The sequence below is a fragment of the Mchenga conophoros genome, linkage group LG14 (assembly GCF_057382185.1).
Source record: "Mchenga conophoros isolate Kocher_MC1m ecotype Shallow Benthic linkage group LG14, M_conophoros_male_GT1.1, whole genome shotgun sequence".
Classification (NCBI taxonomy): Eukaryota; Metazoa; Chordata; class Actinopteri; order Cichliformes; family Cichlidae; genus Mchenga; species Mchenga conophoros.
The window spans coordinates 15,087,082-15,230,416 of record NC_140539.1 but is presented as its reverse complement, the minus strand read 5'-3'; the positions used below and the strand labels follow the sequence as shown (position 1 = coordinate 15,230,416).

The following is a 143,335-nucleotide window of genomic DNA, read 5'->3' as shown; positions in this document are numbered from 1 at the left end:
CACACATGGACAGAGCCCTGAGGGTCATCTGTTTGTTGTGCTTCATTTCATGTTCTTTCCCCTCTTTTGCTCCGTTTCTGCTCCTTCAAACATGTTCTCCTGCAAACACTTTCAACCTGCTTTTGTTGGGTAATTTTGTGGAACGCACCCTCGCAACGGCCTCTGGGAATTTAAACCGATCCAGATCGGCACCAAATTGTAGCGGTTTCCTCGCTTCTCTGCCAAGTTCAGTCAAATTTGGCTTCAAATTCTGCGTGTAATCCTGCCAAAAGACAGACAAACAATAAAAATGTAATGCCGCTTGCTGAGCTACCATTGTCTTTTCATTGTCATCATAGGTTATGCCCAACAAAATCTTTTTTTCATGAGTAACAACAAATTGACGTCCAATTTTGGGCCGTCACAGTTAAATGAAAAAGAAAACTTTGTAATGATCATATTAAATTCTCTAAACTGAACCACTATTACCACTGCAGCCGGGGGTAAAATATCTAGAATTTATTGTAATTTGTAGATTTTACCACAAATTACAGGCATCCTTTCTTACAAAATTTAAAATTATACTATTTCTGTGCAAACAGGAGGATTTATTATTGCTGGATGAGTGCTTGAGTACTATATATGGCATAACTTCAGCCCTGATCCTCTTATCTTCCTGTTGGCTAGGTTGTGAGATGGCCCTCCTCTTCCCAATGCGTTCCAGTCGAATCTACACCTCTATCATACCAGATGTCCCCGTCTCCCTGTCCTCCTTCACTGTCTGCATGTGGTTCAAACCAACCAGCATCGCCAACAAAACCGTGCTGTTCACCTATGGAAACCGCCGCAATCCATATGAGATCCAGCTGCTGCTCAAGCGGAATGCTGCCCTCTTCACCATCGGAGGAGAAGCTCACCTGGTGGAGGCACGGGGAGTGGTGAACCCAGGGCGGTGGACCCACTTGTGTGGGGCTTGGTCCTCAGAGCAGGGCCTGGCCTCCCTATGGGCGGATGGCGTGAAGGTAGCGTCCACTCCCGGAGTGGCCGAAGGACACGTCTTACCCGACGGCGGCTCCCTCCAGCTGGGTCAGGAAAGGAACGGCTGCTGTCCTCCGTCCTTAAGCAGCGGGAGCAGCGTGGCAGGGTTTGAGGCGGGATTCGATTCTAAGTTGGCATTTGCGGGGAAGATGACGGGGGTGAACATGTGGGACAAAGTACTGTCAGAGGACAAGATTTCCCAGCTGTCTTTGCGGGAAGGCCATGGCTGTGAGCAGAGCGGGAACATAGTGGCGTGGGGTGTAACGGAGATGGTGCCGCACGGAGGCGCTCAGTTCATCTAATAGTGCATACTCTTCACTATGATCATCATTTCCACAACATTGTAAGAGTTAAATGCTCAAAGTGAAAAGACTTACAGCTGCTTTTATCATCTTTCTTCCTATAATTAAACATTTTCATTGTTTCATTGTAGCAGAGACCACAATTTTCCTCCTCATCTCACTTTTTATTACTGTAACTGCTAATACTGCAGTTTTGAACTTTGGGCATGTTCAAATAAGACAAAATCAATGCTGTGAGAGACTTAAGTTTACTTTTTTTCACCAAGCCTTTTGAACTGAGACAGTAATACACACACACAAAAAACACACTGATGCACAGTCGTCTTAGAAAACGTGTAGTTTCGCCGAGAACGTGCTGCAAGCAGTTTTTACCAAAGACTCAATTAGAGTGCAAGAAAGACAAAGAGTCTATTGTGAAAGTAAACGGGTTCTGAGCCAGTAAACAGAGTAATCACCAGACAGCCACGCAGCACAAGTAAAAGAGGGGTCTCTGACTATTAAAAGTGATTATCTTGTATTGCACAACATGTGTTTTTTAGAGTACCAAAGCATTTTTCATCTTTCTGTTGAGATGGCGAGTGCAGTTCATCAAAACATGCAAAAAAAAAAAAAATAGAAACCCAAACAGAGGAAAATGTTCTCCTTTTTTTTTTTTTTTTTAGCATTTTAACTATTAATGTAACAGAAAAGACATTTGCTTTTATACCTTTTAAGTTTTGTGGGTACAATTAGCCATGTAATCCAACCCCATTACAACCAAAAGCACAGGCATCATACTGTTACCTGTGACTGAAAACTGCTGTACTTGTTATCATTTTAAGCATGACTGACTGTTAACTACAAATGTGCTTTTTTAACTAGCTTACCATTTTTTTTATTGCCATGAACTTTTCTTTGAAAGCTTTGAAAGAATTTCCAAACAATATATTTCTAAATTTGTACTCAGTGTTTACATTCATACGAGTTACGTAACTCCTGTTTTGCTTTCGGTTTCTTTGTCAGTGCATAGTTGTCATTTAAGTAGAAGGTAAAGTTTTCTTTTGATCCTGCATAAAGTAAGAAGAGTAAAACTGTTGAATTTGCCATGTGAGGTTTGATAAAAGAAAGTGAGGATAATGTTTACACAGTCTTTTATGAACTAACTTGTCTTGTATTATACTGTAAATTGTTTTTATTATTGTGAAAATGTAAAACTGAATGTATTTTGTACATAAATATAGTTTTTCATAACAGGACTAGATTAAATAAGTGAGGTATGAATAAAAAAGTATCCACTGTCCAAATTAGGAGTGTTTATGTATTTTTTCAAAATTTAAAATATTCAATTTTGACAAGATTTCCAACACCACTCCGTACCACGACAAACCCTCCACCGTGTTTTACAGATGGCTGTAGACACTAACTGTTGTATTTATCTCCTGAACTCCTCTTTACATACTGACAATGACTTGAATCAGAAATTTTAAATCTGGAACAGAACTGTTGAGTGATTTTCAGTCCAGTTCTTGAGTAATGTGGCATATTTCCGCATTTCCTTCCTGTTTCCCTTCCGTAAGAACTACTTCTTGACAGCCGTCCTTCCACTGAGATGATGTCTGATGAGGCTTCAGCGAACAGTAGACAATCAGCTGAAGGGCAGATCCACCTCTGAGGGTCTGTGTCAGGACTTTGCTGGATTTATTTCTATTTCTGTAAGTACATGGATTTCAGATACTGTTCACCTGCTATAGATAGTTTTTCTTAGATCTGCCACTTCCCCTTTAGTGTTCCACTTCTTCAGTTTCCTCAAACTTTTTATGTACACACTGCACAACGTGCTGAGATGTGCCAAAGTTAACAGCTGTTTGGGAATCTCTTTATATCTGGTCACTGTTGGCATTGCTCACATTTTCAGCTAAAGAAATGGGAACAAATTAAATGTTTTTGTAACAAAGTTATTGAGGATACTGTTTAAATTTGGTTCTTTGCTATGTTGTTTGAATGAAACTCAAAGCCGTTTTTTTTTTAACTTATCTGGTGCAAAATCACAACAAAAGTTGCATCAAGGCATTTTATAGTGTAAGGTACACACACTGGTTCATCCCTTGAGTTAGGTGTCTTTTTATGCTTTTTAGGTCAGTGTGAAGCGGCTTGAAAAATATTCCTCTGAAAAGTGTGAGGTACAAGGAAAAAACAACAATTAAAATTTTAAAAGGCTTCACAAAGCCCGGAGAAGTATCGCTCAAGATCACTTAAAAAATTACAAGACAACATAAAGAAATAAGGAGCGGCCCAAAACCTTTGCACAGCACTCGATGTCACAACCACACTTTTGCAAATTATACTGTATTTAATCTCTTGCTGATTAAAATTGATTCAGTGATGTCTGTGACTGTGGGGAAATTGCCTGCAGACTTTCTGCAGCTCACATATGCTTACAGTTTACTGCTGCACATCCTGCTTGGACCCAGTTTCTTCCCGCAGCTACAACCTCCGTGTAACTGTGACCTGTTACAGAATCACCTTCCACATTCACTCACATACATTTCACCGAGTCTTCACTCACTTTTCTCGCCCTGCCATGTATTAACCTTACAGTCCAAGGAAGAGCCAAAACGGACACGCAGCTTTGATAGATAGACGACAGATTCCAAGCCTCTCTGCTAACTTAAGGTTTTACTCAGAGATTGAAAGAACCCTTGGCTCTAAACCCCTGTGGGGCCAAACGGTGAGTGCGTGTGAGACTGCTGTAGCTATAAAACCTTCACCCAGTATCCTGCTGTTGGTTTCCTGTAACTAGGAATCACACACACATGCTTATTAAGCACGGAACTCACTATTCTCCTATAAGACCGAAACTCAACACGCACCACCAAGGACAAGACGAAGGAGAAGAAGAAAATATCGCATGTGGCAACAGACGCACACGCATGTTAGGTTTCAGAACAAAGGTTCGCAGGCTTCTGGCTTGTTAAAGACGTCACCATGAAGTTTAAATGGTTACAGTACAGCACATTTAGAAGGTGCTCAAACTTGGAAACCGTCATGGTTACATTAAAAAGTGCAGAATGAAAGATAAATGTGAACTTGCTACAAATTTTTTAAAAAGCCTTCGAGCAGGACTTGCTCACTTTCATCTGGTTTCTCATTCCAGATTCAATATCAGTCGGTCGATCCCTGTCGAGCTGGATTACAGCCACCGGACTACTTAAGTGTACAGAACTTTCAAACTATCGCGTTTTCTGTCTCTTTTATTTCCCTTTTCTCTGCTTCTTTCTGAGCCCACAAGAAGGCTAGGTATTCGTGTGCACTTTCATGTCCAGTAGTCTAGTAAAAGGTGATGACTTTGAGGGTGTCGTGTATCTAGTGGAAAGAAATGTTAGAGCTATATTTTTAAAACAGCCGTTACATACATGCATCTCTGGAGGAGCCGGCAATCAGGAACTCGATACGTGCGGAGACTACAGAGTGCAAATGTTGAAGTGAAAAAGCATTACAGTGACACTGAGGTATTATTATTACCTTCCCTAATTTATCAGATTCATAAGTCTGACTGTGATGTAAAACTCTGCGAGGGCCAACGACTCAAACAGCCAGAATCCTGGGATGATATGTAGAAAAATCCAAATGTGAGTAAACCACACTTTAGTGTAATAGCACATTGAGCATATTGTTTGTAGCATGAATCCTTGTATTTTTCACTATTTTCAATTGCGTAACAGTGCACGTCTGTATTTGCAAGTTGTTGCTTTTATTCCATTCCTTTGTGCTTTGGCTGATTGAATGTGGTGAAAGCATTTTGTAGGGAAAAGTTGTTTATTTAGTCATCATTTAGCAGCAGTTACTTCAACCTTAAGTCTTTTTGGCAGCTTCTCTTTTCTTCCCCCTCGTATTTCATGTATCCAAATGAAAATAAAAAGACATCCCTTTTTTTCTCTTTTTGTTAAGAAACCAGTAACACATTTATGGACTATGGGTGCTAATTGTCTTGCATCTATAATCAAAGCCCAAATCTGGCAAAAACTCACCTGGAAAACCAGACAGTGAGGAGATAATCTGTTTCATGTGCCGAGCTGCTGGCAGAACAGTGGGAGCATCGAGCACCACTTTGGTGGGCATCCCACTGTGGTACAGTGTGAGGTAATTAGTGTGTGTGTCTGCACATGAGGTTATAGGTTCAACATGTTCCCAGAGGCACTGACTGATTCACATAAAAAAACATAACAGCACATCCAAATACATATACTCAGGCCCTCCCTGTATTATCCTATGATCATGTGTGCGTGTGAGGGAGCATGTGTGCCTCAGGGTAAACAGATCTCCATTAAGCAGGGCTGACTATGGACCCTGGACCTTTAGGGACCTCACTAATGAGCAACATGTATGTTAAAAAGGGGTTAAAATGGCTTCAAAAAAACATAGTGGGCGTAGCCTTCTGTAACCACTGACTGGAGGTCAGCTCAGTTACCCTCTCTGACCTGAGCTGTTAAGTAGGGAAGTTGAAGAAAACAGTAATGAGATCAGTGCCTGAGGACAACGTCACCTTATACTCCTCCCCAGTCCTCCCTTCCCTCACATTAGTTCTGCCTCCAGAGCATGTAGGTATTATCGGGCCTTCAGGAGAGATATTTAAAAAGAATGACATGAAAGCGATTAATAGGCAAAAACAACCACCCTGCATTAGATGTCTTGATCAAAAAAGAGAGAAAGTAGAAGCATTTACAAAGACTTTCTGTAGCATCCACAGGGGCTACGGCAAGAAACACTGTGCAAACAAAAAAGGTAGCAGTTCTCCTTCCTCCAAACTAATTCTTATACATCAAAGCTCCACGAGGGACACAATGACGTATGTGACATGCATTGTATGACCACATTGGTTAGCTACAACTGCAGATTACAATAATAATTCCATTTTCCACTCCAGTAAAAACAGCTGATCCTATTGTTTCAGATCTACTAGGATCCCTCGTGGTACAAACGTGCTGTTCCTACAAGCCAAGACAACAACTACATTAAAAGACATTAAGTCCTGTAACACCCCTGTTACAATTTCAGTTCTTCTCCAAAGCTCTTACAGTCTCAAACCACCCACACACGTACTCGTTGTAGTTTCTCTACAAAATTAAGGTAACCAGTTTCCTTTCTTGTGTGCGAGCATTTGTACGTGTATCCTACCTCCCAGCACGCTGATTGTTATGGCCTCTGTGTGTTCAGCCAGCAGATCGGCCTTGGCTATAGCGGCCAGAGAGAGGTAACTGGACATGTTCCTGCTCAGCTCCCTGTTGCCCCTCTGCAGGAACCGCACGGCCACCGGGACAGCTAGCACCATGACCGAAGGACAACTGTAGTTCTGCAGAGACATGTTATAGGAGAGGAGACACTCTGTTCAAGACGACATTCTCACAGTAAATATTTGTTTTCTAACATTTTAAGAGACATGCCAGCGACTGGTCAAAGCAGCACACGTCCACAGATAAAATGCTTTTGTTTTTGTAAAGTGAGCATGATTGGCAATCACTGTAACTTTGAACAAGGGGACACAGAGCGAGCGCATTCACAGAGAAATCAGTCTGACTTGAATTAAGCTCACTTCTTAAAAGGAAAGGGCAGCAAAGCAGGCTTAATTTTACAGTCCTGACCTTTACTTCTCATTATCTATAAAGGAGAGTAACAAGATCAGATGCCTGTCCTTTGCTGTTTCTGATCTTTCTGAACAACATGTGCATGGTGTTAACGCTCATTAGAACAGACAGTACAGCCTAAAGATCCTCATTAACAGCAAGCCACGCATCAAATATATTTAGTAACTTGAAACAAAGAGCGCCAGCAGTACTTTCCTCAACCCATGTGATAAGTGCCACAGAGATTAAAACGGGCTATAAGAATGAAGAACAGGGGGAGAGACTGCATTGTATTGAAAGACATATGCACAAGTTTGTGCTCTGAACGCTCACGGACCGCGGGATCGGGATTCAAAATGCGCCAGCACCCTCCAGAGGACAGTTTGATACAAACGTCGTGTTCACTGCCGCTCACATATATTTATTTAACACTTGTGAACCCACATCTAAAACATCTGCTTCACATTTGTTTCTATTCACACACCTAAGGCCTCTAAGTCTTTACTATATATATCTATTTTCAAGATTTATCTTTTATGTCTATCATCAAAAACTGCTCAATCAATGATTTGGGGAGTGTAGTCTCTCGCTGTCATGCCTCTGGTTTTCCACATGATGGCAGTGCAGGCACTGCAAAAACTATTTTACCCACTAATATAAACTGTGTAAACACCTTCACTTCCTTTATTATCAGGCACCAAAATATAGAAGAATCACCATGAAATGCAGTGTTGGCACTGGAGCTGAGACGTTTTAGAGCACAAACTGTTTTTAGTCTGTCTAAAGAGGGACGATCTGAACACTCAGTGTGAAGCCTGTCATGTTTGACAGCTACAGGCAGCAGGCATGAGGTGCCAGTAGTGTTCTTCTTTTGGCACATGAATTAATGTATTGATTTATTAATCTTTCCTGTCATCTTGTACTACACTTCAATGACAACGCACGTCAAAGAGCTCATATGACATGAATCGTCTCTCCTTTTCTCTGAGGGAGTTTCTGTGGGAAAATAAGACAAGTGTCTATAATTCAAAATGACAGGGAGGGAAAGAGAGAACGGAAGGGGTCAGAGATAAAGGTGGATGGAGGGCAAGAGAGGAAGGAAAGAGATGTGGAAAAATGACATGAAGAGAAACAGATTTTTAGAGATAAAGAAAAAGAGAAAAGGAATGGCTGTCCTGATAAGTGCAGGAGCTCGGACATCGGAGCCAGAAGGCGCCGTCAGAGCTGTCAGAACTTTTAACCTCACTTTTGTGTGTGTGTGTGTGTGGGTGTGTGTGTGTGTGTGTCTTTCCTGAGGAGTCAGTCTCATTATGGTGGTATTAACCACATTCCCTTTCCCAAGAAAAAAGTGGGAGGGAGAGAAAGAAGGTGGAGGGGAGTCACTCTGCTTTTATACCTTTCAGCACTGGAGGTCTGAAAATGGGGAAGGTAAGTGAGTTTTAAATGTACATTTTCATGCCTCCCCCCCCAGCAGTGATTACATAAAGTATATTTGCTCTTAAAGGGAAACTTCCCTGCTGGAGATCATGTATTATTAATTTTTATTTTAACTCTTCTGCTTGTACCATTTTGTGAGGGTTTTCTTCCGCTTGTGCACCAACGTTGCCTTCCTTCACTTGTTTTCCCCGCGAAGCCTTTACACCCTCGTGTTTACCACCAATGCTTTAAAGAGCTTTAGCATAGCATTGCTCACGTGCATTAAAAAAAAACATGCAACCAGCCCCAAAACTATAACCTGTCAAAGGTCACATGACAAAGAGGAAGACGAAAGAAGTGCTTTTTTCTGTTTTCTTTACATTTTTCTACTCAAATTTGATTATGCCCGTTTTCTGATGAGCTTGACAGTTTTACTTCTTAGAGAAGAAAACTATTACCAAACCCTTAATACAACAGCTATTGATGAAGTTTAATGTAGTGCATATCAATGCATCAGTAAAATATGTTATAGCCAAGTGCTCCCAATGGCCTTTTTCCATTCTGTACAAGCTATAGGTGTGTGGCTGAGATGAAAGGGAATGTTTGAGTACTTTGCAAAAGTCTGAGCCCACTCCTCATTTTTTTACGTTTTGTTAGGAAAATGGAAAATATGTGCAATGAATTATTAAAACTTGTACAAATATATATGGAAATCCAGTATACAAGCCAAAAACAGAGTTTGAGCAATTTTAAAGATGAGTGAATATTTGCAGCGACCACCTTTATTATTCAACACAGCCTGAACTCTCTTTGGCAGCTCTCTTGTCATTTTTTTAAGTAGTCTTCAGGAAAAGTTCTCCAGATTTCTTCAAGGAGACTTAAAGCTCTTCTAAGGATGTTTTCCTGATGGTATTAAATGGTGAATCAAAATCTGACGGCACTTTTCTGCGTTCGTCAATTTTGACAAGATCTCTGACACCACTGACTGAAATGCAGCTGCAAACCATGACAGAGCCTCCACGGTGTTTTGCTGATGCTTGGAGACGCTCACTGTTGTATCTCTCTCCTGACCTCCTCTGCACATACTGACAATGATTTGAATCAGAAATTTGAGATTTGGATTAATCCCTCAATCAGACCTGTTGCCACTGATTTTCAGTCCAGTTGTTGTATAATCCAAAGAAAACTTTTGAAAGACTTTCAGAAACACTAAAAAACTATCGCTCAAGACCACTGACAACAAAGTCTGGCCCCTCAGAAAGAAAATTTTAAAAAAGAGGGATGGCTTGGGACTTTTGCACCGTACTGTAAATTTTAAGTTTCATCCCATGAGCACTAAAAGTATCTTGGAGCTAAATACCCTAAGCACACATAATATCCTGAGAGGTTTCTGAGTATGTGTGTCCTTTATGTGCTTCAGGTAAAACAAACAATGATGTGTGCATGCGAGCGTGTGTGTATACCTGCAGGATACAGCTGGTGATGTCAGACGCTATCTTAGCATGCGGAGTGTCCTCTGTGTTTTCACCTTGCGGGGTGAGGTTATGCTCCAGACAGGACTCCCACAGTCCCACCAGAGCCGTGCTGTGTCGCTCGATGGAGCCCGTCTCCCTTATGGCTGTGGTGATGCGTGTTATGCAAATCTCCACCACTGCCTGGTCATTGTCATTGGTCAAATAGTCCTGTCAGCCAGCAACAGGATGCAAAATTAGGAATACAATGATAAAGTAAGGACAAAAGCAATGAATTATGCATAAGGGCATAAATAATTAATGGCATCTGCTTTGTAATTTTTGAATAAATACCAACTGTGTGTGTTGGTTGCACTGATCTAAACACATCAACTTACCGGTGAGCAGGAGATTGCCTTAATCTGGTCCAGAGCTTGAGACAGACAGTCTTCAATGTCTGCGTCCTCCAGAGAGAACAGATCACCTGCTCTGGACAGATCCCTCTGGCCGAGCACTTGGCTAAACAGCTGGTGCATCCTTGTCCTGGTTTAGGACCTTGAGACGAGCCTGGGACGGCCTCCGCACAGTTTAAGATCACTTAACTGAGAAAGTCGCTGACATAATGTCTTGAATACCATAGCAACTTTTCCTTCACCTCCTGGTTTTAGAAAGATATTTAAATAGAAGACTCTTTTCTGCCAGGGATGGGAGAAAGCAAGTCTTTCTAAAATGCAATAAAGCTGAAATATATGAAGATTTTCAGGCACACACTTTTATACAGAAAGAAATATCGAATGCATCATATTCGGACTTGATAGTTTTATAATTTTTGTTAAAATCCTCTCCGGCGCAGTCCAGAATCAGGTAAGTTTGACGGGTTTGGCCCAACATTTTTCTGGGTCTGCCTGAGGCCTGTTACCATGGAGACAGGGCAGTCCTTCTGCAGCTGAGTCCTGAAGGAGAAAGGACAAAAAAAGAGAGAGTGAAGGATTAAATTAACTAAAGAGAAGAAATGCTGGGATCGTCATTTTGCACACAAAATCGTCTTCCAGGAAGAGATCATTTGAAAAGCTGGGAAAATTAATTCGGAGCAAGTCAGAGATACTGTTGAGCATCGGATATTTAATTTTGCATGTGATTTTTGCTCTCCAAAACATCTCAATTAAAGGAGTAGTCGTGCATAAGAAACAAAATTTCATTGCAAGACATAGACATGAAGATTGATACAACTCTTATCTGTTAAAAATACTGCTTATTTTAGCTTAGTCTAAATCCTGGAAACAAAAAGGTTCAGATGAATTTCACATTCTGTTTGTCGTACCGATTAAACAAATAAGATGTGCATTAGTTAGCTGCAGGTTAATTGTGTTTTCTTTTAAAAGGACCTAATAGTCCAACCAGTTGAATCCTGTTCCTAACCATTTTATTACAGTTAAAGCGCAGGATTCCCAGTGTAGAGGGTTCAGTTGGGGGCAGTGGGCGTAGTCCTTTAACTAGCTTGTGTATTTATGGCCCCAAGTCCCATAACAACACAACGGTGCAGTAAAAATGTCCATACAGCTGTGACAGAGCTTTGAACCTCAAAATGGCCACTGTGCTAGAGATGCAACTGTGTGTGAAAGCTCACCTGTGTGAGATGTAGAAAACTACAGACTGAAATTCACCATTCTGCCTGTCTCTGGTAAATGGACTGGTTCTTATATAGTGCACTTCTACTCTACAACATGCCTCTCATTTGGAGAAAAGTTGCTGGGGCAGCATGTGAATGTGGGACTGAAGGTAAAAGCATGTGCTCCACTCCAGAGACCTGTGTGTTGGCATCGCTAAGTTATAGTAAATAAATAATCTTACATCGAAATCTTAGTCAGACAGCATTTAATCATATCGCACATATTTAGAAAATGATAGCAGGGAGCATAGCACAAAAGTTAAAAGGGAGTCCCTGGCCCGCTGCCCAAATCAGAGTCTAACCACAAGTTCTCAGTTAAAGCCCGTTATTTATTAATGCATACCAATATCTGAGAGCAAATTACTCCAGGGTGAACCAAGGCCAGAACAACAAACACAAACACACACACTTCCACTTTTTTCCCATCACAGTCTGACTAAAACCGAAATAAGGAATAACTAAAATACACACAAAGTCAATGTATTCAGTTTAATACACATTTGGATGCACTATATATATATATATATATATATACATAATATATATATATACACATAATATATATATATATGCACACATTTCTCATTGGCAAATATTTTTCAATATATATCTTTTCCACAGTCATTTAAGTGCAATAAAGGAACTATTGTTCTACACTTGAAATTACTTGACATTTTTTTTCTTCATCTTTGTCTGTTTAAAAAAGAAACCTGACTTCACCTCTAAATGCACTTTGTTTATCTGTGTGTGTATTTATTTGACTCTGACTCTAAGCGCTATGCACTCAGACCTAGCTCATATGTACAAATGGCAAATAAAAGTTTTAATCTTTATCTATTGTATTTACATAAATGAAAACAAAACTGAATGAAAGGCACGTGGTAAGCCTAACACCCTAAAATAAGCAAAGCAGAAGAAAACTGTGCAAAAGATAAATGCAGTTCACGCCCTCTGCTTCACTGACATAAACAACATGTGGGTTAATCGTTTGCAAAGGTCTCTAAACAAGAAACACGCATTTTCACAGAGGTTTACCGGTCGAGGATGGAACCAGGGCTTTTAAAATGGCCAGATGTTGACCCGCAGGTACACTCAAAGATCCTCAAAGCTAGAGGCGTCACACCGGTACACAAAGAATTAAAAAAAAGAAATAACTTACTAAACTGCAAGAAATGCAATAACAGCCATAACACCGACGTCTTCCAAAAGACCAAGAGAGCGCGTCTGCCATCACATTCTCTCTGTCTTTCTTGAAAATCCTGCACAAGGAGCGACCACCTCACGAATCTGGATGGAGTATTTGGAGTAAAAAAAACAAGAGGTTTATGATCGGTGTACACAAAACATTTTTTTTGTGTAAAAACTGGGTGATCCACAGCACGCTTATCGTCCTGCAGCAACGCAGCACCAGCACCGCTGACCCCCAGCAAAATCCAGTTTAAAAGGACGAGTAAAGTCAGGATGTGTGCTGCAGAGGAGAGCTTTGGCAGACTGTATCTCTGCCCTCTTTTCAGCGGCATGAGTAAGTTAAAACATGATAATAATATGTTGCATATCTGGTGCAACTCTAACTGTTATACTCTACACTATAGCACAAATGATGTATTATAATGATTGGTAAAGTAAATAAAGGTAATGAGTCGAACAGAATACACAGTGTCCTGGTGTTATGAATGGAGTTCAAAGTTGTGGTAACTGAAAAGTAGCATGTTAACCATTTACTTGCATTACTGCTACTCTTGTCAGCTTCAATTAAACATTAAATCATTCACACCGGAGCGACGCCGGAAGGGCAAAGGATTACATATGCACACGCACACATATACACACTCACTGAGACTGCTTCTAAAAGTGTGACATGTCACTGGCTTAGCGCTCCTTATTTTCTATACAGAAATCTAAACACGTAAACGCGCTGCTGTTCTCGCCGTTGTCGCTGCTTTCTGGGCGGTTTGAAGTATTCGCGCACGCCTTCTTTCTGAAGCAGCCACCCGGCGTGTCTGCTGCCTGTGATCACGATGACTTTGCTCACAGCAGAACTCTGCCTCCTTTGAGAGGACGAGCAGCTAAACATATGTATCTGTGTCATTTTCTGCTTCCTGCACCAGCTTCCCTCTACAATCAGACATCGTCTCATCCTCGCACCGTTTCACTGAAAGCCACACTGGAGCGAGCCCAAGCCAGACCAAAAGGAACGCACAAAGCTGACCACTTGGGAGGCCGTTATCTGTCCTGCCAAGCCAGCGACGGCCATGGAAACCCAACCATTGCCAGGATACCACATCGGGAATTCTTACTGGTCCGAGCTGTGGCTTTGGGACCGAAACACCAAAACAGCCATAAACACAGAGCAAAGAGGTTTATCTGTCACACAAAGACAGGCCAACACACAGCTGTGAAGGTGAATAATCACAAGCTCTCTCTGTGCAAGGAGTTCCCAAAAATACAGTATGAGTGTGTTGTTATTTACACTGCGAACATATACTCCTGTACACTGTGTATTTCTTAACTTTTTGATAAGGATGTACTGTATGACATACACACTTTCCTGGGAGTGTGTACAGCCATTCAAAACTAATCCCACCAAGCACCAGACATCAATGGATGACATTTTCTGGGCTAAATCTGGTCAGCTAGTCAAAGCCTTTAAAAATATGCCACTTCACATATAAATTTGTTCAAAAAGTGAAAGCTGAAGAGTCCTCTTTGCAGCGTATTGGAAAGACTAATATTTAACAAATGTGCTTGTGCTATTTGTATACATGTGGCTACAAATTAGGGCATCTGAGAAAGAAGGTTTTGAGTATAAACCCCCCCGGTTGGTTGGTTGTAGGCTTTCTGTGTGGATTTGCATGTTTTCCTTGGGCTTGTGTGAGTACTCAGGTTTCCTCCTACAGTTCAAAGACATACCAAATGTCAACATTGCTTAGAGGTCTTTTCGGTAAGTTTTTGCTCAGTGGGTTATGGTCTAATACACCAGTCATAATAAATAAATTGTAGCTTCATTTGGACTAAAATGTTTTGTGTTTTAAAGACATGATGATCATTCAGAGCTGTAGAAACTGAATTATACTGCAATATCATGTGTATCTAGCACAAACTGTATATAATAGGTGAATGTAAGCTGAGCATCTGAACAGCATTCCTGCATTCCTTTTAATGGCCAGTAGGGGATGATTATTCAGTTTGCGAATAAAAAAAACAAAACACAGTTTTAGTGAGAAAATTAAATGACTCATCACTTAAATTATGAACTCAGTTAACAATTTCTTAACTGTTTTTGTGTTTGCATTGCTAACTTGATGTTGTATTTAATACAACATCGCAGTTATTTTGTAACTAATGTCCAACGTGGAGAAAGATGTTTCATCAAACAAACTTTAATGCGTAGCTAGCGCTCACTACGGTTTGGGCATGCAGGTTCCTCAGTCAAATCTTCAATCTTTACATCTGGTTTACGGATGTTACCAGAAATGATTTCTACAGTGCCATTTGGCATCATAATTGTGGAAACACAACAGCAGGCAAGGGGGCGGCATACGGCTGTAAGTGTTGTAGTCTAGCATTAGCTCTGCTCCAACTCATCGATATGAAAGGCAGAGTCAGCTATGGAAATACTGGTGGGGTGATTGGGGGATGATAACTGACTCACAAACTATATAAAAATTATGTTATTGTGTTTTATTTAGAGTAAGAGAGAGAAAATACTACAAATTTAATAAGTTGGCTATAAGACCAGCACCCAGAATTCAATTTTCTGTTCACAGTAACAACATTCACAATGTTATCCTTCTTATGGTATTCTGAAATGCACTCTAACGTTTTGTTTGAGACAGCTGGCACTACCGGTGTGAAATCAATTTTGTTCCATGGGCTAAAATAGCTAAAATAGTGCCAACATAATGACACTGTAACGTTAGCATCCTGCTCGGCAACCATCCTAACATTTCAGTCTGTGTGTGGTCAACAAAATGTAAAGTTAACATTTTAAATAAATAATCTGCCACCCCATTGATGTGTCAGTATATGGGATGATCATTTAGGCATCAAAGTGGGAGTCAAGAATCATGTAATACTACTAGTGTTGGTACCGACTGCTAAATTTCTGGTATCCCTATCTGGAAACCAAACACGGAGGTAGCCAAAATCTTGGATTCAAGTTTTTACAAATGAATGGTGGATAAGTCCAGCTTTAAAACAGAGTCAGCTTACTTTCCCCAATAATAACTAAGACTGAAAAAGAAAAGAGGCATGGGAAAGAGATGGAAACGACCAAAGAACACCAAGGGGAGGAAAGAATGAGGAATGGAGGAGCCACCAGACCGAGTCCCAGACTGAGAGAAAGCTGGAGATGGATTATGTTTCCAACACTTGCATTCACCTTTACATACAGCATACGTATGCTTCTGTCTCTCCTTACTAGTGAAATGCTGTGTTATGTAATGTATCCTTTCCTACTCTTACTATGTCACAGCCCGCCTGAGTAACTGAGTAGCAGTGTGCGTGTGTGTGTGTGTGTGTGTGTGTGTGTGTGTGTGTGCGTGTGTGTGTGTGTGTGTGTGTGTGTACAAGCAGAGAAAAAAAATGGGCCTCAGGAATTTCAGTTCTTTAATAATCAGCTAGTTACTATTAATCACCAAGCTACGGCTCAACAAGCTTAGGAATGCAGCCTTTGAGCACGCACACACACACACACACACACACACACACACACACACACACACACACGCAGTCATATTTCTTTCACAGGACATTACATTACCTTAAATTTATTAACCTCACACTTAACCGTCACCCTAAAAGTTTACAGTGCAGGAATAGATGCGTCTGCACATGTGAAGAACACAAATTGCAGTTCCACAGTTAACAACACACAGTGAGTTGTGTCTGTAAGCTTACAGACACAACTAGTGTCTTGTCGTTGGTGTGTTGTCAGTCTTCCCCAAACCCGTTCTGATAAGATAAATGATTCCAGGGAAATTCAAAGAAATAGCGCTCTAGCAGGTACCCACATGTTGAAGACAAGCTGGGTGCCGCTGGGTGAGGGGTACCAGAGGGTGCGTGCTTGGGGAGGGCAATACGAATGTTAGGGGGTTATGTGAGGACAATGGGCCTCTCCTTCTTCCTTGCCTCCACCACTGGCACTACTGTCTTGATTCAGCACACTGCGAGGGGGAGAGAAAACACTGCCTCTTTTGTATGGCCTATGAAGACAGACCAGCCCTCCCTCTTTTCCCTCCTCTCTCCCTCTGCTCAGTCAGCCCTGTCTTTCTGTGTAATGTGCACCTGCTCGGCCTGCAAGACATCGCACACACTCACAAAAAGACTTGAGAAAGGAGCTGTGGGGAGACAGAAGAGACTATAGAAGAAAGAGCCTGCGTTGTGCATTCCCTGCATTCATATCAGGCTGAGCGTGAATTCAGAAGCTTCATGAAGAGGAAGAAAGAAAGATTTGGTTCGTCAACCAAAGTTGAACTATCTCAATAACGACATTGAGTTGTACGTGTTCATGTTTACTTCATTTGCAAAGCACAAGTCAATGTTTGCTGCTTACGGTGGTTGTTGACGGTCTCCTCGTAACGCAGAGCGTATCCTGACGAATTTGGCCAACTCATTGAATGAACACATTTTTATTTATACAGCAAAACCCAGAGCCTACAGCCTCAGAGGTGTAGACAGACTATTTTTCTATGAAATGTATTCAAATGAAATGTATTTTATTGATTGGTATGCGTTGAATTTAAGCTTGATTTAGACTTCTAAGGAAAATCTACCTCCTAATTTACAACATAAAGAAGCAAGCAGGAAACTCTTTTGAACCCTACACCACAACCTTCCACGCCATTCAGGTCGTCGCGGTCCGGGTCAACCCGACACAGATGCATTTCTCGGGAGGTGCACAGTCATCATTTGTTTATGCAGATATGAGTTCCAGTGCAAAGGTACAGAATGAGGACTCGCATAACCAAAATGTACATAAATAGATACAAATTTATATTAAAAAAATTGGCCATGGTTGCTAAAATTATTATTGTTTTGGCTTACAATAAAACTACTATGTCAATGGGTAAATTGTGTTAGTGTGGAACAACTGCCATAGAAAAATGTTATCCCTCAAAAAGTTGTGGTGGAAAATGTAAATCCAGTTCTAAGAATGTGTGTGTGGCCCACACTCATACAACCTGGTGCATGGGGTGTTTGGAGGGGGGGGGGGCAGTCTTTAATCCGTGCTGGCTGTGGCCACTTTTGGTGATCTACTGCAATCTACTCCTGTCTGGCTGGACCAGTGACCGCTCAACCAACGAGTGACTACGGTGAATTTCATTTATACAATTAAAGCAAACAAATATCTATTCAGCAAATCTGAACATCTCAAGTCTCCAGCAGTTAAAAGGAGTCATTTTATATTCTCAGTTTTATTTACATTTTTACTTTTTATACTTTAAATGGTGAGAATACGGCTTTTTTTGTCCTCAAAAATCATTCTGCCGTATCCGTAAAAGACTGCACCTTCCATATTGATTACTTGATTAAAGTCTGGTTAGTTAAGTAGCTGTTCTATAACTGGGCCAATCAGTTATGTAACTGATGCCTTGGATTGAATGAATAAGTACGATGAAGGCTCCCCGAAGACATCTGTGGAAATAGGTCCACACTGCCGCGGAGAACTGAGTTAAGACTTGAAAGATAGACCCCCGAGGAGCCTACTGTAGAGGTATTGTATTATATGTGAATCTGTGTGTGTGTGTGTGTGTGCATTTGTGCTTGTGTGGGACAAAGGGGAAAGTTCTCCATAATTTATGTCCTGCAGTTACGCAGCTGTGGAGCAACGATTGGGAATTACAGTATGATATGAGCAGGAGAAAGCTGCTACAGTGAAACCCTGATGAAAGAAAAGATAAAGAAAAACAGAGAGTGAGCGAGCGAGGAAAACACGGGAGTGAATATCTTACCATCCCTACAGAGAGCGGTCACTATGGGTGTGATAAGACAAAGGAGACCACAGGAACACTTAATGTGACACTGATGGATGTCACACCAACTAAAGCAAGGAGAGCAGATAAAGATAAAATCATTTCTGCTTTATGTGCCCTTCACAATTTACCCACGTTGGCACCAATCTACTTTAAAGGCGGTGTTATACTTTACACATCTATGAGGATGCCATTGTCTGAATCCACACCCACATTAACTACATTTTGTCACCAGAGTATGAATGTGACACTCTCCGTGGCTGTCCACGTGCCCTTCGATGTCTGTGAACCACGCAGACATCACACTACAACTACTCATCTATGTGCCACGTATGAGTGAGTGAAATCCCAGCGGCTGCAGGATGATCTGTGAGCTCAACGGTTTCAGAGTCATTGTAGATTGTGTCCTGGGGCCGTGGCAATGAGGAGGGAATATATATCTAATCAGCACTTGATCATAATGTCAGCTGAAATAACCATCATACCATGCCACTGAGTATTTCAGAAACTGCTGATCTGATGGGAATTTCCCACACAACCATCTTTAGGGTTAAGATAGTCTCAAAAAGAGGAAACACCCAGAGAGCAGGAGTTCTCTGGATGAAAATGCCTGATAGGAAGGCGACAGTAATTCCATTAACCACTTGTTACAACAAAGGTGTGCAGAAGAGCATCTCTGAACACACAGCAGAAGACCACACCCGAGTGCCACTGCTGTCAACTAAGAACAGGAAACTGAGACTACAGACTGAAAAAGTGCTGCCTGGTCTAATGAGTCTTGGTTTCTGTCATCATCATGTCAATATGAACCAAAAGCTAAGACGAATGTTTCCAGCACCTTCTTTAGGCCAATTAAGATAGCTCTGAAGGTGAAAGTGGCACAACCAACTACAAACAACCTGTACCTAACAATCCTGTGTGTCACTGATGTCAATAATGCACTGGAAAAAAAAATATTTACACCCAAAATGATTACATGTAAATTCCCATTTAATTTTGTTACATAAGTGCAATGTAAATATTCAATATGATGGAATCTGCTCAAATGAAATGTACTTTTTTGGCGTACATTCAGTTTATGCCAAGCATATTTTCCTTACTGATTAATTATTTGAACAAATAAAACTTTGATTTTTATACATTTCATTTGCATTTTACTTCAAAAAAATATTGTGTCATGTCTAAAAAGTACAAGACATTTTTTTTTGAGTATAATCATTTCAGATATTGTTGTTTGTGTATCTTGTTTATGTTCGTGACCTCACAAACTCGTTTCTCTAGCCTCATAGTGAGCAGTTGAGATAACACAGTTCAAACAATAAACCTCAACTGATAGTAACAAATACCTTTTATTGATTCTAACATTTCGACGAAATGGGCCACTACACTACTTATTGATTGTGCTGACAATTATAAAAAATAATGGCTCCTCTGATAATTAAATAAATGGATATTAGTAATACTCATCATGCTGTTGCTACATTATGCCAAAAACACATAATCTGTGATTAAAAGTTAGTTTTCTGCTTTTGAGTAATCACTTAAACTCTCATTTTCAGCCTAGAAACTTATTTTAGGACTCACTGTGCTACATTCTGAAAGTGAAAATAATTTAACTTCTAGACAGGTTGAAAAAATGAACACATCAAAGAGAACAAAGAGCCTCTATAGACTAATCTGAGTTGAGCTCATTCCTCCTTCCATTTTGTGTGTTTGTAGTCGTGTGTGTGTGTGTGTGTGTGTGTGTGTGAGCCCGAAATGTTTTCTGCAGGCATAACTGTGTCAAATAGCACTGAATCCACCCTAAAGAGTGCACGTTTGGGTTGGGGGCTTCTCTTTTTTCTCTGATTTGGCTCTGCTGTGCTGCGAGACTCTTAACTGCTGAGAGGATTTCCACAGCAGAGGGGGAGCAGTGCTGGTTGAAAATGTGCATTACCGCCACACTCAGCCAACTAACACTCATGCACACTTTCAAGACCATTCATTATTCATTACTCCCCGCTGCCTTCCACAGCCCGAACTCGGTCTCGTGCTCCGAGCTGAGCGGAAGCGTGCTCCGGATTCAGCGTACGGGCCTGACTCAGGAGTACCGACTGAACGCTTTCACAGCATCATCAGGACGTGATTCTTATTAGAAAGCGATTGTTTAATGTGTTTCTAAACTTGGAAGTGTTCTCATAACCTGCATCCTGCATGTTATCCAGGCTTCCTGTTTCCTGAGTGAGCAGAATGAATCGCAGAAATGAGCAATGAAAGTTGGCTTTTACTGTCATATATAATCACCTACAGTATGATTTACAAATGAGGAGCAAGGAAATGTTTTTAAATCAGCTTTTCCAAACAACCTAGTCTTATTTTATTTACTTACATTATTTTACTTTGCACATAGAAACAAAATCAGCAATCCCGGTTTATTCTTGTTTGGCAAATTTCTCCAGCTCCTCCAGATTTGATGGTCTTCTGGCATGGATCTTGGTCTTCAGGTCAGGGCTTTGTGCAGGCCAGTGAGCTATGTTAACTTTGGTCAGCAGGAGCGACGTATGTTTTGGCTCGTTGTTGTGCTGAAGACAAAGGGATGACTCAGATCCAGTTTTGCTACTGACTGCTGGAGTTTGTCACACGTCCTTCTTTCTTCATGATTCCTTCCACCTTAATGAGATTCCCAGTTTCAGATACACTGGAGCATCTTCACAGCATTTTGCTCCCATCACCGTGCTTCACCGCGGGGATGGTGATCTCTGGATTGTACGGCTCTCCCTTCTTTCTCCAAACAGCTGTGGTTTCATCTCATCTGACCAAAGGATGTGTCTCCAGCAAGCATAATCTTTCTCCAGGTCGTCTTTGACATAAGTAAGAAGTGGAATTTTTCTTGGCCTGTACCCCCTCCTTTGCAGGGTTCTAGTGATTTTCTTCTTTGAGACTACAATTCCTGAAAAAGTCATTCACTAATGCCCTGGCAGTGGTTCTGTGGCCTTTAGACACATCTCTCACAAGTTTTCTTTCCAAAGTCTTGGAAATCTTCCTATTTCTGACAGGCTTGTTGTATACGACGTGGCTCTCGTTGAATTTTTTTGATGACACTTTTGGAAACTGTGATGTTGTATAGCCATCTCCTGCTTTGTGAGCATCAACAACTTTTTCTCACAAGTCTAAATTGATGTGTTGTGTTTTTGGCATGATGCTTTCTCAGTGACAGCTCAAACCCTCGCTAAAGTTTTTATACTTTGTGCAAATAGCATGCTAACCCTGAATTCTAATTAGATTATACAGGCATTGTGCATTACACAGTTAAAGCACATCATAGTACAGCAGTGGTTTGTGCTGTAGCTCAATGAAAAGGTTGGGTTTTCAGGTGGAGAAATATTTTTTTAATGACATATTTGTTATTTTGCACAAATTGAAATAATTGATTCTTTCTAAAGAACTGTATCATGTTCAGAAATGCTATGTTAAAATTACTCGCTCTAGTAAAAAAAAACAGTTGGGAAAATTTCTAATAAAAAGCTTTTTCATAGCAAGGACTAATAATTTTGTCCCGTAATTTGCACTCTGTAATTAGTTTCCTAAAAATATCCAAGGTAATGCAAAGCTGTTGAGCAATATAACTCCAAATAATCTAAGGTCTGCCATCATGAACTTAAAATAAAAGAGTGTACCTTAAATTCTTTCTTTTTTTTTGGCCTGTCCCGTTTGGCTCTTTTGCCATCAGAATTGTTGTCTAAAGGCAAAGAAAGATGCCCAACGGATTTAAGTGTACCTTAAATTCTAAATAATAAGCAATATAAGTGTCATGAATAACTGCTAAATCACACAAATACAAATATGTATTTCTTTGTTATTATATACACGTTATTTTATTTTAGAAATCTTATGCACAAAAATACTAAGAGGTTATTTCAAGTTCATACAGTGAACGATAATCTCCTTCCTTCCTGGGACATCAACATCTGTCTGAAGTCTGTGACCTTGAAGAGTCCCCACCACCACACACATACACACAAACACACACACACACACACACACACACACACACACACACCGTCTGTATTCTCACACAAATACAAGTGAAGCAACAGTATAGATCTGGATTTGAGCGCGGGATTAGGGGAAGAAATGCACAGACTAAATGTGAGTAATGCCACTGAACTTGCCTTTCAAGCTCCGGGAGCACATTCCTTTGCATGTTACCCTGAGAAACAGAGAGGCACAGATGACTACTCTGTGACATCAAAAAATTTTCAAAATGTTCAAAAGATGAGGTGCCACGCGTCCTTCCAGGATACACTACCTCCCCCCAAAATGACCACGCATTTAGCCCGGAATTACTGTGAGTGTTTACGCGCGACAGCCCAGGAAAACACCTCTCATATCCACTTGCGCGCTCCCCCGGGTTTAGTAGTAGGCTATCTTTATCTGTGGCGTCATGGATTCTGGGGTATCCTCAGTAAAGACAGGAAAAAAGTCGGCTTAGTGGGCGACCAGAAAGTGTGTGGTGCATCCACTGCTTTCAACTCGTGCAGTCAACTTTCCCGACATCAAGGAATGTGGGTGACATATTCCCGTCTCTTATGACAGAGAGCATGCAACAAGAAACCCCCCTCCCAGCAGCCCGCTTCGTTTCCAAACACCCACGGACTCGGACAGCTTACCTGCTCCACGCAGCACGTCGACAGCACGCGGACGCTTAATGTGGATCCTCGCGCAGTATCTTCAAACCGCGCTCCAAAGCCTCACATAGCAACACAAATAAAAAAAGCCCTGCGCAGATCCAGGTCCTCTCTCAGAGCAACCCTCACTGTCGTCCTCCTCGGTCACCATGGGAAAGCGCGCCATCTTGCGGCCGATCGGATTGCGCGGAGCAACAGGTGTATGGAGGGAGGGACAGGTGAGGACGCTGCGTTCAGAAGCCCTCGGAAAAATATGGAGATTATTTCAAACTCAGCTTCAGTGGTTAAAGCGATCTTTAAACAGGACTCGCTTTTTGTGACACGATTAGTTAACCCAATGGTTCATTTAAAATTTTTTTTAAAATAAAATAATGCAAAAACGAAACAAAACAAAACAAAGAAATCATATGGTTTTCAAGCGTCAGGCGTGGCCAAGGTTATTATAGTTAACTAAAACTAAACACTAAAACTAAATGTGAACAAATCTTTTCAGTTAACTAAAATAAAGATAAAAACTAGACTTTTGAAAAAAATAAAACTAATAAAATTATGTAGTGAACTTGGAAAACTAACTATAAAAAATATAGAGGACACATCAGTTAGTTTGGCTAAAAAAATAAATAAATAAAATCTTGTAACACCTGTACTGATTCTGATTCTGATTCTGATTCATACAATAAAAGTAAATACTAAAATTGAGACTGAAAATAACAGAAACTAAACTACAATTCAACACTTTCAAGCAATAAAAACTAATCTGAAATGCCCATATCGGATTAGAAATGAAGTGCCAAATTGTACTTCAACTGAAACATATTACAGCATATTATTGCTGTTATTACAGGTGGGTTATTATTAGTTGTGTGATGATGGTTGTATTGTATATGCTGGTGTTTACATTAGTTTTTGATAATATAAAAATGTAATAAGGAAGAAAAGTACGGAAGCGTAGAGCTGCCACCCAGGCAAAAGAAAAATACAAGTGTATCACGTTTAACGTGAAAAGTTTATTGTTCTAACAAGATACTTTTCCTGTTTGTACAATATTCTATCATGTTTGTACAATATACTTTTCACGTTTGAACAACATAATATCACGTTATTGTTGATATTATGTTGTTCAAACGTGAAAAGTATATTGTTAGAACAATAAACTTTTCACGTTATAAAAACTTTCACGTTTGCCTGGGTGGCAGCTCTACGCTTCCGTAGGAAAAGGCTTGTAGCAAAGGCGATATAGTTTTTCACTGTATTGACGTCATTCATTCATTGCTCTGGTCAGTAGATGGTGGTATTTTCCCAGGCATCGCGTCCGGCGTGAGACTTCATTTTGCGGTGCCTTCAAAATAAAAGCACATGATTTTGTCTACTTCATGGAGCGATACGTGAATGAAGTACATGAGAAATGAATGGGAACTATTAACGTCAAAAATATGTATTTGTATATTATACACGAAAATACATTCTACTGTGGCATTGAAATAAAAACACACATGACTTTTGCTATAGCGTATGCTGTTTTCGTAAATACGTACCTGGGTACAACTTTGAAAAAATGTTTTCTACATAAATATATACAAATTAAGTATCCCAGTTTACAAAAAAAGAGATATTATTTTTAAATTAATAAATAGCCTGGCATTATATTGTAAATTTCTCAAGCAGTATTAAATTGTCCTCAAAGAGGATTTTACTTTGAATTCGCACCGGATGTTGCATCTTATCCTGGCCCGCTTCACACAGGAGACCGCTGATGGTGGACGGAGAAGCTATCCGTAATCTTTTTCAAAGGGCTTGAACGTGTGAGGATGCTGGTGAAGTTTGTACAAACTAGCAAACAGCCTGGAGTCTTTTACGAGTCCGTTTTAGTCAGGTGAGCGGTCACTGAACTTAATTATGTTTTTTGTATGTTTGTTTGTTTGTTAGCATCTCTTCCAAATCCATTTAAATTAGCCTGAAGCATGATTGCGTCCACATAAACACCACAAGTGGCTCTCTGGACAGCTGTGAGCGTGGGTAGGCCAGACTGAGCGTGCACCATGAGCAAACTTATCGCTTACTGACGTATTTTTTAAAATGTAGACGTAATTACTGATTTGGGATGGACCTAACACTTTATGTTCTTTCCTCTGTACCTTCCACAGTTTTCTTTGTTCGTTTTGCTCACTGTCTGTTTTATTTTTCTGTCTTTCAGACTCGAGAAATGACATAAGAAGTCTGTTTGTACAGGCAGGTAGTGGTGCCACATAAATCTGCTTTCTCCAGGCTTTAGCTTTGTTGACAAAACAAAAACACACCCAGGCTACTTAGAAAGTTGAAGTAGGAGGAAAAGGAGGAGGAGGTAGAGGAAATCAGTCACTCCTCATGGCCAGCGGGCGTTTTCCAGGCAAGAGTGCAGATGTGGCCATCAACAACTGGACTGCTCCATCTCAGGGCAGACCGCTGTGTGTCAACGGGACACCATGGATCCTTTACCTGCTTGAGGAATGTGTGGACAACATCTGGGAGTACTGCAGTGTTGTGATAGGACTCATATCCATGTTCTGTTTTTTGTTGTCCACGATACCGTGAGTAATTACTTTGATTATTGTCGGCTTACCGTGCAACCAGCTCAGCCAGTCAGAAATGTTAATGTTAATGTCTTATATTTGTCTTTAATCTGACTTGCTGGGTCTTTCCAGGCAGGTCTATGAGGCCTATCGGAATGGAAAAGTGGAGGAGGCCATGTCTTTTGGGTTTCTCGTCTTCCTCCTCAGTGGAGACCTGACCAGCTTCGCTGGATGCTATCTCACTAGCCAGCTGCCCATTCAGGTGAACACAGACAATTCAGCCTGGCTGGTTGAGGTCTGCTGGCTGTGCAGTGTGAATCTCTATCAAGCTTTTGAAGGGATAGTCATTATCCTGATACTGATTTTCTTTTTTTCATTTTACTTGACATTTCTCTCTCTTGATTTGTCCCACTCTCAGGTTGTCACAGTGGTGTTTTACATCTTCACTGACTTGATTCTCGTCTCCCAGTTTCTCTACTATAAGATCAAAAACAGCTCCAGCAGAAGTGAGTCCTGACACCGTCTCTGCTCTTAGGTTAAACCTCTGGCAAAGCATGATGTCTGGTTTAAATACAGCACTGTGCAAAAGTCTTATAACATAAAGAAGTGATGGGTAACGCAAGACTTTTGTGCACTTGTTATGTAGCATTTTCCATCACAACCATCTCAGGGGTTTATAGAGAATGGTCCAAAAAACAGAAAGTATCCAGTGAGCAGCAGATGAATGGATAAAAGAGATTGTTTCGAGTACATAAGAAGACAAATAAAATAACCACATTACAAACAACACATGCAGAAGAGCATCTCTGAATGCACAGCACATTTCACCTTGACGCACATGTGCTGCAGCAGCAGAAGACCACACCGAGTACAGAGCTAAGAACAGGAAACCGAGGATACAGTTTACATAGGCTCAATAAAACTGGACAATCGCATCGTGGTCATGCAGCAGACAAATCTTCAGCAACTGTGTGATCCTATAGTGTCTAACAATGTGTAAGAATTCAGGCAGTGCTAATGGAAAAATGGGGTGAATGTCTAATTACCTCCACCAAGGAGGTTGTGTTTTTGGTAATGTTTCTGTGTGTCTTATTTATAGCTCCAAAAGTTTTGAATGAGTTGTGATAAAACCTTGCAGGGGTGTAGAGTAGGGTTTAATATTATACAATAGTTATTCAAGTTATTTATATCCAGTTATCATCCTACTCCTACATAATGTTTGTGTAGTCAGTGTAAACATCTGTCGTGCTGCCCTTATCTGATTTGCACTGCTCTGCAAACTTCATTGGGTAGTAATCTTAATTATACTGTTGCCTAAGCAAGACTGAACCTACAGGTACTGTTTTTGTTGTTGCTGGATACGTTTGTTACTGAGTTTGTGTGTGTTTGTCGTTTAGAAAATCCCGCGCTGAAGTGGGTGTGCTTCATGTGGTGTGGCGCTGGGACATTAGCACTCCTGGCTTTACCCAAGCTCATTATAGACAACGGTTCACATTTAAACACTCAGGTAAGACGCAAACACCTTTCCACTTGAGATTACCCACTCTTCCGTAGGTGCAGCATTAACTCTTTTCTCTTTATTTCACTGTTATCTTACCCAGAGTCCAGCCAGCTCCAAGTCAGTGGAAATCACTGGTTATGTATGTGGATATTTGGCATCTGTTTTCTACCTCTGCTCCCGTTTTCCACAAATCCATAAAAATGTAAGTAACTTTTTTTTTTTGACTCACTTTATTCTCAGAAACATGGTTTGTGTGTTTGGATTGGAGGTTTGTGGAAAGCTCAAATTACTATGTATGAGTTGGTCATAAATGGGGATGGAGAAGATGGTGAAGTATGGATATTTGTGAATACTGCATGTGTGTCAAAATGAAAGCCAGGCGTTGAAGACAATGGCGCTGTTGTGCTGAAGAAACACATTGGCTCGATTGCAGCGATTAATCACCAGAGGGGATTGTCTCAGTAGCGTGCTAGTGCCAGAGAGACTTCTGGGCACAAAACATGGACTCCCATGATGTTGTAAATCATTTAGGTCGCTTTTGCCCCTGTGGAAATGTAAACATGTTAGAGCACGTCCAAAATGTCATTCCAAGTCTACAAAACAATTAAAACTGTTGCTGTTTAGGATTCCCTTCAGAGTTTCTCTCACATACGCTCACTTGTTGCCTGACATTGTGGGGGAATAATCAGCAGGATATTCATACTCTGCTGCTAAACACTTCTTCAGGGACGGACTGAATTTAGCAGCAACAGCAGAGTGTAAAACTCCATTTTATCTTTCAAGGTTGAAATGTGTCTTTGGTTTCTTAATATCGGATGGATACTGCCTTTCCTCATCCTTTCAGTGATAGATGCGATGAACAAAGCCAGCCTGTTTATGTGAAGCACACATGCTTCCTGCTGTTTGTTAGTAGGATGAATTCGCTGTTGGCTGTTATCTCTTTTGGGGATTTGTTGATACCAATAAAGCAATTCAATAAATCTAGTCTTATCCTTTAATCTTGTTGAGGTTCTCTGTGTCTGTTTGTTTGGAGTGCAAGTCCACTGAATTGAGATTAATGTAAGTGAAACAACATGTACTTAACTCTCTTTTTCATTGACAGTGACTCTGGGTTTTTGTGTGTGGGGGGGCTTCATGAAACCAGGAGTTGTTGTCACAGGTGGTGCTATAAAGAGGCCAGGAAAAATCCAACTCCACCAAATTAGCACTAAATTACGCTTGTTGTTTAGTTGTTTAAATTCCTTTTTTCTTCTTTTGTGGTGAGGTATCCCAGCAGACATCGAGGCAAAGTTTAAACCTTCACATAAGACATCGTTACAGGGAAAGTTGCCATTTTTATCCGGCTGTAGCTGTGGGAGACCAATCAGACAAATGTTTCTGGCCATCCCTGCTAACAATAAGAGTCGCTATAAGCCCAGTGTAAGACTGCTGTGGTGCTTCTTGTTTGTCTGTTAATTATCTGTTAACTATTCTAGTTCCAGCGACAGTCTACAGAGGGCACCTCCTACCTGCTGTTCGCCCTGGCCATGATGGGTAATGGGACGTATGGGCTGAGCGTCATAGTTGTCCTTCCGGCATTGAAGGGCTCCAAACAGAACTTCATCGTCAAACATCTGGCCTGGCTCATCGGCAGCCTGGGAGTCCTCATACTCGACTGTTTTGTATCCTTCAAATAATAATAATAAGCCCAACTGTACAAACTTAATGCAAAATCTGACCCGATAAATCATAATAGGGTAATATTGCTTGTAATGTTTTTGCATGTGCAGTAAATTTAAAGCATTCAGCATGCTGATTTTGTCCCAACTTGTGTACAACCCCAATTAGAAAACAGCTGTCTGAAATGTAAATAAAATAAATGCAGTGATTTGCAAATTTGATAGTAGAACATGTCAAATGTTTAAATGGTTTATTATTTACAGGAAAAAATAAGCTGAATTTAGAGTTTAATGTCCATGTTTACCACTGTGTACCGTCCCACTTCAGCACCAGGGGCCCGTTCTTCGTACGTCGCTCACTACATCCAAGATCAAATGACACATCCAAGACCAAACCATCGCGCTAACCGTGAGCTCGCTAATCCGGTTCCCCGAACACACCTGCTGTTGACGATTAGTACAGCTGGACGCAGTAATGTGACATCACTGGGTGTCGTAAAAGGGGCTACGCATCGATAGTGGAAACATTGATCGGCAACCCTCTGATTGGTCGGCGAAAATGTCGACGGAGCGCGCTCGGCTCGGTATTTTTCGGCAGCAGAGCAAGAACTCTTGAGTGAGGGATTTCAGGAGTTTCAGAGTTTAATCAGAACGCAAGGGAACACTGCAAAGGCTGCAAAAGCAAGGAGAGAGGGCTGGCAGAAAGTTGCTGACAAATTAAACTCGTAAGTAATTTAATAATAACAATAATAGAGTGGATTTATATAGCGCTTTTCAAGGCACCCAAAGCGCTTTACATTGCCACTATTCAGTCACTCTCACATTCACACACTGGTGGAGGCAGCTACGGTTGTAGCCACAGCTGCCCTGGGGCAGACTGACAGAAGCCAGGCTGCCATATCGCGCCATCGGCCCCTCTGGCCAACACCAGTAGGCGGTAGGGTAGATTTATCATATCACACTATATTATCCAATATTATATTACATTATATTATATTATAATATGTTATATTATATCCCCTTTCACATTAGAGCCACAACAGGACCCACTAGAACATGGGAACAAGTAAAAGTGAAATATAAGAATATTCTACAGAATGGTAATATTTATCACTTATATTGCTTTTCGTCTCTTGAAAAGAGACCCTGGAATAATCTGTTTGTTTATAACAGCAACCAAGAAAAGGGCAGAGCAAAAAAAAGACAGGTGGTGGTCCTGCACCCCCTCGTCAACAAGTTGGTTAAGTAAATAATATCCTCACGGGAAAATCGATATCTCTATGAGCACACTGTCGCGCTGAGCTAAAGGATCCTGTCTGTCCCGCAATATACGCTGAATTCTGAAAACTCTCCTTATCAATCTTGCACCTTCCGCAATGGGTGGCTCGCGTAAACGGACAGGACATGGCTGCGACAGGCTTCCCAAATCCACCTTCGCTTTTATAGCCGTGGTCTCTCATCTTGATTACACAAAGTAATTTACAATTACTACTCTGAAATATGAATTACATCTGTAACAATCACATACATGTAATAGAATGATTAATAGTACATTTCCCTTTTTTAGGAAATGACCTGTATGTATCTGTGTGACATCAATAAAAGGATCAAGTACTGCATTATCTTTAGTTACATTGATAATATTTATTTATGGTGAAACAGTGGTGGAATATAGCTGTTGCTTTCGTATAAATGAAGCGGACATACCTGCGTGGCCGCGATCTAATCCTGTTTACATAAAGTAAACCTGCTCCCCAGCAGGTTTACGCTTACGACTCTGTTGCTATGGCAGCAAGTCCCGGATGAGCTTCGGGGAACCGAACGATCCAAGATCACGCGAAATCGTCAACAATCAAATCCAGCTAACTTACTTAGCGAGGTACGAAGAACGGGCCCCTGGACTCTTCTACTGTGAAACTGCTGTTGTGATGGCAGCAGCATGTGGTTTAGCATTTGCTGAAATCTGCTAGGACTTCCCTGAAAAAGACGTTGGTCCCTCTACTCCATGTTTTCCCAAACAAATTTGAAATCTTCTGACCACAGAACTGTTTTCCACTTTGCTTTAGACCATTTAAATGAGCCTTGGCTCAGAGAAGACTGTGTTCATATAAGTCTTCTTCTTTGCATGACAGAGCTACAATCTTTATTCATGAATATCATGGTGAACTGTGGTCAGACAGTGATTTGTGCAAGTGTTCCTGAGCCCATGCAGTGATTTCCATCACAGAATCATGTTTTTAATGCAGTGCTGCCTGAGGGCCCAAAGATCAAAAGCATCCAGTGTTGATTTTCAGCCTTGTCTCTTGCACACAGAGATTTCTCCAGATTCTCTGAATCTTTTGATGATGATACTTAGACGATAAGATATTCCAAGTCTTCACTATTTTACACTGAGTAACATTATTCTAAAATTCTCTCATAATTTAAAGACAGATTTTAGTAGGTTGGTAGGTTTTCAGTGACTTCAGCCTTAAGGTCAAGGTCAGAGGGAGGAAAATCATGTGAGTGCGATAACTTGAGAACAAGGCGACGTAGGATTTTAACATTCATACCATAGGTGCGTCTGCCAAGAGGCTGAGGGGTAGCACTGGCTGCTGCCAGTCTTTTCATTTCTGAGAAACACCAGTCTCTTAGATGTTCTTTTTATACCCAGTCACGTTGCTATTCAACAGGTTTTCATCCCAATGTGTAACATACCAACGACTGTGACAAATCGTTACTATGTTACGCGTTCGGATGCGTGAGAGCAGGTTGGAATGAACCTACACGTGTGGAGGCATGACAGCGGGCTGACATGAATCTATAAATGTGTTAAGGTTAGGAATAGAAAGCTGCTAAGTCATTGCTTCGAAATGACCTCAAATTTACTTAACATGCTAAATTTTCTCAGTTTCAACATTTGCTATGTTTTCCACGTTGTGTTGTGAATAAAATATGGGTTTATTAGATTTGCAAATCATTGCTTTCTGATTTTATTTCAATTTTACACAGTGTCCCAACCTTTTTGATATTGCAGTTGTAAAATGTCTGAACTTACAGTGTCCGTACAACCCTTGACCGAATCAGGTAACTGCCCAGTTCATCATGTACAGGAAGAACATTTCTGCCAAAAGCAGTGCGCTACGCCATATCCCAGAGGTGGAACCTCTTCTGAGTGAGGAAGAGGAGCTGACAGTGTTGTAGGACAGAGATCAAACACCAGCAGCGATTGGACTATCAGTCTTTGTTTGGAGCTCTCAGGGGTTGCTGAACATGAGTCTCATTTTCTTTGCACACAAGAGGACAATCTCCTGTTTAGTGTGTTAATAAAGAAAGAAAGAGGAGGTAACAGTTTCCTTAACACTGGAGATTAACTACCAGTTTAGAAGCTCTTCCATAGTTTCTCTTTAGTCTGGCTTGCCTGCATGACTTGGGTCATTTTTGCACTTGGACCTCTTGATTTTGTTTATGGATGGAAAAACTATATTTAAAAGCAATCAGTGAGCTTCCATGTTTAAAATAGGGCTCTTAAAACCAATTAGCCATTTCTAAAATGAAACCTTTGCCAGTATCTGCGGAACCTGATGTATTAATATATTTTTTAAGATAGTAGGTATCAGCACCAAAAGCCAACGAAAGCAAATTTTCCAAATACTCCCCTAGTAAGCACAGAAGTGTGGAATTACATTGGTCTTATCTCACTTTGTGGCCCTGTAGCTAACCCTTTACAGCCATACGAGACAACGCTGGGATAAAAAGAACCAACTCTGATGTTTTAATGTGAATCTGATAGTGTTATATAATGTGAAAAGGATTTTTCGTGTTTAATGTTTAAGGACTAGTGGATTTCTTTGCTTTGCGTTCTCTTTGTTGTCCACCAGGAGAAACAGTGTGTACCCTTTAAAACTGTTAATAGTCTTAATATAAATGCATTGCATAAACACATCACTGTTTTTAAGCTAATGTGAATCAGATTGTTAAAGTAGATAATAACTTAAGAAACTGTATTTCTTAAAAACAGCAGTTGAACTGTTTGTCCTTCCAAGTCCCTGATTATGACCTCCCTGCAGATGTCCTCTCTTAAGTTTCCGTGTGCTGGCATTGTCTTTTTAAAAATGTTATAACGTTTATTAAAAAAGAAAGAAGACGCGTTCAATGACGTTATCTAAAAATAGGAGCATTATAAAATTAGTCCACGTGTCTAATCTGTCATCGGGTTTGTGGGAGAGAGTATGCTCTTGTCAAGCCAAATTTATTTGCATTATTTCGTAGCGTGTCCTTATTAGCTTCTTTACAGTTGTTCCCAGAACTAATGCTAATTGAATAGATGACAACAGAGGAGAGAAAGGAAAAAAATGGTGTACTAATAGATGAGTGGTTTCATCTTATGATTATATTTTTTTGTAAGTATTGATTTAGACTAATGCTAATAATAATAATAATAGTCTTAATAATATTAGTTAATTCATAGTAAATTAGTTACTAGTGAATTATATTCTTTCTTCTGACAGATGGTTTTCTCATACAACATGTATGTGGCATAGTCACTTTTAACCTGATCATCTGTTTAACTTCAGTTCTGCAGATTTCTCTACCTCAGGCAAGTGTGGGCATCTTTTTGTGTTAAAAAACAAACAAACCATTAGTCATTAGTCCCAGTACTAGCCCGAGAAAATTCATTTGCAAATATGCAATAATAACTTCTTCACTAATAATTCAGTACTTCTAGTGATTTATTGTATTTTCAAAATGTTCCTGTTTCTCTGATTGTTTTTGTATTGAATATATTATTAGGACCTTTTGCTGCTACAGACTGTGGAGCATATATATAAGTTGTTGAGATGGGTTTATTTTATTTCCTTTTTTAATCTTCCATTGTGTTGCCTTTTAATAAATGTGTATTATGCCAAGTTTAAATAACTCCATTGTATCTTTCTAAAATATACTATGTACTGTTTTGATTGAAAGAAATCAAGAATTTGGTCTCAAATTTCACATCAAAGTTTGAAGGTTCTGTCTTTGAGTCACAGAAATGTACAAGTTTACAATGTCTTCTCAGTCATGTCCGTAGTTTGCTGAACGAAACTGTGCACCTCCACAGTGGATTTTAAATCCAAAACTCGAGATGCGATTGAAATGCAGGCTTTCAGCTCTACTTCAAGGGGTTTTATCAAAATGTTGCATTAACTGTTTATGAATTACAGCCAATTTTATGCACAGTCCTCCATTTTCACTGACTCAAGCAGACTTTGCTAGAAAACATCCAAAATAGCCTGAAGTAGCAGTTCTGGGAGAAAAAGACTAAAAAAATATTTGGACAGAATAACAACATAAATTTATACCAGAATTATGGAAAGAGGCAAGTATGGAGGAAAAATTGGCTCATAGTGGAGGCAGTTTTATGGCATAGCTTTGTATAGCTGCCATTGGAAGCTGGGCACTAGTGTCTAAGGGTGACGTAAAGTAGCAGGCTGAATTGTGAAGTGTACAGGCTATACTCATACAAAATGCCACAGAGTCGATCAGACAGCTACAGTAACCATGAGCGCTCCAACTCCATGCGCGACTTCTGAAAACAATGCTGCAAAAGCACATATAACACAAACAGAAGGACATGCAGCAAAAGGTCATAACAGACCCCTGGAAGCGACAAGCCAACAGTCTAATACCAAACATGTACAGTATTGTATGGCTCAATTAAAACACATTACTCTTCCAGCTTGCCTCAGCTGTTATAGCAGAAACACTTCCGTTGTATTTTATTGAACTTCCGTTGTGTTCTGTATTTCTGCAGTATTCCCATATTAAATGTTGGTGTTTTTGTAAGTCGGGCCTCTCAGGACCACCGCATACAGCGCTCCACGGTGCAAATAATACTGACGCAAAGCATCCAAGAGTTTCTCAATGCAGCGAAATTGGATATTTTTCAATGGCCGAGCCAATCACCTGATCCCAACCCAACAGAGCAGGCTTCTCAATTATTAAATACAAAACTGAAGGCAGAGAGACCCAGAAACGAGCAGCAACTGTGAAGGTCTGGCAGAGCAACTCCAGGAAAGAAACAGCATTTGGTGATGTTCTGTTTTATAGACTCACAGTTAACTTTAAGCCTCATTAAACGCTACATTTTTTGGGGGGGGGTCCTATCTTTCCTCCTTCACATTCCTCGTTGCTTTTTTGAGTGAGCTCTCTGGCGACCAATATAATAAAAGCAGCACTTACGGGGCGGGAGCAGGGAACTTTACCATTATTTCGGAGGAGGGACTTCCTATAGCGCTGCAGTTGGATGGCAGGGAGCCGCTCGGCTGACACGTAACTGAAGTTAAAGGTGCTATGAAGGCCTCGTCGTGGACCCAACTTTTAACTTCTCTGTAAGCTTGCCCGAGTCACGTCAGAAACTCTGCAAGAGAGGAAGATAGACCCACGCAGGACTCGCCCGTCTTATTTATTTTGTTGCTTTTAGAGCTAAAAAGAAGGCAGAGCCAGAGTTTGGCTGTAAGTCAGGCGAAAATCTGAGCGGCTACTTTGAAGTTGCAGAGGGGGGAGAGGGTCGAGATTTGGATGCAGCTCTGCTAAAAAAGACAATAATGTGCCCGAAAGCGAGTATTAGCACGTAGCTTGTGTTTTCTGCGTGGAAATGCTCGGGGTGTGAGGGGAGGGGGAGGTTTCCTCAGTTTCCTCAGTTCTCACCGGGAGGGGGAAAAAGTTGAGTCGGAACTTTCCAGCGGCAGAGACGGGGCTTTCGCGCATAGAAGGCGGGGAGGGGTGCGGGTCCAACATGGGAAACGGGGTGTGCTCCCGGAGGCAGCGGAGGATCTTCCAATGTCTCCTTCTGGTCACCGTGGTCTGCGGGGTGATGTACGGGGGCATGATGTCGTACGAGATGCACAAACAGCTCAAGAGGACGGAGGCGATGGCACTGAAGTATCAGCAACACCAAGAGTCGCTGTCGGCACAGCTCCAAGGTAAACACGGGGGCGGAGAGGTGATCGAATGTTTGTCCACAGCTGACACGACGTTACGTGTCACGCCAGACTCCGTGGATAAAACTGCATTGTCATTATTGTCGAACATGCTGAAACACCCTTACATCTTTTAAAACAAATTGGAGGACTTGATATTACTTTACTTAACAAACTTAAGTTCGGCGTTCATTTAGCACCTTAAAAACCAGACTGGGTTACAAAATGTTTGTATAGACGTGTTTAAGGTTTTAAATAAAAAAAAATAAAAAAAAGTTCCGTCTTCAACATTCCTGGCTTTATTGTAAAGACTGTGTGCTTTACTGGTAATGTTAATAGTCAATTAAATATTTGGATCTTTGGCACACAGCAAAACTGAGAAATTTGATCAATCTGAGATAGTTAATGATAAAAGCGTCCTGTAGACAAACGAATCACTATATTAATCAGTAATAACAGTACTCATTAGCTGAGACCCCATGAAAACCAGTTGTAAACTGAAAAGAGACAGATTTCCCAGAAACATCTTAACTTTCCTGCCACATCTGATCTAGCTGGATTAGAGAAATGATACTTCAGTAAAGCCGCCAATAAACTGGTGATGGCTCCTGATCTCCTGACAATGAGATGAGCATATTTGCCTTTTAAAAAAATGTTTTAAAAGCATATTTGCCTTTAACGAGAGTTCATTTGTTTTTCCAGAGGTGCAGTCAAAGTGAAATTAGCCCCGTCACTTCCTGCAGCTGTGGTCAACTGAGGCTATTACAACACAAGCGCTGGTTGCAGTCACTGTATTTTAGCTGTATTCCTAGAAGTCTTAGAGCTCATTTTGTCTTTGTTTTTCTTGATGTTTAGCCACCATGGTGCAGGATGTTGTTGCCATGCTGGCATCCTTGACTCTCAGGTAATCGCTGAAACTAAAAAGCATTACGTTGGAGAAAATTCCCAATTGTGCCCCAGTTATTCCAGAGGATCACATCAGATTCGATTTTGCCTTAAACTTGTACGTTCATGAGCAATAAGGAGTAATTTCCCACAGATTGCCGGAACTTCTAAACACTGTAATGAGCAACATAGTGATACTCAAGTTCCTGCTATAAACGTGGCCTTTAAGACAATGCGCTCATCAGCACAGTTTGTTAGCTTACTTGACAGAAATCCATACATTTGCTTGTCATTTCTGATCATTTGAGTAAAGAGCACCCATATTAACAAAAGTGCCCAAAACCTTATGGAAGACTGGGAGTTCCCCTATCTTGATACCAGATACAGTATACCTATTATATCTAGATGGTCACAGTATATCGCCACTCTGTTTCTGGTTATACCAGTATTACAGGGGGGTGGATGTATTTCCACAGACCTGAACTGAAGAATGACTAAAGGGATCTTCTTATGTCAGCGAAAGCATCAAAACTTAACACAAAGCAGTTCTCTTTACCTTGAAGACAAAACACCCCCTGGACCATATTCAAATGCATGCAGACTTCTAGAACTGACCGGTGAAAGATTTAGGGCAGCTTCACGGTATGGCAAACCGATGGGTAATAGGGAAAAATGGCTTACCGGTACTTGTTTATTGTTGGATTAAAGGCTGGATTACATTGTCAGGTTCTGAGTCTGAGCTGAAAGCCTGACACACTTCTTTGCTTCCTGATGTGGGCGCAAACAAACCTTGTTCTGAAAAGCCATGTAGGAGCGGGCTCTTTGCCCATCGGCTAATTTTAAACTCATGGCATAATGGCAAGGCCCGAAACCTCACATCCTGTCAGCACAGCAACATGTTCACGCACGCTTATATGGAGGAAGCACTCAGGGTACTGCCGAACAAGATTGTTAAAATGTTGTGAAAGTGGGGTGAAGTTCCTGAAGTTGGGCCTTTTAATAAAACCCTTCTGCTGCTAGTAGATTAAGATGCAATGAAGGTCTTTTAATGTGAACGTATTTGTGTGTCTCTATTTACTGGAAAGCAGATATAGTCCATATCTACTGATTTTCAGGACCACACATTGAAGCTTTTACTGCTATTTTTTATGCTTAAGGTGTTTCCAAATAATTGCTGGATTTGTGCCAATAAAGCCTTGCTCTACTGGCAAATCAATTTGCAACAGGAGACTGTTTAGAGGTATAGACCTTGCTAATTCTTCTGTAGTGTCATGACAGTATAGGGTGCTGTATGAGGAATCCACTAAGTTTTTTAACAAGGTATATTTACAAGGCCTAGGCTAAAAGTTCATCGTTGAGAATGCAAAAGCTTAAAAGAAAAAAAAAATTCAGGCAACAGATTACATCACATCCAGTGATGTCATCCATAACAGGGTCCTGCAGTGTACCAGCATACATTATGTAGATTTCAACTTCCTGTAGCTCAGCTCTCTCCTGCTTGTGCGCCACACCCATAACTATCATTGTGAAACAGTGCATCGTTCAGCCAATCACAAAGCCACTTGACAACCACAGCTGACTACAGATTGCTGTTTTTCTGGCCCTATATTTAGAGGTTGGTTATAGCTTGAGGCGTGGGGGCAATGTGAGGGTTGTGAGCCAGGCACATTGATTCCCTGTTATCCACTGCAGCCACAGGCTGGCAGTCATCAGTCATTTAAAGCACTTTAAGTCTTTAACAGGCACTTTGTGGTTATGCGTGCACGCTGACAAATGTGTCACTGTGATTTAACAACCGGCCCTATTTCCAAAGAAGTTGGGATGGCGTGTAAAAGCGTCAGTAGAAACAGAGAGCTGTTATTTACTAATCACCTACATCCTGTATTTAATTGAGAGCAGTGCAAATGGGAGCTCATGAAATATTTAAAATTTAATGTTTGTTTTGATGCTCATTTTGATGAGCGCGAGCTTCGATTGCACTGACACGTTTCGAGAAATTGCGTGTTTGTCGCAACACGTCGTCTTTTAACAACACGTGGTGAGCTTTTGGGAGCTGAGAAGCTGCAGTTTTGAAACCAAAATGTTTCAACATTCTTGCTTAACATCTACAGTTTGAGGCCTTGATAGTGACAATGGGTGACATGCAATATTTAGCTCTTTGGCTTTTGATGTTGTAAATTTGCAGCTGATCGAGGGCCTGTATATACTGTGTACACTATTTTACTCTGTTTACAAGTAGCTCAAGAACATTAATGTGAACTGTAGATATCAACATATTTTACATCCTTTCAATGTTACCTGTAGACTCAAAAAACAAACTTGATGAAAAAGAAAATCTTGTGGGGAGTAAATACGCAAACATGCCGTGTTTCTTTGACCTAATATCACTTCCTGGATCAGGTCATGTGTCTCACAGTCTTTCTGAGTTCCTGCCCCTGTAAGGCCTGACCTGATTGTAACAAAGAGTGACTTGTAAAATAGGTTACCCGTCAAAGACATTAGTCTTGAAGTTTGCAAAACTTAGTAGCAGACAGTTAGTTCCAGCGCACATAAAATATTCAATCAACACTTTTTAGATTCTTGGGACATGCATCTGTGTTGAACTTCACTCCTAAACCTAATTGGTCTGTTGTGTTTGTATGTCTGGTGTGTATGTGTGTATACACAATGGAAGTAGGAATGTGAACCAACAAAAACGCCACAGAAAAAATTTTTCCTGGCCCACATTTCCTTTTCAACACCCTGAGCCAAATCTAACTGATCTTATCCTCGCCACATCTAAACCAGTAGGTCAATAAATGTCACCACCATAGAAGGCCCCCTTGTTCTTATCTACGCTCAAACCACACTGTGTTTCATCGGTCTGATGGGGAGATGCCCCGATCTGATGTTTGGATCAAATATCGGATTGATTGTAAGTCAAAAAGCTGTATCTGTGACAGTGGCCTGAACTGTGAGGTCGGTGAATTCAGTTCTGAGTTGTTCTCCGTTTACTACGCCACGTGCCACCAACACTGCCAACAGCAGAGCTAATGTAGCATGGAGACAGCTAACAACAAAAGAGTCAACAGTCTGTGGCCATTTCACACTTGTAGCACACACCAGCAGCTCTTTGTATGTTTGCGTTATTGGCCCTCCTCCTGTAGCTGCTCTCTCTTTGCTGTAAGCCTGTTGCATGTATATATGTACATGCTAAGTGAAAGGCCCACGATAGCAGTGAAGTGTGTAGATGCTAAGCAGAGCTTTGCAGACTCACCTGTACATGTTGTAACTGTGCACTACAACCACTTAGAGTATTAAAAAAAGTGGAACAGCCAGTTATGTGGCCTGCTCTGGTTTTTATTTGTGCTGTTGCTTATTCTTTAGCCCCCCCCCCCCCCCCCCCCGTGGCAGAGAAGACAGAAGTCATATTATACAAAGAAGTTCTTTGTAGTGGATCCAGGTTTTCAAAAGCAATGAAAACTCTCCATTGTGCTGTCTTTGCTTTCCTTGTATGCTTTTATGACATTTGGTTTTTGACTTTTGACAGCTGAAGTTGTTTTTTGTGTGTTTATATTCTGGACCTACAGCACTATTTGTTTTTAGGTGGCTAAGGTTCAGGCCTATGTGATACTCATTGCTTCTTTGAATGTAAATTCATCTGCACATTGCTCGATCACTCTTCTATTACAGTACATAATATTCTGCCAGTAGATATAAGGCACTTTTCATGCCCCTGACAGTACGTGTAGTGAGTCTGTTTTGAAATCTTTTCTCTGTACCGTGTTTCAGTACAGTTAGCAATTGTTTGAGATCTATTAGCTCTGAGTTGACCACAAACAATTTAGTTTCTCTCGTGATGGGAAACCAAGTATAAATGCAAACCACAACATCACTCATTATGGCCTGAGCTCTACAGGGAATCAGTACAGTGCTATAAATTAAGCTTTAGACTCCAGTTGTTTGTCGCTCTAGCCCAGCCCAGTTGGCCCACAGTGAGAGTGTAGCCTAGCTGAGCTCATCTAAGAAAAACATAGCCTCATCTTTGGCACTGCTGAGGAGGTTCAACGCCTCAGAGGAGCGAAATAAAATCCAATCTGGTGAGGTTTTAGACAACCACCTGATCAGGCGTTGATGAAAGAAACTTCGGGAAAGTTTGTTCACTTCTGCTTTACTGCCATTAAGCGTTATATGCTACTTATTCAGAACTGATCCCGGCAGCATTATAACATGCGAGTCACAACTTAAACTTATTGTATTCTAAAATCCGATGAGGAAAGACCAGAGAGTCTGTTGGGAAACAGATGGGATTACTTTAACTTCTGCATGGAAAAAAAACAGCAAGTGGTGCAGCATGAACTGTTTATCTAAATGGAATCAAATGAGCACACTGTACAGAATCATAAAAGGTATTTTCTTTTTATACACCAGTGCCATAAAAAATGTTCTCACAACGCATAATGAAAAAAGTGGATATAACCACTTTAAAGCAACATTGAGAGTAAAAACGTGGTGAGCTGAATTGTGCGGGTGACTTTTGTTGTCATTACATTGGCTTTTCATATGATAGAAGCAGGTTTTTTTGTCCTCTTGATAGTTAGGTACCTTTATTTACACTAGCGCTGGTCTGTTAGGATCAGCTTTCCAGTTTCTTTGAGCTTCGTTTTACTCTCTTGTTAATTTCCTGTCCCTTCTTCTTTTACCCCTATCCTTCTTTCCTTTTGCTGCCCTCATGATATTAAAACTAAATATAGATGTAGCGAACAGTTATCTTGGAATCTGTTGAGGTGGCACTCAGAGGGAAGAATAGCCACATCATCAGTTTCACTGCCCAGCCCCCAGTGGAAAGGAATAAGTGAAGATTTAATGTTCAGAGTTCTTGTTTTAACAGTTAAATCACATGCTGCCTGAAGACCAGAACAAATGGGGGTTTTTTTTGCCTGTCCCGTTTGGCTCTTTTGCCATCAGAATTATTGTCTAAAGGCAAAGAAAGATGCCCAACGGAATAACTTTACCAAATCGACCAACCCAGCCTTGCCGTATTGGTCTATTTGATTCGCCTTTTATTGTTTATTTTATTTTAACCTGCTAAATACGGGACAGACTTGACTGGGGAAAAGAAAGGGGAGAAAGAAAGAGGGAAAGATAAACAGCGGGGAAGAGGAACGGTGATAAAGGGCAAAAAACCCAAAAAACAACAAAATAAGCAGACAAAAAATACATGTATCAATCACCTGGATCACCTGTTGAGAAAGAAAAAAGAGAAAACAAGCAGGAAAAAAAGAGCAATAGAATAAACAACATCACGATGATCTATGGGAATGTAACGGTAAATACTAAATATTAAACATTATTGTGCAGCACGTCAGATCGACAGCGCACAGTGTGCTTTGAGGTAGGAGCCAAAAAGGGTGTAGTTTGTGTGTGTGAGCACCCCTGTGTACACCTGTGAGCATGTAATGATCTGTTAGAGGGTGTGGGGGGGCCACAGCCCCGTCCTCCAGGGCTTGAAGCAGGTATGGAGGAGATCAAGGCTCCAGACATCCAGAGGCCCCCAGAACACAAGAGACTCAGGAAGACCAACAGAGGGGCAGCCGCGCCACTGTCCCAGAAAGAGCTGACGAGAGTCCCAGATGAGGGCTCACTCAGCAGCCGCGGAGCAGAAGCCAGGGGGGGTTGCAGTGACGCGCCCGTGAGCTCCGCCGGCAGCCAGCTGTGCCAGAGTGACCGAGCCCCAGGCCGAGGGCACCTCACCCCTGAAGTGGCCCGAGCGAGCTCCAGGCCCCGACAAGCAGCCCCGGAGTGAGCCGGTGGGTACCCAGACGCCCATCCCCGGACACAAAGAACCACCAATGCACCGATGTCTGAGGGCGTCTGCCACTGGCAGGGGGAGTGGTGGGGGGAGATAGGCCTCCATACCTTGAAGGGCCTGAGATGTCCCTAGAGAGGTGGCGTCTGATACCCGACCTGACATATAGACACAGACATACAGGCACACACAGATACAAACATCCATTCCCACCCTCATGCTCTCATATGCAATTACATGCAATATATATATGCAATCACCCAACGTGGAGACAGACATAAAGAGACGCTGTACACACAATCACACTCCCCAAGCGTACTCTAAGCCCCGGGTCTAGGTACCCTTGCCCCTGGAAGGGGAAACTGCACCCAGACCCAGGTAGTGTTACCCTTTTCCCTGGGGTGGAGAGAAGCAGACTGCCCCGGCTCGGCAGCAGCAGGGAGGCCCCACATTCCAGACCCCAATCAGACGGCCAACTCCTCCTCCTAGCCCCCCCGCTCCAACAGGCAGCAGAGAACAGGGGTGTGTGAAGACTCCAAACCTGACCAGAACAAATTAATAGCGGTACAGTCAGATTCCAACGTGAGACGCTGTCCAGTTGTCAGTAGCTTCCTACTGAAATGTGTTAAATAGATGTAATGCATTTAGTGAAAAAATAAACTGAGGTTAATGGCAAGTTAGAAAATGTGTCCAAGTTAGAAAATGCCTTCACGAGTTGCCTCAAGAACTGACCAAAGCTGACTCGCAAGAAATAAACCTGACATTTCTCAGTATGTTGCACTGCTAACAGTGATCGAGGACTACTTATGCTGCTTTGTTCACAGTCGGGTTGCTTTTTGTTTCTCTGATTTAGAAAAGATGAGGATCATGAAATGGGGAGGAATAGGGAGATTATGGAGAGTTCAGAGCAGCGGTCCCCAACCCCCGGGCCTCGGACCGGTACCGGGCCGCGAGAGTTGAGGCTCAGGTGTGAAATGTATAGTTTTCAGGGTTTTTATCAGTTTTCAGCGTTATTTTGTTATCGTTTTTATCGTTTACTCGGTTTTCCTGGGTCTTTTCACGTGTGTTATGAATAAATTTTCTTTTTTTCGGTACCGGTACTAGTTTTATTTTGTTGTATTTATCCGCGACACCTTAAAGGCCGGTCCATGAAAATATTGTCGGGCATAACCGGTCCGTGGCGCAAAAAAGGTTGGGGACCGCTGGTTTAGAGGATAGCTGGAGAGGTAAGAAGTGAATCTAAACAGGTACTCAAGCTTTTAGAGCATGAAGAGGATAAGACTTTTATAAGACTATTCTTTTCATATTCTTTTAACAAATACAGCTGAGGTCAGGAGTTTACATACACTTATCAAGGACATGAATGGCATGGTAATTTGGGACTTTTAATAATTTCCTTGAACAAAAAAACAAGTGTGACTTCATTTAGGATTTTCTCTAATCCACACAATGTCAAAATTATACATACTGTCTTAAATATATACATATACTCAAAGTGCTGACAGTTCTACAGTATATTTGCCATGGTCAAGCGCTAACTCCTCAGTAGTGATCACAATTGACTACTGGTAATTTCTCTCTGCAGCATAGAACAGATTTGTTTGACACCTTATTGGTTTGACCAATATTCAGAACAATGAGAAAGTCCAAAGAACTCACTGAAGATCTAAAATTGTATTGTAGAAACAACCCAGGAACCAGCAAGGCTCAAGCCTGCCATGAACTAGAAATTGCCAAATTGCCATAGACTGAGAGTATGGGAAGAAATAAAGAAACTGCTGAGAAAAGTTTTATGATGAGACAAGACAAAGACCTAGGAATGCTGTATCAGCTTTCAAGCATGGTGGTGGTAGCATTATGCTGTGCGGCTGCTTTGCTGCCTGTGGTAATGGTATTTTGCAGAAAGTGGATGGGATAATGAGGAAGTTTGACAACATCTAAATTCTTCAACTTCACCTCAGATCAACAGCTAGGAAGTAGAGATGGACCGATCCGATATTACGTATCGGTATCGGTCCGATACTGACCTAAATTACTGGATCGGATATCGGAGAAAAATAAAAAATGTAATCCGATCCATTAAATATCACGAAAGCACCTCACAAAACTTGCAACACGCCGTAACTCACCTCAGAACGTTAGCACGTCGGAGCAGTATGCATCGCGTGATAGAGCGGCTGTGGCATGCGGGACCTGTCGGTGGTCTGGATAGCATTTGGAGCTTCGCTAGCAACCCTGCATTTCATCTCCGACAAAGTTATCCCTGAGAGAAGTAAAGCAAGTGTGTAAGTCCATCTCTGAATGTTTGTAAAGCATTCCTGCGTTAAGCTTAACAACTAATATATGGAGCGACTGCCTCTCTCTCTCTCTTGCTGCTACTTCAATCATGAAACTGCTTAACGATCAGCTGATCGGCTTTTCTGTCACGAGTTCATGTCTCTAGTTTACTTTTGGCCCACTTTGCACCAGAAAGAGGAAACCAGCGGTTGAACAACAGCAGCACGTTTAAGCTTGATAAGCTGTTGTTAGAATTTATTTAATATTACTTTCTACTCGAGGATCTTTTTCTACGTAGCTGACGGCTGGTAACTGTGCAGGGGCGGATCTAGCAAAGTTTAGCCAGGGGGGCCGATAGGGCATTAACAGGGAAAAGGGGGCACAAAGACATACTTTTCTTTCTTATTCTCATTTAAAATGTCTAGCTTTTAATAAATAATTATCTGACACCCAAAGTTTTAATTTGATGTAAAATGAATAGAAGTCAATTACTGTATATAGTGACTATTAAGTCTAATATATATACCCTAGTAAGATATAGTACTTTTTCCTTTGGGAAGGTACCATCTGTGCAGTCTGCAATTTTGTTGAAGAAAGATGTTGAATCTATTTAATATTGAGGGGTGGTTTCCTATTTTTTATTTATTTATTTTTGTTGTTGCTGGGAGTTGGAACCCTATTAGTTAGGTTGCTTAATATTTATGCTAAGTACTCTTTAAAATACCAGAATAGGGAGGATGGTGTAGGTTTAAGTTTATTAGATTGATCAGTATTGCTGAACTATGAAATGTTTTTTTTTTTTTTTTGCATACAGGTATAACAGAATAGCTTTAGTGTAGTTGTTGTTTTAAACTTGAGTATGAACTTATACAAAATGCAGCAAGATATTTAAAAAACAGTTTTGTTGATTAAAAAACACTATATCGGATTCATATCGGTATCGGCAGATATCCAAATTTATGATATCTGTATCGGTATCGGACATAAAAAAGTGGTATCGTGCCATCTCTACTAGGAAGTTTAAATTTTGAGGGAATATTGTGTTCCAACAGGACAATCATCCCAAACATGCATCAAAACTGTTTTTGTAAGGGATAAAGCTTCTACAGTGGCCTTCCCAAAGCCCCAACCTCATTGTTTTTTGTCGACTACACTTAAAAGCCCCTTAAAAAGTTAAAGATATGTGCTGGGAAAAGAAGAGTTCAAAGAAATCACCGAAAGACCAAAATTATCAGACATTCGTGCTCATGAATGTATGTAAACCTCTATTTGCAAATGTATTCTCAGTATATCTGCATACTTAGCAGCAATAGAATGACAGTGTGTATGTAGTCAAATTTTACCCAGAATACTTTGCTCCTGCACTGACCTACTTCCCCATGCTTTGAATATTGCTTGATGTAGACTGTAGATATCTACGTCAAGCTAGTTTGCTAAGAAAATTGCCAAAAGGATCTTCACTTCACTTCACTTGACTAATGTTGAGGTTGTTTTTGCAGTCCAAGTGTTGGTATTGGAGCTTTGTGTTTGGTTTGCTGGTCCAGATAGATGTCAAAGCACTCACTAATCCTTCCCTTAATTCATCCCCTCCATGTTTCCTGTAGTGGTGTATGAGCATCGCTCCAGGTTGGAGAAGAGTCTTCAGAAGGAGAGGTTGGAGCACAAAAAGGCCAAAGACGGTGAGAAAAGTAGCATGTACACTCAGTCTCGACTTAAGGAATTTGTCCGTATTGAGGAGTTTGTGCTAAAGTAAATATTAGACTGCAGTAGAGTCAGTTTTTAAGACAACATAATTATTGAGTTTAAATTTAAGAAAAAATTTCTGCAAAATAGTGCATCTATTTAAATTGTAATCTCAAGTGTAAATTTGGTTTCAATTAGCTTCTTTTCTGTTGTTTTTGTCTTTTTCAGATTATCTGGTTTATAAGATCGAAGCGCAGCAATCATTGAACAGAGAGAAGGTATCTTTTGTACACTACAGTGTTGCTTTTTTATTTGTTAGTTGGCTTCTTTATTTTGTCTGCTTGAGATATCTGTGCAGAACTTGTGTGCAAACAATTATCTCTCTTTTTTTTTTTTTTTTTTTTTAAATCCTCTAACAGCAAGAATCAAACGGCAAATACAACTCCTTACAAGTCCAACATCAGATGTTAAAGGTCAGAAGCCCAAAACACACATAGATACACTCACTTATCCTCTGGTTTTCTTCTTCCGTTTAACACAGACATCCTCATATTTAACCTTTCTTCCTCTTATCCAAACAGACAAATTCTTCCTGGCCTTTTGTCCCTTTTTTGTAGTTTTTGATGTTATGTTTGTAACAAGAGCTTTCCTTCAGAATCAGCACGAGGACCTGAAGAGGCAGTATTATGATCTGCACGAGCAGCACCAAGTCCAGGGCAAGGATCACAGCCGGCTGCTGGGTGAACACAAGGAGCGCTACGATAAACTTCAGGAGGCCAAAGAGATAGAAGTCTCCCAGCTCAAAGGTAATGACTTGTGCCAGGTTTCTGCAAACAAACACTGAATGAAACAATGTAAATATGAGTGTAAGAAAGTTAGCTTTTATTATTAGCTCATCCGGATGATGAACTGATGAGCTAATGCCGCAGCGGGGTGGACGAACTTTTTTCAGTATTTAGCAAAGTCATTAACATCAGAGTCTGTGTGACATCATAACTGCACAGAATGATAAAGAACTTTTATGAATTAGATTTCCACATTAGCAGGGCATGGTTTGGGCCTTCTTATCACCATAGTGCTAACATCAGTTATATGGTCAAATGCAATGACCTGCTGTTCACATATTGTCATGCTTTTTATGGTGACCCATGTAGTCACACTGTACTCCTGAACTCAAACCCTTTAATGTGCTGGTTAGGGCTGGGCGATATATCGAGCTTTTAAAAATATCGATATATTTTCATACAAGATATAAAATGTGACAATATCGTTTATATCGATATAGTCTATGTTACGTTATGATTATACTTGTGGAGCCGCAGGTTTGCCTCTCTTTCGTCCACTTTTGTCTCTACGCAACGTTACTCGGCCTCGCCTCTCCTTCACTGAACACAACTCCGCCTCCCCCATAGCTTCACCTGCAGGCAATGACAAGATGAAAGCGGAAAATCTCCGTTAGCGAGTTACCGTGCGTGGGGCTGGACGGCGTCAACGTGTTAGCGAGCTAACCGCGCTAACGACATGCAGCCAGGAGGGGCTGCACGGCCTAAAATCCTTTCATTTTCTCAAAAATCGACAGTGCGCCTTATGTATGAATTCTGGTTGTGCTTACTGACCGCGAACCGATTTTATGTGGTACACAGCGCTCTGCAATCTGTCAAAAAATGTTTTAATATGACTTTGCTAAGCTACGGAGCTATGGAACGCCAGGACTGCCATAATGAATTAATTAAATACACCATTAAATAATTAATTAAATGTGGCAATAATTAATTAAAATTGGAATTAATTAATTAAATAAATAGTTATGATATATGTAATTAATTAATTATTGACACATTTAATTAATTATTTATGTATTTCACGTTTTAATTAATTATTGACACATTTAATTAATTAATTATTGACATATTTAATTAATTATTTATGTATTTCACATTTTAATTAATTATTGACACATTTAATTAATTATTGACACATTTAATTAATTATTTAATGATATATTTATTTATTTCATTTTGGCAGTCCTGACGCCTGGCTCTCATCATGAAATAATTTTATCTGTCAGCCTCACCCATCAAACTCAGGGGGCGGGGTTAACGCTGATCGAGTCAAAACCATTGCTTTGGCCTGGTGGCCATTGTTTCTAGCACACAACAACCGGCATGTGGAAGCTAACAGAACTGAGCTTTGAAAAACCCTGTTTGTGTGTTACCAAATACCGTTTTAATATTTTTTTAGCCGAGAATGTAGTGGTTTAATCTTCATGTGTCTGGTCGGTTTGTCAAGATACAGCCTCTTTGCAAAAGTGTTTCGATGATTTCGGAGATGTCGTCCCAGTCTCACGGCAAAGCGTGGGATAGACCCGCTCGCCTCGCAAGCAATCCCACCGACAAAGCGCAGGCCCCGGTACACAGCTGTAGTAACCCCCGCTGACTTCTTTTACTGAGGTTATATTTATCGGTGTTTTATTTCCTGATGTTCTTATGTGTCCTACGTGTTTCAGTCGCCAATTCTGAATTATAACTAACATTAAAAACATGTTTAAGGAGGAGAGAGAGCAAATAAATCTATTTAACATCTGATCTTTGGGTTTTTGTTCAGTAATCAGCGTGACCTGTGTATAAACACATAAAAGAGATAACGTTGGTGTTTCCGTCATGTAGTAACTGCTGGCTTTAACTGTACAAAGGTTGTTCGACACTATGAAACACATACAGACTTCATGATGTTCGGCTAATATTTTTATTGTGAATATTAATCATGCTGACCTCGCTCTGTACACCACGGAGCGAGGTCAGCATATCCACGATATCCTCAGCTCCATGAGTTAACACAAAGTTTCCCAGCTGACTATCTAACTGCCAACTATTCCAGAGACGTGAAAATATACAGCATAAAGAAAAGTGTAAGAGACTCAGCAGCAGATTAGAATAACAGTTTGTGGCGTGAATAAGACACGGCGGGACCACGGAGCAACGTTCAGAGTCATCTTTATTTACATCTCACCACACCACAACACCCCCAAACCCCTCAGTCCCCGTGTTTTTAACTAGGCGGGCGTGATTAAGGATGCCGTGCAGGTGCGTCCGCCCTCCCTGCACGGCACCGCAGACCACGCCCCACCACATACCCCCATCGCCCGATTGAGGCCGGGGAGCCATCCGGCCGAACCTACTCCCCCACCGCCAGTGGGAGAGGGAATCAGCCCGGACAGCTGGCACCCCCAGGCCCCGGCCAAGCGACGGGGAGGTGCGAGTTCAGGCGGCCGCCCGCGAATCCAGCGGCGCAGGCAAAGCTGGTTCGGAAGTCGGACACGTGACAGGTGCACCCGGCGCGGCCGGCACAAGCGTGAGCCCCAGCTCACAGGTGGCTGGGCAGAGGTGTGGCGTGTACAGGCCTCTGGTGGTGGTGAGGCCGTTCTGGCGAGCACGGCGATCTCAAGCGTGGCGCCCGCCTCGCTCGCCAGTTCCACTCGAGCAAGCTCCCCTGGCACTGGGACCTCCAGCTCCTTGCGCGGCCCCTCCGTCACCGCTGTCGCTCCCTGCTGGAGCAGCCCATAGCGCGACTCCTCCGTCACTACTGCTCCCTCCGCCGCCACTCCCGGCTCGAGCAGCCCCTCGTGCAGCTCCTCTTTCTCCAACCGGCGCAGACCCTCGCGCACCTCGTCTGCCGCCTCCGGTTGGAGCGGCTCATCCACCACTCCCGGCAGGAGCAGCCCTTCACCTGGCTGTTCCCCCTCCTCCGGCAGGCGCAGATCCCCGCGCGCCTCGTCTGCCACCTCCGGCTGTTGAGGTGCCTCACGCGGCTCCTCCACCGCTTCACTGTCCTCGGGACACACCTGTGGGGGTGGCGCCCAGGCCCAGAGCAGCGCCGCCAGCTCCCCAATCCTTTCCAGGTGCCGCTCGGACTGGTCCTGCAGCTCTTCCTGCTGGCGACGCACCTCCGCCGCCTGCTCCCGCTGGGCGGCCGCCATTTCGGCCACCCTCTGGGCCAGCTCCTCCATTCCCTGGCTCCGATATGGACCCGCCGTGCTGCCTCCTGGGTTTCGGCACCAATGTGGCGTGAATAAGACACGGCGGGACCACGGAGCAACGTTCAGAGTCATCTTTATTTACATCTCACCACACCACAACACCCCCAAACCCCTCAGTCCCCGTGTTTTTAACTAGGCGGGCGTGATTAAGGATGCCGTGCAGGTGCGTCCGCCCTCCCTGCACGGCACCGCAGACCACGCCCCACCACACAGTTATACATTTAATAAATCACCAAATGAATCCAAGAAACGAGCAAACCTGTTCCGACAATTTGAATTTGTATTCCCTCAGCTGCAGACTCGCTGCTGTTTAAATGTTTGAAAAGGAAGATTAGATATAAACAAACGTCAAACATAGACTCAGTCTGCCTTCACATTTGATATGAGGCCAGCACGTATAGTGGCCTCAGCAGGCTATTACTGAAATACACGTGCTATATCATAAACTATGATATAAACAGGGAGGTCCTATTAACATGTTTAGTTTTAAAGGACACCTTCCTGCCTTTAGTCTCATTCATGAGCAGTATTCGTTTTCTTCTAACATCCAGAAGTCTGCACAATGTGTTTCATAGTTTGTAACAAGCCTTTGACAGGTAAACATAACATGACCGAAAAAGCAAAAAAAAAAAAAAAAAAAAAAAAGAGAGAGAGAGAGAGAGAGAGAGAGAGTTGACATAAGAAGAGAAAATGCTCTCAATTATGGAGACAGGCAAATGGTTCATTTATGTTTGATGTGTGTTTATTCCTCCCTAAATATCGTCGGTGAAGTTTGCCATGCACGTCAGATTTTCCTGCGCATTTTTATACCTCTGCCAACAGAGAGAGAAAAAAAATCACATTCTAACAGACAGCTGGTGCTTAGAATACAGTTGAATAACTATTAAAAAACAGATGATATTTAGATGATAGTTCAGTCTAACACATGTGCCAGTGGTTCATTAAACGTCTGTGAAACTATGCAGTTATGAAACGTAACTTTAACCTCAGCCAAACCGATTTGCTCAGTTGTAAATAAAACAGCGAAGTAAACGTGACCCGACAGACAGAACCTGAGTGAATGAAGTCCAGCGTTTAACCACTGAGAGCTAAAACTCAGCTGAGGTTTGAAAGCTGTGTGCTGGTGATTGGACATCAGCCGCTGATGAAGCTGTTCGCCTATAAAGTGCTCTGTAAGGAAACAAGCTCCAGCAGCTCTGCGCTCGGGGAAAATACTATATTTACTTATCTTGTGCAGTTAAACTGTGACTATCACCAGGTAACTAGGCGTGTTTCTTGAATTAGCAGCAGGTGTTAAACAGCTGACAGATGAGGAGGAGGATGCATGCAGGTAAACTGAGGGTCTGCTGAGCTGATCGCTGGTTTCGTGAGAAAAATGTCAGCTCGTTCTTTATGTTACAGAAGCACAGAGACACAAGACCAGGCGGAAAGAGACGATCGTTCGGTGAAAATGAGAATCTGCGAATGCAACATGTGGAACACGGAGAGTGGAATATGTAAACAAACCGGTTAATGTACCCCCTCGGTGCGCTCTGCATGCTAACTGTTAGCAGAGCTAGTGAAATCTCTGAAAACATCTGAGCACTTTTGCAAACATGTTCTATGTTGACAACCTGACCAGACATACCGACATTCGCGGCTAAAACACTGTTAAAAGTGTAGCTGGTGACAGAAAAACGGCCTGTGATTTGATCTGCATTCTGGGATAACTGGCTGCCCCAAGTCTACACAAGCAATCGATTATCTAGGATCGACCTGTTTTGACTTACTTTGCACGGCAACCAATCAAATGTTAGAGAAGCTGCATGGGCAGCGTTAACCCCGCCCCCTGAGTTTGATGGGTGAGGCTGACAGATAAAATTATTTCATGACGAGAGCCAGGCGTCAGGACTGCCAAAATGAAATAAATAAATATATCATTAAATAATTAATTAAATGTGTCAATAATTAATTAAATGTGTCAATAATTAATTAAATGTGTCAATAATTAATTAAAATGTGAAATACATAAATAATTAATTAAATGTGTCAATAATTAATTAATTAAATGTGTCAATAATTAATTAAAATGTGAAATACATAAATAATTAATTAAATGTGTCAATAATTAATTAATTACATGTGTCATAACTATTTTTTTAATTAATTAATTCCAATTTTAATTAATTATTGACACATTTAATTAATTATTTAATGGTGTATTTAATTAATTCATTATGGCAGTCCTGGCGTTCCATACGGAGCTGCACCGCTTGATGGATTGTCGGAGTGTCACTACCCGATCCGTACCGGAAACCCGATCGGTACCCCGCATGCGCAAATCTTACGTCACTTCCTCTCTTTGCGACATTCAATATATTTGAATGATGCGGTTAGCGCCCAGTTAGCTCCTAGCATTTCTCAACAGCTCTGCCTTCTTTTCGACTGCCCGGGACATTTAGACAATGGATAATCCGTATACAAAGAAATTCATGCTTTTCTCCTCAACAGAGAGCGTCCCCCGATTGAGCAACAGCGCCGTAAAATAAGAAGAATGGCGCCTAATTACAGAGTTAATAATGCAGACTTTGTAATATCTCACGTGTAGATTCATCAGCCAGATGAAGTGTTTACTGACAATTGACAGTGATAGCGCACATCATCATCACTATTCCAACAATCCTCTCCTCACAGACAAGCATAAACACGCTCGACTATCGCTAAATCAGATTTAACACACGTTTGTAATGACGATAATTCAGTTTATAATAGGGTTTATTCGCTCGGTCAGCAGGTGGCGGTATCCTCGTACACTGGGGAGTAAACTGCCATTAAACGAACAGAAGAAGAAGAAAACATCTGCACATGCGCGGTACGGATCGGATAGACCCGATTTGTACGGTCAGACTTTACACATGCGCAGTAAGGATCGGAGAGTCCTGATCCGTAACTTTCTTTTTATTTTTCGTTTTTGTCTACATTGTACTGAAATGCTTCATTATTGCAAACATTTTAAGATATACTTGTTATTCTTAACATCTTAACAGATACTCTGACCCATAACTATCGTAAAACGCTACGACCGGAAGTAGAAACCTTTCGCGCATGCGGGGTACCGATCGGATTTCCGGTACAGATCGGGTAGTGACACGGAGGATTACGGCTACCGAGGAGGAGCCTCACGGAGTGATACGTACTGTGTGTGTATAAGGACCACAAATGGCACCTGTTCAGAGACGTGGTGCAGCTGTGAAATCTGTCTCTTTGTTATTACGCTCAGCGTCTATTAGTTTACATTTTCACAGCACAATTGTGAGCTTTTCGTTATGCACAAAAACAACATTGTTTTCTTTTATTTATGGACCATGATTATTTAATAAATGCTGATAATTTATTTTTGAGTAATTTCTTCATGTACATCTACGCTGTATATAAATAAAAGTGCCCGTGTGACATCTGGGACACAGTGTGACTAAGAACTCTCTTTTTGTTCTTAACTTATGGCTTTAAAAAAAAAATCGAGATATATATCTTATATCGCCATCCAGCTAAAAAATATCGAGATATGAATTTTGGGTCATATCGCCCAGCCCTAGTGCTGGTGAACAAGAGTGATTTCTCCTGGATGTGACCGTTTTTCAGCCTTCTTCACTTTACATTGGATTTTAATTCTCGTTAATTTATATAGCTGCCTTTTACTGTAAAATTGATCTTTTCTAGCTCGACAAATGACATCACGTCTCTGAGCCTAGGATACGACTATAACAGAGATGCAAAAGAGAAAAATTTGTATTGCAGAGAAATGATCTTCAGGGGAACAAGTGGAACCACAAATAATAGCAATGAAAAAGCCCACATTCATCCAGGTCCCTGAACCTTACGCGTGTTCCTGAAGGAGCAGTCTAAAACCTGTGCAGGTTACAGCAGGAATAAAACATCTGCCATGACATCTGTCACATTGGTCCATTAATACATTTTGGACAACTGTATGAGAACCTGGGTGTAGTTTATGACTGAGGACAGCTTTTTCCCACCATTGATCCGTCAGCATGATTCCAAGCTCGCACTCTCTGGCAGTTTTGTCTAGTATCCAGGGCCGTCAGCGTGTCATATTTTGAGTATAAGTGATTTTTTTCCAGTTTTACTCTGTCTCCATCTCCTGACTTAATGACATACTGCATGTAAAATTGCTTTTATTTTCACATTTCTGGACTGCAAAATGATTTTGTCATATTTTACAGTTGAATGGTGTGAAAACAAACGTGGATTTAATTTGCTTTTATAAAATATTCAAATGTTGGTAATATGGAGTATAAGGACAGACAAGTAAGAGTTAATATGACTGGTTGTAATAATTGGAAAGTTATTGCAGGAGAAGTTGTTTGACATGTTTGTTTGTTTTTCTTCTCTTTATTTCTGATTTGTTGCGGTGGCAGAGAGTGTTGTTAACCTAAGAGAGGAAAATAAACAACTGAGGAAAGCCCATCATGACATTCACGTGCAGCTACAGGACGCCCAGGTGAGAAAGACTCTGGACATTTCTTACTTTTCTTCCTCCTGTATGTCTGCACAGATATATTTTTTCTTTCTTGTCATAAATGTGAATGGCTCCTTGGCTCACTTTTGTCGGATTTGCTTGTTCAGATCCACCATCAGGACCTGAAGGCAGCCCACGATCACCTCGCACTGACGCTGGAAGACCACAAGAGTGCGCTGGCTGCAGCTCAGGTAAGGGTTCAGCCTCCTGGTTTACTGCAGTCACTGAGTACAGCAGCTGATTGATGCCGTAGGCAGGGGGGGTTTGTGTGTTTTTTGGCAAATCTATAATTGTCTTTCTCCTTAAGAGTGACCTCTGAACTGCCTGAACAGTTTACTGAATACACTGAGCTCTGCTGATAGATACTCACTTTCATTTCTCTCAATTCCCCCACCTCTCTCTCTCTTTCTGTCTGCATTTACTAATTTGTTTTAAAGCCTGGCCTGCTTTCCATCAGTGCGTTTGCTTGGACACACACACACACACACACACACACACACATGCATACACGCTCTTTCCTTCACTCCAGGGGGTTTGATTTAGTCAGGGCTGTCAGCGCAGTGCATCTAAAGCACACTGCAGCCAATCAGCCAGAAAGCTATAATGGAGGGAGTGGAGCGAGACGAAGGGACGAGGGAGGAATTTAGCAAGAATTTTTAGAATTTAACCCTCTGGCCTGTTCTGAAAGTATGCGCGTATAAAAGGATTTAACGGTACGAGGGCCAAAACTGAACGGACAGTTTGAAAGAAAGTATCTGTATCGCCGCAGGGAAAGCTTCATTTATTTCTTTCCTTTTTTTAAAAAAAAGATGGAAGCTAATTAATGGCTGTACAGGAGGTTGTTTTTGCTATATTTTTTTAATTTATTTTTATTAATATAGCACCTTTCGTAGATCAAAAACTGCTTTACAATAAAGACAAGCATAAAAAATACAGAAAATAAAAACATAGCATCATAAAACCCAAAACTGGTTAAAACCAGTCTGAATAAATGAGTTTTCAGCTGCTTCTTAAAAGAATCAAGACGGCGCAAAGATGGAGGCCACAGCTCTAAATGATTTATCATGGAAGAAGAGGTTTAGGCTTCTGTGTTGCATAAATATATACACACTCACTAGCCACTTCATTAGATACACTTTGCTAGTACAGGGTTGCACCACCTTAATGCTTTGTCATTAATTCAACAAGGTGCTGGAAACACTCCTCAGAGACAGCATCACACAGTTGCTGCAGATCCCGTTCACTACATCCCAAATGTGTAGATGTTGCAGCGTTAATTAAGACCTGTGAGACCAGACGGTGTTTTTCCAGTTTTCTATTGTCAAGTTTTGGTGAGCCTGTGTGAGCTGTAGCCTCAGTTTCCTATTTTTAGCTGACAGGAGTGAAACCTGGTGTGGTCTTCTGCAGCTGTAGAACACATTCAGAGATGCTCTTCTGCATACCTTGGTTGTAATGAGTAGTTGTTTGAGTTACTGTTGCCTTCCAGTCACCTCGTGTTTTGCCAACTGTCAGTTGTCAGTCACTGAATATTTTCTCTTTTTCGGACTGTTGAGTTGCTGCCATGTGATTGGCTGTTTAGATATTTTTGTTAGCGAGTAGTTAAACAGGTTTACTTAATTTTGTAATGGTAAAAATGTGTTCTTAATCTTTGCCTTTCTCTTCTCTTGTTCACTTTAGGCACAGGTGAATGAATACAAACAGCTCAAGGAGACCCTGCAAAAGGCGCCCAGCATGGCACAACATGCACAAGCCAACGCACATGAAGATCAGCAGGCTCACTGGAACACTGATTCAAGGGTAATCTGGGATTCTTTGGGATGAAGTAATAATACTGTTTTATTGAGAAAGACAAAAAGTTTACTGTAAATATCAAAAGATCTCAAGATTTCTCTCATGGCTCTCTACTCGGTTGGCTCACCAGGCCAATGAAGCGCACGCCCACTCTGAGGTCCAGTCCCACTCCACTGTAACCCAGCACGCCCCGTCTGAGAAAGACGAGGACAGAGAGGGAGAGGCAGAGAGGAGGAGGGAGCTGGCAGAGGAGGAGATGGCCCAAGCTGGACAGCCTCAGAAGCTGGAGGAGGACCCAGACCAGCTACAGGATGAGCAGCAGGAGGAAGAGCAGGAGCCAGAACATGAAGAAGAGAATGAGAACGCATTGGACCGACGGAAACGCCAGCCACAGATGGTCAGCAGTGGTTTAGACTAAAAGATCTTATCCAAACAGGGTTTAAACAGATCTTGAAGTGGACGTCTGTTTCCTGCTGGTATTAGTTAGTTCAGTGTGACTCTGCTTATGCAGTGTTTTTTTTTGTTTTTTTTTTTTTAGCTTTATTGAGGAAACATGGAGAACCCCCCCCCCCCCCCCCCCCCCCACACACACACACACACACACACACACATTGCTTTATATTTATATCTAAACTTGGCATCAATTCAGTGCGTTTGATGAGCTCTAATTCACTTTTTTCATGCTCTACATGATATTTCCTCTCTCTTGTATTTATAACTCTCTCAGGATCCTCCTGTGAATCTGCATCCGGAGGACCAGCTGCAGCACAAGGTGCCCCCCCAGGTTCAGCATCTAAAGTCAGCCTATGAGCAGCAGCAGGAGCAGCAGCGGCTGCAGGCTCAGAGGGCAGAGGAGGGCAGGCAGATCCAGAGGCGGCAGGAGGCCCTCCAGGCCGAGAGGGAGAGGGTGCTGAAGGACAGGGAGCAGAGGCTGAAGGTGGAGCAGGAACGTGAGCAGCAGCAGCACAGGGAGGCCGACAGACGGGAGCAGATCCTGAGAGAAGAACACGAGAGGTCAGGTTTTAAGGAAACAGAGCAGTCGCAGCGAGTAGTAAACTTTGAACCGCGGCATATTTTCTTATTACATTTCTCCAAATGAATTAATAAAATAGCTTTACAGAAGAACACGTGCCTGTACTTACTTGCACTGTACTCGTCTCGGTTATTAGGAAGAGGACTGAATACGAGAATGTGGACAATGATATTCGAGAAGACGACGGTCACGCTGAGGTTGATGAAGGTGAGATTTGCAGGAAAACGTCTTCCATATTTCTCACTGCACAAATATTCCCTTCAATCATTAGAGCTCACAGAAGCAGCCGGTTGATGGTAGTGGATTTAGTTTGTGTGTTGCGTCTGTGTGTTAACAGAGAGAGACGTTCATATGCTGCACGAGCAGGAGGCGGAGGAGAATCGAGAGACGGATCACAGAGTGCCGCCACATCAGCAGGTGGATGTCTGTCTTTCTGTCTGTCTTGCCGTCTTGCTCGCTCCATCTGTTAAAACATCCTCGGGCTCTCTCTGTCCTCCCAGCTCATTCGCTTGCTTAAGATTCACACCGGTCTATCATACGCCATACACTCATTCAGCCATCCATCAGAACATCGATTCTTTAATCACCCCAGCCCACTTCCATATTCATCTGTTCCCTCTCTATCCGCACTTGTCTGTCAACCTACTGAGCTGGTAAATCTTCTGAATACTAGCCAGAGAATTAATAAAACATTACAGGAAACTGACAGGTTGACAGTTTTATTTCCAGCAAAAACATACTCATTTTATCATATCCACAGCTCTTATTCTAAATTTGTTATTTTGCTATAGGGTGACATAGACGGTGACTTGAACCCTGAGGACGACCCCAACAACCAGGGAGAGGATGAGTTTGACGAGGCCGAGGACGCCCGGCTGCCGCACCGCGCTGCCGAAGCAGATGAAAATGCGGCTGAAGAGGAAGAGGAGCCTGCAGCGCCGGCCCAGCACATTCAAATGCATCAAAACCTCAAACCGACTGTGGAGGAGGAACTGGTGGTGAGTCAGGGGAGGCGACAGTGTATTCAGCATCTGCACACGCAGCTACTGACATTACAGCAACATTACGGGCTGAACAGGAAGATGATTAGAGGTTTTGAAAATGCCAACAATGGAAGAGGAGGGGCTTGTTGGCAGCTTCAGACTAAATTCGTGCACACACACACATACAGAGCTCAGAATGGCATACTGAAGCAAGCCATGAAAGTTTGAGAACTAGAGATGCACTATACAGTATAAAGTGCTGAGCTTTGTGCGGATGTTAATCATTCAGTGAGCTCTTCAGAGAGACCCATTGTTTCAAAAATGTTTATAGCCAGACTGCATGGCGAGGTGCACCTTAATATAAATATATATTAAGTGAGAGAGAGAAACCGCAGGATCTATGATGAAAAGTAAACTTTATATCCTGTTTTAACTTGTTCTGTGATTTGTGTGCATTCAGATAGCTGGAAATCCAGACCAGCAAGAGGACACACTGGATGACCAGTACCAGGAGGAAGCGGAAGATGAGGTAACGTGCATGCTCACACACATGCCTTTCGTACTGAGTGATAGTAGAGTGGTGCAAAACACTTGAATGTAAGACTATCAAAACTAAATGAATATGGTTTAGTATAATATAATGCTGCAATACATTTGCATCTCAGTGTCGTGACTAAAGTTTCATGTTGCAATTCGTAAATGTGGTTTTTCTTGTCCTGAAGGCCCAGGAGGACATAGCTGGTGGACAGAAGAGAGATGAGGAGGGAGAGGATCAATATAAAAAAGAGAACAGAGACCAGGTATGTTCTGTGGGAAAGCAGTCAATCCTCCTTTTCTCAATTCCGAGATTTCCTTGATTCCTCTCCCATCAAATATCGGAGGCGGTGAGGAAAAGTCACAAGGGGAAAGAAGTCAAAGTAACAGGCCAAGTACATGAGCTTTTTTTTAAACTAGGCCATTTTTGATGAAATTCTGAACATGGAGTAATGTTACTACATGTGACATGTAGTCATGCACATGGTTTAATCGTCTTAAATAACTGAAACGTGTGATTTTTTAAAAGGTCAAACGTTTAAAGAGTCATCCCCTGCTGTTTGCCATAAAGGTTAAAAGACCTGTGTATCCTGGGTTATAGCTCCTTTCTACTCTGCCCTCCTCATCTAGGCATGATTTCCAGGAGGGCCGAGGAGACAAGGAGGCACAAATAAGAGAAATAAGAAAAACGTAATGGGTTTCCTGCTTTCAAACAAAGTCCCTTCTGGAAGCAAGTCTAGTCACTCGCTAACCATTTTGGTACTGCGACTATGTAGATTATCTTTAAATTCAGCTATTGCCTGGACATTAAACCTACACCTTAATGTGATGGATCTAAAAATACAGTCTCTTTTTAAAAAAGAAAATCGGAGGCTTTGTTGATGTCAGTGCTTACTTTTTTTTGAAATCAGGATCTACTGGTCATTAGAAGTACTGCACTCCCGTTAAAGCTGCTGCTTGGTTAAGACAGAAAAGTATCGTCCTTAGATCAAAGAATTACGACACACTGTCTGTTAAATAACAATTTCAATGGCTTTACTATTACAGGATGGTTATTTTAAAACTAAAAAATACTCTAAGGTGTTTCCACTGGTCAAGGAGTTAAAGATTTTTCTTCACATCGCTTGAAGTTTACTCTCTGCTCATGCAGTCTTCCCTGCAGCTGAAACCACCAACCTCACAATCCGCTTTACTTCCTAGGCCTCCCGTTTCCCATTTAACCTGCACAAATGTGGAATTCATTTTTATTCCCAGCATCATCACATCAGGTTCCGTTCCACCTCACAAGTAACATCACACCCTGAAACCTTTCCTGGAGGAAAACGGTCGAGGTGCACACAGCGAAATGTTCTGGGTTCACATCCAGAAATATATTCACCTGTGCAGGGATTCACTGGTGTGTAGCTCGAGTGTGTCAGAGCACACTGTGCTGTCTCTGTAATGTAAACCCTGGCCCATGTGACTCACGGTAAATGAGAAAGATAGGATGTCGAGTCAGTCGGAGTGTCGTGTGTTCGCCTGCATTTGATTTAATTTGACATATAAGGAAGTCTCAATATATGACAAAGTCTATAAGCCTTAATACTCCTGTTATGTGGTATTTTAATTGGTTTGAGATATTTATTCAGTCTTTATAAAGTCTGCAAAACATTGAAACCTTTTGAAAACCAGCCGTCCACAGAGCTGAAATATCCTTGAGAAAGACATCTGACTCCTCACTGTCAGCTGGTCTGTAACTTCTGACCTTGGAGACCGATTAGAGCGATTATCATTTATCATCTTTAATGTTTAATATATTCAAAAAAAAGACTTCATTAAAAAAAATCACATTGATAGACTTATAGTTCATACTGCCACTTACCTCCTCTGCAACAGGAGCTCAGCGGATCTAAGCTTCATTCATGCATCGCTGCACAGGAGGCAAACACTAACTGTAAATGTCTGAAATGATCGTGTTTACATGACTCCTGGTCATTAAATCAGGTTGTGTGCATGTAATTCGCTTCCAGGATAAAGGTAAAAACCATGAAGGGCCAAGAATGGACGGGGATCACAGAAATGATGCCAAGAATAACGAGGACGTGAATTACGAGGAGGAAGAGGAGGAGGATGCAGACAAGGGAAACGATCAAAGGGCAGAAATGTAGAAGTGCCTTTTTGTTTTGTTTTTTAAAGCTTGCCTATAGTACCAATCAGGGCATTCTTTCCCTTGAATCCCAAAGGAATAGCACCAGCCATCCAGTGAGAGAAAACTGGGATATTATGCTCAGAAGATGGGGGACAATATTTCAAACACTTCTGAGATTTGAAAGGATCAGCTGACACTGTGGAAATGGACAAAATTTGGTGGGTGTAAATGAGATCTATACTGTATAGTTTTTATATAATTTTTATTCATTTAATTTTCCGTCTACTTTCTTGTCTGCCTGACTGCCTGGTAGTTCTTGTTTTTAAGAGCAGGCAGAGAATGTATTTTGTTTATCAAAGTGCTTTGTTTGAGCGTGTGTGTGTGTGTAAAGGATGCATGTTTATTCTGATGTCATGATCAGGCCTTCATACATATATATATGTTTCATGCAGACAGTTGTAATCACGGTAGAACTCAAATGTCATTTTCTGTTATTTATTTTTTAATAGGACGAACTCTGACAATCATAAAAAGTGCAAAATTTTGATTTTTAAAAGTCTGTGTTATCGTGATCCTTACCAGTTTTGTAAAGCTGATACATTGGTGCATTAAAAAAAATATCCTGGATATTATTACAGATGCCAATCGGTAAGCCACTTCTGGTGAAGCTGCTCACTGTGACATGTGCCTTTCCGTTCTCCTAAGTCTTTTTAGGTCATTTTACATTTGGAAAATCATTTTTGATGAGGTGGGAGCGAGAAGAGCACACCAGTTGGTGATCCTTAAGCTTCATTCAGCATGGCCTTTAATGGAGAACTATTTCATGTCCACTGCTGATGGGAATTTACTCTTAATTTACTGCAGCTTCTCTAGTCTGCTGGGCAATGTATAGTAAAATAAATGCTGAATATTTGTACATTTGTACACCAGTTATATTTGATACAGAAAAGTGCGGGTTTCATTGTACTGAATTGCTGCCTGTGTGGAATAAAGAAGATTTCACATAATTGTGATTTGTGTAGTCTGATTCTGTATATTCACCTCTTTGAAAATGCGCTTTAAGGTTGCTAATAAGTCGTCAGTGGTGGTTGAGCAATTTTAATACTCTGAGTGAGTGTGAGGAAGGTGGTGGAGGTGTGAGGGTCAATCAGCTTGTTGCAATCATCTAAGACTTCATCTTAAGAGTCTTTCTGAATATTCTGGTAAAAAATTTGTATTATTTTTAAACAAAATTAAAATATAGAAACTACATAAATGATCTAAATTATTATTATTTTATCCATTTGTTAACTTTTGGGTTATTTCAGCTTTGGCTACTCTCACCTACCCTGTTTTCCCATCAGTAGGTCACTTAGGATTTGCACCTTTGATCGATTATCTAACACACAGCTGTCAAACTCCAGGCCTCGACGGCCGGTGTCCTGCAGGTTTTAGATGTGTCCTTGATACAACACAGCTGATTTAAATGGCTAAATTGCCTCCTCAACATGTCTTGAAGTTCCCCAGAAACCTTGTAATGAACTAATCATTTGATTCAGGTGTGTTGACCCAGGGTGATGTCTAAAACCTGCAGGACACCGGCCCTCAAGGCCTGGAGTTCGACACCTCTGATCTAACAGCTTAGTCACACTTGAGTGAAAAAAAGATGCCAACCTTGCAAGTTGGAAAAAATCTGATTGCATTAATCACTTTGCTGTTGGAGACCGATTGGAAGTAGTAGCGACCACTTTCACTTGCAAGGAAATTGCACGGGTCAACTGGTGGGAGGCAGGCTTTCTCTAAACAATCAGTCCGACTTGGACTGAATGCAGTCACTCAGCCAGAAATAACTGTTGTCTAATTTATAAACACACAGATTGCCAACATGTTGAATTTACTCTGAATTACTACGTGACTGAGGGCAAGTCGTCTGTTACACATCAGGGGGTTTGAGTCAACTTGCTGCCAAGTGGTTCTATTGTTGTGTTCCAACATAAAAGCACAGTCACTGAGTGCCTATGCTATTTTGCAGTTAAATCGCAGTTCTGCAGCAACTATATCAGCTGACTTGCACCAAAATTACTCTGAAGATGGCAGCTAACTGCGAGTGGTCACAGACCTGGTCCCCGCCATTTCAAAGGCGATGAGTTTGTTAGTGACCCCATTCACACACACATACAAGCATTTTTTTTTCCAATATAACTCGGGGTTCAGTATCTTGACATTCGAGCCACCCCAAATGGCACAAACATTTTGGTTGTGGTGTGGTCTCCCACTACAGTGTGTATAACCATTACCCCTAGAAATTGTGGGTTGTGTATAAAATGGGTGTAATTCTTAAATACGTAATGCAATACTTTTCTTAAAGGCCTTGAATTAAAGCTGAGTGTCTGTACTTCATTCACATCTTGATTGCTCGATCTTAAAAATCTATTATGGTGGTGCACAGAGCAAAATAAACTGCAACACTGTCCAAACTGTGCCAGTCAGTCTGTATGACACGGCACAAATGTTCCCAAATGTTCTAGCCCTGCTCCTTATCTACCACTCTGAGCTGAGAGGTAAGAAGGCCATGTGTATGTGAGCTCACTCACATGGGAAATGAACCGGCAAATCAGGACGAAATGAAAATCAAACGAGAGGGGGTCGACGGAGAAAGGCAATTATCTCTAATGAACAACGTTTGTCCCTAGCACACAGTCTCAATCAGATCAACCCTCCTCCCCTCAGTCTCTATTTACGCTCTCTGTTCCCATCTCCATCACAGTACTTGTTCCTCTGCCTCTCGCTGTGCCCTCCCTTCCTTTTCCTGTCATCACCCCATCCGCTCCACGGAGGGACTGCAGGATGCTGGAGGAGTACAACGGTAACAGGTGTCTCATCATTGCGCTAATAACAGGCCACAGGAAGATGTCCACACATATATTTTTATAAAAACCAATGCAGAGATGACAACTCCTCCATCATTCCCTTATATTCAGTCATTTCACGGGTGAATCACCAGGCATAAATAATTCTTGAGACGAATGCCCACACAGTTGCCACAAATGACCAAATCTTCCATGTAACACCAGTTCAAAACTTACATAAAGCTAAAGCTCGAAGCAATATGTGTTCTTTTTCTACCCTCACACTGCAAAAGAAGTCCTGGCATCGAATACTGTCTGCAGAGATTATCGATAATACCTTAACTTTTCCTCTTAACCCGTATCCAGCTTGCAGTACATATACAGATGCATCGAGCAGATCACACTGTCTCCTTACACCAGTAACGAACTCTCATTCATCAGCTGGAGACTTCGGCGCGCATAACACACAATTGCACAAACAATCTTCCACACTTAAACAAACCCCAATGAAGCATGTAACTGGTAGCTTGTGCCTGGCTGTACGCTTGTTAGAGAGATATCAGCTTCTGTTTCTCTGTATTACTGTGAGCAAAGAGAATGCAGCTGCTTCCCATTATGTGCATAGGTGGCTGCTCGGGATGCGTGTGCGGCGGTATTCATAATCATGTTCTGCAGTATCACATGGCAAAATGTGTTTATGTTGCAGGTGCAGACTGAAAGTGAATCCATTATTACAAGAGAACAGGCTCCCATGATGTATGAATAAATCAATATCTAAGCCGTAACCCCTGCAGCACCGTTTATCTAGAACAGTGCACGTGTCATTGACTTCACCCTTTTATCCAAACCGCTTTACAATGTCAAGAGTGCTTTTCAAGCCACCGATTTCTTTTTATCTACTTTTTTGTGTGTGCAAGTTGTACGTGGGTGTGTGTTTGTTGGGTCATTACCCAGTCAGCCTGAGGACACAAGAAGCCATTATCCGAGGGAGTCTGGACACTAAATGTTTGATAAGCCTCTAAAGCGGATGTCCTGTTTCTCCTCTCATATAATACACATGTCATGCAAACATGTGTAATCTAAAGTCGCAGCTACAGTTTAAAAAGAAATAAAAGTTCCCCAGAATTGCTTTTTTTCATAGTTAAGACAGTAGGATGATAATAATAATAATAATAATAATATTAATAAAATCCTCCCCTGTATGTTTCTGCTGCAGCAGAAGCAGGAGTGTAAGCGTGTCGGCTCAGCAAAGCACTGAGAGATGCCGAGCAATGAGTCATGCAGCAGTCTGATTAGCTTGCTTTCCTTCCCTTCAAATCCAGAGTTTGTTAGAATCACCCGTCTGTATATCTGTAAAAATTAATATAAAAAATAAACACTTGAAAGTCTTGATGGTATTTTCTGTTTATTATCAAAATAGCTGTAAATTGTATATAAATCAAAATTTAAAAATATCAGTAATATACTGGTAGTTGTTACTTGGTACTAAAAGCATTACCTTACGATTATTCTTCTTAATGCCTCAACCCGTGACCTTAACGGCAGTAAGTATGACAGTTTGTGTAAATATTAAGTCCTTCATTTAAATGTTACCTGGCCACTTTCCCTCAGAGGAGATCTCTGAAAGCTGACATTTTCAAAGTGCAGGCTACCACGGAGGAATGTCACAAAATATTACACATCCTGCTGGTTTCTGGGAGCAGTAAACTGGGGGGCAGCAAGTCTTCTGGCAGCTTGGGGATTCCATCCAGGACCTCGAGATTTGGCAAACAGGAGAAAACACTGAATATGAAGAGAGACAGAAAATGAGTATAAATTAGTTTATAGATACACAGACATTATCCTCTAGAGCAGACCTGGGCATTGTATGGCCTACAGGAAATATCCGGCCCTTTGGTTGTCTCCAGGTCGATGGGAAATTAGGATGCACACATAAAAAAGTACACATCACACAGTTTGTCCCACTTCAGTCACCAAACACTCTTTGAATAACTCCCCGTTAGAGACCAACTTAATGTTTTTTTGCAAAATCCCAATACAACTGATGCTTTTATTTTGAAACTGCAGTTTTTTTGTTTTGTTTTTTTAAACAATAAACTTGGCATTACAGTGTTAGGGACTGCATTTTGAACTTCATTACGAAACTGAACAAGAATGTGACAGATGAAGAGCGGGAACAGACATCTGAATCTTTTATCCAGGGATGGACCAGTCAAGACCAAGATTGACCCCCCACTAAGTCATTCTCTGATGGGGAGTTCATAAAGACTTTGGTAGACTCTACTGTATTAAGGTAAACAACATGAATTGAGGAAGTTGTGGGAAATCCTGCTGGGCTTAATACGAGAGCTGTGATGTCCAACACAGCCACTGGGACAACATAAATGTTGGCGATTATAGAGGAACTGGCAGCAATGCACTCAGTTAAAGGGACTACAACAGGGAGTGATTTGTTTGTGGAAGTGAGTGGATGTTTGGATAGGCGGGGACTGAAATGGGACAAAATGATCAAAACGTGATAAATGTTGGTGTTTTTACTTTGCCTATTTCACATATTCACACTCTATTTGTAACCAGTAGTGGTTTAATTAATACTAAGCAGAACTGAGTTCAGCCTCTGGTACAGTCTGATTACCGTGCACGGTAGTCCTGAGTGAAGGTCACTGGGTTGCGGGTCAGGTTCAGGGAACGGAGTGGGCTGTTCCCCAGAGCTCCCAGTCCCCCCAGGGAACCAATGGCGTTCTCAGACAGACAAAGGTGCTCCACTGCGGGGAGCTTTGGCAGCTGACGCAGACACACCAGGTGGTTACGGTGCAGGTTTAACACTCTGCACCTGCTCATGGCAAACACAAATACTGCTTAACTTTTTGTTTCGTGCCAAACAGTACAGCACAGACAAGCATACTCAGAAAGAAACAAAAGAAAAAAGGTAAGAAAACACTAATTAGCACACAAACAGTCCCATCACAGGCTGAACAGAAGAAATATTACATAACCTTCACTTATTTGTTCAAAAGCACTGAGCTACTATCTTTAAATAACATAATTTTAAAAAGTGCAATGTGAGTTTCAGAAGCTGACTTCAACACTAAACCCACGTGGCCAACGTTATAAAAACAATGATGATTAATTATAGAATATAATATTGTTTGACAGGACATTTGTCTTCATTTTTAACAGCTAAATGGATTTAATAAAGCTATAATGAATGCTGTAGTAATGTCAGTCAGATTAATTTCAGTCTATCATATATGTATATATATATATATATATATGTGTGTGTGTGTGTGTAACCATTTGGAATTTCACAGTATGTAATATTCAAAGTTCCTCCAGGGAGCTGTTCCAGATGAGGGCGTTGTGCTGCACCTTGGGTGTCATTTCATACCTTGGCAGACGTACAGAACTCAGGCTGGTGAGGGAGTTGTCAATCAGTTGAAGTTTCTCCACTCGGATCAACCGGCGGAGGATTCGGAGGAAATTTTCTTGCTGGAAGGGATCACCCAAGTCCTGATAGGACAAATTTAACTCCTGAGAAGAGACAGGTGGTAGAGGTGTCAGAAGCAATCTTTGTTGCCCTCTCCTCCTCTTCTTCTCAGTTTGCACCTTCACTTCTTTCCTTTCCGCAGCTATGTCTTTGCTCTTCTGTGCTATATATGACATCTTTAACATCACACACCCACACATATCCTGCATGCTAGCTTACCAGACAGTTTTCCCAGTTCTCTTGAAGCCTCTCCTCCCATCTCTGTCCTTGTTCCTCTCTTCTCCTCCCTCTCTCCAAACAGATGCCACCCCTCTCTTTTAGATGTAACTCATCTTCTGATGGCCCTTTGATTATAATGTAAAATTTTTTTTAAAAGTCTTTAACAATCTTCACATTATTATTCATCTGGTGAAGAAGCTAAATTAAGAGACTCGAAAGTAATGAAAGCAACACAAAAATGGCAGCGACACAGCTTCTTTAGAGGTTTTCTAAAACGGTTCATGAGCTAGAAAACTACAATTTCTTTTCTATTGCTCTGGTTAGGTTACAGAGGTGGTTTTCTCACATCAGCCACACACCTTCTCTAACCCTGGGGCACGTCAGCTGGTCACCTGTGACATCACACTGCTCCAGGCCATGCCACAATGCAAACTGGAACCGACTTGATGGAAGCTGATGAGAAAAGATGAAGAGGAGAACAGGGTGACAGACGAGATACACAAGAAATGTGTTACTATCTGACCACTTCATTAGGTACACCTGTTCATCTGCTTGTTAATGCAAATAGCTAATCAGCCAATCACATGGCAGCATTTAGTTATGTAGAAATGGTCGAGACAACCTGCAGAAGTTCAAACAGAGCATCAGAATTACAAAGAAAGGTGATTTATTTGACTTTAAAAGTGGCATAGTTGTTGGTACCAAATGGGCTGCTCTGGGATTTTCAACACAACCATCTCTAGTTTACAGAGAATGAACTGATAATTAATACATATCCAGTTAGCACCATTTCTTTGCCTTGCTGATTTCAGAATTAAGAAGAGAATAGCCAGGCTGCTTTGAGCTGATAGAAAGGCAACAGTAACTCAAATAACCACTTTTTAAAGCCAAAATACTGAAACTGAAACTGAGGCAGATACTGATGTTGACATGGGTTCACCAAAACTGGACAGCAGCAGATTGTCAAAATGTTGCCTGACAAGTCTTAATTTCTGCTTCAACGTCAAGATCATAGAACCACAATTTGGTGTGAATGATGTAGAAGCATGGAACCATCATGCATTGTATCAACAACTCAGGCTCCTGTTGCTGGTGGTGTAATGTGGGAAATACTTTATTAGCACACTTTAGGCCCCTTAAACTGAGCATCATTTAAACATCACAACCTACCTGACCATTGTTGTTGACCATGCCTTTGTAACCATTGTGTACCAATCTTCTGATGGCTGCTCACTGTACTCACATGGCCTCCATAATCTCCACATCTCACTCCAATAGAGCACCACTGGGCTATGATAGAATGGGAGATTCTCATCATGGATACGCGGCCGACAAATCTGCAGAAACTCTCAGAAAATTTGGTCAATATGTACCAAATTCTCTGAGGAGTGTTTCCAGCACCTTGTTGAATCTGCGCCACGAAGGGAAAAGTCCAACCTGGTACGAGCAGGGTGTAACGCGGGTGTGGGGAACTCCAGGCCTCAAGGGCTGGTGTCCTGCAGGTTTTAGATCTCACCCTGGGTCAACACACCTGAATCAAATGATTAGTTCATTACCAGGCCTCTGGAGAACTTCAAGACATGTTGAGGAGGTAATTTAGCCATTTGAATCAGCTGTGTTGGATCAAGGACACATCTAAAACCTGCAGGACACCGGCCCTTGAGGCCTGGAGTTCCCCCACCCCTGGTGTAATGCATGAAGTGGCCAGCGAGTGTAGATTTCCTTCCTTGATTAAATACGTAAATAAGTGCCATTCGTGAATGCACCATTCTGCCAAGTTTCAAAGCTATGATATCATCTGTGACACATATGCAGTCACAAATCTGCAGACACCTTTCAGTGAGGTGTGTTGTGCAAATGACACCAGTTATGAGCCATATTCTCCCCCCAAGTTTAATCACATTCCCCTAATTGATAGTCAAATTAATTTCAGCTTCAAGATCAGGACAGTCAAATAACTGACATGTCAATGGGCAAAAAGAGAGCGATACATGGGAATCGTTTAGAAGAACAGGAGACACAATTAAGTTTAATCTACCATGGTTGCCCATTAGTCCAACATAAACTTTATTCCCCGAGCATACAGAGAGCATGAAGCTAAAATCAGTGGCTCATTTATAAGACTATTAACCAATACTGCTACCTGTGAAGGTCGACAAGAGCCGCTACAGTTTTATTATCCTGTAATGACACCTTGTCTTGCTGACATCATCCTTCTCTTTCCTCTCTTTACGTATCAGCGCATGCATTCTTTCCCCAGTTTAGCCCTACCCCCCGTCTACAGGGCTGTGTATCACATCAACTGTATAAAATCAAATAGCAGCTGTTGCTCATAGTTTCATTAGTGAGTTTGTGAATCTCCTTTCATCTTCTAATGATAAACATTAAAATATTTTCCATTTATGCATTTTTTTCCTCAAATGAAGACTATTTAAAAGTCATCTTGGGATATTTATGCAAATATTTATCATATCAAATGAAAAGTTATGATCCTATGTTGACTGTTTTTGGGATGCAGCAGCCTTGACCTTATCAACCCTTTTATACTCATCCTGTTCACTCTTACTGTGTAACTCTCCACTCCCTCCGCCTGGTAATCTAGACACAGGAATGACCCAAATCCAGCTAACTGTTGCTCCTCCTTTTCCAGACTCTCCAGTGTAAATGTTTTCTTAAAGGTTTCTGAACAGTGTGGGAGACAATAATGGATGTAATCTAAATGGGAAGTGCGTATGATTCATTCCCTTATACAGTCTTTATATCACAATATCTGACAACATCTAAATACATTAATAATTTAAAAAAAAAAGCATCCCTGTCTCTACTAAAACAGGAGCATTAGTCAGTCATGCACGCAGCTCCAACCAGAAGGCCTTTTTCTTTTGCAAATAATTATTTAGAGATGCTATTTTGCTGCAGGATTTTAAGCAAAACACTTTGAAGTTGTTTAAGACATGACATACAGAGGGGTTTCTTTTTTTTTCAGCCCAAGTGGGAGAACTCTGCATGGAACATAAGAAGGATTAGGTGAGGAGTGATTCCCCCCCCCCCCCATCTTTCTTAAATCACATATCAGCGAGAGTAAGAGAGTGAGTGAGAAAACACTCTGCACAGTAGTCTAGGCGAGAGGCCAGTGGCTCGAGGGTAAAAGAGCGAGTGCAGAGAACAGACTGAGAATATTATTCAGCTCAGAGATGGCTAAAAGAGAGAGGGAGACGGGATGAAGGCTGTTTAAGATGAAGGAAGGAGGAGGCAAAGGAGAATTTGTGAGGGAAGGGTAATCACAGGTTTATCCAGTGTGTGCGTGTCACTTACGGGTGTAGATACTAGTCCAGAGTCAGGACTTTGGTCCACAGACAGAGGTGTGCCTGTAACCCTGAATTCAGAGCCATGGGATGAGTGGGATTTGGGGAAACTGCCAGTGAGTGTGTTCACACCTGAAGAGCTGAGAAAAGGGGGAGAAAAAAAATAAAAAGAGAGACAATAATTATCCCATCTTCCATCCCTGTTTGAAGTGGAGCTGTTCTTTGGTAATGTAATCCCTGGTGTGTGCTAAAACCCTGACCACCGACCGAGTGGTTAGGGTTACACTGAACTGGGCCCGACAATGCAGATTAGGACCCGTTGCCATAGCTCCAGAGGACACCTGAGCAGGTGCTATTAGGTTATCATAATCTGTGTCGGCAGGGGGTAGCTGGACCCTCTATAATTGATACTGCATGCCCTGTGGCGGTGTGCTAAATAGTTATCATACAAAAGAACTGCGTAGATGATACAATATTTATTTATTTATATTTAATTAAATATATATAAATTAAAGGATTTTTAAATGTTATACCTACGTTTTAAGCTAAACTGGCTTCGTTTTTTTTCGTACATATTCGAGGTCCAATAAAAAATATAGAGAGCAAATAAACCGACTATTACTGTGATGAACTAAATGAAATGCCAGGCAGAGGTAAGACGACTGTTAAGGATATTATCTCAAATTTTCGAGTTACTGACTTCAGTCTAAATTTCAACGACTTTTTTAATTTTATTGTTATTATATTTTATTTTTTCAGAAGAAACAAGCTTCCACATTTCATTGTAGCCATTTGGCTATGTCACTGAGGGCTAAAGCCAAGTGTTAGCAATGGCATTAATGAAGGTTTCTCCCTATTTAGGTAGAAAACCTTAATTAATGGGCAAATTATTTCACATCGCACAAGGTGCACTGGATGAAAAAGCTACACTGACGGGCGTCACAGAGTGAAGCTGGTGTCTGTCATGCAGACATAGCTGATTCGCCTTACCTTTCTGACATGTCCCAAGAGCCTTGTGATGAATTTTCCCGGCCTTCTTTAGCACATTGCGGACGGCTCGCTGTAGCCCTGCAGCCCCGTGGCTGTTACCCATGGAGCCCGCCGTGTTTGTTAGGATTCACCCAGCGAGAGTTGACCGTCCTGCTGGCCGGCTGTGGCTCTGCAGAGAGAGACTGACAGCAGTGTGGGCCCAGAGCCGGAGCTGCCAAGGGCGCTGCTCAGGCTTATCACTCAGGACAGGTAGAAATTAGAGCAGAGTGCGCGTGAGGGCCGCACCACGCGCTCGTGAAGCTGTTATTCAAAGTTCAAATGGATTGTGACAGCTAGTATAACGAAGGCTTTTCAAAAGTGACAAAATCACAAATGAGCCTGCTGAAACGCAAGTTTTTGTCAGAAAAATGTGACCTAGTGATCTCTAGTTCTTTCTTTCTTTCGTCTTTCTTTGCCACAGAGTCTCCTCCTCTCGTTTTCTCGAGCAAATGCCTGCCCAAGCAATACCTCGACATATAACTATTTACAAAGTGTGTCAACTCTAAGGCAGTTTACATATGTGTGTAAATTACTGTTAATGTTCACTCGGTATTGTAAACCTTTTGGAAGGCTGACCATGCATTGCATTTTGTGAGTTAAATTGTAGCCACAAACATGATTATTTCTCCTGCTGCTGGCACACATCAGTGGAATAAATCTATAAAGCCAGACCAAACAATAAAACGGAAATTCTTAAAAACAAATTACTGCAAATATTTAACCAGCAGCTGTCCAAATAGACAGCAGCTAGAGAAAAGTCTTTGTATTTTCTTGTAGTTTCTGTACACTATGGGGCAGAAGAGGTAAGAGAGGAGCACACAATGAAGGTATATGGAGCAGATATCATCGCTGCTCGTTTAAGACGTTTAGATTAAGAATACCTTCTTAAACCTTATTGTTTCTCCATAGTTTAGCTTATTGAGTTTAACATTTAATAGTGAATCTCACTTCTCACAGTTAAGTGAAAACACTAGGAACTGCACAGCAGTGTGGAAATGAGTCCTTGTAACTTTGCATAGAGCTTTGGCTTATTGTTAGCTGATTTAGTGCTTCCGATGGACAGACTCATTATATGATAATCTTCCTTAATAACTTTAAGAAAGCCAACTTCATTTTGTGTGGCAAACGTAACAAAAGATGTGCACATAAATGTTACATATAAACACATTACATATAAACAAAAGGAAAATATTTTTTAATCAGGATTCTTTTATTCTATTTAAGATATATTAAAATACCGACAGTTTCCTGAGTACCTGATAGTGATCATGACCAGCAGCATGACCAGAGCACAGGTCTCACTCCCTTCACCAGCTACATGATCTGCGTGCATGTGTGTTCAGGAGGCTTCAATAGCTAAAGCATTGCGTGTTTATCATTCACTCATTCGTTTCTTAAAAGACACAGCTGGAGCTGGTTTGGCGCATTAGTGGTTATGCAGCTTTAGAATTAGGGAAAGGCCTGTTGTTTACAATCCGCATAAGCTGTCGTGTCCTTGAATTAAAAGTGCGTTTAACTTTTGGTAACACTTTATAACACCGCCCACGATGAAAGTCGTAATTCCCCAGCACCTAAATCAGATTTCAACATTTTTAATATAATGTAGTTATATTTACATGCAAGTACTTAAAGTCAGGGACATTCGAATAAGGGGCTAAGAAATCATGTTTTTGCTGGAAACAAATAAACAATTATACTGTAAGTAAATTTAAGCACTGCATAATTTCCTGGTAATTTAGTGGAAATTAAAATACATATGTACATTGCACATTTTGGGGTGTGGGCTGTATCATGGAGTGGCTTAACCTGCTTAACTATTATTACAGGAGAGGAGACACACATTATACTCCAAGTAATTTTATTACACCTTGAGTAAAAATGGACAATTGAATAATAGAGAAATCAATTATGCACATCAATTTAATAAATATCAAATAAGAATATATAGAATAAGCCACTCCAAGGTAACAAGGGGAAACTGTTTGTTTTTCCACAAAATTACCAAGAAAATAGACAGTACTTAAAATTATTGATGCAGTCCTTAAAATGACTCCTTAAATTTACTTACAGTATTATTATTTAAACCTTTAAAAAAAGCATGTTAATATATTTACATTTCATTTTAAAATTAAAATGGACTAAAATTCCATTTAATTACAGGGAAATTACACCCTTAGTTGCATGATGTATTATAAAGTGGTACCTACCTTTAAAAAAAACAAGACAGCAAACAACCTCTACACACAAAGAAAGTGGTACATTTTAATGGGAACACATTCATGTTTTTATTGAATAAAATACTCAATACAGCTGGTGTTACTGTTTCTCCCTGTATGTACATCCAAAGCAGTGCAGCAGATCTTGTTCAGCGCACCTGCATGCTCCAGTCACTCTCTAAAGCAACCGCTTTAGCAAGCTTTAAGACGCCCAGCTGGGTCTTAATCAACCACTCTGATGTGATAAGGCATATTAGTTCATTAGCAGTGTAGCCATGTGCCTACAGTGTAAAAATGTCTCAATACTGTCTGGAACAGATATATTACTAAGATTTATCATATAAGGACAAAGTGTTTGCACATGTTTATTCTGCAATAAATATTGAGCATATATATGTATATAGAACACAATGTCAAATGTACAGGGATGTAAGTTAAAGTAAATATTTCCAAAGAGGAAGGGTTTTGTGCATTTTGTGGGCATGAGTGTGAGTGAGTATTAAGCTGCTGAACTTAAAAGGGTTGTGCACGAATTACATCCCAGGTGTACTTCCAGCTCACATACATACAAACCCTACTTTACTAGAGAATATTTACAGCTTCCTCTTTCTGCACGTCTCTATCCAGGAATTTAAAGCTCCCAGTATCAAAACACAGCCACGTAACGTGTCAAATGTCATGTTTCAATATATAATATATCATATAATATTCAGCTTATAGATCTATTTTTTTTCCATAAAGAGTATAAAACACAGCTGAAGATGGTGACACAAGATAGGTAGCATTTATGACGTCAGGATCTGATTGGCTGAGACTGTGTGACCTCATGTCACAGTTACATGGAGTCAAAGTCATGGTCGTTGGGATCGATGATCTCAGGAGTCATGACTCTGCCCATGAAGAGGATGGACCCTGGAGGAAGACAAAAACAAAAACGTATCCCTTATATGTACCAGCTTACTTAAAATATGTATTTTGTAGGTGATGCATAGACGCACAAACCACAGATTACTCGTATTTTCCACACAGAGATTAACGCACCTGTTCTCCTGTTTCTGATAATGAAGAAGAATGGGTGATCAGCCATGACCTGTGGGTACAGGACCAGAGTCCTGGTCAGGGCAATCATTCCTAAGACACGGGGAAATAAAAATAAAAAAAAAACATCAACATTTATACACAACAAAATGCCATGCATTTAGTCATGTGTGGACTAAAACACAAAAATATACCTGAACCAACAGCTCCCTCTGCCCCCTCCTCTGTCACCTCCAGGTAGGCCTTCTGCACCGCTTTCCCAATGTACAGATCCTCAACATCTGGATAATGTACACAGAAAAAACACAGCACATCGCCTTTTCTTTATAAGATGTATGCATATCTATGCTGAGGTCTAGAATATATCCTGTTACTGACTGAATCAGGATTGCAAGCCAAACATATGGGTCACATCAAGTCACAAGCATTGGTTAGAAACTATTCTTTAGCCAATGATTGCTTTTTAACATTGCCCCCAGTTATCTACCAGCCTGTCTGAACAGAGCGTGTCCTCTGAGTAGATATTTGGCTGAGGAAGTGTTAGCAAGTGCAAGATGTGCCCGAATTCAGTACTGCCTACTCTGTTTCACTATACATCACCAACTCCACCTGATAAGAACAAGCGGTCTTGAGCTAGATTGATAATCCTGAGGGAAACTGACATTATAAAGTTGTTTCAAATATTAAGTAGTTATCAATTTAGCTGAATATTACTTATGTGTCCACGTTATTTACCCTGACATATTTATGTCCCTATTTCTTTGCCTCTGTGGATCTACCTGTCTCACTCTGTGCATCTATTTTTAACAGATGACGTGACAGCTCTGACCTGCCCACTCAGTGCCAGTTACCTTGGTTACCTTGGAAAGTACTGAAGGCTATTTCACTGCTCCCCAGAAGAACAAGTATTAAATGTTACATACTGAAGCGTTTTAGAAGTTTATGCGCTTCATTTTTATGCCTCACCTGTCATGGCAGAGAGATCAGCATTGTTGGTGAAGATGTTCTTTATTCCCAGTTCCTGCAGAGTGTCCTTCAGATCGATCTTCTGCTCCACCTTAAACCTGAACAGGTGAGGTTTGACTTAGAGTTGAGTTTGGGATTCAAAAAGGGGACTATATAATGTAAATGGTCTAAAGGCGCAAAGGTGACAGATGAAGCTAGCGAAACATACCACAACATAAGTGAGAGGTGGTGAGTGGACTTGCACATATATAAAAGTCTCACCTCGGTAGGTAGACTTCCACCTTCTGTCGTTTGACATTGTTAGCCCACTCCTCCAGCAGCGGCGCTTTAATGATGGGCTCCAGGGAGGCCAGAGGTACTTCCTGCCGAGGAAGAACGATCATCATGGACATGTCCTCTCCCTCGTAGGGCATTTCCAACACCTGGTACACACCGCCGGCCTCCTGTGAGCCGTCACTGAATTCGCCTGATAGGGAGGAAACATACAAATCTGTGGGTATTGATGGATATATGCAAAAGCTTGCACGCTCATATTGTATGTGCTGGTGGCCCCCTGTAATGGGTTTGTGAAGTTCACTGAGGAGGAACATTTACAAATGGAAGCACGCTGAGGCGCAATGATTGGCTGTATTGATTACAGAGTGCGTGTGGTCATTTCCCCCAATGCTTTAATTAAAAACCACTGACGCTTAACTTCAAAGGCTTTGCTTACACTTTGTGTGAAAATGGATTACATCCATTGTATACTGTATGTAGTCGCCTAGTACTAACAGCACCCTGTTGAAAGCCCAAGAAAAATTCAGTTATGCAGTGAAAGTGAGTGTGTTTGACTATGTCTTTCAGTTAAATGCCCCCCCCCCCCGCCGCACAAATATGATCATGACTTTCTGCAGGTGGAAATTAAACCAAGTAAGCCTGTAAAGTATAGCGGTAAAAAACAATAGTGAAACAAAAACACCTCAGTTTATATCAATAAAGATGTGTAGCTGCATAGCAGAGACCACCCTCACTAACTTCTAATGCACACCCAGTCATTTTGTTTTATAAGCCTGAAATATGACAGAAATTGGCTTCAGGGGTAATTCCTAGTAGGCTTTTAAGGGGTAAAGAGTTCAATCTGAACATGCTGCTTAGATTTTGGAGTATAAGATAAAGTCTATGAAGAATTTGATCCCATTCTTTGCACACAAATCTTCTTTTGAAGCTGCTTTAAAGGGGAAAATTACAACAAAAAGACTGAACACCCTTCATTAAGTGAGCATTCTTGCTGTTAGGGAAGCAGCCACACAGCAGATAATGTGGCCTCCCGAAACATTTTACTTAACCAATATGATTTCGCTTCATAATGCACAATCACACTCTGTGGATCGTGCTGCAGAAAGCAACCATTTCCCTAAGGACCTGTCCTTGTTTTGCAGCTCTCAAATACGCCATATCCACACCCATTCACACATGCACAAATTTCCTTGATCCTGTGTATGTGAGCATGTGTGAATGTAGGTGTGCGCGAGCATCCTCGCTGCAGTCGTACACAGACGGGACCAAAATAACTGAAATGCACCAGCGTTTGCAGCAGAGCCATAAGACTGTGATGCGACTGTTTTTGGCAGTACGGCACATTAAGAAGGATGCGGAAGAAACAGACGAGAGTCAGTCACATGTAACAGCACAGCAGACAAACTGCAGGGTTCTGTGCAGTATTGCATCTCCCAGCAAAACAGAAATTTACCGTGTACAGTACATCTAAGCTCTGGAACTTAAAGACAGCATAGATCCAGAGAATAAACCAATGGCACCTACGTCGATTTAGTTACATAATAACTAAACTGTAACATCACAACTTGGTTACAAAAAAATTACTACTGCATTGTGCAAAACAGTGTGCATGTTGGAACTTAATGACAAAGACTTAATAACAGAAGTCAAAAAGTCTAATCAGATTTCTGCAGATCATTACATTTAAGCAAAAAAAAAAAAAAAAAAGGAATATAAAAGTTTGGGTTACTTGAATGGTATTAGAACTAGACACAGATAAAACATCCTCCAGAGGCTAACAGAAAAGAAAAAAGGACATATGCTGAACAACAAAAAAAAAAAAAGAAAAGAAATCAACACACTTAAAAAGAAAACAAAGCAAAAGCCTCCCTTTATTTGTACCTTCAAAACTAATATAGTAGCGCACAGCTTAGCACAGACTGTGACAATTAAGTGCTGATATTTCTGACACGAAAAGCTTTCAAAACCTCCACTAAGTTGAAAAGACATACCAGCGGTGTCTGTGCGAGTGAACAGAATTTTAACCGAGCTGAAAACAGGAGCCTATTTCAGGGAATAACACTCGACATGACATATGAATATTTTACAACAAAGATTAACATTTTACATAACCTCAGGAAATATGAGCTGAAAATCAAGGCCTGCGGAGAAAATGCCACGAGTACAAATCTAAAACTGCAAACACACACACATACACTGTTCTTTCCTACCATAGTAGAAGTCTCCCTGCTGGTACATCATGAGTGTCTGGACTTCAGAGCCGTCATCTCTGCTGAAGGAAAAGGTCCTGGTGTTCTCCGGCCTGAACTGGTTTTTCCAGGAGCCTCTGAAATAAACTGCGTTCACCAGGGTCAGACGGGTCACGCTGCTGAAGTCATCGGCTGAGAGCAGAGCCCGGATTTTACCTGGAGGGAGCGATTTGTACGCTTTGTTTAAAACACCTTGGTTTCCATTAGCGCTAAGATAGCCCCCTACTGAGGTGGTTTTTAGCATGTGGATGCAATTACACAAAAACCAAGGTGTTGCAACTGCTTTGACAATGTACCATGTCAGCAGCTCATAATCGGATTGTTGTTGTCTGAAGAAGAAGGTGCACGCATACACCATGCTCTTGGTTAGCAACGTGCATGGAGGCTACTACCATTGCTGTATGTTTAAATCCATTACTCCAGACTCCTAAACATCAGGCAGATTTTAACAGAGGATAGCTGTATATCTATCAGTATGCATTCATTCAGTCTCTTTAACAGCATCCCCACTTTTTCCCTCTCTCTGTAACTTACTGTCGGTGTGATTCTCCACCCATTTGTTGATCTGCTCAGCCACGGCAGACGATTCGCTGAAGTCAACCGTTTCCACGTCAGCTCGGAAGTACTTCTTCATCAAATGCAGAAACTCTGGGTTAAAGGTGACATCTTCCTGCAAAAACAGGCTGTTGGCAAATCGGATCACATAGTGGCTGTCATCATCCAACAGGGCCGCTGTCAGGTTCTGGAGCAAGGAGAACTCGACACCTGGAGAACAAAAGGACAGACACACGTTCTTACTTTAGACATTATTTAAAAGCTTTGAGCATCACATGTGCTGTTATACAAGATCATTTGAAAAAATACATATTCTAAAAATCCAAGATTTTTTAAAATTTGTCCGACCCATAGAGGGCAGTTTTCCTCTTTGCACCAGTCCATCTTAAAAACGCTTCATCACAGAGAAAATGGAGGCATTTTAAAAATCTTTTTACCAACAACGGTTCCTGTGAGTTACACTACAAAACCTTATTTATTTTAAATGCGATGTCTGAAGGTCCACAGATCATAGCCTATCAATATCACTTCATCTCTTGTGTCCAGGTCCTCTGAATCTTTTAATTCTATTATGTACTATAACGAATAAAACCCCCAAATTACTTTATCTTATTTTGACAAATTTTCTCCTTAAATTATTGATCCAATCTTTCCGGTGAACCTCTCCCCATCCCCCACCCAGGGGAGGCTATGACTCAGTCGGTGGAGCGGGTCGTCCACTATTTGGAGGGTCAGTGGTTTGATCCATGCCTTCTCCAGCAACGCGATAGATTAGCGACCTGTCCAGGGTGTACCCCGCCTCTCGCCCTATGACAGGTGGGACAGGCTCCAGCCTTCCCCTGTGACCCTGAATTGGATAAGCGGAAGAAAATGGATGGATGGACGGGAAGACACTGAACCCAGAGTTACCTCCGATCCATCCATCAGAGTGTAAATGAATGTTAGGTTCAAAGAACGCATAAATGGTTGACTGAGGCTTGTAGTAAGAGCTTTGAGTGGTAACATAGAGTAAAAAAACAACTTCAGCTTATAAATAATATTCTATTCTATAATATATTATTTTTGCACCATAGCAATAGATATACAATACAATATATAACTGTTTCAATCGTTCATGTGTATAAAGGTGTATAAGAGAAGGAGAGCCCCTGAATCCTACTCCTCTTGTGTAAAGAAATACATTTGCATTTGTTGTGTCAAAGACTCATCTCCACTCACTTACTCCTGACCTTGACGTGTGTGTGAACTGCTGCTTATAAACACGTTTCACCTGGCAGCAGATGGCTGAATCCGACAGCCTGTCGTATCTCCTCTAGTGAAGCCCCCCTGGCTCCCAGCTCCACCATGCCCAGGGCCACGGCCACGCTCAGCGGGGAGAAAATGATGTTGTCTTGACCCCCTGCTGCCTGCAGCCTTTGGTACAGTCTGACCGAGAACTCTGATGTAGTGTCCTCTGGAATGTCAGCCGCACGGCAACCGTAGCCCGGCAACAGGATGGAGAGGAGGAGGAGCGGGGACAAAACGTCCAGGATCAACATCGCAGCACAGACCACAGAGGGCTGAGTGAAAGAGGGCGGGTATGCAGTGGATTGAAAGAAAAAGAAAGATGAGAAATTTATTATGAAGATTGAGAGAACGGTGGGATAAGAGGAGCAAGGTAGAAGGAAAAAAGAAGGAGAGGCAATTAAGTTGAACAATATGTTTGAAATATAGATGGAGAGAGCCAAAGATATATGGAAGGATGGAAAAAAGGAGGATGCAGACATATAGATGAGAGAAAATTATTAGGAATAAGAAATGTGGTCAAAAGTAGAGTTTAGATGGGACAGAGAGGCAAAGGTAGAGACAACAACACGCAGGAGAGATAATGTGATAAAGCAAAAAAGATTATTGAGCGGGGGAGATGAAGGACAAGAGGATTTTTGGAAGAGACAGACAGAGATGAAAGACACAGTAGAGATGTAGGATGATGAATAGGACGAGAGAGAGTTAGAAAACATCTGTCAATCAACCAGTCTGCCCATTTTAATTTTACAGGGGAATAAAAAAAAAATACATGTATACAAATACTCACTGTGCCAAATTCCCTCCTCCTTAAATCACAGTAAAGTACTGTCAGCTAGACATCGCATGCACTGTAATCTACAAAAACACTTCCTTACTCTAGAAAAATGTTTTATACTATGATGTTACTGTAACATTCAGTGTAACAGTCAGAGCTGAGGTGCTACAGGAAGTTTATACCTGCTTCTAAATTAAATCGACCAAAAGCGCTATAAGAAGCAGTAGGACTCTTGCAAAGGTAATGTATCATTATCCTAAGATGTACAGTAGATATCATGATGTTCAGTGTTACATGGTAGCAGAAGTCATCCGAGAAATGGAAAAATACTGTTAAAATGTATGAAAAAGAACAAAAGAGGCCATGACACATACAGTACATGTGTGAAGCTGACTACAGCGAGTACTGCTATTCAGAGCACATCCGCTAAATGAACTTCTAAATATTTCATGGCCATTCTTATCATCTTGAGTAAAATCAGCTTCTTTCCTTTAAAACATGCTTTGCTCTGTGCGTTTTGAAGGTTTCTGATGTGAACGGGCAATTTTCTTTCCGTTTGTGGAGAGTAAGTGACTTGGAAAAAGGCCTTTACCTTCCCCTCATCCTCCATCCTTCCCCTTATCTTGCCATGCCAACAGTTCTGGCCCTCTTTTCCCCTCTTGCTCTTATCCATATTTAATCCTGTCCTCACCACTCCTTTCCTCTCTCCCTCTCTCTTTACATCCCCAGATTGATGGGGAGTATGCGCACACACACACACACACACACACACACACACACACACACTAACTGTGGCGCTCTTGTTGCCAAGCAACATTGTTTTTTGCTGGCCAAACAGAAAAAAAAAATCGAGTGATCATTTCCATAAACATGGAGGAAGTTATCAGGTGCAGGGCGCGTGAGATAGAGAGCATTTGTTTTGCTGTTTGTCTCTCTGTTGTGCTGTTACTATTATAGGTTGTATAAAGGGTTCAATTAGCAGCCCGGCTGGAATCTGCTGGCTGCACGTGCGAGATGGCAGGTGTTGGTGGTGACAATGTACCTGAGTGTCAACAGCATAAACAATGGGCAGCAGCCAGAAAATTAGTGCCCCACTCTGCTGCATCCTGTTCTTTCCTCTGCTCTGCTCTGGCATGTGGCAAACAATCTACCTTCCTGAAATGAACCGGTCCAGCCCTGCTACACTGTTATATGCACTTTACTGTATCTGCTGCATGCTTCATGTACCACAGTCCTCCACTGTGATCCAACAGCTACCTGATCACAGTGGATCAACATGTTCCTGTAATACTATTTCTTTTACTCACAATCTGACGGTAAAAACAGCTCACAGAGGGGGGAAAAGGAAAAAAGAGTAACTTTTCTTTGGTTTAGAAAAATAAAAAGAACACAAGCGTTCTTTTAAAAGATTTAAACCATCAAAAGAAGAAAGAGGCAGAGAAGAGAGTGAGTTTCACAGAAAAGGAAAATCAGAGAGTACTGAAAGACTTAAATAATGGAAATAAATGAACAAAAATCGCTAGCCTCAACCTTCAAGTAACACCCCAGATTAAACCAGTACAGTTGAACGTGCCTGCTTATATTTTACACCGTACTGTTGCTCTCATTCCTGTTGCAAATTGCACACCACCACATGTCACTTCCTTCTCAGGTGACAGTCGAGAACTTGTCTTGTACTCTGGCATTGCAGGGACCATGAAGCCTGGTGGATTTGCATCCATCAGTCTGAGCAAATGGAAATTTATTTGACTTTCCAATTTTCCTTCACACGCAGTCACCTCCAGAATCCCTTGTCACTTACACTTTGCTCTCCATGTAACCAAGTAATACACTCAGAGGAGACTTTATTAGGTACACCTGTTCAGCCAATCACATGGCAGCAACTCAATGCATTTAGGCATGCAGACACAATATTAATTGGTTAGGTGTTTGCAGTTTTAGTATACAATCTGATTGCCTTGATCATATTTAAAATATCACAGTTGCCAGCTGAGAGTCAATGAATTAACCATTAGCTGACCCTAAAAAGACACTGCTGATTGCCTGTGTAACCAAAGCCTAATACAGCTCATTATAGTGTCCCAACGCTCCCAAACCTATTAAAAACCCATCAACGAGCCACACAATCATATCCAGTAACATGCTGCTTCACTAAAGTCAACATGGACATGGTTGTTTACTTATTTTGTCTCAATACCACACGCACTGTCACCCTAGAGCAAGAAACACATATTAGTCCACAGCTAAAAATAGTCCCCAGCCGATTCACAATTTACTCCTATTTAAGCAACCTTTGCCCAGCGGGTTTGAAGAATGTGACTTTTTGCTTTTTGTTTTACATTTTCAGTTAAAACGAATGTGCTCCAGGCCGACATGCACACTGACAGGCTGTTGGTTTGTGTGCTTTCATTGGATTTGGTGACAGTGACTCTACCATTATCCTTTAATGTTTTCATTCATTATGGTCAACAAATGCAGAGTGAAAACACCAAAATGTGAAAAGAAATAAATGCATTAAACTAGCTGTATATAAACGGTGGGTACGGCCTTGAACATCAACTTCAAATAGACTTAAAAAAAAAAAAAAAAAAAGATTAAATGACTCCTTGAAGGCTCGACGCTGATGTATTTGTTAATTACACCATTCGTTACATGCACACCTGTTCTCAGATATCATGCTGTAAGTCTGACACTACAGAGAGCAGAGAAGTCCAGAGAAAGTATAAGGGGCCGAGGGAAAGGAGGGGGCGGCTGGCACAGATGTAAATGGAGATAATGTTCCTGACCTTCTGAGCTGTGGGAGCTGAACTTTCCTCAGACAGTCAGCCTTGTTTTCTGTAAGGAAAGATCCAGCCATGCAGTAAAGTCGGGGAAAGCAGTGTAGAGTGCAATTGTGCGCGCACCTCATTGTGTGTGTGTCTGCATACAAGTGTGCATGTGTGAGTGGATAATAACACCATGGGTGGCTGGCTTTTTACTTGTAACATCGACACCATTCTGACCTTTTTCGGCTGAGGATCCCACACTCTTCCATTTTAACCACTGACGACTATGAGACCAACTTCGGCACTGATCTTCTCAAGTGGGTCTCCCAGCATGCCACCCAGGTAATCCAGGAAAGACAACACCCAGCTACACATAATGTCCTCTCGTGACTGAAAGAACCTAATATGTCAGAAAATCCTTTATGGTTTAAGTTGCAAGACTTTAATCCTGATAACTGAATTAATTCTGTGCAATTAAACTCTGTGGCCTTTAAAGGCAGCCTTTAATCTCTCAGTGTAATCCTAATTCTCAGACAAAACAGATCGGCAGTTGACATTTCCACAATTAAAGCATGACGTCACCCAAAATCACAGCACGTAGGTTAATCCTTACTGCCATTTAAACCCAACACCTTGAGGTGGCACGCTTCGGAGACCGGAGGAATTTATTAAACATGAACATCCTCATTCACTGTTCAAATCCACACACACACACACACGTTTCCACATGCAATTCCAAGACAAGGTTTCTACGGCAACTACAAGTGATGGACATTTTTCATTTTGCCAGGAGACAAGTCCTCAGATTTTTTTTCCCTCTACCCTCTCTTTCTCCTTCTGTTTAGGCAGATATACATTTTATGAATCTGTTCAGCAATTTCGGTCTTCACTAACCTCGTCTCTTTGCAAGAACTCTGCGCACCAGTTACAGTTCTGTCACATAAAACTGTTTGGTACAAACACACACACACACACACACGCACGCACGCACGCACGCACACACGCACTGACTGCAGCTGGTTATTTTGCAAAAACAAGGAAAACTTCTGCTGTTTTTCTCCACTTTTCCCTGGAAACAAGGAGCTGCAGCAAAGTCCTCCAACTGTGCCTCCTGCTTAGGCACGCTTCAAATCTCAGCACTCTACTTCACTTTGGCTCCAAGTACACTCCAAACTGCTGAAGCTTTGACAAGTTCTGTGAAAATGCTAACAACCCGTTTCATCAAGGCCTATTCCTTGGGGGGGGACTGCAGAGAATGATGTCTATGATCATCTGTGGCCCAGAAAAACCTTGAATTTCTGCAACGGATGATCTGTTTAGACTGGCAGGGGCGATCTGGTGTGATTTGGGGCGATTGTGGCTCAAGAGTTGGGAGTTCGCCTTGTAATCGGAAGGTTGCCGGTTCGAGCCCCGGCTTGGACAGTCTCGGTCGTTGTGTCCTTGGGCAAGACACTTCACCCGTTGCCTACTGGTGGTGGTCAGTGGGCCCGGTGGCGCCTCTGTCAGTGCGCCCCAGTGTGGCTGTGGTTACAATGTAGCTTGCCATCACCAGTGTGCGAATGTGTGTGTGAATGGGTGGATGACTGGTTGTGTAAAGCACTTTGGGGTCCTTAGGGACTAGTAAAAGCGCTATACAAATACAGGCCATTTCACCATGAATATGTTTAGCTTATAAAGGCCTTTGCAGTATGGAGATAATGGCGTCTGATTATCATTCATGAATTTAAACTTTTCCCTAGAGGTGCCATAGAAGCTGCAGTTTACATGGATTTGAATTAAGCCAGATGCCAAAAGAAGCATGCATGCCCGCATTAAAAACAATTACACTTCCATAGAACGGGCATCATTAATCTTAAACCGCTCGTGTCTCTGTGAGCGTCTATTTTGCCAGCTTAATGAGTACCTGTTGCTCAACCGCTCATGTGAAGAATCCCAAGGACAAGGAAATATTTACATAGGGAGGGCTGCAATAAAGCCCACTGCTGGTGGAGCCCATTGCAGTCAAAGAGCACTAAACTCCTGTGGTGAGGGAAGAGACTTCCATTACAGCGCACAATAAATTTCATCCAATTCATCAATCAAACTGTCTGGTCTGCTCACGCCCCCTGCTCCCATCTAACCAAGCAGCTAACTGCAGCTAAATGGCTGCAAAGATGTTATCTAAAGAAGCCCTTTCAGGGACCCAACCCTTCAAACCACAATCATCTTCCTTGCAAAAGTACATGCTCACCTCTGTTTACTTAAAATGAATGCAGCAGAAAATGTTAAAGCACTCACAAAAGAATAATGTGCAATGGATGAAACAAAACAGCAAAAATTTTATATGATGGGAGTTATTTAATATTCAAAGGAATGATAACACAAAAAGCTGCTACAATTTAATGACTCAGACTTCTTTTATCACCAGGTGGTATACATTAGTGGCAACATGATGCTAAAATGGGGTAAAGTAAAAGACAGTGACACGAACCAAATCACAAAAATCCCAGCTAACGTGCACAATATTTTAAATTAGTTAGGATTTAGCTCAAATTAACAGGAACACTAAAATCCAAATAGCAGCTCGGTTCTATTCTGTGCAATTCTTTCGTTTAGCTTTTGAAAGGGAGTGAAAAAAAAAAAAATCATCTTCTCTCCAACAACTTTGGGATTAACTCGTTTATAGCTTTTAATTTAGAAAGGGGCCATTTTAATGAATTAAGTTTTCTCAATCACATGAAATTGTAATCGAGCGTGAAATGTGTTACAGATTGTTATTCTTTCTGTAACTAAGAAGTGAACAGAAGATTTGTGCTGTATTACACAGGGATACAGAGGAGAGGAAAACTCTGTTTCCACAGGCTCAGGACTGATTACCTAAATCTGTCTGCTGCTTTTATAGCATTATTATTAGTGAAGGATGGGTTATGTATGATTGAGAGTGCAAGCCACAATGATGACACAGCAGTCGGTGCTGTAGCAACACCTTATTAGTCACTGTTATTTAGTAACTGTTAAACAAAGCTGATTGCACCTACTTATGCTTAAGTTTGGTTAAGCACCACTCTAATTCTGGCCCTGCAGTTCACAACCATTCCCGTGGTACTTTTGTTTGCCATGTGATTGAATGTAGCCTGTGCATGGCTAATGTCAGAACATTAGCTTATCCAGTGCCTTGTTAGTAATGACACACTGTGCTATTGAAGCTGCCTGGAGTCCCAAGATGCTCACTGCACACTCCACAGAGGGCAAACAGAGGTTAACAACTCTTTATTAATCCCTGCTAACAGAGACATCCAGAGGGAGAAGCACATACACAGACACACACTCACAGAGAGGTACAAGGACCGTTTTTTGGTAGAAAATTAGCAAAAGAGGAGAAGACACAAATAAAAACAGACAGACAAATATGATTGTGGCAGGAGGTGTACTGAGGAGCTGCATGGAGGTAGCTTAGCAGCACTGACTCTGAGCCAGTCATATCTCACGGCCCCCTGCACGGCATGGCAAGATGGTTGACTGCTCCCCACGCTCTGTCCTGGCACACCAAACAGTGTCTCTTTTTCTTCGTCCATATCAGGACACACACACACACACACACACACACACCCCCCCCCCCCCCCTCTGGTGCTGTGGGAGCACATTTAGAAGGTTTGAGTTGTAATTGGATCGGCCTTTATTTGGGGTCAGCGGTAAAAGTGAAAAGACTGGAGGCTTTTTCAAATGGTCTACAGCATAGGAAAGGTCACTATCAACTAGTCCTGTGGGGGAAGCGTACACATACAGTCACGTTCGTAAGTGTTTGGACAACGACACGATTTTTGTGCAGCTTTGGGACTGTGCATTGCTACAGTGTATTTTAAATAAAACGTTCAGGATGTAAGTGAAGGTCAGACTTTCAACAAAAATACTCTATTAGCTGTTTATGGATTACAGCCGTTCTTATCCACCGTCGCCGATTTTCAGGGAGTCCAAAGTAAATTGGACAATTTCCTGACAAGCAGTTTCATGGTTAGGTGAGGCGTGCTCCCTAATTATTTTATTACAAATTAAGAAAATGAGAAATCTAGAGTTGATTCGATAGCATTTGGTAACTTTTCAGTGGAATATTAAATATAATAAACAATGAATGCACTGAGCAGCTCAGCAGCATTAAAAGGTCTGAAAGACCACAGAAGACAACTATGATGACAGATTTATTTCTATGGTTAGGTTAAGCATCTTCACAACATCTAACCAAGTCAAGAACATTCTTGAAGAGGTCGGACTGTCACTGTCAAAGTCTACAATCAAGAGACTCCTTTAAGAATGTAAATACAGAGTTTACAACAACCTGCAAACCTCTGGTTACACTGAAGAACAAGAGGGCCAGACTGGACTTTACCAGAAAATATCTGAAACAGCCTACACAGCTCTGGAGATTATTCTTTGGACAGATGAAACCGAGATGAACTTGTACCAGAATGATGAGAAGAGAATGGTATGGAGAAGGAAGGAAATGCATATTATCTGTCAAACAACGCAATGTTATGACATGGGTCTATATGGCTTCCAGTGGAGCTGGGCAGCTATTGTTTATTGATGAGGTGACGCTATACTCTCTGCTCAGATTCAGCTAAATGCTGCAAAACTGATTGGACAGCGCTTCACAATATAAATTGATAATGATCCAAAGCAAAAGCAGTCCAGGGGTTTTTTTTAAGGCAGTGAAACTGGATATTCTTCAATGGTCAGGTCAGGCACAACAGTGCAGCTTTTAGTTACTGAAGGCGGTACAGGCCTGGCATCTCAAGGGAAACTGAAGCATTTGATGACTGCAAGGGATTTTTACAATTATATTAGTTTGTCTTATTATCATCTTGTAATCTCTGGAAAAAAAAAAAGTCGAAATTTCAACACATTTAATGCAACTTAAAAAAAAAAAATGCTTTGAAAGTCTGCACTTTAATCCCATATTGATGGCTTGATTTACAAAACAAGGCAAAACTACAAAAAAAACATGCGTCGTTGTCCAAATACTTACAGACCTAGCAGTGCCCGTATATCTGGGGTGGTAACAGAGATAAGAAAAAAGAGACAAGGCAGGTGATCCTCAATAAAAAGCTGTGACGAGGCTGCCGAGAGGCAGAGTGATAATGAAGGTTTCGAAACTGTTAGCTTGCAGGTGTAAACATTTAGGGAATAAATTAAACTGATTTTGAGTTAAAGTCTTCTGACTACAGATGTAAAAAAAAAGAAAAAGAAAAAAAAAAAAGAAAAGAAGCTGGGCAATGCGAAAATCTTGTTTTTTTTTTTTTTTTGTTTTGTTTGTTTTTTTTCCAGAGGAGACACATGATAGCAGGAAATGCACAGGTGCATTCATGACGGCTGCATTCAAGCCAGGTGAGGTCATGCATCCTGTGTCTACACTTAGTACCTGCTGAACAGCTAGTGGTGCAAAAGCAGCAGTCTACTTTGTGAGTAGTATGTGTTTTGCATATAGATTGGGTTATCAAATGACTGTCACCATTTTATTTTCCTCCTCAGATAGATCTTCTACTTGCACTCATCCTCTCTCCTCTACACTTTGCATCACAAATCAATCAACAGATCAGTTCCAGGGTACAAGTGTATAAACACAGGTACGTATTACACTTGTTAAATGAAACAAAATAATTTGTTAAAAACCCTTTAATTGTATGCAATACTCACACTTGCAGATAAACACACAATTTTTAAATCGTTTACAAATTTTTAAAAGCATACCTCAGTATTTTAGGTAGCTTTAGGTGTTAAGATCCTCTATGTTTTCAATGCTTTCCAACATGGATGCATTTAATTTGGGATGCCAGCTTTTGGCAGCTTTGCTACCTAAATCTAAGATGAGCTATTTCCGTTGTTTTGACGTCTTCCCCTCACCTGACCGCTTTCTCTTGGAATATTTCTGCTCCCTCATCCTCAGATCTGTCCAAATAGAAGCTAAATATCCTGTGTATTTGCTGCCGCTGAGCACACTCGGGACAAACCTGCGGCTTGAAAGCGTATATGCAGGTAGCGTGCTTCGGTTTGTGAGTTTATTTTACGCAGAACAAAAAAGGCAGAAGAAAGACCACACAAGTGCACTGCATGCACAGTGTGCTCAGTAACTGTGGGGCGAAGACACGTACTGCAGAACACAGATGTTAAACTTCTTCTTATGGTTCACACGGCAGCACATAGCAAGCTTGGTCCCAGCTTGAGGAAACAGAGTATCTTACTTACTGCTCCTTATTCTCGCAGCCACACGTGTAGCTGACAGATGCACGTCAGCAGTCCTGCACACATACAGATTTGTAAGGTTCTTGTTAGCATTCGCACACACAAGCAATCACAGCTCGGCGTGCTGTGCCGTTCAAACCCAGGCACTTACTTTTCCCTCCTCTCTCATTTTGTTTCGCTAGGACGATTTGAAAGACATTTAATTATTGAAATGCAATTAATGCAGTACTCTGTGGGAAAAGAGAGAACACACACGCACACACACATGTATGCTAGCGCTGAAACCGTAGGCAGGCACAGGGGGGGCAAACAGCAGGCTATCAGCGGGGATTAACCAGTGATTCAAATCCATATGGGATTAATACATTGAGATTATGACCTAAAAGGATACTCTGTTTTCCTGTTTCCCTAAATGAGGATTTAGAAAAGTCACTGTTTTAGTGGCAGAGATAAGCAGATGTGAGAGGTGGATTGAGAGAATGAGACATGAGAGAGGAACGCTGAAATATTTATTGCGGACTTTTGCTTTGCTACTCACATAAATGCCACATAGAATAGGTGATATCATGAGAAAAATAACCAAAAAAAAAAAAAATCATAAATGTTTTAGTGCAATCTAATCATACTGCAATAATTCCATCTTTTACTGCAATGTTTGACCAGATTTTTCCGTCTTTCTTTTGTCCACTGCTATTTAACATAAATAAAACAGACAGTAGGTATACATTTGACTTATCGATGGCCATCAAAGCCATCATGTACACACACATTCATATACAGAGATCTGCATTAAAGGAATAACAAGTGGTGTGTATGTGTGTTACTGTGGGGTAGGGATAAGGCAGGACCAAGCTACTACAATCTGCCTCGTTATTTCACACACATTCACTCAATGCGCCTTTGCCTATATTTCAAGGACAAGAGCCCCAACACATCGACTGAAGCTGATTTCAGTTCAAAAACAAAAAACAAACAAACAAACAAAAAAAAAAAAAAACCCATACAAGAACTACAACAATTTAACCATGCACCACCGATGAAAATTAAATAGCCCTGGGTAGTGGACACACGGGTAACGGCTTTAATCAGTGTGGGCTTGGGAAAAAATACGTTTGGCTCCAATGTGCGTCTCCACCCGCCCCCCCTATTAAAAGCCCACACATGTTGATTACAGCAATCATAATCCTTTTACACTCGTCCATAAAATGCCCCATTACACCTACTCATTCCTGACAGCTTAATAAACAGAAATTCCAGTGGAAAAACTCAGAAATATCACATTCTTCTGTTATCGTGCAAAAGCTGAGCACTTACGGTTTTCTTATCTCAATATGGTTCACATAAATCAGCACCGGCGTTGTGACTGAACCATAGATATGTATTTATATGTATTATTGCCAGAAACGGTTCTTACCGATAAAGGGCGTACGGTTGGTTGGGATGGAAGGATGAATAAGTGCGGTCTCTCTCTTTGCTGCTCTCCTCCGCAGCTCACTGTTTCTTCGTTTGCCGCAGACCCCGCCCACTCCACGCCGATTGGTCCAATGAGCGTTGATCAAAGAGTTTAGGCGTGAGGTGAAATAGTAACTGTCTCCAGCTTCCTTGTATGTCTGTGAATCCGTAAAGCTTCAAGTTACTCTCATTCCAAACATATTTTTTGACCATTCTGACGACAGCCTCTTGATTATTTTATGAAATAGCAAAGATGTATCACATCTCTCTCTCTCTGTTTTGTTTCTTTGTTTGTAAAAGCTAACCTCCAGCTTAATAATGGTCCTGGAGGTTAGCGGTTAGCACAGTTTCCCTAGCAAACAACGTTCTGCAGTAACGCACAATGCTAATAATTGTTAACAGCCGCATCCTGTCAGTATTAACGTACCTTTAATTAAGCCTGGTATTTCTGCGCAACTGACGATATTTTAGCTTTTTGGCAGCGAACTCTCTTGACCGTCGTGAAAACCGTTAATTTTGTTCTTCTGATAGCTAGCTACCTTATCATTCGTGTCATGTTAATTGTAGACGCGTAGACACAAATCTTAACTGTAGACGCATATACACATTCATATCAATATTATATTATGTTTTCTTAAACATGGTTAAAATGTGTGCGCTCATACCGCAGATAATATTCGTCTCATACTCGACTTAAGGGTTAAAAATCCATTACCTGTACCTACCTGGGAATTGAAGTCTATTTCGGTGTCCCCGGCAATAACGAAACATTGAGGGCGTCCATAGGAAGAACTACAAACAGCCTGGAGCGACGCCAACGGGCAGCTCCCAACACCGCCCAACCTGGCTCTCGTCTGCACTTTTATTAGACAATAAAACTTCCTGAACGAGACGTAACCCAAAACAAGACGGGAAGATAACTCAACAACACGTCCCCGCCTTCATTCAGCTTTATTTAGTCGCACTTCATAAGGAGGCAACTGGAGTGCTAACAGAACAGATTGAATCACCTGCTCTCGAAGCTGCTGTTCTAACGTTAGTTCGTTACCTATAGACGTGATTTGCTGTTTTCCGGTCAACGGTCCGCCGCTTCTCTCATCACTGGCAACCATCTTTTATCAGGTAAGGCTGGTACCGAAAGTTTGAGCTCTTTGGATTTTATTTTTAATGTAGTTTGGCGTGCCTGCTAACCACCACATAAACTGGTAAAAGACCTGTGATGGAGCTGAGAAGCAGGGCAACCTCAAATATAGTGACTACTACAGCGAGGTCGGTACCCTTTCAGAAAAGGGCAAAATAAGGGAGTTCAAAACAAACAAAAAAAATTATAATACTTTGATTTATAAATGTCAATAGTGAGTTATGACCGTAACCTTTTCAGAGCAATACGCCTCTCTTTGATCCAAGGGTCATTTCACAGAGAACTCTAAAACAAACAAACCACCCCGGTGGTTTTAAACGGCCCCAGATATTCATGCTGCTCTGAACACTTTTTTGTTATTCTCCCCCCTTTTTTATTTCCAGGAAGAGCTACATTAGTCTATGCAAATGACTCAGAAGGGGCTGTAATAACCTTTTGTCCTGGCATACACTGAATGATTGGTCTGCATTCCATATATCTGTGCCAAATGCTACCATTACCTCTCTGTCTTGGCCTGCACTAAGATTTGCCACACCTTAGTCATTTATGGTTCAGGGAAGTAACAGAGTCTGCAGTGTTACCTTTTTTGGCACATGTAATTGTATATGACGTATCCCTTATAACTAGAAACCAGTGCAATCCTTCCTGTAACCATGGCTGTTGTAAACACTGATTAAACCTCCGTTTAAAATCCTTATCAGATATAATAATGTCACACTGGACCTGTTTACAGTTTTACTCTCTATGCACGAGAGAGTGCCAAAGGGCAGAACCAAGCATCTGATAAACCTAAGAGCACTCTCAGTTATGGCAGAAAGTCACAGGGTGACGACTTGTCTCGCTCTTGTTTCATTCACCCGTGTGAATAGTGAGCTCGTATAAAAAGGCCTTATTTAATTAGGGATTTGTTGTACGAATGGAGATTGTCACATAGAGCCAATGTAGGTGAGCAAAAACTGGTCCTGTGAATTCCTGTGTCACCAACAGTAAAAGAGACAGAATACAGGCCTGCAAAAGAGGATGTGCTGGATCTTCCTCTTGTTATTATTTATGACTAACCTGGTCTGGGGGGGGAAAACAAGCTTAAAAACCAATACCAAGGTCGTATATTTATCACACCGCCTTGCTTTATTGCGGCAGTCATTTTCAGAAGAGCGTGGTTTTCTGGTACAGGTGTGACTCGTGCCTGTTTTGTCGGCATTGCACCCAGTGGAGCAGTAAAGCACAGTCTTTTAAGTGGTGTGGCTGTTATGGAATGATCATATCTGTGACTGAAAGACTTTCTTGGAAGAAGTAAACATGGGGTTTGATCTTGTTTAATTGCACAAAAATTTATAGAATTAGAGTGCTCCAGTTGAAATTTTGTGGAACCAGTTCTCTACCTCCTCACTACAATAGAGACATGTTTAAACAGGATAAATTTAGCCTGGTTGTAAACATGGATCATTTTATTTATTTATCTAGTTTTTTTTTTTTTTAATCCCTTACACAGTTGTTTTTGTCAACTACCATCCATCTTTCCCTGCTTGTTCTCCCATCGTGCTCTTTTCTTCTTTAGATCCTTGTCTGCTCCCATTCTGTCAGTCTTCATGACTGATTGAATGCAGTGAAACCGGCATCAGTGGACGAGTGCACGCACAGGGGTCCATCGATTGGTCAAGGATGACCATGGGAGACATGAAGAATGATGCAGCTGCTGCCTCACTGGCTCCGATGGCTCTCTACACCGTGATGTTTCCTGTTTTTAAGGAGGTAAAGAATAAAAAAAAAAAAAAGAGTTTGTGACCTTAGAAGAAAATTGGAATGAGACTTTCGGTAAATAGTCAGTTCAAGCTGGGGTTGTATTTAACTGTGGAAAGGCTTTTGTGTGAGGTTGCAGAGTTGATGGTGTAGCCGAATAGCAATACGGAAACGGTAGTGTTAACAAGAACAAGTGGTGGAGAATGAGCGGTAATGAGAAGTGAGCAGGCTGCTACTATTCATGTTGTTCAGCTGATGGTAAATCTGAGTGACTGTCAGTATCTCTGAAGGGGTTTTTTTATCCATGTGAAGCATCTCTGTGTATCACACCTGCACGATTACAGGTTACACTTTTCCATTGTCTTTTTTTCTTTTCTTTTGTTATCATTAAAGACCCAGAAAAGGAGTTGAAAACAGTTTTTAAAATGGGGAATTTATCTGTTTCCCAACAGCCATTTTGTCTTGATATTCACTCACCAGATAATTCATCAGATACACTTTGACACAAAGAATTAAGGCAGTTCTGAAGACATAGATTCAACAAGATCATGGAAACACCCATAAGGGGAATCTCCCATTGCAGCACCTCCTGAAGGTGTTCTATTTGATTAACTTCTATTTCTTGTGGAGGCCATTCAAGTACAGAGAACTTATGGTCATGTTCAAGTAACATGGTGTGCTATCCTGGTGGAAGTAACTATCAGAAGATGGGTACACTGTGGTTACAAAGAGATGGACCTGGGCACCAACAATACTCAGGTAGGCTGTAGGCTGTGGGGTTTAAACAATGTTAGTTGGGACATGGAGACAAACTTTTTTGGTTGTATACCGCAGAACTGGTCTAAAAATGATACATGTCTGTTAAGAGCTTTAATTGTTGCAAGTAAGAAAGGTATAACTAAGAAAGGGTCCTTGCAAGATATACCGACCTTGTCATTATGGTAGAGATTTATAGGATGGAGGAGGTAACAGCTTATGTCAGTGACAGAGTGTGTTGGTTCCGTTTGTGTTGGGATAAGTGGGTCCTATATGCCAATACTCATAAGCCGGATCTTCTCCTCAAAGCTTGAAACCACCAACCTAGCTAATTGGTCACTCCCGACTGTTTTTTGTTGTTGTTGTTGTTGTTGTTGTTGTTTTTTTTTCTCTTTCTCTTTTTCTTTTTCTTTCATTTTGTTTTTCCCTTGTAAATTGTGTTAATTAATGCCTGTAATCACCTTCGTGAAGTAATAGTTTAGAAATAAAGAATTAAAAAAAACAAAAAAACAATGTTAGTTGGTACCAAGGGTGCTAATATCCACCAGCCTGAACTGTTGATACAGGGGAGGGTGGATCCATGCTTTCATGTTGTTCTGACCCTACCATCCAAATGTGGTAGCAGAAATTGAGACTCATCAAAGCAGGCAACATTTTTTCTCCAATCTGATGTTGACCAGTTTTGTGTGAACTGGAGCCTCAGTTTCCTGTTCTTAGCTGACAGGAGTAGTACCCAGTGTGGTCTTCTGCTGTGTAGCACATCTGCTTCAAGGTTTGTTGTTTTGCTCTTCTGCACACCTTTTAATAAGTGCTTATGAGTTATTGTTGAGTTCCCTTTAGCTCAAAGCAATCTGGTCAGTGTCCTCTGACACAAACAAGGCAGTTTTTGCCCAGAAACTGCCACTCACTGGATATGTCTTATTTCTTTCTTTTTTTGGCGTGGGAGCTGGGGAGGGGGGGGGAATTTTCTGTAAACCTTAGAGATTGTTGTTTGGGAAAATGTCAGTAGATCAGCAGTTTCTGAAATACTTAGACCGCCTTTTCTGGGAACAATTATCATGCTATAGTCAAAGTCTCCTAAATTACCTTTCTTTCCTCATTCTGATGCTCAGTTTGAACTTCAGCAAGTCATCTTGGCCAAGTCTTCATGTCTCAATGCAATGAGTTGCTGTTATGTGATTGGCTGATTAGACACTTGCATTATCGAGCAGTTTAATGAGAGTATCTAATAAAGTGGCTGGTAAGCGTTTAAGGTCGTTTAATGAAGGTTCTGTTTTGTTTAAGGCAAGGTCAGTAACACCTGTATTTACCTGCACCTTTAAGCTAGCTCAAAATTAATGCTGTCCATCCCACGGACTTATCTCAAATCTCGTGGTGATAGATCCTTCTCTGTGGCAGGTCCCAGACTTTGGAATAGTCTCCCCCTAATTATTAAATCTGCACAAACACAATTTAAATCATTACTAAAGACACATTTTTATGCCCTGGCTTTTAACACACTATGACCCAAGCATTTTTGTCTTATTTGAAATAGTTTTAGTTATTGTTTTAATTCTTTTATTGTCCTATTATTGTTTTATAATGTTATTATTGCTTTTTAATGCCATTTTTATATTGTTAAGCACTTTGTGCAGCATCGACTGTTTGAAATGTGCTATATAAATAAACTTGACCTTGACCTTAAGCCCAACAAGGCTGCTTTTGTTTGCAAAAAATAATCAAACATATTAAATAAAATCTTTCAGCTCTTTACATTATTTTTCAGTCGTTGAACTGAAAAAAAAGCAGTCAAAAGCCCCAATATCAGCTAATAGCCATGTTTCACTGATATATTGGTGCGCTGCTGTTTTTTATTTGCCCATTATCATGTCTTTCATTTATGTCTTTTGTTATTTAGCATTTGCTTGTGGACTTCTGAGTATTAAGGGGAGGAATTTGTGGTAAATAAAGAGGAATTAAAACAATGTACATGTAAACATAACAAAAATTTAAAACCCATTTTGTTTTTTGGGGTTTTTTAAAAAAAAAATTATTATTATTATTATTTTTTAAGCAAATTACTGGGTAACACAAACCTACTCGGCAGTTATCCCCTGGCTTAAATTGGTTTCTGCAACTTGCTAATTTCAGCTTTTGTCACTCCTGATTGCTCTCATTGTTTTTCTGCTGTGCTTTCAAGGTGTTATTGTTTACAGTATGAAATTATCTTATTGAAAAACTATCGATTTCACGGTGCGCAAACCAACAAGCAGCGATCTGGAGCTGAAGAAGCAAAGACCTGCCTAATGCCAAAATATCAGCTCAGAGAAACTGAATGTACTTCGATTCTTTCGAGGTTAACAATAGAATCCAATTCAGTCCACACGGATTTTCACATCTCAGCATCACGGTGTCCTCTTTTAACACGGTGGGATCCTTAGCTTTCATGTACTTTTTACAGAATTACATTTCAGCACAGACAAAAGGCCATGGTAAGAGCTAAGCTGTGTGAGTGTTAGTTTTACCGCTGGCTTATTCTTGTGTGTTTGTGTATTACAACTTGCAGTTGGAGAAGATCAATTTATCAGCAGCGCAGACCTTGAGAACAGCTTTTATAAAGGTAAAGTTTTCTCTTAAAGTTTGTTTGCTTGCATTTCATGGACAAAACTGCCATCCTTCTTGTATCGACTCTGCCTGTACCCTTCACTTTGTAAATCCTCTTTACAGCAGCTTAGTGATTTATAACTTTGATTATAGTTTTATTTTCGCAAAACACCAAGGGTGACTGTGAGTCCTCAGCAGCTGCATGTTTGTGTGTCTCAAGGCAGAGAAGGAGACCCCGGGCCTTACCCAGGACGTTGTTGTCAAAATATTGGAAAAGAAGAAGTTAAAAATTAACTATAACGAGTCTCTGCTTCGCATGGCTGGAGATGATATGCAGGGTAGGTTTGGTTTCTTTTATTTGGTGTTTTTTTTTTTTTTTTTTGTTTTGTTTTGTTTTGTTTTTTGTACTCTGCTGTAGACCAGAATGTGCACTTAAAGATGAAAGCTGTGGGAATACCAACTTGGTTTTTCTTTGGTTTCTGTGACGGCCCAGTCCTGTGCTGCTGCAGCACAGATATCCACTGGGGGGAGCTGTTTCCACACAAATCAACCCCTCTGTCTGCTTTCAGTTGTTCCCTTGTTTCTGTCTGTAATTGAATTCCTTGTGCCGAGTGTACAGTGATTGATGGTAGTAATGAATTCACACACACACACACACACACACACACACACACACACACACACACACACTGGATGAATTTTAAATGTACCTCCTGCATGGCACATCCCAAGTTCTACCTTAATCCGGCTTTTCACTTAACAAACTCAACACGTTACTGTCCCTAACATGTGTGTGTTTTTGTGTGTGTGTGTGAGTGCACACGCATGTACACATACTCCTGATGCTGTGTTCATTTTTCACACTTGCACTGTAGACATAGGTTTTTAACACGTCACCAATATTAATTTCATGAGTTCTGCCGACTGCTGACGTGCCCATTGCTGCGAGGAGTTTGAGCTCTGTCTTTTGTTCTCTTCCTCTCGGTGTTTTTCAGAGTTGATGATTGACAGGAAAGAGCCAGAGTTCCAGGAGCTGAACGAGAGGGCCCGAGCTCTGAAACACATCCTAAGCACCCTGCCTGATGAGATCAATGACCGAATGGGCTTGCTACATACCATCAAGTAAGACAGCTGTGTGTGTGAATGTGCACGTGTGTTGCAGTGTGACGTAAATCAGGTTCACTACTACGTGCAAAATTTCGATCAGATTAAGTGATTAAAGTAGCAGAAAGCAAGCCCTTTTGACTTACAACATCTTGATGGTTGATTAAAAGTGAAAGAGTTGGCTTTTAGTAACTGTTCTCCAATTAATATTTCATTATATGCACTAAGACGCTGCCTGGCATTACATAGCTCTCATTTCTTTTATTCCAACTGGCCAACCGGAGCATGTCTTTGTTTCTAAGCCGTAAGATTCCTTTCAAAGGTTGAGCAGTGTGCACAGCAGTGATGGCGAAACTATTAACGTCCCTGTCCGCCGCACTGCACGCACGCTATAGAGAGAAAGTGAGAGATGTTTCATCTTCTTGGCCCACTTTGCCATTATTTTGATGGAATTCAATACTCTTAGTGAGTCAGTGCTTAAGTTACTTACCCAGCGGAGGGCTTAGAAATAAAATCAATTCAAAGGGAATGCTAAGAAATTAAAGTTATGAAACGGCAGATTTCAAGTGCATGCGAGGGGAGAGGGAGCGAGAGAGAGAAAGAGAGTTGAAGGTGAGAGCGTGTTTGTGAGAACAGGGGGAAGAAAGGGGAGACAACGAGCTGGATCAAAGGACTGTAGTTTCAGGGTATCAGTGCCTGATAAAAACAGACAGATTTGAAGATTTCTCTATATTTTTTTTTTTTCTTTCTAACATGGACTCACTTGTGCGTGTCATCCGCAGAGATGTTGCCAGTGCCATCAAGGAGCTGCTAAACACTGTTAATACTGTCTTAAGGAAATACCAACATCAGAACAGACGGGTAAGTGGATACATTAGTAAGTTTAAGAAAAAAAAAAAGTGCCTGTGCGCACAAACACAGTTGCTGTGAAATAAGTGGAGCTGAAAGGCTGTCTGTATTTATTGGTTAGGTAGTGGAACAGCAGAAGAAAGAGTTTGTGAAATACTCCAAGAGCTTCAGTGACACTCTCAAAACCTACTTCAAAGATGGAAAGTAAGACACTGTTTCTAGTGTATTTTTTTACCCCTTTTCTTTTTTTTTCTCCATCACATCTTCAACCTTTTCTCATTCGTGTCCGCACACATAGCCACCAACGCATTCACTAGTCGTACACACCCACCCACGCCTGCACGCCTTGCCTGTTTGCATAGACGCTCACGCGCACACCCACTGTCACCCATGTAAATGGTGGTTGTTTGATCACAGGCCCGCTACCATCAAATCCACCAATGCTGAATAATTCCCTTGACCCACTTCCTGTGGATCCATCCTGGCTTGTGTTCTCTGAAGCCTGACATTCTCTATTCCAGCCAGATCAAAGTGTTCCCCGGATCAATCCTAATATTGTTGCCACGCTTTTCTGGGTTTTTTTTCTCCCCGTGTGAGTGACACGTGTGTCCTTGTCTTTCTGTTCCGGTTGTTTCCAGAGCAGTAAATGTGTTTGTCAGCGCCAACCAGCTCACCCACCAAATCAACATGATAATGCGGGCCTTCAAGACTGGCGGCCCAGCGGCGGCGGCCCGAGAAGACGCGAAGAACAGACGCGCGCAGACACAGGAGAAGCGTTTTCATTAGAGGACAGGCGAAACAAGGCTTTTTATTTGTAAAGGTGTTTTATTATTTTTTTTGGGGGGGGCTGTATAATTTATAATTCTGTGGCTCTGAGGGGAGATCAGGTAGTTTCGAGTTTCAAAGCACGTCAGGCTGACAGTAATTGCTGGGGATTTTTTTTACTCTTTAATGTTGTTCTTTTATCAGATTCTTAAGTCAATATTTTCTACGCTCCCCTCTGCATTTTCCACTCTGTTCAGATCATGTCAGTGTTTCCCTTGTCCTTAAAAGTTTGGCAATTGCATATAAGTCCTTAAAAGTTATCATTTTGGCAATTACTAATATCCAGCCAATACAGTTTGTAGTCATTTGTAATTTGATTGATTTGCCAAAGACCAAGATGCCATCTTTAAATGTTTTGTTTTTTGTTATTTTGTTCTGACCAAAAGCCCACTGATTCTAACCCTTTTTCTTTAGCTCCCCATAGGTATTATCTATATGTGCCATGTGTATATACATGTATACTTAACTGGACTTCTCTCGCTGTCTTGTATTTTAATGTTTCCAGCTAGAGCGTTACTGCTCCAAAGCTGCAGATTTCAATTCATTTCAAATGAGTGACGACTTAACCTTCACATGTTTACGCAGATGTCTCTGATTATGAACATATTGTCTCTTTGTCACCTTCTGTTCAACTCCTACTCTGTAGTTTTCATGACGTTTTCAAGGCCAGTGAAAATAAAATGAAGGGACCTGAACTTCTTTGAGAACTCTTAAAGAAGTCATGACGAGTTAAACCACTTTTCTTCTTCTTCTTCCTCTTGCAAATTAAAGAGTTCTGACGTGTGAGAAAGATTTTTCCAAAAGTGGGTCTCTCTTCAGATTTGTATTGTTGTATGAGAGTGCTTCATTTTCGCTCAGTTGCCCTTGCGTTCTCTTTTCTTCGACTGCGCCTCTTTCCTCCCAGAACTAAGAGCCGTACCAATTTTTTTTTTTTTTTTCTTTCTCCTTCCCATTCCAGCAACTTCATTCTTCTCCCTGTATAATAGTGGATTTTCCATGGTGGATTTGTGGAGGGCTATTTTGGGCTCCTACATGCACCACTGTAATCCAATTGTGATAGTGTTAATTTTTAAAGCTTTATTATTGAAATTGCTGAGACCTAATTTTCCGATCCTGTCACTGTTGACGGCCGCCATAATCAGCTAATTCGAGTTATTGAAGACCATTAAGTCACACACGGAGATTGGCCATGGTCACTGGAGCAGCAGGAAGGAAGGGCGGTGATTACATCTTTGTTGGATTTACTGTTTGATGCTTTCCACCATGCGAGCTATCGATTTGTTTGAGTTAAACAAATCCCTGAGATACTTTGTTCTCTGTGTGTGTGTATGCGCGTCTGTGTGTGCATAGCAACAATTGACCTGCAGGATGCCCTCTAACAGGCATTTGAATGATGCTGTAAAGCTGTTTTGTGTGTATTTTATCTTTCTTCAGGTTCACGTCAGTATTTTTCTTTTATTATCAGTCGCCGTGGAATCTTTGTGTGAATCGTGTTGTTGTATGTGGCGTTGTTGCACCTCACTCTCACACACATTATGTTCGCTCCTGTGCCTAATCTGAGAATAGAAAGGATACACGCGCACGCATACTGACAATAGGCCTGGACTCACAAACTCTCACAACTCTTTTTGACTACTCGGTTGCCAGGAAACTTAGCCCGAGTCTTTAAGAGTGAAGGATAATAAAAGTGTGTGGCCTCTGCCACTGTCTGGGCTACTGGGGGCAGTTCGTTAACTCTCTGTGGGTGTGTGTGCCTGCAGTCAGGGCTGTTGGCGTTGATTGCTTCTTACACGTTGCCAGCTTAGAATAACCTCTGGACACAAACTTCAGCCACAAATCGGCCGAGTCTCCTGTAGACGAGAGGCAGCCATTGCTAAGACGAAATAGCCAGAAGGTGAGGATTTGTTTGAAATGTCACACATTTGAAAGTGGTGTTTCCAACACCTCAGAGCTGGACTCTTGGGACAACATACTACAGACACCCATGACAGAATGAGAGGTGAAATTGAATGGTAAGTTTGAATTTGTTATTAAGTGTAAAGTTGTGTTTGGTTTCACTGTTTGAACTTTGTGATTGAAAAGAAAACATGCTTGACTTGAGGTATGTGTATACTGGAAGGCCAGGTCTGCCATTACACAGTTAGGAGCTGAGATGCTTTGTTGACGGACAAGTTAACTGCATGTTCTTTTAAAAACTCAGAAGTACTACAGTGACAGTTTTGAGAGGACTAACTGGAGCAAAAGTGACCATCCAGGAAGAGGAGAGGCAACCCTGATAAGTGTGTTTGCTAAAAGATTGCAAAAGGAGTCTTTCCCAGAGGTGGATGCATTCATAAGAAATGCCTCTTACCTTTCAAGCAGCAGCAATTTGGACGGCACATCAAGCTTTCTGTGTTCATTTTTCTTTATAGAGTTGCGTCTTTGCAGTCGCATGCAGACTGAAGCCAGCGGCGTGCCACAAAACAAGTCAGGATGTGGTTGATTAGAAGTTATCACGCTCACAAACAAGATGTGAAGAAATTGTCCCATGAGTATCGGTGTTCTTTTAAATATTACAGTAGTCTAAAGTCATCTTGCAGTCTACTGCGAACCTGTTGTCTGGTTTAACTATCATGTCAAGATCACACTGCAGTTCATCACTGTTATAAAAAAAAGATAATAGCTGCAGCAAAGCATTGATTTATTTATTTATTTTCCCTTTGCTTTCATTACACAGCCTGTCATCTAAATCTCTGTTCAGTTTGATGCCACATCCAGTGAATTTGTCTCATAAACGTTTATGCCATGCTAAAAATGAAACAGTGTTTGCCGCCCCGCTGCCCCTTGGAGTGTTTTGTAGGAGAGTTGGAGTTAAAAAGAAACTTTCTCCCTTTGACTTCAAATGCGCTTTTAATTTCAGCACAGAGCAATTTCAGAAATCATTCCCTTTTATTGACACTTTTATTCTCTCCATCTATCTGACTGTATTTTATTTCACACTAACGGATATGACAGACTCGACATGCTTTGGCAACCCGCTGCCTTTCTGAGAAATTATCTTTTGGGGGGGGGGGCTTGTTTGACTACTTCCTAAAGTCTTGCAGTTCGGAAAATAGCGGAAACCTTTGCACGCTATCCAACAGTGAAAAGAGGCAAGAATAAGCTGCTGCTGTGACCTTGCTGTACGATCACGGTGGCATGACGACCCATGTGAAATAGATATGGCAGGTTATTGAGGGATTATTCTGAGTGCATCTTGTTTTGTCATGTAACACATAGACGTTGGGAAATCTATTTTATTCAGTGATGTATGTGTGTGTGTGTGTGTGTGTGTGTGTGTGTGTGTGTGTGTATTCCCTATTCCACACCAACCTGCAAGCAGACACACATTTTACCTCCTTGACCTCACCTGGTTTATTGCTGATTGATTGACAGGTCTGAGCTGTAACCATGGGAACGAGAATGGAGGTGGCACAGCTTGAAAGCAGAATGAACGCTGAGGATTATAGAAAGTTACAGAACCTTTTCCTTGTGAGTCTTTGATTTCAAGTCAGTCTATTGACAGCCTTGTATTACAGCACCTTTATTTCACATTTAAAGAACAGGGTTAAATTATTTCTCTCCAATTTTGACAGTATAGAACCATACCTTTAGATCTGATAAGAAGTGCTATACAAACAAGGGAATCTTCAGGGATTTACTAAGAAATCATTAGGGTTTGGGTATGTTCTACTTACTTTTAGTTTACTGGAGTATATACAGCTTGTCAAGTTAATTTGTTCAAGTACTGCCCTAATTTTTGGGTTCTTCTCATAACTGATGTATAAAAGATGGAGGTAGCCACCTAGAAGTAAGTCGCTTATTTGTGATGCCCTGAACTGCACCAATTTCCTGTCACAGTGTAGCCACAGTCTTAAACACACCTTGATTTATTGTGTGTTCCATTCTAAATGGAACACCTTGCTACAACAGCTACGACTTGAAGCTAATCTTAGCTATTAGCCTTACACCATACTACAATAGCTCAAACTTGAAACTAGTCTTAGCTGTCAGTCTTATACTTTGCTTCAATAACTGAGACTTGAAACTAACCTTAGGTATTAGTCTTATACCTTACTATAATAGCTAAGAGATGCACTAGTTTTAGCTAACAGTTTCAAAGAGATTGGAGACATTGTTTACTGAGGTTAAAGTGCTCATGGACTTCTTTAAAGTGGGGGTACTTTGGAGGCAAAAAAGGGAGGCTTTAAATAGCCTGAAGCTATTTCCATCTTTTACATAGTCCACACTCATGATTGACCAACTTTGCTGATGCTGGGAGTGCACTAGTTGGCTGTATTCAGCTGTGTGCCAAGATTGTGCAATATCTCACAATCCTGTTGCTGTTGAATGCAGGACTTCTCAGGTGCATCCCGCTCCTTGTCCCGAATTCAGTTCATCGATCTTGCTTGGTCATCAGTTGGCCACGGGTCCGAGGAGGAATATGGCTTCTTGTTTGACAGCGTGGTTCTCAGTCAGCAGCGCAGTGGCCTCCTCCTGGACAGCGACACCTCAAAGGAGAAAGAGTGCATTGACTGGGGAGGCCTGTGCTCATTTCTGCTGATGGAGCTTTCCAATAAATTAAAGAACAGCAAAACTGTTAGTGCGCCTTGCTGGAAGCCACCACGCACCCTCACCTGTCCACATCGAGACCCTGTTCAAAAGGTAAAAGGTCCTTTAACCTAGTAGAGACTTACACGAAGAAAAGTCATAGCATGTTGCCTTTTCCCCCTTTTCTCCCCCCCCCCCCCCCCCCCCAAACCAATGACCCTCTGCATGTTATCTGAAAACATTTTGACATTGGCAGTCTAGGGAATCCAAAACTCTGCTGACTGGATGGAATTGCACATTATTAAACATTGTGGAAGGAAACGTTCAAAAAGTATTAGGGTCTTGCTCATCAAAATGGCTGACTCCTTTGGAGATAAATGGCTCTGGACTCCTTTAACATCTATCAATTAATATGTAAATGAAGCAGCCGGTATGAAGTCCCCACCGCTTTGGATAAAGTGACGGCTCATCACTTTAATCTTTCAATCCCGAGGATGTCGAAATGTCAGACTGTTGTGTCAGTTGTTCTCCAAGTGCCTGGAAGGTTTGACAGCCTTAAAGAGGCAGAGTATTGTTGCTTAGATAGCTTTCATTTCTGACCATTACTCCACTAGTTAAGTATCAAATAGAGAATATGGAAACAATGTACTGTATCTATAACCCTGGCAAATTTGTAGCAAAGCAGGAAGTGGTTACTAATGGTGACAAATCCACCAACAGCTTGCAGCTTTTGCATTTTTTTTGTACACATTTCACTCAGGGCTTGTTGAAGACCAAAACTGAGCTAAAAGGAGTGAATTCTGGACTTGTATTCATTAAATGGTAACACCAAATATTAATATTTGCTTTATGTCTGCTACAATTGTAGACCAAACTGTTGGGCAGTGCAACTTAAGAAAACACAAGCAAATAGAAAAATGCTGCAAAAGAACATTAAATGTTAAATAAAATACAGCAGAAGCTCTCTATCTGTGAGCTTCTGCTATATATGTCTGTCTGTCTATAATGGAAGTGATTTTGAGGAGACGATAATGTGATGGAAGAGCCTCAGTAAACATGTAATATTATTTTCATGTTACATTACATTACATTGGTAAATGGCCTGTATTTATATAGCGCTTTTACTAGTCCCTAAGGACCCCAAAGCGCTTTACATATCCAGTCATCCATCCACCCATTCACGCACCCATTCACACACTGGTGATGGCAAGCTACATTGTAGCCACAGCCACCCTGGGGCGCACTGACAGAGGCGAGGCTGCCGGACACTGGCGCCACCGGGCCCTCTGACCACCACCAGTAGGCAACGGGTGAAGTGTCTTGCCCAAGGACACAACGACCGAGACTGTCCGAGCCGGGGCTCGAACCGGCAACCTTCCGATTACAAGGCGAACTCCCAACTCTTGAGCCACGATCGCCCCGCCCCATTGCAGTATTACATGGATCATACAGTTAGAACACACATTATCTTGCATCTTTTTCTTCCTCAAAGTCACTTCTAGAGCTGCTCTGTCATGTAATTGTCTCCCAAAATCACTTCTGGTGTTTGATATTTCACATAACTATGATGAGCCAGAGCAACACAACAGCTTTAATAGCAAAGATACCTGCCTATAGCATGGTTCTAAGACTATAAGTACCCCTTGGTGCCAGTATTGTGAGGTTTTAGTAATACAAGCACATCCCCGAGACCTTGTGGACAGTCTGTCCCTCATTTGACCACTCAGTGCTGCTAACCAGCAGCACCCCACAGAACATGCTATTTCTGAAATGCTTGTCCTCATCAGAGTTCCCCAGGGATTTGCACCTGCCCATTTTACATGGTCCTATATTATTTGTTTCATCTACCACCATTTCTTCCTGAACGTTGCTTTTCCCTATTACAAGCTAAATGGGAATCTATTGCATACACTGAAATACTTACTAAAGTATACCATATACTGTTAAGTATAAAAGTTATTTTGTTGCCATTTAGCAGTTACAGGTTCACCGACACTTCATTGGGTACATACTTCAAATTGAATAACAGTTTTTGTCTTCCAGCTTTTAAAGCAACGAAAAAGCTGCTAAAAGAGCCCCAAAATGATAGCCCTTCGCTCGCACTACAGATAAACGCATTGTATCAGTTACTCACCAGCTGTATATCAATATGTAATTATAATAATTATGGAAAAATGACATGCGAATCTGGGAGATCTTACAAAGGTACACTGTGAAAAGGGAGAAGACAGCAATTACGTTGCAGAACATCTGACCTCTTACCTCTGCGGTGAAATTTTAATAAACTACCTTTCATCAAAGATCTACTTTGTCTCTTGCTCATTAGATGCAGTCAGCTTCAAGCTTTTTAAAATGAATTAATTTATTTTTTACAGCTCCAAGTTTTGGTAACCCAATAACTCCTGTAATGATTAATTCTCAATTTTATTAGATTCAGCACAGAACGGCTCCTTTTATTCACCTGTATCCAATGAGTGGAAGATTTAGTAGGGGCTCATTTTTAGAGAACTTATATTAGGGTAGTTCTGCGGTTATAAAGTAGCTAGCAAGAAGAGGAAAATTCAAGCCATAATTAATATTTTAAATTGGTTTTTAAAAGCTGTCTCCTCAGGTTTTAATAAATAACGCCACTCTCTAATGTAGCAAGCTTCATTGGGGCATAAAGCTAAAGGCTGGTGTTACGGGGAAGTGTGAATTGTAGTCTTTCTGTGGATATTTTCTTTAAATGTTTTGCTTGTAATAACCTCTGGCCTCCTCAGGTGCTGTACCTGCAGAGTTCAGGTCAGTATCTCACTGTGAGTAAAGGAGGAAACGTAGGACTGCGGGATGCGGAGGACATGTCCCTTCTGCACACTCATCGACTGCAGAACAGCACAGTCGCACCCAAGGACCTCTGGGTCACAGATGTGGTGCTGATGCAAAACGTCGACAAGGTGAACCTATCAACATACTGAGAGATGCATACCTAACTATTAATCAGTCCTCTCATCGATTACTGCTGCATCGTGGCTCCTGAAGCGTAGTTCAAGAAATATTATTCAAAGAAATGGATTTATAATTTAATAACTGATAAGTAGCCTCATTTAATGGAGCAGATATTGTATGGCACAGAGATAAACAAATACTCCACTCAATTAATGAATTATTGATCTGTGGCTTTGGTTAATTGCGTTTCAGACACGAAGCTGGTGCATAAAGATCAGAAAGTAAACATACATTTTTTAGTAATAACACCATCAATAATTGATTGTAAGTTTTAATTGGCATTTCTTTAAACGACAGATTTATGGATGCCATATTCTGTATTGTATAACCGCGTTGAATAATACATGAGGATTTTTTTCCCCCCATTGTGCATTAATTAACAGTTTGGCAAACTGCTAAATCCTTGTTATATAATAGGGACAGGTTGCATGTCTCCATGTTTCTGTGTTTTCTAACAAACTCCATTTTCTTTAGTCTCAGATAGCTGTGGCTTTCACAAGTAAAGAGGTGTGTTTCTATGACTTCGTGTGTGAAAAGACCTTCAGCTGCAAGTGTAAACTCCAGGTAACAAGGAGATTTTTTTTAGTGTTTTGTGTTATTTTCATTTTACCATCAGCTTGATTCCATTGCATTATTAAGAACATAAGAACTGGCAATATATCTCATATATTCTTATCTACTCTAGGGCTTGAACTTTACTCCTTGGTGTCTAGACTATTGGGTAGATCCCTGTAACCCTGACCAGGCTGTTCTCACTATAGGAGACATTGGAGGACGGGTAATACACACATACAAAGAAAAGCAAATGATTGAGAAGAAAAAGAACTTAATTCAGTTTTATTTATATGCCACCAAATCGCAAGCAGTCGCTTCAAGTTACTTTATATTGTAAGGCAAAGACCCTACAATAATCCACAGAAGATATGAGCAAGAACTTGGCGTCAGTGGGAAGCAAAAAAAACCCCCCCTTTTAACAGGAAGAAACCACCAGCAGAACCAGGCCCAGGGAGGGGCACCCATCTGCTGCAACGGAGGAGAAATTTATAACTAATGAGTAAATGCAGAGTGTTGTAGAAACACATGGAGCGTGAAAAAGAAACACCCCAGCCGCTTATAGCAGCATAGCTAGTGGAAGATTCAGGGTCCAGCTCTAACTGTATGCTTTATTAAAAATGAAAGTTTTAAGCCTAATCTCAAATGTAGAAAGGGTGTCTGTCTCCCAAATCCAAACCGGGATCTGGTTCCACAGAAGAGGGGCCTTAAAGCTGAAGGCTCTGGCTCCCATTCTACTTTTACATATCCTGCTGTCTGAGAGAAAAAGTGCTCTAATGGGGTGATTCAGGCACCAGGCCTTTCACATAAGATGGGGGCTGATTATTCAAGACCTTGTATGTGATGAGAAGGATTTGAAATTTGATTCTGGATTTAACAGCGAGCCAATGAAGAGAAACCAATATGGTAGAAATATGTTTCTTTCTTTTTAGTCCCTGCCAGTACTCTTTAGATCAACTGAAGGCTTTTTTAGGGAGTTTTTAGGACATCTTGATAATAATGAATTACAGTAGTCTAGCCTAGAAGTAGTAAATGCATGAACTAGTTTACTAAAGAACAAGAGAGGAAGGCGTTATCCTCATTATCCACATATGTGTTCATTATGTTACTATAGGTTCAGGCTGCTATGGGACTTTGTGTGATGCAATGAGCACTTATGCTCCACTTGCCTCTTTTCTCTCCCTATTTATAAACCACTGCAGCATGTCATTAAATCCTTGTCTTGTCTCTCCCTTAGTCTGTTTTGTCCTGCCTCCATATGCTCTCTTTCTTCTCTTTCTCTTTCCCCTCACCCCCAACCGCTGATGGCAGATGGCTGATCCTCTGCGAGCCTGGTTCTGCTGGAGGCTTCTTCCTGTTAAAAAGTCATTTTTCCTCCCCACTGTCGCAAAGTGACCCCCTATGAGCTAAAGAATGTAAGGTGAATGTAAGCGCCTGTTGTTGTGATTTGGCGCTACATAAATAAATCTGAATCGAACAGGTCCACTGCTCAACGACTGTGAGTGTCTGTGTATATTCCCAGGTCAGCGCTTTATATTTCACCTCAGCCCAGATCTTCCTGTTTGAGAGATTCAGTCTGAGGACAGACTCTGACTCAGCAGACATCATCCTTTGGGATGATCTGGCCAAAGGCAAGCATCGCTCCTGTTACACCGTGACACACCAAGCACACGCGCCTGGCTGGGTTAGAAAAGGTAGAAAGTACACACACACACACACACACGCGTGCACACGCACGCACGCGCACACACACACACACACACACACACACACACACACACACACACACACACACACACACACACACACACACACACACACACAAACCATCAAAGAGACATAAGCATACTAACAAACCCCTCTCTCTTTAATTATAGCCTAACATTCTTGTAAAAGTTCATGTCTTTCTTGCAGCTGTAGTTTCTCTTTTGTTGTCTTGTCCCAGTGAAAACTCCTCTGTTTGCACATCTGCTATTTCATATGGTATGCAAAAGAAGGAGCCAGCTGAAATAGCCTGCATGAGCAGCGATAATCAGAACCCAAATGCTTCTGTTTGTCATTCCTGTGCACAACTGTATTCAGCCTCAGGTTAAAAAAAAAAAAAGCAGCTCTCCAGTATCAGGTCAGAATGAAATCAGGAGTATATCCGATAGAAACAACACATTCTGGGTGTCAGACCTACTTAACACACCCACGCAAACACAGACACACACACTTTACCCTTCACACCTGGGATGAGAGCCACAGGCTTGCTTGGTCACCTCTCCGGTGTCGTTGCAATAACAGCTTATGCAACACAATGAAAACGCCTGGGTGTGTCCCGGTCACTGATGCAGGCACGCTGACACACATGCAGTGAGTCCTGAGTCATTCTCTTCATAGCCAGACTTTTTACTGTTGATATAAAGTCAGGAACTTGAGGTCTGGCTTGCTGAGATCCCCCCACCCCCACCCCACCCCACTGCAGCTCAGCGTGGGTAACAAAGAGGTCGTTTAGTTTTATCTCGATTGCATCATTTGGACAGAGGCTCTCTGAAGAGTTATTGGGCTGTTTGATAATGATTCAGCCGAGACAACGCTCTGAGGCTGGATTCGCTGAAAAGGGGGGGGGAATCCTGATAAAAGCGAAAACAAGAATAAAGCACGTATAAATAAGCTCAATAAATGGGGAAAAAGGAATAACAAAGAATGGGGAAACAAAGGATACAATGGCGAAACATTAAAAGCTTTAGTTAAATGAAAATTTTACAATCTGTGTGTGCACATGCACGTGAATCAGCAAGAGCACGCTTGTTTGTGTGTGTGTCGTCATTTCTGACTGTAAATAAAGGCAGCCCGCGTGAATGCATGTGCGTGTGTGTTTGCATACCTCTGGGGTGCTGGTGCTTTTTCTTTTGAAGTTTCCCACCCTGCAGTATGAGTGGGCTGTGTACCATTAGACATGCCTGGTTATCCAGACCTCCAAACCTTCAGGCTCATGGGCCACCAGAGAGAGGAGGAGAGGAAGGAGAAAGAGACAGCGGTGGATCAGTGAGGGGAAATTGAGAGCAAATTAGGAGGAAATTGGGATGGACAACAGTCCTATAAGGACAAAGAATGAGAGGTGCAAGGAAGGGGTGTGTTAGTGATGGAGAGAGCGTGTAGGTAACATAAAAATCTCCCATAACGTGCAGCGATTTATTGCACAACACGAGAGGTTTGCTTTGATATAAACACACAATGACTCCTGCTGTTTCTGTGTTATTTCCAATCTCAGCAGTGAAAGTGCGAGAATAGCTGCAGCACCGGCTAAGGAAGCAGATGTTCTGTATCTGAGTCTGCATCACAACTAGTTTGATGAGCTGTGCTTGTCAATGAATAAGAGAAGGGATCATTAATCAATGATGAGTCACAACGCGCTGTCTGAAAATCCACTAATCTCTTAAATTCACGGAGCGGAGCAAAGATGGGAATGCGTGAAGTGTATTCAGATATAATTATTTGCCCCAAGCTCTCCAGCCAGTGTTTGACCTACGACTTGTCACATGCCATCTCAAAACCAGCCCTTAGCTTGTGCAGGCTTTGAAAGTTAAGCAGCCTCTAATAGAGACATGTGGCAACCAATTTAGCTGGTCTCAATCAAAGTCTTAATTGAGATAGATGGTGATGCAAGATCCATTACGTTTTCTGTAATACCAGTGAGCAAATCATAACCGCCTAATTCTATGCTATATTGAGCTCCTGAGAATTGGTCGGTTTACTATACGGCTGCGGTCATTGCACATTTAGCGCAACCGTTTCAGAGAGTGGATGGATATCCTTTGGAGCCGTGCTAGTGAGAGCATTTTGGCATCAGCAAGGAGAAGGATATAATTTGAGGAAATGAAAGAAGATGAGCAGTGTGTCATCATCAAAATATGTTGCAATGTTGTTTTTATATTGAATTTGTCAAGTTTGAAACTAATTTAGTCACTCTGCCAGTAACTTTTGCTGTTTACACAGGAAGGCAGCAGCTATTGTTTAGGATTATTTTCTTCTCTTGAAATTAGCTTGTAGATAAAAAGCCTATTGCTGTGTTTGTACAAGCCATACAGCTTTTCCTTTATGATGAAACCAGTTGTAGTTATTGTGGATTGGAAGACGATGACAAATAAGCAGCTCCTAATGCTAAAGCAGAAATTTACAATGACATAAACTGCAGAAATGTTAATATAATGTTATACTATCTACTTGCTTTTTTCTGGATGGAGTCAAGCTAACTACAGTATGCCACTTCTGATTTACTTTCACTTTTCTGACTATTATGCCTCTTGCAGTGCGTTACCTGGGCTCACTTGAGGCCTTTGTGTCGTGCAGCATCGCACCACAGAGCAGCATCGTGATTGGCTGGAGGGAAAAGGAAAGCACGAGCCTACGAATCACTTCTTACTCTACAAAGGACGGTGTGTGGGACGTCGACTTCCATATTGGACTCGGCCTGTTAGGTGGGTCCAAACGAAGTGGCTGTACAACATAAAGTATGATGACATAGAGTCATGGTAAAATGTAATTTTCAAGGTTTTAGGTATTACGACATGATAAAAATAATTTGGTCCTTACTACGAATTGAAATTTGGCAAATGCAACCTCAGATGAAGACTCTGACATTATTTATTTCACAAAAACTGAGATAAAATGCAGAAGTATGTAAAAAAAAACTATGTCCTCCTCATGATTCAAAACATCACTGTTCTGGATGACGAGCTTTAGCTGTCAGACAGATGGCCTCACATGTGACTCTAATATGTTAGTATTCAGTTCATTGTCCACTCAATGATCCTAAGGTCCTGTGACTGCAAAACAAGCTCAGATCATCAGCTCTCCACCACCGTGCTCGACATTAAGTATGCTTGCGTTCATGGCGCTGTGCATTATGGCCAAAACCTTCTGCTTTTACATGCAAATGGTCACTTAATCAAGTACATTTGATTATTAGCACCTGGCTGCTAATTACCTTCTTAATTCCTATGGAAGCAGTAAGGTTGTACACAGTGTAATATGTCATATTTTGTCGTTTTGTCTGTTGTTGTTCATTTAAGGCTGTATTAACCTCAGATTATATTTAGCTACCTTTTTATTATGCCTGATAGAACCTTGAATGAAAGAGGCTGCACTTTGTTTTTACCATGAGTGTATATGAATCATATTTATTCACTTGAAGGTTTTCATTTCAGGTTTAACTTAGAGGTTTTACATAAAAAAAACATAAAAAAAAACAAAAAAAACTCTAATGATTGTACACTATCTATTAAATGTCTAATGTACCATACCATGTGTTTCTAAATAATTGCAAAAACGTGAATGCTTTTACAGTTCTCAATCAATCAACTTAAATTTACTAACAATGCATCATCAAAACTGTCAAATGCCTCATTGAACAGTAAATTGGTTGTGGTGGTGGAGGGGGCTGGGAGCGGTATTGTTCCCTGGAAATAACTGCAATTAATCTCTCCGCTAATTTGGGAGCTGTTCAGACCTGGCACTGAAATGTCTCTTTTGATGATCAGTCAGTTCACCCTTGGGATTAAAATGCATCTTGAATGACCACCTGTAATTGGATCTCACTACCCCGCTCTGTATGCGAGTGAGCTTTACATAATTTCGATTTGCGAAGACTCGAGATCAAAGTCCGGCACAAGTCCATTTCTGAAACCTACGTTTGACCGGACCTGCTACCAGAATCAACATGCAGTTATCTCCAAGTCGGAATGCACTGAGATCTGACAGATTTTTGCATAAGGCTGTTGGCCAACTGTGCATGTAAATAAATAAATAGTGAGTAAACCTGTTTGTTTAATCACAGGTGGGCTCATGGTGGGGTGGATTTGACTTGGAGGGGACCCGTGCGGGCATTTGATCTTCATTTGCAAACAGAAGTCATGTAAATGATTATCTCCATATAGAGAGGAAAAGTCACCGGAAGACACTGGACATGCATTCTTATGCCAGGTGTGAACTAACATGCCTGGAGCTGTCCGCTTGTGTTAGGATCACAAAGAAGCCTGTTACTTCCAGGTCTGAATGGTGCCTCTGATTGGTTGTAGCCACAGCAGGTGTGGATCATCACGTCTTACTGTGGAATCCTTACGTGACCTCTGAGCCGGTGTGCGCCCTTGGTGGACACACAAGCCCCGTCATTGCTGTCTGCTTCCTGCAGACCAAGCAACAACTCCTCAGCTACTCCAAAGATAAGGTAGGAGTGCCCTTCAGTGGGTGCGCAGACCCGCTACTAGTGCAGATAATGTAGAGATGAAGAGCCCCGTAATTGTAATATTAATTGTTATTCCTTGCTTTAATTACTGCAGACGAACGAGGTGTTGGGGACGAGCCTGTTTCACATTTTTCTTGCCACTGTCAGCTGGTGTTTCGTTTAAAGCCTTGTTTTATTTTCTGATGCAAAGAGGATGTTGGTGCTTCTGTTGCTTTTCCTCTCCCTGTTGTAGCACCGTGCATGTTTGCCTTCTCTTTGGCTTTTCTGAAGAGAATGAATATTTTAGAAGTGATTTATGTTCCATCTGCCTCTGCTCAAACACCATCTGCCACTGCAAGAAACTCTGAAGGCTTTACCTCAGTTCACTCTGAAAGAATTTCTGGAGCAGCGACAGGCATGTTGTTGCCGTTAGAAGCAATATGGCCACTAAAACTGCAACCAGAGGAGCAGTTCTTCATGGTGCAACGATGTATTTGCTTGGTAATCACTGAATAAAAGTTTTTTTGTAGGAGCGATAGCTTTTAGTGGCACTTTTCTTTTTTAGGAACATGTGGATATGTACCAAAATATCTGCCCTGAAGCACAGACACATAAGAGCCCTTATTATCCTTCCAGGTGCTCTGTCTGTGGGATGTGTCCAGCCAGCTGTGCACACACCGTCTGGCCGGTGTCTTTCCAAACATACAGGGGGACACACACCCCTTCCTGTTTCTCAATGAGGAGCGCCAGCACCTTGTGCTTTCATTCAACAGCCTGCTTCTCCTGCTGGAATCCAAGAGGGAGGAGAAGAAAACCAGTAGCCATGAACATCCTGTTACCTGTGTGCTGTATAACAGTCGGTTCAGACAGGTATGTCAGTGACATGGTCTTCTGTGACCTGCTGTTTTATTTCTTTGTGTTTCCACATGTACAATTAATACAATAGGTAAGTTCTCCAGTTCTTCTCACTCCTCTTAACAAGCTGTTTCCCACTGACGCGGCAGCAGACACCAAACATGTGAAAATGAGCACCTATTGTGCGACACTCGTGTTTTTCTTCCTCCTCTTGTTCCCATTATGTATTCTTCAGCGGTGGCTTAGCGCTAAAATAAGCGTGGAGAATGGATTGGTTATGTGAGCATCATTAAAGAATGCATTAGCGCCTTTGCTGTAGCATAACATGGATCAAACTCTCTCTGCAGGTAGTCAGCAGCGACTCTGCCTCCTCTGTGATCTTCTGGCTGACTGACACAGGACAAAAGGTCAAGCAGTTCCACCGTTGCCATGGTGATGCTGAGATCTCCACCATGGCCCTAGACGTTACGCAGACCCGACTGTTTACCGCGGGCGCCGACGGAGAGGTCAAAGTAGGTGGACAGGCGTACGCACACACACACACACACACACACACACACACACACACACACACACACACACACACACACACGGATTTGTACGGATATGAAGATGCACAGTACAGCTGCCGGCTAGTCCTCATGGAAATGTTAAAGCCTGAGTGAAATGCAAAATTAAAGTGTGAATTAATGTGGAGTAGCAGCTTTTTAGGACAATGTTTCTAGGAAATTGTTGTATTTACTCCTGATATGGGCACTACAAAATAGATGTGTGCAGCTGCAAACCAGCATGGTTACATTTACATCAGCTGCGACTCACTGTGTTAGATTATTGTGTGATTAACTGTTGGCTAATGGCCAAACGTGGATTTGAAGGGACAACACCAGCTTTTTGACAAACTGGCACAAATTTCCCCCCGAAAATGGTAAAATGGTTGGTGTTTGTGTCTAATGGGTCTAAAGGTACTTGCCAATTTCCCCACTGGATCACTGTGAATTCAAATAGTGTTTTTTCTCAGGTGCTGGAGACTATCAGAGGTGATTATCAGATGATATATGTTGTAAGACAAACAATATTCCTAAGAATTTAGATTTAGCAATATCATTTAGTGTTCCCATTTGTATCTCTAGCTGTGTCAAGCTGATGTGGGTGCTTTATGGCAATGCTGAATATTTTTCAGTGTGAGGAAGAATATTTTTTGTTTGCTGTATTGTTATTTTATCACTTTACAATATTAATTTTTTTTTTACAAGTTTATATCTTCATTAATATGAAATAATACTTTATTTTGTATCGCCTTAACTTCCGTCAGCAATAACACTGTGTTTTGAGTTCATTCCTGCCTCCGTGAGCTTGCGTTTGGGTCCTCATCCTGCCTGCACACAGCCTAATCATGACAGAATCAAATCTTACTGATCTCATTTACATTTTTCAGGGTTTGCAGGATATGCTATAATGTGTAATCCTGCCTCTGTACACCGCCACAGTGAATAAAACATCAAAAAAATCCAGATGTGATTGAAATTCAAGGGGTTTGACCAACATTTTGTTTTACCAATTTGGGACAGTTAATGCTGTTAATACATAAACAGTAGCTCGAAGGTAACTGGACAATCTAACGTAATTTTAACTGGAAGTATTATTTTTAAGAGTTGGATGAAAATCCTTTGCAGTCGATGACTGCCTGATGTCTAGAACGTGGACGTGAACAAATGCTACGTTTGCTCCCTTGAGTCGCTCTGCCGGTCCACCTTCAGTTGCTGCTTGTTTGTGGGTCTCTCTGCATTCACGTTTTTATTCAGTAACTGAAAAGCTGCATTGCTGGGTTTAGATCAGGTGACTGATATATCCTGTTTCTTTTGTCTTGAGAAACTCTTGGGTGACTTTCAAGGTATGCAATGAGTCATTATCCATTTACACTGTGAAACTCTGATCAGTTATACAGTGTTTGGCTGAATCTGAGCAGAAAGTATAGTCCTGTACACTTCACACAGTTAACACTCACATCAATAAACACTAGTGACTGGGTTCCACTGGCAGCCGACATCTTAACAGAGCTGACAGGCAGTCGTGCCTCTCTGAGAGAGATCACAACTTGGTTAAATGCTGTGAAATTGTTTTATTTAACCATGGAAATAATTCTGTCATCATGCACTTTATGTGTCTTCTGTGGTCTGTCAGGCCTTTTTGGTGTTGCTGAGCATTCTTCCACTTAAGAATGAACCATGTTGTTGATTTAATCCTTCCTAAAGTTTTTGCTGAATGATTTTTTGGGCCCTGCGACAGACTGGCAACCTGTCCAGGGTGTACCCCGCCTCTTGCCCTGTGACAGCTGGGATAGGCTCCAGCGCCCCCCGCGACCCTGAAAAGGATAAGCGGAAGCGCCAGCCGGACATAAGAATTATTAATGAGGGCTGGGGAATCAAGTTTGCTCAGACCCGAGAGCAGATTGTGCACCTCATTAAAGAAAACAGGCAAAAAAGTGCAGAACTAAAAGAAATGACCAACCAGCTCCACGACAAGAAAACGATGAGTGATAAGATACAACGGGATCTCCAATACATGGACCGAAAAAATCGGCTCCTCCAAAGACAGCTCCATGAAGCTGTGGAAGAAAAGAATAAATTCCTCCAACAGAAGGAAGAGCATGACAAAAAGCAACGAGACATGCAGCACGAACTGAAGAGCATGCAGGAAAAATACCGAATGCTGAAAGAAAGCCTGGATGAAACACTGTGCCAAAATAAAGACCTTCTTCAACAGAAAGAGCAACAACAAGAAAGACTGAAAGAAGGAAAACGCATCGTCCAGGACTTTGAGTCTAAAAATCTAAAACTGCAAGAGTTTTGTAATCAGCTGGAGGACAGCAACTAAAGTGGAAGAAGAAAAGGACAAACTGGTTCTGCCGGAGGTTTCTGCCCGTTTAAAGACAGTTTTTCCTCCCCACTGTCGCCAGTGAAACTAAACTGGGAAGTCATAAAGGAACTGACTCACGAGGAAACACATGGAGGGGCACACAGTCATGAGCGAGAACGCGACACAGAACTGAGGGAGACGCGGACATAAATACACAGAGGGTTAACGAAGGAAGTGGGAGCACACGGGGAACACAGCTGAAACAGATAATCGTAACGAGACAGGGAAGGAGTGAACACAACATGACGCATACTGACGAGAGACTGTCAAAGTAAAACAGGAAGTACACAGAGGTTCAGACAGGAGAGAGAGAGCACAGACATAACAGGCTGGGGAAAACATTGAATGAAACACAAGGAGGGGAGACGAGGGCTCACAGATACAGAGGGGCACACAGGGGGTAAAAGTCACAAGGGGAAATCAAATAAGGAACAACTTAACAGAGCAACCCAGGAACCATGGCCTAAATAAAGAACAAAATACAAAATTACATGAAAACTAACAATTCTGGGCCAACATGGCCCAGGACAGATTCGTTAGATCTAAATATTCATTTATGAGAAAAATCTGTTTTCTTACACTGTCGTTTGTCACTAGATCTCCTCAGGGCAGAATCCCGTCTTGCACAGTTTCTTCTTTGTTGGTAGTTTAAAGATCTTTTAGCTGGCAAGCCATTTCCTCATTTAGTAAGCTCTAGTTAAGTTTCAGTGTCTGGAAATAATGTTACAAATATTAATGTTGATATTTTACCAAATTGTAGTGGAATCATTTCAGTCAGACTAATCAGACTAGCACATATGTTTGCAATCCAGTTTTTACTACAAAAATAACAGCTGTGAGAATCTCAAACATAATAACAAGTTTTAATCATTACTGAACATGTAATAAAAAGAGCTTATCATCCAGGAGTTTGAAGCACTTGTGAGCTTTGTTCAGTAGATTTCGCTCGTAGGAATTTCCGTTTTCTAAGTTATTTGCTTCCAGATGTTTGCAGTGGCATTATGTTTGGATCCCAAGCTGCCCCTGCTTCACACACAAAGGAGCTTCTGACTGAATTACAGCTATTTCTCATGTAATTTCAACTAATGGAAACTCTAATTCAAGATATCCATAATTACATTTCAGCTATAGAAAAGGAAACTCTGAGATATCATTAACATCATTTTGAATAGTTAGAATTACAGCTCAAGATGTCTACAACCTCATTCTGACTAGTTAACCCCTCATTTAAAACGTATAATGAGGAGAAGGCAGTTATCTCGAATTGAGGGGAATTAAATATATCTTCAGTCGGAATTGTAACTAATCAGAAATTAATTTTAGATATCCAAAATGGGAGTTTTTCCAAGTAGTAATTCCACTGCAGATTCAGCCCATATTCATTTTGGATTTGAAAAATGCAATTAAGAATATCTGAAAGAGAATGTGCAGTGCACTTAAATGGACACCATTTCTCCGAGAGACAACGACCTTTTTGATATCTGAAATGTTCTTTTTGGGCTCCGAAGAATTGAATGACAGATTTCTGCAATACACATCCAGTGTAGGTATTAAATGTGAAAACAGCTTGCCATATGTAGCATTCTGAGACTGTTTTTAATGACTTTGAGCTTACTGCAGTAGTTCTCTGCGAATAAATAAAATAATTATGCATTTTTGCAATCAATATAATCAACCACATCAGCTCTCTGACCCCATGAGACCTTGTGAGAATGCATCCATGTGCAAGTAGCGTCAGAAATACTTGCACCGCTGCTTGAAACAACCACACAAGTCATTCTCAGCAGAAGAAGCAGGGCCCCCCCTGGGCCAATTAGTAACACGATGCATCATCGCTCCAATTTTCATCAACAATGAACCCGTTGTGTAGCAGTTAGGGCCATTCCAAATGTGAAATTTTGACCTTTTAATTACAGTGTCCCCATTGAGCCAATCAGTGTTTCTTTGTGAAATTGCACAAACAAAGACGCAAAGTGCGTCATCGTGTAAAATTGGACACAGAAGAAGAAATGGTGCCTGAGCTGTGACGGGGGATTAAAGCCCTAATGTCATGTTGCCTTATCCTTCCTTGGGGGGAAAAATGACACTTTCAAAAGTAGAAAAACACACATTGGTTTTATTTATTTTTTTAAATCCTTTTTTTAGACAAGAAAATAAAGCTGTAATTCCATTTCTAGTAAATTTCCTTAAGCAACATACACCCACTGGGCGCTTTGTTAGCTGCAGCTTCCCAGTACTGGGTTGCCTTCAGAGCTGCTTCAATGGCACAGATTCTGCAAGGTCCTGAAAACAGTCCTCAGGGATTTTGGTCCATGGACATGACAGCATCACACAGCTCATCCATGATGAGAATCTATTGTTCCATCACATCCCAGAAGTGCTCTATTGGATTAATCAGAATGCAGGATCAGAGGATCAGAAGATGGGTATGCTGTGGTCATAAAGGGCTGAACATGGTCACCAACAATATTCAGGTAGGCTGTGGTGTTTAAATTATGCCCAGCTGGTACTAAGGGGTGCAAAAATAAAATATCCCCACATGATTACATCACCACCCCCCACCTGAAGAGTTAAAACAAGGCAAGACGGAGCCATGGTTTCCTGTTGTTTACGGTAAATTCTGACTATACCATCGTAATTTTTCAGAAGAAATTGAAACTCTTCCCACCGGGCAATGTTTATCCAATCTTCTGTTTCGGTGAGCCCGAGTTAACTGTAGCCTCGGTTTCCTACTCCTAGTTGTCAGGAGTGGCACCCGGTGTGATCTTCTGCTGCTGTAGCCCATCTGGTTCAAGGCTCAGCATGTTGTGCATTCAGAAATATACTAACTGGTTGTAACAAGTGGTTACAACAAGTATTTCTACCCAAAGCTGCCACTCACTGGATATTTTCTCATTTTGGGACCATTCTTTTTAAACTCTAGAGGTGGTTTTGCAGTTTCTGAAATACTCAGACCAGCCCACCTGGCATCAACAACAATGCTACATTCAGAGCCACTTAAATCCCCTTTCTTCCTCATTCTGATTCTCAGTTTGAACTCCTGCAGCTTGTCTTGACCATGGCTATATGTCTAAATGCACCGACTTGCTGTCTTGTGATTACATATTTGCATTAATGAGCAGTTGAGGGTGTACCAAAGACTTTAAAAACATTTCGTGTTGTCCAAATGCATTTAAGTGTTATTTTGGCTTCTTTTCAGGTGTGGGACTGTAACGGCCGCTGCCTTCACAGAATGAATGCCGGCCTGGGTCGTGCTGTCAGACTCTCTCAGGTGTTGTTGCTGAAGAGAAGCATACTGGTGATGGGCTGGGAAAGGTAGTCGTGTATATATTTAAGAGATGTTATTATTTTGATTATTGTTGTTTTGCTCATTTGTGTTTCATTTTAAACACTAAATCCATAATGTACAACACTGAACAACTGTGTGTAAAAATGACTGTGTGTGAAAGCATCTGCGTGTGTGTTTGTGTGTTTCTGTCCTTTCTTGCTCTGTCTGGCTGCCAAAAGCTCAGAGCCAACCAGACATCTGGACCCTAACAAGTCAAAACGCTCCAGGGCGCTCATATTTGCTTTACTATCACTACCTCATATTTGTGTGATAGTGTGTGTGTGTGTGTCTATTCTTTTTATACTCACATCACATCTGCTCTTCATCATCATCATCATCATTTCACACCCAGTGAGCTGAACTCAGCAGTGTGCTATCATCAAGTTATACGACTCGCTCTCTTTCTGTCTTTCCGTCTCATCGCCACATGCGCGCACACATCCCGACGCGCGCACGCACGCAGACACACTCTTTCTCGCTCTCTGGGGAGTCACAGTGGTAAAGAGAACATAGACGACAGATCAGCAGCAGTAAAAGAAAATGGTGCCGTTATGACTTTCATTACTCATATAATTTCCTGTTTCTTCGCATCAGCCTAGACCGCAGTTTAATCCATATAGCGCTGTGTCACATGGCATCCAATTCAAAGTCCTATCAGCTTCAGCTGCTCAAGCGATCTCACGCGGGTTGAAATATCCACATCCCACTGCTAGACATACTTCTCAGTTTGAAACCAAAGTGCATCATTATTTCATTTCACATGCAGCAGCAGCTCAACAATAAAAAGCAAAAGTTCTGTGATGAGAGAACAAAAGAGTAAAGAAGAAGAACTCATTGCAGGTGTGCTAAAAGTCCTCCTGAGATGAGTATTAAAGTGTTGCATATTCATGATATCCCCTGTGGCGCTGTAGTGTAAAGGAACTGCTTCCATGTTCATTACCAACACTGCCTTGATGCATTGCAGGTGTAAAGCAAAGTTTGAATGTGTTGCAGAGGAGGTATAATTTATGGAATAAATAGCTGATTAATGCAATGTTTCTTCAGACTACGGGGGGAAAAAGCAATTTGATGGGGGCAGCATGGATGGCGAGGTTCAAAATTTGTAGTGAAATTAAATGAATATGATTTTTGTTGGGAAAATAAACAAACGAGTCTGCTAATGCTATAATGATTACCTTTAATGCACTCAAATTCAAGTTATTTCTTTTTTTAAATGAGCAAAATAAAACTTTTTTCTTTGGGGGGTGGGGGTGGGACATAAGCCTGCTACAGTTCTGTGTAAAAGTCTTCGACCAATCGTCATATCTTTATATTTTCCTTCCAAGGAGTCACGCCTTATTGTAGCATTTTTAACGTGCGCAGTAGGTCTCCAGGTTAAGCCTCTTAACACTGACCTATGAATCATGCAATCTTAAAAAGGGCACCGATCTCGAATACATGAACCACATAACAGACAACTTAGCAGAGGATACATTTTAAATGGTGTCTTTTGGCACTTTGTTGTTAGCAGCCTGTCGTAGAAGCACATTATTTGTTCCAATTTCCTTTGTTGAATCTATAGAAAATCCCAAAGATAACACAGTTCAACAGGCATAAAATAGGATTTTTGCACCAACGAGGTGATTCCCAAAGGACTATTAGCTGAAAATGACATATCTCAGCATGCTGTGATCTACACATGGCCCCGCATTGCACTGCTCCCTTCACCTCCAATTTAATCCATGCTGAGATTCTTTCCTTAAGTAATTTAAAGAAACTGGACAAGTAGAGGACAAAAGGAAGGCCTAGAGGGCCTAAAAGTACTATGTACAGCAGATGAATATTATCTGAAAGTCATGTCTTTAAGAAATAGGAAAAAAAAAATCTGACAAAGGCCCAAAGAGATGCATTTGACCCTTTAGTTGATCCATTAACTGTTCACTGAAGCCTCATCAGAAACTATCTGGGTAGCTGTCAACAAGCCGTCTTAAGGAAGGGAAATGGGGACACAATGAAACACTGTCAGTCATGGATTGGCCTCTCCTGGAGCTGGACCTCAACATCACTGAAGCAGTGTGGATTCATCTTGACAGAGAGCAGAACAACAGGTAGCCAACATCCAAAGAAGACCTTCGAATGTCCTTCAAGAAGCCTGGAGAACTAGTCCTGAAGACTACAAGCTACAAGAAACCTGTCTATAAGAGTTCAGGTTGTGTTAAAGAATAAACGTTGTCATAACAAATACAGACTTTCAACATCTGAGATTTGTAAATTTGATTATTTTTTGCCTTATTTACTGTATTTCCATGTGTATTTGCTGCACCTATTTCCCAGCATAATATAAAAAAATGAGAGGTGACTGTTGGGTCTGCGCTTCTACAGGCCCTGCTGGTTTAGAGACTTATTCCCGTTAACAAAGCAAGACGATGAGCCCTCATCTGGGACTCTCCTCAGCTCTTTCTGGGACAGTGGCGCGGCTGCCCCTCTGTTGGTCTTCCTTGGTCTCTTGTGTTCTGGGGGCCTCTGGATGTCTGGAGTTTTGATCTCCTCCATACCTGCTTCATGCCCTGGAGGACGGGGCTGTGGCCCCCCCACACCCTCTAGCAGATCATTACATGAAGGAACCTTTTAAAAAAACAAAAAACAAACGCATCCATGCTCACAGGTGTACACACGGGTGATCACACCCACAAACTATACCCTTTTTGGCTCCTACCTCAAAGCACACTGTGTTCTGTTGATCTTATGTGCTGCACAATAATGTTTAATATTTAGTATTTACTGTCATATTCCCATATATCATTGTGATGTTGTTTATTCTATTACTCTTGTTCTCTTCTGCTTGTTTTCTTTTTTCTTTCTCAGCAGGTGATCCAGGTGATTGATATATGCATTTTTTTCTTCTCTGCCCGTTCTGTTGGTTTTTGTCTTTTGCCCTTCTCCCCCGTCCCTCTTCTCAGCTGTTTCTCTTTCCCTCTTTCTTTCTCCCCTTCTTTCCCCCAGTCAAGTCTGTCCCGTATTCAGTAAGTGAAAATAAAATAAACAATAAAAGGTGAATCAAATGGACCATTATGGCAAGGCTGGGATGGTCAGTTTGGTAAAGTAAATCCGTTGGGCATCTTTCTTTGCCTTTAGACAACAATTCTGAGGGCAAAAGAGCCAAACGGGACAGGCAAAAAAAAACAAAAACAAAAAAAAACAAAACAAAAAAAAAAACAAAGCAAGACGAACAGCTCAACCGGTTTTCACATGCTAGCAAGGGGAATGGACGGCAGCAGTCCTCTGCCGTTGGTGTCAAGCGAGTCCAAAGAACCAGCTTCCCCTACAGCCTTTTATTTCTGTGACACACAGTTTACACAAACACTCATTGTAAACCCCCCTATAAAAGGTTAAAACACTGTGTGTGTGTGTGTGTGTGTGTGTGTGTGTGTGTGTGTGTGTGTGTGTGTGTGTGTGTGTGTGTGTGTGTTTGTGTTTGGGGGTGCGTTTGTGTGACCTCCTGCTCACCAAAATGGTCATAAAGGCAGGAAGTTTACTAAACAAGAAAACAGAACCTTCATGTGCCTATAATAAAACACTACAGCCTCCCCACCATTCAACAGGCTGGGGAGGGCAATATAAACAGGAGAATGTCTTTGATCATACAGTTTGAACCAAGACTTACAAATTTAAGTACAATAATGGCAACATTTAACAATTTGACTCCAACAGTGACTCTATACTTTTACACAGTACTGTAACTACTGTGTAACTAACTAGCAAGTACTGTTGCTAGGGCTGCTCCGAACTGCCAGTGATACTGATGATCATTATAATAATAATTTAATATAACATGTATCCTGATTAACACATATGTTGCCTAAAGAAAGAGAATTAATAATGATGGTCCAGTGTGCATCTTATCTTAAAACTGTGTTGGAGTCATTTTTACACCATTTCCTTCCCTCTGTGTTTGTCCCTCTGTAGGAAGTTAACAGTTTTCCGCCTGCATTCCTTCTGGCAGTCTACTGTTGAGCCCTGTGAGTGGAAGGGGGGACTCCAGCATCGCGGTGCTGTACTGTGTGCCGCATTCCAGCCCCCACAGACTCTAGTGACAGGTGTGTGTTTGTACATGCAACGTAAATGTTTCTTTTACTCAGTAAAGTTTTGCAGTAACAGAAGCGTCATTAACAATGCATGTGTGCATTCATGCCTGTAGCTTTTGTGTGCACCTTTCCTTTTCGATTACGCTTTCACAGCTTATAAGAACGAGAGCTTGTGCAGAAGAGAGAGTTGGAAGAAAGGGGGAAAAAAACAAACACAGGCTAGGAAATTAAAATGAATCTGAGAAAACAGACTTTAGTTAACTGAAAAATAACTGGCTGCAGTTATCTGCTGATTAAAGTAAGTGGTGTTGTTATCAAAGGACTCAAGCTTCACGCTTCTCTGTCTCTGCTGGAAATGGCTGTGTGTGTGTTTTTTGTGTGTTTGTGCACATGTGAAGGTAGAAAGAGACTTAATAGAGCTCAGAATTCACAATCAAAGAACTGTACTCTCTCTCTCGCTCTCTCTCTCTCTGTGTGTGTGTGTGTGTGTGTGTGTGTGTGTGTGTGTGTGTGTCTCCATTTTTGGATTTTTTCTCTTTGTTGTTGTTGAACGTCAAATAATAGCCACAGTATAAACACAACAAAACTCTACAATATAAGTAAAAAAAACCATAAAAAATAATGAAAAAGTGAAGTGAAAATACCCTAATTAGAAACTCCCCATGTGGCAGATACAGTAGACCTGCCAGGCCCTTTTAAGTCGGTGTTCTCCCCTGTTGGCCTTTGTTGGTACAAACCACATTACTCAACAACAAGCACAACAGCTTCCATTTTCTCTGTTGTGGGCTGACATTTGCCTCCACCACAGACCGAAACCTTTAAATGTGAGAATGCCTTAATTTGCCATTTCCATCTTAATTAAATTTGCAATTAGAAGCAAGTAAACTGGAAAGGTCGTCAAGTATAATGAGGACAAAAAACCCTCACACGTGTTCCTGTCAGTACCGCAACTCACTAGAAAGTGAAGAAATCCCTGTATGTCTGTCTGCGCTCTGAGTGTGGAGGGGAGGGGCTTCAAACATAGACAGGTGACACAGGGACTCATAAACTGAGATGAAATGAAAGAAGTGTGTTTGTTTTTTTTAAGTGAAAAAACTAGAAATGCACAGATTGCACTTTTGATTGGCTGATTATGATTTTGTTTCACAAGTTTTTTCCACTTCAGATTGTCATATGAGACTGGCAGAGACTGACATCTAGCAGTTTGGAGGACCACATAATTTTACAAGCATAACCCTTTTTTCCCCTCGTGTGTGCTTTTCACTCGAGTGTTTCTCATAAAAAAACAGAAACTATCTTTTGAAAGCAGTTTTCCTTTATTGGTTAAATTGATCCTTTGCCCAATAAATCGCAATCTTCCAGGTTTGTGTCAGCAGATTGGGTGGGGTCTTTTCCTTTCCAGCATGACTATGCCCCAGTGCACAAAGGTAGATCCATAAAGGCATGGTTGAATGAGCCTGGTGTAGAAGAACTTGACTGGCTCGCACAAAGCCCTGATCTCAACCCCATCAAACACCTCTGAGATGAACTAGAATTACTGCAAGCCAAGCACTTCCCCTCCAGCAGCTGTCTCATCTCACAAATGATCTGGATAAATGGGCTGAGATTCCCACAGATACACTCCAAAATCTTGCGGAAAACCTCCCCAGAAGAGTGGAAGCTATTAAAGCTCCAAAGGTGGGACGGACTCCACATTAATGCCTATGGATTTAGAATGGAACGCCATCAAAGCTCATACTGATGTCAGTGTGTAGGTGGTCAAAAGCTTTTGCCCCTGTCCCTCGCCAAACAAATGCAGGTGCAACAGATTTACAGTTTATAAATAAACTAAGCAACTAACAGTGAACGAAAAAGATACTAGAATGTTGACTAGTGACCAACAGTCAGCTATGATGCTTTTTTTCTGCGACATGCAGTAATTAAACAACTTTTTTTTGTATTTGAACACTGATATTTTTCTGATAAGACACCTAAAACATACATTCACAATTATTAATGGCATAACGTGTGGGTTATACAAAGCTGAACCTGCAAAGGGCAGAGGTAGTGAAGGTGGATGAGTTTCTAACCATCCAAAGCCACTCAGTGCACTCACAGAGCAGTAAAGAAGACAGTGCAGACAGGGTGGAGTGAGTGGAGGGTGGATGCAGGGTTTGGAGATGGTGTCACTGCCAAAAAGACAAGAGGATGTGAGCCAGTGGTGACAGATGTTAAGAATTTCACTCTGAATTCTCATTATTAATTAATTAATAAAAATCATTAACCTAATCTAATCAGTGAATGAATGTTTTTAAAACTAACAATCAGCAGGAGCCACATTAAAACCCACCGTAATGTAACAGTCTGGTTATACCTAATAAGGGCGACAGCTAATTTAAGTTTGTAGTTTTCTAAATCTGCAGAATTGGTGTTTGGATGAAATGGTTAGATGACGACATTAAGAAAACTCAAGTGTTAATACTGGAGGCTACGCAATCAACCTGTTCTTACAGGCACTGTTTAAACAGGCTCTGCACTGGTTCATCCAATAAGCTCAAGATCTATTCCCAATAAAAAAGTTACAAGCAGTTCTCTTTTCACATTCTGTTTCTATACTTGTATTTTCTAATTCTGATTCTCTCTGCCTCTCCCTCCCTGAGTCCTTGGAGAAACAATTACTCAGTACCTCACTGAGGGTAGAACTGTTACACAAAAACAAAACAAAAACACAAAACAAAACAAAAACCTGAACACTGAAGAACATTTTCCGGCGTTACCATCAAAATGATTTGGCAGCTGATTAGTGCATGGACTCAGCGGCGTGAGCTGCAAATGACTCGTGTCCTAAAATCACACCAGCGCTTATTAAAATGCAGAAACACTGGGCGCCTCTGGCTAATGGAAGAGCAGACGAGAAACGTTCGTCTTCCAATCACTCTATTTTTCATCCCACTTCTTCGAGTTCATGTGAACTTTTCAAAAACATTTTTTCCAAAGTTTTTATGCATGATTTAAAAAAAGAAAAGAAAAAAAGAAGCTTCTAAGCTTCTTGTGGACCTTGCAATCCCCCCTCCCTCCTTGGCACTTGATCACATCTGCCAAGCTGTCACACTGAGTATCAGCCATCATTAACAGAGAAACCAAGTAGCTGCTCTTTACATGGACAAATACATAGAATTAACGGCTCTGTCATGGTTTTTAGCATGTGAAGACGGCTTGCTTTGAAATGTCGGCATGACCCCTCAGTACTCATCACTTTCTAAGATTTTTTTTCCTTTTGCCTGGGGGATTGAACTGGCAATCCTCCAGCCACTGGTCCACTTGTATAACCCTCAAACTGCAAACACCCTGCACCCAATTTGCCCCAGTATGCTCTTCACTTTGTAAAGTTGTATCATTTTGGCTCACGTATTGAAAGTTCAGCTGCAGTTTACCAGTCTGTGTGAGCAGCGTGCAGACACAAACTGCAGGGCCCCTCTCTGGCCTTCTGAGACAGATCAAGCCCACAGATAAGTACTGAGAGCGATAAAGTGAGGGATGGAGGTGGAAAGGTAGATAAGAGGGGTATTCTCAAAGCTGGAGGGAGAAATGGTTTGGAAGGAAATGAATAGTTGGAGCTAGAACAAAAAGCACGATTCAGGAGCTACTTTAGAAACTTGGAAACTTCTTCAAAGTTCGCTGTGCAATTTCTTTCCCCGTGCTCAGCCCCCCGCCATCAATTTATTTATCCATTTTTATCTAATCTCTGTACTTTAGACTGCCCACCCCCCTCCATCTACACATAGCCCCGCATTGCACTGCTCCCTCCACCTCCAATTTAATCCAAAATGCCCAATTTGAATTATGTTTATTAGAACTCTCGCAGTGGAAGCAAGGGTGAAATGAATGTGTTTCTGCCTTTCGAGCATCTATGTGTCTGTCTGTGCGTGCATGTTGTACGGCTGCAGGGAGGGTGCTTGTATATTTTAAGAAAAAACTTTGGAAATGTGCAGGCTGAATGCAAATGAGTCACCTCATAAATCACATTTTTTATATTTTGAGCTTCAGTGCTTTAACGTCTAGAAGGAGAAAGCGTTAAGCTGGGGGGAAGATTCAAAAACATAACCTTTGCGACAGCTTTTCGTCATCAGAGGTGCTGGGATATCCACATCTGCTAACATCTTGTCCAAAAAATTCAGAAAATGGTGTAATTCATTCCTAACTCCTCCTACATTTGAATATCCTGTGTGTTACTCTCCTCCCCTGGCCTTTGGGCATATGAAAGGGATGGAAAAAAATGAATGAAAGGGAGGGGGTAAAGAAAAAAAAAAGGGTGAATCGCATTTGCATTGCTATTTCCTGCATTTCCACCCTTATCTTCTCGCACATTAAAGTAAAAGGTGCATGAGAACTGTGCGCTATTTTCTACATTAACTTTTGTTTTTTTGGAGTTGCAAATTCTTTCTTTGACAAATCCACCGAGCAAAAAGGCGGCATCTAAAAGCGATGACGCATTAGTTTCAGTTGGCTGCATATTTCTTCGGGGTTGTAGTGAGTAATGCTCTTTTCACATCAAAGCATCGGTGCTGCCAAGTTATGCGCTTGTGCCGCCGAGTGAAGGCAGTGGTGGCATCATGGCCACCAGTGAGAAAAGTCAATTTAAAGTTCTATTTGGCCTCGCACCTGCTTAGGAGACGGTGCACGTGTCTGTGTTTGTGTATATTATTTTTGTGAGTGTGTGTGTATGTGTGTGTGCGCACGCATCTGTTAGTTTGGGTCTCGAGTTGAATCAAGTTGTAGCAGGAACATTGGGTTGATGGGGGACTGAGGCCTCCTCATCCATATTCAGTGTTTGCTAGGTTCTGCTTGACTTCTCACTCACACACACACACACACACATGCACGCGCGCGCGCACACACACACGTGCATTTCGGTGCACACAAACACAGCAGGATATATGGGTTCTGTGTATCTCCTTCAGTCTAACCCCCCTTTTCACTTTTCCTTCCTTCCTTGAATCCCTTAATCCTTTGTGAATGAAAAACTTCCAAGCAACCAGTCACCAACTAATCTGAAGTTTGATGAATGGCCAAAATGTTTTGCAACAAATAGAAATAGCAAGCGCAGAAATCAAAGGACGTGATGACAACAATGAAATTTTTTTTTTTTTTTTGAGCAGAGGGGGCTCTTTTTGTGTATATATAAATCTGTTGGGGGAAAAATGGTAAACAATATTTAATATCATTGATATTAAATCAAGTGATGCCGCTTGAGTTGGCATTAAATGAGGCAGAGGAATGGAAGTTCAAAAATGACTCGGTGGAGTCAGAACTTTTTACCACAGACATTGTGCTGGTGGGTTAACTGGAACAGGTTCCATGGACTTCCACCAAAAAAAAAAAAAAAGCTGGCACCACAAATTTGCTGGGCCCAAAGCTGATTTTAATAAACATGGGAGGCGCTGCCGCGAGAAATTCACTAATGACTGGCTGATGTACCAGACAGATTCTGTCTGCAATGATTTTCATATCAAGGAAATTACTTGTCAAACCTGTCAAAATGTGAGATCGCTCTCACAAGGCATCCAAGGCAAACTGGCTCCATGCTGGCACTGACAGCAGTAGCACAGGCTCTGTAATGGTAAAAACTAGCTAAAAACTCATCTGACCTCTGTAGCCATTTGTGGGCTTGAGCGTATTCGCCAAAAATACAATGAGTATAACATCTTTGTTTCTGCCAAATCAATCAATCTTTTTAAAAACAAAATCATGTTTTACAAAACTGAACAAAAGTTTCGGGCAACCCCTCATTTCTTTATATTTTTGCTCCAAGGACCAAGACTTTCTTGTAAATGTTTAAAGTGGTCTTGAGCAATAGTTGTCCAGGATTTCTGAGGATCTTTTAAAAATTTTCTTTAGACTTTGGCTGCTTTTTCATTCATTTTTAGTCCCGTCCTTGTGCCCGACCACATTCAGAGGACTGTTTTGTTTTTTGATCTGATCTATGAATCACTCAAGCCTAAAAAGGCATCAAACCTAAGAGAACCGGTGTTGTGTCTACACTTAGACCACTTAACAAAGAATCATTTTAAAATTGTCTTTTGTCTTTGTTACTAGCAACCTGTCACAAAAACACGTTTTCCTCTGGTTTCTTTAGTTACATCTACAAAGACAAATAATCATCAGTATGTTTGGGAAAGTTCAGGGGAGACGTAGCACAGTGAGTGCCTACAGCCATCTGTGACACATGTTCTGGGCTCTTTCATGAACGGTTTAGGTAATTAACACCAGCATTAACTTTGACAGCTATTTCTGATTTCGTTTTAGTCAACCAAATACCATGAATCAACTGTAGACTAAATCTACAGTTCACTCAATCAACTAAAATGTAACGTATAACAGTTGTTGTGTTTTTACCGGTGAGAGTTTCTCCACACACTTTACAAAGCTTTACACTTTATCCGGGAGCTTCCCCCTTCCTGTTTTTTGGCGGCAGATCAAATGTGCGCATCTAACCATACTGCAGATTACTACCGATCAGTTCACTCACTTCCAAACTCATTTTAATGCAAAACTTATTTAGTTCTGATTAGTTCTCATTTTTATTTGCTGACAATGAGTTTCAATACATTTCAAAGTATTAAAAGCATTCCTGGATAGAAAAGGACACAGTTAAGCTCTATCAGTCTCCCCAGAGCCTGAACCTCAACATTAGCGAAGCAGTGTAGATCATGTGGACAGAGAGCGGAACAAAAGGCAGGTGACGTCCAAAGAAGAGCTTTGAATGTCCGTTAAGAAGCCTGGAGAACTATTCCTGAAGACACCTTAAAGAAATGACAAGAAAGCTGCCTAAGAGATTTAAGGTTGTGTTGAAGAATAAAGGTGGTCATAACAAATACTGACTTTCAGCATTTGACAGTTTGCATACATTTTAATAAATCACCACCCATTTCCCATTTTCTGAGCAAAATATAAGCAACGAAGGGTGACTAGAAGTTTTTGCACAGAATTGTACGTCTGCCAGTCACTGCTGCTGTTACTAACTCTGACACTGCAGTCAGAAGTATAATAGTACTAAAGTATAGAGCTGCAGTTCAGACTACAGGTGTTAGAGCTATTCTTGACACTACGGTACATCTACTACCATCACTGCTGCTCCCATTGACGCTATTCTGCTGCTAATGGAGCGAAGCCTGTAAGCAACGTTAGACAGACAACCCATTCTCCTCCAGTAATATCCCAAACACAGCCCTTCCATTTGATGATCCATTTAAGCAAACTCTTTCTGCCACCACTGGGAGTTCAGGCTGTGTTGCAGAATAAAGGTGGTCATACCAAATACTGACTTTTGAGTTTGTTAGAATGACAAACCGTGCAAACGCTTTTCTTATTATATGTTGTCAAAGGAGCTTGCAAAGAAAAGCGTCTGGACTTCTTTAAGTTGCTTGAAGACGTTTCACCTCTCATCCAAGAAGCTTCTTCAGTTTTAAGGTCAAATGGTGGAGAGTCCCAGATATAAACCTAGTGGGAGTGACCCCCCACAGAGGGACAAAAGGACCCCCTGATGATCCTCTAATCGCCTGAGCCAAGGTGTGAAACTGCGTGTGGGTCCCAATCAGCCAGAGTTTCGGGTGTGTTCATTGCGAAACCTGGCCCCACCTTATCATGCGAATTCCTGAGGTCAGATGGCCCAGGATGTGAGTGGGCGTTAAGGCGTCTGGGAAGGGATCTCAAAACTGGATTATAGATGGCAGACAGTTGGTGTCGTAAACCCCCGCCTCTGTTCAAAGATGGTCGCTCACAGTGGACATAGATGGCTTCTTTCACTCCTCTTTCAAACCATCTGTCCTCTCTGTCCAAAATGTGAACATTGGCATCCTCGAAAGAGTGACCTTTATCCTTAAGATGCAGATGGACTGCTGAGTCTTGTCCTGTGGAGGTGGCTCTTCTGTGTTGTGCCATGCGCTTGTGAAGTGGCTGTTTGGTCTCTCCAATGTAGAGGTCCGAGCATTCCTCGCTGCACTGTACAGCATACACCACATTGTTAAGTTTGTGTTTTGGCGTTTTGTCTTTCGGGTGAACCAGTTTTTGTCTGAGCGTGTTGCTGGGTCTGAAATGCACCGGGATGTCATGCTTGGAAAATTTTTTCCTGAGTTTCTCTGATACACCGGCTACATAGGGGATGACAATGTTGTTGCGTCTGTCCTTCGGCTCAAGACTTTTGCACATTGCTGTGCAGCGATAAATCTGTGTAGTACTATTTTGTGTACGTACGTCTTTGTATTTCTTGTTATTATCCCCTGTTTAAATATGCACTGTGATGTGTACTCTATGTATGTTGTCAAAATTGTGCAGGCTAAGTGCATCAAAGTGATTTTAAAAATTAATGAGGGGGATTAAAGCATCTACATCTTAAAGCTCAACATTGTGTAGATGATGCAGAAATCTGCTCTCATTCTCTCTGACCCTCTCTGTCTCAGCCGTACACACACACACACACACACACACACACACACACACACACACACACACACACACACACACACACACACACACACACACACAGGACATGATAAAAGTCACTTGAAATACAGAAGCTGGCCCTGGGCTGCATGAATAATGCAGCAGACTGGCACTCTCATAAACTTTATACCTCCTATTGCTCACACAAACTCACCTCCCATAGCCAACACACTCCTCACACATCTCATTAAGTCCTGCTGTTGGACTGTTGAGCGACCTGATGAGATTCCTGCCGTTTTTGACAAACACATTGCCATGCATGTGCTCTTGCTTATATATAATGTAGATTACTTCAAAAGCACTTCTTCTTGCAGTAAAAGTTAGGGGTTGAGTGTTGGAACAGATGGTAGCTGGGGACAGATGTTGAACTTTATCTTTAGAGAAGTTTTTAGTGGCCAGCTTGCATGATTCAGCAGCAAGATAAGAAAGTAAGTGTGTGTTGATAAAAAGTTTTCTTTTGTGTGTGTGTGTGTATAGTCTTTGTATTTCTTTTACTGTGAAGACACTTGGTAAGCACAAGAGCTTGTAAAGCACAGGCGGTGAAGTTTACTATATACTGCCATGAAGCAAAGTACAGTTTTTAGAAGGTTTTTTTTTTTTGTTGTTGCCAAGTTCTTCCTCTGTGTTTTGTCCCTCTTCTGATATGAGTAGGAAGCTACCATGGCGAGATCATAGTGTGGAACAGCAGCACAGAAAAAGCTTTGAGGAAACTCCGGCCACATGACGAAGGGGAAGACTGCAAGAAGCAGCAAGGTGCCACTTTCAACGACAGCAGCTGCAAACACATTCAAACCGTCGTTTCTGTAATTATTATTAGACGTTAATTCTTCCAAAAATCTTTAAAACAAGGAGAAATTAAGTTAATTTTTTTGCCTGTTTCTGTTTGCTTTTTCTTCTGTTCCTCATTCTCAACTCTGACACTGTGGGTCGTTTCCCCACTTCTCACTTCTCAACGTGCTTTTGAATGACAGAGGACTCGGAGAGCTGCGATGCCATCACCAGACTGTTCTTCATTCCAGGACGCACATCTGTAACAACTGCAGGTATAGATTGTGGACTCTTTAAAGTGTTATTTAAAGTAAGTCCTAAAAGATGTGGGAGGCTGTATGTTTGTGTAACGCTGTGGGGCAGCCTCAGCTCAGTATTAAATGTCAGCTGAGAGAGAGTGGAGAGAAAACTATTTTCACCCAAACAAATTCCGTATTTTGACTTTTCTAACTTTTCTCCTAACAATAAAGCCATCGCATTTGCAAATCAGCTAATTTCACCTACTTGCTGTGAGCCTCTTTAAGCATGCTTGCTGTAAAAGTGTTGTAGTTTGACGTGCCTGCAAAACCAAGAGCGGAAGCTGATGCAAACAATGAAGTAACTTTAAAGGTGTTCTACATTTTAAAATGCCAGATCTGCTGAATATATGGCCTTGCATTTATTATTATTATTATTTTTTTTAAGGATGTTTTACACAGATTGTGTGTCTGGTGTTTACATATTTCAAATACAGTAAGGCTGTGTGGAAATACTGTACAGCATTTGCACATCACTGATCCTTTGATGTAGCAAGTTTTCGATATTTGTAACTACTTTCCTGCCAAAGTTTACTTTCCTGTATTTATTTAAAAAATTCCCTGGTCCCTTGACTTTTTAAATCCATTTAGATTTATTCTTGCTGTTAAGTAGCTGCTGCTGCTTTGAGCTGTAGCTGTTAGGTGCTTTAAAAACAAAAAAAACATGATCGGCCTCTGTGCCTGCTGCTGCTGCTCGGGTTTGCTGTAGCAATGAGGTATGTGGCTCTGTTGATGATGTTAGTGGAGCAGTTTTTTCTATGGGTTGCCAGATCCAGGGAGAACTAAACAAAGGAAGCCCTGGCCATGTTTATTGTTGACCAAAAAAATCTCATTGTCAGTCAGAACTTGTACAGATTTCTTACTAATTCGACTATTTCAGTGCTTAATGAAATATGTTGCTGATCTTTTTTCTTTTTTCTTTTTTCAGTATCATGGATGTTTGAGATTCCCACTTAGCAACAATATGAGCATTTTTAATCCATAATTGATTTTGATTACATTTTAGACCACATGGGTACACTCTAACTGACTTATTGTAACTCTGTTTGACTTTCTCCTATTGGTACTTGTGGTGTTGCTACCACAGCATGCGTTTTCTTTTTCAAATCTAGTCCAAACACACGTCTAAAATAACCGATGCCTCTGGTTATTGCAGCCATTTCTATTTCTGCATTTCCATCAGGCGCTGCAGATTTGGTGTCCTGCGGGGGTTCAGGTACGGTCAGGCTCTGGAGCACCCAGCACGCCCGTCTGGTAGGACAGTTCACAGCCCACGAAGGGGACCTGGGATCTATTGTAATAGCTGTCAGTCCCTGTGGAGAATATTTAACCACAGCTGACAGGGAAGGGACAGTCAAGATATGGGACGTGAAGGTGGGTTTGTGCACAATTTTGTATATTGTGGTGTTAAAAAAAAGGAGTAAAAAAGAGAAAATGACGGAAACTGATGAAAACAGAGCCCGAGGGTGGGACAGAGATCAAGAGGCAGACTTTAATAGACAGTGAAGAAAGAGTGGACCCTGAATATTTCCATTAAATCAAAGCGTGTTGTTCACTCTGAAAATGACAGCCCTGCCTGTCATTGTGAAGTCTCAGCAGCTTGCTGGAGTACAGTGAAGACAGTCAATCATTTAGAAAATCTCCCCTGATGGATTAGTGGAGAGAGGTAATGCCTCCATCCTCTTTATTTTTTTAAAAAAAATATTATTTTAAAGCAGTAGAGGCCATTAGAAATGGATGAGATTTGTAATTGATTCCTTTTTTAAACAAAAGATATTGTTTTTGTAGACCACCTCGATTAAAAGAGGAGTGATGAGGAGTCATCACATCATCAGTAATGTCATCCACGTCCACTGAGATTCAGTTCATCACACGAGAATGTCCCACGCGTTTGGTCACTGAAGAGTTTTCATACCTCAGAGAGGCCTTTCGACTTTTTGACTCTTGTTATGAAGACTTGGATCGTGCCATCAGTATGAAGCATAGCTGCATCACTGTCATGCTCATAATCACAGTAAAAGAACACCCTCTCGGGTATTATTGCCACAATATTCAGAGCTCAACTCTCTGTCACAGTTTATAAGGGGATGAATTCAGATGGGTACGTCTCAATTGGCTTCCAGTTTAATTTATGGAGATTTATGTATATATAGTTGAAGCTGGGCAATCTCAGTGCTCTGGTGGAAATTCTGTCCCTTCGGCTAGTATTGAGCGCACCTCAGAATCAGCTGGATAACTAACATGATTGCACAGTACAGAGTTGTGCGCCCAGACATTTCTCAGGTCAGTCGCAGGTGTCACCTTAAAATGATGTGCAACTTAGTTAAATAAGTTTAAAGTATTTAAAGTAACTGAAAATAAATGTTTTGTGCTTAAATTGTAACTCTTAACACTGAACTTAAATCTTGTAGTTATTAGGTACCCTCAGTGTTATCTTATTGTAACACATGAAACTCCTCCTATCTGAAAAGGTTCTATAAATAATAATGTAATTATAATGTTGCCTAGCAACCACCTAAGAATGGATAAAATGATCCATTTGTAGCCTTTATGCAATATCATCACTTTATAAAAGCATTTCATTTCAGTTTCAACAGACCAAATATAAATGATTAAAATACCAAACTATGATTCACCAGGTGTATAAACTGTAACTTATACAGTGGGGCAAAAAAGTATTTAGTCAGCCACCGATTGTGCAAGTTCCCCCACTTAAAATGATGACAGAGGTCAGTAATTTGCACCAGAGGTACACTTCAACTGTGAGAGACAGAATGTGAAAAAAAAATCCATGAATCCACATGGTAGGATTTGTAAAGAATTTATTCGTAAATTAGGGTGGAAAATAAGTATTTGGTCACCTCAAACATGGAAAATCTCTGGCTCTCACAGACCTGTAACGTCTTCTGTAAGACGCTTTTCTGTCCCCCACTCGTTACCTGTATGAATGGCACCTGTTTGAACTCATCATCTGTATAAAAGACACCTGTCCACAGCCTCAAACAGTCAGACTCCAAACTCCGCCATGGCCAAGACCAAAGAGCTTTCGAAGGACACCAGGAAAAGTATTGTAGACCTGCACCAGACTGGGAAGAGTGAATCTACAATAGGCAAGCAGCTTGGTGTGAAAAAACCAACTGTGGGAGCAATCATCAGAAAATGGAAGACATACAAGACCACTGATAATCTCCCTCGATCTGGGGCTCCACGCAAGATCTCATCCCGTGGGGTCAAAATGATCATGAGAACGGTGAGCAAAGATCCCAGAACCACACGGGGGGACCTGGTGAATGACCTGCAGAGAGCTGGGACCAAAGTAACAAAGGTCACCATCAGTAACACACTACAACGGCAGGGAATCAAATCCCGCAGCGCCAGACGTGTTCCGCTGCTGAAGCCAGTGCATGTCCAGGCCTGTCTGAAGTTTGCCAGAGAGCACATGGATGATACAGCAGAGGATTGGGAGAATGTCATGTGGTCAGATGAAACCAAAGTAGAACTTTTTGGTATAAACTCAACTCGTCGTGTTTGGAGGACGAAGAATACTGAGTTGCATCCCAAGAACACCATACCTACTGTGAAGCATGGGGGTGGAAACATCATGCTATGGGGCTGTTTTTCTGCCAAGGGGACAGGACGACTGATCCGTGTTAAGGACAGAATGAATGGGGCCATGTATCGTGAGATTTTGAGCCAAAACCTCCTTCCATCAGTGAGAACTTTGAAGATGAAACGAGGCTGGGTCTTCCAACATGACAATGATCCAAAACACACCGCCCGGGCAACAAAGGAGTGGCTCCGTAAGAAGCATTTGAAAGTCCTGGAGTGGCCTAGCCAGTCTCCAGACCTCAACCCCATAGAAAATCTGTGGCGGGAGTTGAAAGTCCGTGTTGCTCGGCGAAAGCCCCAAAACATCACTGCTCTCGAGAAGATCTGCATGGAGGAATGGGCCAAAATACCAGCTACTGTGTGTGCAAACCTGGTAAAGACCTATAGTAAACGTTTGACCTCTGTTATTGCCAACAAAGGTTATGTTACAAAGTATTGAGTTGTATTTTTGTTATTGACCAAATACTTATTTTCCACCCTGATTTACGAATAAATTCTTTACAAATCCTACCATGTGGATTCATGGATTTTTTTTCCACATTCTGTCTCTCACAGTTGAAGTGTACCTCTGGTGCAAATTACTGACCTCTGTCATCATTTTAGGTGGGGGAACTTGCACAATCGGTGGCTGACTAAATACTTTTTTGCCCCACTGTAAGTTACAGTTAACAGGTTATAAGTTTAGAGGTTTTATTTACTCTGCAAAACTAACAAGCCAAAGCAGTAAATGTCAGACATTGATTAAAAATGTACTTCATCTGCTTTAAGATGCCAATAGAGGCATTCATGGCCAGTTAGGTTACTACCAACCTTGGAAATGCTATCTGGGCCAAAGAGGACATCATTAGCTAATATGATTTTGTGGGTTATACAGGCTATCGTGGAAAAGTCACCTTTTACAGTGGGATCTCACTTTCATTGTACACTCCAGCTGCGGCAGCTCTGTCATTAAAAAGTTTACTCTTCAGGAGCCCCAGCTAAACATAGCCCTAAGTCTTTCTTTGAAAAAAGCATTCATCTCACTCTGTTATCTATGTTAAGCAAAAATATTCACAACACAAATCATCTCCAAAAAGTCAGATCTTTCCAGAATTTTACTGCACTGTAATATTAGCACTAACTAGCTTTTCTGCAGTGCAATATCAAGGATCTTTCTTTATTTCAGGCTTCTACATAAATCATCAGCTCGTGAGGTTTCATTCCATAGAATGCACAACACACTTCTCGCTCAGTCTTTTGGCATACTATAATCACCTATTATGTACTACATACAGTTTTATATGAATTAAGTACCTCAGTCTTTTAGTCATTTTTTATGTCTGCCTGCAAAATCTATGGTCACCAATAAAACACACAAGAAGTGGTAATGAGAGTGGTAAATCTGCCACTGTTGCCATTGTAACCTGCTGTGTGATTTGAGAAAACAGAAAGCTTAGCAACGGTAACTATGGGTGGCAAAGCTCAGCGGTTGTGTAATGATCTGTTCCTCTGTCCCTCAGTATTATTGCCTCACACCAGGTGAAGGAGTCAACAAAGAACTCCCAAAACTGCTATCTAGTTTCCATCCACACCTCGACCACGTGACTCACCTGGAGATGTGTTTACATGGCGATAAGCTCCTCCTCCTCTCGGCATCGTCAGACTGCAGTCTGGCTCTCAGTTACCTGCCTGGAGAGACCGTCGGTTTTTTCGGACAGGTAAACAAATGCACACAAGTGCAGCGTCTTGGGTTACGCAACACAACCTGCAAGTGTGTAATAAAGAGCTGGTCGGATGAAGATATTGTTCGGTGACACAGTGGCAGGCTAACGGCCTTATATCCTCACACTTGAAATGTAGAGATGTTCAGAAGGGCTCTGATAAAGCCTAACCTCCCTCTCTGCAGCATGCTGGTGGTTGTTAGCTTCCAGTTGACAAAATGAATGTGAAACCTACCATCAAGCCATGGTTAGGCGTGTGTGTGTCAAAAGAGACTCATGTGAAGTTAGCCTGCGGCGGTGTCTGCTGAGTGTTGCTTCATTTGAGTTTGCCTCAGGCCCACACACTCATTCAGTCGCACACACATTCACACAAATTCACTCCTATGATTTCATAAGAATACAAAGAACTGCACAGATGCATGAAAGCTAATACATTTACAGGCTCTCTACATTAAATTTCATGGTATGGAAATACGCTGCTTTCCCTAATATAATGTTTTTGAGGCAATAGAAAAAATTCAGTGCATAGTTCGTGTTGCTTTTTATACTTTAAGAAGTATTGTGCTACATTTTATTAATTCACGAAGCCTCATTAGATAACATTGTTCAGTATTTCTCAGGTTCTGCAAATAATACATATAATTTTACAGCCATGAGAAAATACAGACAATAACACAATTAATAATAATCCTGCAAACTCTAGTGTCAAAATCCAGAATACTCTTATCAATTCAGTGGAAAAGTCTTGGGGCTGCAAGGACATCTTGCAACACAACACACTCGAATATTCTGCTCATCAGTGCTGTGCATGATCTGTAGAGTGATCCTTGGTGTTTGGAGAGACCTGGAACGCAACAGCCGCAACAGGAAGCGGAGCAGGACCAGAGTGACCGAGGAAGGCAAGAAAACACCGGACTAGAGATCACCTCTGGCAAGCAGCGAGACTAATGTTAACCAAGGACACGACTCTCCTGCAGAGCGAGGACAACTGGGGATAAAGGATCAGAAAAAGGCCAAAAGAGACAAAAGAGAAACTAAAGTGGTTGCAAGAGGAACTTTATTTAGCTGATTTGAGTTCTACATGATTACAGTTGTTTTATTCCTGGACTGAATAAGTACTTGAAAGAATGAATAGTTTGCTTACTTTAAAAAAATACACTGTAATGGTTTCGCTAAAGAAACTACAACATGTGTGCCAAATGAGTAGAAGAAAAATAAAAACACTACTGAATTGTAGCGTTTGGGCATTTTATTTTTATCCCTTAGGATTGTGTAGTGTGTGACAGTAAGTCGTCATGAATGCGTTTCATATCTGCAAAGAATGAAAACATTTAAATTGCTCCCAGTTCTGTGATTTTTATCACCAATAATGCTTAGAAAAAGATACTTCGTGAGATTACAGTAATTATTTTTTTGAGGTTGTTCTGTGTTCTAATACAAAAGTCAGTAAGAGTCGAGACAGCATTTACTGGTGTTCTCAGAGTCACTCTTCCAGTCATTGCCAATGCAGATTTTTAGGCTTTATGTATTTGACACCATACTTTGATTTTGCTGTTGTTCTGTGTCTTGTAATCAAAAGTTCATGCCACTAATGCAGATGGGACTGACCTGGGAATGACTGCTTGTGTGAAATCAGAAAATCCATCCATCAGTCCATGCATCGATAACTGATGATGTAACCGCTGAACTAAACCTTAAAGAGGTTGCTGAGTGGATGCGTTTTTTTTTTGCCTCATTTTGCAGTGCATCTGACTGTATATTAATCATGTTCGTGTGTACAGTTTTTCACCCAGAAGCAGGCAGTTCATTAGTAACTGGCAGTAAACAAGGATAGAAGAGATGGCTCCCATCCTTTGCCTGACTGGCCTTTCTCTGGGGCACTTGTTCTTCTACAGCTTTTTACTTCTTTGTTCCAGAGTTTTGGGAAATTTTGCAGGGCAGCAC

General features: G+C 41.3%; 7 protein-coding genes and 1 pseudogene across 12 annotated transcripts in view; 5 read left to right on the top strand and 3 right to left on the bottom strand.

The window, feature by feature from the left end:
• ptx3a (pentraxin 3, long a) overlaps positions 1 to 2,602 on the top strand; it is a 9,296-nt gene extending 6,694 nt beyond the window's left edge. The window contains exon 4 of the mRNA XM_085245462.1: positions 667 to 2,602. Coding sequence (XP_085101588.1) covers positions 667 to 1,319 — 653 coding nt within the window. The 3' untranslated portion in view covers positions 1,320 to 2,602. The remainder of the gene's footprint in view (positions 1 to 666) is intronic.
• The window catches only part of veph1 (ventricular zone expressed PH domain-containing 1), a 93,740-nt gene extending 69,919 nt beyond the window's left edge, over positions 1 to 23,821 (bottom strand). The window contains exons 1-4 of the mRNA XM_085245461.1: positions 23,079 to 23,821; positions 10,185 to 10,739; positions 9,799 to 10,017; positions 6,474 to 6,648 (exon numbers count right to left, since the gene is read on the bottom strand). Of these exons, the coding sequence (XP_085101587.1) occupies positions 6,474 to 6,648; positions 9,799 to 10,017; positions 10,185 to 10,322 (532 nt within the window). The 5' untranslated portion in view covers positions 10,323 to 10,739; positions 23,079 to 23,821. The remainder of the gene's footprint in view (positions 1 to 6,473; positions 6,649 to 9,798; positions 10,018 to 10,184; positions 10,740 to 23,078) is intronic.
• Positions 23,822 to 24,830: 1,009 nt separating this feature from the next.
• On the top strand, positions 24,831 to 33,703 carry LOC146559474 (lysosomal amino acid transporter 1 homolog). 3 transcript variants are annotated; one of them, XR_014888343.1, is made up of 8 exons: positions 24,831 to 24,969; positions 25,291 to 25,663; positions 25,778 to 25,907; positions 26,064 to 26,151; positions 27,043 to 27,152; positions 27,247 to 27,348; positions 28,622 to 30,534; positions 30,566 to 31,857. XR_014888343.1 is itself a non-coding variant. In XM_085245460.1 (8 exons), exons 2-8 carry the CDS (start codon positions 25,583 to 25,585, stop codon positions 31,985 to 31,987), a joined length of 810 nt encoding a protein of 269 aa, XP_085101586.1. In that variant the 5' UTR covers positions 24,831 to 24,969; positions 25,291 to 25,582; the 3' UTR covers positions 31,988 to 33,703. The 3 variants fall into 3 exon arrangements, 2 of the variants coding, with proteins under 2 accessions (XP_085101586.1, XP_085101585.1); XM_085245460.1 differs by lacking the exon at positions 30,566 to 31,857 and adding an exon at positions 31,871 to 33,703 and having other exon boundaries at positions 25,782 to 25,907; positions 28,622 to 28,807; XM_085245459.1 differs by lacking the exon at positions 30,566 to 31,857 and adding an exon at positions 31,871 to 33,703 and having other exon boundaries at positions 28,622 to 28,807.
• A 1,342-nt stretch (positions 33,704 to 35,045) lies between these two features.
• On the top strand, positions 35,046 to 62,396 carry golim4a (golgi integral membrane protein 4a). Of its 2 annotated transcripts, none has more exons than XM_085245457.1 (16): positions 35,046 to 35,748; positions 46,300 to 46,374; positions 46,607 to 46,656; positions 46,798 to 46,851; positions 47,034 to 47,184; positions 54,830 to 54,912; positions 55,038 to 55,121; positions 56,608 to 56,727; positions 56,852 to 57,118; positions 57,449 to 57,735; positions 57,891 to 57,961; positions 58,092 to 58,171; positions 58,546 to 58,752; positions 59,198 to 59,266; positions 59,460 to 59,537; positions 61,281 to 62,396. In XM_085245457.1, the coding sequence occupies exons 1-16, from the start codon at positions 35,562 to 35,564 to the stop codon at positions 61,416 to 61,418; spliced, it is 2,001 nt and encodes a 666-aa protein (XP_085101583.1). In that variant the 5' UTR covers positions 35,046 to 35,561; the 3' UTR covers positions 61,419 to 62,396. The 2 variants fall into 2 exon arrangements, with proteins under 2 accessions (XP_085101583.1, XP_085101584.1); XM_085245458.1 differs by lacking the exon at positions 35,046 to 35,748 and adding an exon at positions 40,984 to 42,419.
• A 3,241-nt stretch (positions 62,397 to 65,637) lies between these two features.
• On the bottom strand, positions 65,638 to 72,373 carry LOC146559472 (uncharacterized). The gene is made up of 7 exons (XM_085244716.1): positions 72,229 to 72,373; positions 71,249 to 71,378; positions 68,293 to 68,386; positions 67,934 to 68,058; positions 67,616 to 67,758; positions 66,863 to 67,060; positions 65,638 to 66,009 (listed from the first exon to the last, which is right to left on the bottom strand). The coding sequence occupies exons 1-7, from the start codon at positions 72,237 to 72,239 to the stop codon at positions 65,892 to 65,894; spliced, it is 819 nt and encodes a 272-aa protein (XP_085100842.1). The 5' UTR covers positions 72,240 to 72,373; the 3' UTR covers positions 65,638 to 65,891.
• A 2,154-nt stretch (positions 72,374 to 74,527) lies between these two features.
• serpini1 (serpin peptidase inhibitor, clade I (neuroserpin), member 1) lies at positions 74,528 to 92,957 on the bottom strand. Of its 2 annotated transcripts, none has more exons than XM_085245453.1 (10): positions 92,788 to 92,957; positions 92,025 to 92,220; positions 80,838 to 81,126; positions 79,547 to 79,777; positions 78,974 to 79,168; positions 76,749 to 76,953; positions 76,488 to 76,585; positions 75,716 to 75,802; positions 75,525 to 75,614; positions 74,528 to 75,395 (listed from the first exon to the last, which is right to left on the bottom strand). In XM_085245453.1, the coding sequence occupies exons 3-10, from the start codon at positions 81,103 to 81,105 to the stop codon at positions 75,319 to 75,321; spliced, it is 1,251 nt and encodes a 416-aa protein (XP_085101579.1). In that variant the 5' UTR covers positions 81,106 to 81,126; positions 92,025 to 92,220; positions 92,788 to 92,957; the 3' UTR covers positions 74,528 to 75,318. The 2 variants fall into 2 exon arrangements, with proteins under 2 accessions (XP_085101579.1, XP_085101580.1); XM_085245454.1 differs by lacking the exon at positions 92,788 to 92,957 and adding an exon at positions 92,490 to 92,616.
• An 86-nt stretch (positions 92,958 to 93,043) lies between these two features.
• pdcd10a (programmed cell death 10a) lies at positions 93,044 to 101,863 on the top strand. Its single transcript, XM_085245456.1, has 8 exons — positions 93,044 to 93,184; positions 94,762 to 94,955; positions 98,245 to 98,298; positions 98,503 to 98,620; positions 99,278 to 99,404; positions 100,169 to 100,247; positions 100,357 to 100,439; positions 100,874 to 101,863. The coding sequence occupies exons 2-8, from the start codon at positions 94,866 to 94,868 to the stop codon at positions 101,019 to 101,021; spliced, it is 699 nt and encodes a 232-aa protein (XP_085101582.1). The 5' UTR covers positions 93,044 to 93,184; positions 94,762 to 94,865; the 3' UTR covers positions 101,022 to 101,863.
• A 919-nt stretch (positions 101,864 to 102,782) lies between these two features.
• LOC146559469 (cilia- and flagella-associated protein 337-like) lies at positions 102,783 to 142,609 on the top strand (annotated as a pseudogene). The gene is made up of 18 exons (XR_014888342.1): positions 102,783 to 103,072; positions 104,475 to 104,570; positions 105,435 to 105,743; positions 108,389 to 108,562; positions 109,095 to 109,178; positions 109,300 to 109,392; positions 110,689 to 110,860; positions 113,462 to 113,629; positions 115,229 to 115,377; positions 116,011 to 116,244; positions 116,577 to 116,741; positions 122,345 to 122,460; positions 126,419 to 126,549; positions 135,670 to 135,771; positions 135,990 to 136,061; positions 137,266 to 137,456; positions 141,191 to 141,388; positions 142,211 to 142,609. The product of XR_014888342.1 is annotated as a cilia- and flagella-associated protein 337-like (transcript).
• Positions 142,610 to 143,335: the final 726 nt, after the last annotated feature.

Excerpts from the sequence above, each read along its gene's own strand:
- serpini1 (XM_085245453.1), bottom strand. The coding sequence starts at position 81,105 with ATGTTGATCCTGGACGTTTTGTCCCCGCTCCTCCTCCTCTCCATCCTG. Across the intron at positions 79,778-80,837 it reads ATTCAGCCATCTGCTGCCAG|GTGTCGAGTTCTCCTTGCTC; the intron begins GTGAAACGTGTT and ends TTTGTTCTCCAG. Across the intron at positions 75,615-75,715 it reads AGAGGGAGCTGTTGGTTCAG|GAATGATTGCCCTGACCAGG; the intron begins GTATATTTTTGT and ends CCCGTGTCTTAG.
- LOC146559474 (XM_085245459.1), top strand. The coding sequence starts at position 25,461 with ATGGCCAGCGGGCGTTTTCCAGGCAAGAGTGCAGATGTGGCCATCAAC. Across the intron at positions 25,664-25,777 it reads TTTTTGTTGTCCACGATACC|GCAGGTCTATGAGGCCTATC; the intron begins GTGAGTAATTAC and ends GGGTCTTTCCAG. Across the intron at positions 28,808-31,870 it reads TCCTCATACTCGACTGTTTT|GTAACTGCCCAGTTCATCAT; the intron begins GTATCCTTCAAA and ends TGACCGAATCAG.
- golim4a (XM_085245457.1), top strand. The coding sequence starts at position 35,562 with ATGGGAAACGGGGTGTGCTCCCGGAGGCAGCGGAGGATCTTCCAATGT. Across the intron at positions 35,749-46,299 it reads GCTGTCGGCACAGCTCCAAG|TGGTGTATGAGCATCGCTCC; the intron begins GTAAACACGGGG and ends TGTTTCCTGTAG. Across the intron at positions 47,185-54,829 it reads AGAAGTCTCCCAGCTCAAAG|AGAGTGTTGTTAACCTAAGA; the intron begins GTAATGACTTGT and ends TTGCGGTGGCAG.
- pdcd10a (XM_085245456.1), top strand. The coding sequence starts at position 94,866 with ATGACCATGGGAGACATGAAGAATGATGCAGCTGCTGCCTCACTGGCT. Across the intron at positions 94,956-98,244 it reads TGTTTCCTGTTTTTAAGGAG|TTGGAGAAGATCAATTTATC; the intron begins GTAAAGAATAAA and ends TACAACTTGCAG. Across the intron at positions 98,621-99,277 it reads GGCTGGAGATGATATGCAGG|AGTTGATGATTGACAGGAAA; the intron begins GTAGGTTTGGTT and ends GGTGTTTTTCAG.
- LOC146559472 (XM_085244716.1), bottom strand. Across the intron at positions 68,387-71,248 it reads CTGGACTAGTATCTACACCC|CTTCCATCAAGTCGGTTCCA; the intron begins GTAAGTGACACG and ends TTTTCTCATCAG. Across the intron at positions 68,059-68,292 it reads GTGCCCCAGGGTTAGAGAAG|GGCCATCAGAAGATGAGTTA; the intron begins GTGTGTGGCTGA and ends TTATAATCAAAG.